Source organism: Oncorhynchus mykiss, chromosome 9, assembly GCF_013265735.2.
Source record: "Oncorhynchus mykiss isolate Arlee chromosome 9, USDA_OmykA_1.1, whole genome shotgun sequence".
NCBI lineage: Eukaryota > Metazoa > Chordata > Actinopteri > Salmoniformes > Salmonidae > Oncorhynchus > Oncorhynchus mykiss.
In genome coordinates, this window is record NC_048573.1 from 6,852,077 (window position 1) to 6,996,255 (window position 144,179).

Here is a 144,179-nt window from a genome sequence, read left to right on the forward strand (position 1 = left end):
CAAAGTAGCAACAGGCAAATTTGATATCCGTCTATGAATTTGAGTGTTCACCTAAAAACTGGTGGTTGTCTGAACTGCAGATTGTCCATTTCCTACACAAAGAGTAGCAACATTACCTGTTAGGTTCAGACAACAGCCACATTATATCATTACTGTGACATTGGACTGAGCAGGATCAGGAGAACCAGTTAGAGTTGGTCCACAGGGGATCTTGGGTGTATCTCAATAATCTCTTAGTCCCCTCTCTGTGTCCTCATTTACTTTCTTTGTTCCTTTGTCTTGTTTTCATTCTTTGTGGTTGTTTTTGACATGCCTCAGCAGATTAGTCTTCTGAATGAATCTTTTACCACAGACGGAGCAGCCATGTTGTTTCTCTCCTGTGTGAGTCAGTTTGTGCTTAGTTAGGTTCCTATTGACACTGAAGCTTTTCCCACAGTCACCACAGCTATATGGCTTCTCTCCTGTGTGAGTACGTATATGTTCAATTAGTGTCTTCTTGACACTAAAGCTTTTTCCACAATCACCACAGCTAAAAGGTTTCTCTCCTGTGTGAGTCCGTATGTGTTCAGTTAGTGTCTTCTTGAGATTGAAGCTTTTCCCGCAGTCGCCACAGCTAAAAGGTTTCTCTCCTGTGTGAATCAGTTTGTGCCTGGTTAGATGCTGCTTGAGACTGAATCTTTTCCCACAATCACCACAGCTAAATGGATTTTCCCCTGTGTGAATCAGTTTGTGCCTGGTTAGATGCCCCTTCAGACGGAAGCACTTCCCACAGTCACCACAACTAAACGGTTTCTCTCCTGTGTGAATCCTCATGTGCCTGGACAGATGTCCTTTTTGTTTGAAGATCTTTCCACAAACAGGGCAGACACAGGGTTTCCCACTGTGACAGAGTCGGACATGGGCCTTCAGTTTACAGGTGGAGTTGTAGCGTTTCTTACAGAATCTACATTCACTGGGTCTCTTCTTGGTGAGAGTCACATGTCTCTGCAGATCAGCTTTCAGAGCAAAAGTTTCTCCACAGTCACGGCAGTGGTGAGTTTTTCTAGGCGTGGTGCTGGGTTTGGAAGAGTTTTCCCCCAATGTTGGGCTACTGTCAAGTTCTACTGGGTCACTGCTTATGGCTGTACTGTGGCTGTAGGCATTGTTCTGATTATCTGGAGGGTCACAGGGAATGTTGAAACCCTTTAGGTGGGTCACAGTGCCAGAAGGTTTGAGATCCACTAGTTTAGAGACTCTCTCTATGTTCTCCACAGTCTGGGTTTGGTACTCCTGATCACATTCACTTTTCACACAGGAAGGAGAGAAAATGAACCCTATTATATCAGGCTCAACCCCTTGAAGCTGCTCTTCCTCCTGACTGGTCCTGACTTCCTCTTGTTCCTCTTTAATCTGTATGGTCTCTGGGTCCTTCTGCCCCAGACTGGGGCTCCACTCCTGCTCACAGTGCTGCTGCTCAGGGGGAACCTCCTCTTCAGAGACAGAGAGCTGCAGGGAGTCTGGAGGGAAGGAGAGGAGGAGCAGAGGTTACCTATACAGCCTGGATACAGAGGTTACCCAGCTATACAGCCTGGATACAGAGGTTACCCAGCTATACAGCCTTGATAAAGAGGTTACCTATACAGCCTGGATACAGAGGTTACCTATACAGCCTGGATACAGAGGTTACCTATACAGCCTGGATACAGAGGTTACCTATACAGCCTGGATACAGAGGTTACCTATACAGCCTTGATACAGAGGTTAACCAGCTATACAGCCTGGATACAGAGGTTACCTATACAGCCTGGATACAGAGGTTACCTATACAGCCTGGATACAGAGGTTACCTATACAGCCTGGATACAGAGGTTACCTATACAGCCTGGATACAGAGGTTACCCAGCTATACAGCCTGGATACAGAGGTTACCTATACAGCCTGGATACAGAGGTTACCTATACAGCCTGGATACAGAGGTTACCTATACAGCCTGGATACAGAGGTTACCTATACAGCCTGGATACAGAGGTTACCTAGCTATACAGCCTGGATACAGAGGTTACCTATACAGCCTGGATACAGAGGTTACCTATACAGCCTGGATACAGAGGTTACCTATACAGCCTGGATACAGAGGTTACCCAGCTATACAGCCTGGATACAGAGGTTACCCAGCTATACAGCCTGGATACAGAGAGTACCTAGCTATACAGCCTGGATACAGAGGTTACCTATACAGCCTGGATACAGAGGTTACCTATACAGCCTGGATACAGAGGTTACCCAGCTATACAGCCTGGATACAGAGGTTACCCAGCTATACAGCCTGGATACAGAGGTTACCTATACAGCCTGGATACAGAGGTTACCTATACAGCCTGGATACAGAGGTTACCTATACAGCCTGGATACAGAGGTTACCTATACAGCCTGGATACAGAGGTTACCTAGCTATACAGCCTGGATACAGAGGTTACCTATACAGCCTGGATACAGAGGTTACCTATACAGCCTGGATACAGAGGTTACCTATACAGCCTGGATACAGAGGTTACCTATACAGCCTGGATACAGAGGTTACCTATACAGCCTGGATACAGAGGTTACCTATACAGCCTGGATACAGAGGTTACCTATACAGCCTGGATACAGAGGTTACCCAGCTATACAGCCTGGATACAGAGGTTACCTATACAGCCTGGATACAGAGGTTACCCAGCTATACAGCCTGGATACAGAGGTTACCTATACAGCCTGGATACAGAGGTTACCTAGCTATACAGCCTGGATACAGAGGTTACCTAGCTATACAGCCTGGATACAGAGGTTACCTATACAGCCTGGATACAGAGGTTACCTATACAGCCTGGATACAGAGGTTACCTATACAGCCTGGATACAGAGGTTACCTATACAGCCTTTAGACAGATGTAGAATGGTGCCGGAGAGGATGGCTGATGTTTTACATGCTCCTAACCATCAGTTATTTTGGTGGGTTTTTACGTTGTTTGTAACTTTAAACAACCCTGGAATGGGTGTGTCCAAACCTTTGACTGGTACTGTAGGTATATAAATCAGTAAAAAAATAAAATAATAATAATCATATTATGGATTTAACACGACTGGATCTGCATCTGTTGGTCAGATAAATAAATACACATAAATAAAGACGTGGATGTATCGTACAGTATGAGGTGTGACCACCATGTACCTCATACAGTACGACACACCTCATACAGTACGACACACATCTGATGTGACCACCATGTACCTCATACAGTACGACACACATCATACAGTACGACACACCTCATACAGTACGACACACATCTGGTGTGACCACCATGTACCTCATACAGTACGATACACCTCATACAGTACGACACATCTCATACAGTACGACACATCTCATACAGTACGACACATCTCCTTCGCATAGAGTTGATCAGGCTGTTGACTGTAGCCTTTGAAAATGTTGTCCCACTCCTCTTCAATTGGCTGAGTGAAGTTGAATTGGAACACGCTGTCATACACATCAATCCAGAGCATCCCAAACATGCTCAATGGGTGACATGTCTGGTGTGTATGCAGACATCTGTGGCATTGTGTTGTGTGACAAAACTGCACATTTTAGAGTGGCCTTTTATTGTCCCCAGCACAAGGTGCACCTGTGTAATGATTATGCTGTTTAAACAGCTTTTTGATATGTCACACCTGTCAGGTGGATGGATTATATTGGCAAAGGAGAAATGCTCACTAACAGGGATGTAAACAAATTTGTGGTCAAAATTTGAGAGAAATAAGCTTTTTGTGTGTATGGACATTTTCTGGGATCTTTTATTTCAGCTCATGAAACATGGGACCAACACTTTACATGTTGCAAGGTCCAAATGATTCATATAAAAGGTCCAAATGATTCATATAAGGTCCAAATGATTCATATAAAAGGTCCAAATGATTCATATAAAAGGTCCAAATGATTCATATATAAGGTTCAAATGATTCATATATAAGGTCCAAATGATTCATATATAAGGTCCAAATGATTCATATATAAGGTCCAAATGATTCATATAAGGTCCAAATGATTCATATAAGGTGCAAATGATTCCTATAAAGTCCAAATGAAGCACTGTTTAGTATTTGATCCTTTGCATCCAATAACTAACTGAAGTCTGCAACCCATTGACCAAGACAATATCTTCTCTGGCGACGCCCTGCCAGCTCTGTACTGCAGCCACTAGTTTGTTGTTGTTGTTTTTAAATATTTTTTGCCTTTATGTCTCATCTTCAGCAAATGAAATGCATGTTCAATTGGATGTAAATCTGGAGATCGACTTCGCCCAGTAAAGAACTTTACATATTTTTTTTTTTGGGGGGGGGGGGCTGAAAAAACTCCCTTGTTGCTATGGCTATATGTTCGGGGTCATTGTCTTGCTGTAATGACGAAGCGCCGTCCAATGAGTTTGGAGGCATTTTGCTTGTTCTTTAGCAGACAATATACGTTAGTGGACAATAGGTTTCTGTACACTTCAGAATTAATGTGGTGACATCATCAATGGAGCAGTGACAGCAGTGACATCATCAATGGAGCAGTGACAGCAGTGACATCATCAATGGAGCAGTGACAGCAGTGACATAATCAATGGAGCAGTGACAGCAGTGACATCATCAATGGAGCAGTGACAGCAGTGACATCATCAATGGAGCAGTGACAGCAGTGACATCATCAATGGAGCAGTGACATCATCAATGGAGAGTAAAGAAGGTGAGCCAGTTCCAGGGGCAGACATTCATGCCCAAGCCATAACAGCGCCCCCTCCCCCGGGCAGTTTCTTCCCCCACCCCACACTTTCCTCTTGCCATCATTCTGGTGTTAATCATTAATGTTAATCTTTGTTTTAATCTGTCCACAATCTTTTTTTTCCCCGCAGAACTCTGCAAACTGTAACCTGCCCATCCTGTTTCTGAAGCAGTGGCACCTCACAGTGTGACCTCTGTAGTTCCAACCTGGTCTCAGAGCATTTCGTATTATTATGTAGGTAAATCTCTGACACATCTTTAGTATGGTGTGTATTCAATTTGTGGATGTCCATCACCAATTTCTTACTATATGTTACGAATTTTAATTTTTTTTTTAATGCAAATTCTAGCTAGGTGGCTAACATTAGCTAGCTGGCTAACTTTAGTTAGGCTAGGATATATGGTTAAGGTTAGGAGTTATAGTTAAGGTAACGGTTAACTAAAATGGTTAAGGGAAAGGTTAGTGAAAAGGGTTAAGGTTAGGGGAAGGGTTAGCCAACATGCTAAGTAGCTAAGTAGTTGCAAAGTATATATATATATTTTTAAAGTAGTAAGTAGATGAATAGTTTCTAATTTCGTACTAATTAGAGTGTCCCGGATTTACATTTACTATGTTACGTCTAGTATATGAGACCAGGCTAGTCTATGAGACAAAGTCTTCTGTAGATGATAGTGGCTGACATGTCCAACCCTACCTCCTGGAGTGTTCCTAATGTGTCTGACATTCTTCGGTCATCTTTGGTAATGGTCTTCCTTGGCCTACCAGGCCATTTGCGATTGCTGAGCTCACAAGTGCTTTCTTAATTTTGAATTATGTTTTTTTTCTTTTTTGGTAAGCCTATGTTTCTGATCAATTTTGTCCGATGTTTCAGCCTCATAAATGGCTTCATTGACTGTCATTGACACTTCTTTGGGCCTCTTTCTGCTATTGGTGTTAACACCACAAAAGCAGGCTCCAAAAGGCATATGCAAAGTCTAGACACGAGACATTGACAGCTCTCGTATGCCTGCACAGATTATGTGACGGAACACACCTGACTAACCAGAAACACCTGTCGAGCCAATTGTCCAAATACTTGAAATAGGAACCCGAGGTATAAAAAGCATTGTCATTTCTAAAATGGTACAAATACTCTCAAATAAAAGCTGAGAAACTATACTTTAACCTCCTAGTCATTGGTATAAATAAAATACGAAATACAAAATATGAAGGAAATCCTTCACTGTGCCATGTAATTACAGAGGACAATGTATACAGTACATTCAGAAAGCATTCAGACCCCTTCCCTTTTCCACCTTTTTGTTACGTTAAAGGGTCAGGGAAGTGACCAAGAACCTGATGGTCACTCTGACAGAGCTCCAGAGTTCCTCTGTGAAGATGGGAGAACCTTCCAGAAGGACAACCATCTCTGCAGCACTCCACCAAACAGGCCTTTATGGTAGAGTGGCCAGACGGAAGCCACTACTCAGTAAAAAGGCACATAGTCGGGATTGTTTATGGCGGTTTTGGAGCAGTGGCTTCTTCCTTGCTGAGAGGTCTTTCAGGTTATGTCGATATGGAACTCGTTTTACTGTGGATATAGATACTTTTGTACCTGTTTCCTCCAGCATCTTCACAAGGTCCTTTGCTGTTGTTCTGGGATTGAGTTGCACTTTTCACACCAAAGTTTGTTCATCTCTAGGAGACAGAACGCGTCTCCTTCCTGAGCGGTATGACAGCTGCCATGGTGTTTATACTTGCGTACTATTGTTTGTACAGATGAACGTGGTACCTTCAGGCGCTTGGAAATGGCTCCCAAGGATGAACCAGACTTATGGAGGTCTACAATTTTTTTTCTGAGGTCTTGGCTGATTTCTTTTGATTTTCCCATGACGTCAAGCAAAGAGGCATTGAGTTTGAAGGTAGGCCTTGAAATACATCCACAGGTACACCTCCAATTGACTCAAATTATGTAAATTAGCCTATCAGAAGCTTCTAAAGCCATGACATCATTTTCTGGAATTTTCCAAGCTGATTAAAGGTACAGTCAACTTAGTGTATATAAACTTCTGACCCACTGGAATTGTGATACAGTGAATTATAAGTGAAATAATCTGTCTGTAAACAATTGTTGGAAAAATTACCTGTGTCATGCACAAAGTAGATGCCCTAACCGACTTGCCAAAACTAAAGTTTTTTAACAAGAAATTTGTGGAGTGGTTGAAAAACATGTTTTAATGACTCCAACCTAAGTGTATGTAAACTTCTGACTTCAACTGTAAATACTATGTTACTCATCTCATATATTGTATATATACTGTATTCTGTGGGGCGGCAGGGTAGCCTAGTGGTTAGAGCATTGAACTAGTAACTGGAAGGTTGCAAGTTCAAATCCCCGAGCTGACAAGGTCTGTCGTTCTGCCCCTGAACAGGCAGTTAATCCACTGTTCCTAGGCCGTCATTGAAAATAAGAATTTGTTCTTAACTGACTTGCCTAGTTAAATAAAGGTAAAAAAATATATATATATTCTTTAGTATTTTTACTGCTCGTCATAATATTTATATATTTCTTAATTCCACTTTTTAGATTTGTGTACAGTTGTGAATTTGTAGATACTACTGCACTGTTGGAGCTAGAAACACAAGCATTTCACTACACTACACACCTGCTAAATGTGTATGTGACCAATACAATGTGATTTGAAGTACAGTGAGATCCTTGATGAAAACCTGCTCCAGAGCACTCAGCACCTCAGAAAGGGGGCAAAGGTTTTAACAGGACTACGACCCTAAGCACACAGCCAAGACAACGCAGGAGTGGCTTCGGGACAAGTCTCTGAATGTCCTTGAGGGGCCCAACCAGAGTCCGGACTTGAACCTGATCAAACATCTCTAGAGAGACCTGAAAATAGCTGTGCAGCTACGCTAACCCATCCAACCAGACAGGGCTTGAGAGGATCTGCAGAGAAGAATGGGAGAAACTCCCCAAATACAGGTGTGACAAGCTTGTAGCATCATACCCAAGAAGACTCGAGGCTGTAATCGCTGCCAAAGGTGCTTCAATGAAGTACTGAGTAAAGGGTCTGAATACTAATGTAAATGGAATATGCAAAAAAAAATCTAAAAACCTGTTTCTGCTTTGTCATTATGGGGTATTGTGATGTCATTATGGGGTATTGTGATGTCATTATGGGGTATTGTGAAGTCATAGGGTATTGTGTGTCAATTGATGAGGAATAGAATAAGGCTGTAACGTAACAAAATGTGGAAAAAGTCAAGCGTTCTGAATACTTCCTGAAAGCACTGAGGTGTTATGTGTTTACCTTGTCTGTCTTTTTGTTGCAGATTGTCGTCTGTATTGTTCTGTCTGAGATTATGGGTTCCTGATACAAACACCTCATTTTGTATTTGTAGAATTACATCTCTATGTTCTGTTCTATGTGATATGACATCGAGTGGCCCTTTGGGTTACTTTAGATTACCACAGGTGTCTGTAATTATCTCTGGCTGCCCAAGTCTAATCTCTTTCCCATTAATTGACCAATCAGATCAGCACTGAAATTTATCTGGCGTGAAAAGATATATGATTGGTCAAAATACCAATGGGGGGGTTGGTGGGGGGGGGCAGAATTGATCTGCCTGCATAAACGCAGCCTGAGTGGCCTCATCTGTCCCACTGTTTGGGGAGATTTGCTCTGATGAAGGTTGAACGACCGAAAGATCTGTTTATTTTTTTTCTGTTTCTAAAGTCAGTAAATTCTAGAACCTATTTTCATACTTTCAAATAACTTCCTGGTTTTCGTGACACAGACATGTTTTTATCCATGTACAATAGAAGTTAATAAAAACATTTTCATTGAGTAGAACTATAACTAACTATCAGTAGATGTCCATACGAACCTATTCTACATAGCTGTATCTCTGGTGTGATCCGCAGCAGTCTCCGTAGCCGATCATTCTCCTCTTGGTACTCCACTATCATTTTAGCAAATTCCCCGGAAATCTCCACAGCAGCAAACGCCGTTAAACGCTCATTTAAAAACTCTTGAAACAACTGTAATTTAGACATTTTCAGGAGAGTTGGGTGTTCAGCTAGTATGGGATCTTGACGTGGGTCCTCCTGATCACATTCACTTTTCACACAAGGAGGAGTAAATATGAACTCTATGATATCAGGCTCCACCCCTTGAAGCTGCTCTTCCTCCTGACTGGTCCTGACTTCCTCCTGTTCCTCTTTAATCTGTTTGGTCTCTGGGTCCTTCTGCCCCAGACTGGGACTCCACTCCTGCTCACTGTGCTGTTGCTCAGAGGGAACCTCCTCTTCAGAGACAGAGAGCTGCACGGGTTCTGGAGGGACAGAGAAGAGGAGCAGAGGTTACCACAGTCCCCAAATCCAGAACAAATTCAAGAAAGCGATCAGTATTATAAAGAGCCATTGTTGCATCGAACTCCATTCCATCAAAATGTCTCAAGCGAACAGCAAACCTGTTTTAGAAAACAGATAAAGCAACACCTCACAATGCGTCTCCCCTATTTGACCTAGATAATTTGTGTCTATGTATTGATATTTAGGCTACGTGTACCTGTTGTCTAGGGTAGCCTAGTGGTTAGAGCGTAGCCTAGTGGTTAGAAGTTCAAACCCCTGAGTTGACAAGGTACAAATCTGTCGTTCTGCCCCTGAACGAGGCAGTTAACCCACTGTTCCTAGGCCGTCATTGAAAATAAGAATTTGTTCTTAACTGACTTGCCTAGTTAAATAAAGGTTAAAAAATATTGATATTATATCTATTAATGTTCTATATTATGTAATTCTGTATTATGTGTCATGTTTTGCGTGAACCCCAGAAAGAGTAGCTGCTGCTTTTGCAACAGCTAATGGGAATCCTAATAAAATACTAAATTACCACAGTATATAAGTTATAACCATAAAACGGGCAAACAAGGAAATGGGTCTAATCTTTTTTCAACCATTCATTTTTCCCCGTAGGGGATTTTACAATGACTTAAAATAAGGGCTGTGTTTCGTGTAGGCTAACCCTGGCGTGACGTTTTGATAACCGTGTAAATCTCTCTAAGACAAGGTGACTTTTATGAATATATTCGCCTATTTTTTATAATTTGTGGAACATTTCAACAGGAATCCCAAAAACTTCGTAAATAACAAGGTTGCAAACACAACGCATACAAAGTTGTATAGCGGCAGAGTAAGATACCAGGTAGAGAGTGGTCTATTTCATTGCGTTTTTCACTCGCCACGTTAACTCTGAAAAATGTCTGTCCTCACTCTGGTAGCCTATGGACAAACATTAAGAACAAACTACGTGGTGAGTTGATGCCTATTCGGCAGCTAGTTAGCTAGGTTTGTATGCGTTGTTTGCTGGCATCCTTGTACTTCAGTTTTTGAAAGATTCATGTTGGACAAATTCCACAAATTATACCCCCTCAAAATGAAATTCTCCTAATGTGGCTAACAAAGAACTACAAACATAAAGAACTACAAACACCATAATGATCGGGACGGGACTGGTGTATCGAGGCAAAGGTTAAACAAATCTCTGGATTAACTATCTAATGTTATCTAAAATGTAGTAATGAATAAATTGGCTTAATTTCTTTAAATTGAACATTCTGTTAGCCAAGGTGTCAGCTAGAGATGACGTGCAGGCGCTTGCGGGGATTTGTTGTTTTGCATGATGTCTTCTTTGAGGCAAATTAGCATTTTCGAAACTGAGAGTAAATAGAGCTGAATATTGGTAGAGGCTCCTCAGAGGAAGGGGAGGACCATCCTCTATTGGGAATTTCATACAAATACGAACCTATTTGACGTAGAGGTATCACCGGTGTCCTCCGCAGCAGTCTCCGTAGCCGATCATTCTCCTCCTGGTACTCCACTACCGTTTTCTCAACTGCACCAAAAATATCCACAGCAGCCGCCGATAAACGATCATTTAAAAACACACGCAACATCTGTAGTTTAGACATTTTCTGTCAAATTAGAGATGGGTAGCCTATTGAGTTGAGTCAGTATGTCTTTCTTTACTGCACACAAGGAACAATAAAAACTCGTTACCAATCCTACTTCCGTGTTCTAGTCAAGGAATCTTGGGACGTTCTAGTTGGTGACGAACCCAGAAACACAACAGGGCCGCCAGCTGGATGGGAGTTTACTGTGCAAGGCAGCCTACAGACCAGCAGTAAAGGAGAACGGCAACATCAAATCGAATCAAATTTTATTGGTCACATGCGCATGGTTAGCAGATGTTAATGCGAATGTAGCTAAATGCTTGCGTTTCTAGTTCTGGCAGTGCAGTAATATCTAACAAGTAATATCTAACAAATTCACAAGGACTACCTTATACACACATTGTAAGGGGACGGAATAAGAATATGTACATATAAATTATATGGATGAGCGATGGCCGTGGCATTATTTAAAGTGACCTGTGATACCTTTATTAAATCCATGTATTAAAGTGGCCAGAGATTCGAGTCTGTATTTTGGCAGCAGCCTCTCTATGTTAGTGATGACTGTTTAACAGACTGATGGCCTGTTTTTCAGTCTCTCGGTCCCTGCTTTGATGCACCTGTACTGACCTCGCCTTCTGGATGATAGCGGGGTGAACTTTGGCCTTCTTGTGACATCGGGTGCTGTAGGTGTCCTGGAGGGCAGGTAGTTTGCTCCCGGTGATGCGTTGTGCAGACCTCACTTCCCTCTGGAGAGCCTTGTGGTTGAGGGAGGTGCAGTTGCCGTAACAGGTGGTGGTACAGGAGAGGGCTGAGAACGCAGCCTTTTGGGGCCCCAGTGTTGAGGATCAGCAGAGTGGAGGTGATGTTTCCTACCTTCACCACCTGGGGGCGGCCCGTCAGGAAGTCCAGGACCCAGTTGCACAGGGCGGGGTTCAGACCCAGGGCCTCAAGCTTAATGACGAGCTTGGAGGGTATTGTGGTGTTGAATGCTGAGCTATAGTCAATCAACAGCATTCTTACATAGGTATTCCTCTTGTCCAGATGGGATAGGGCAGTGTGCAGAGTGATGGCGATTGCATCGTCTGTGGATCTATTGGGGCAGTTAGCAAATTGAAGTGTGTGTATCTAGGGTGTCAGGTAAGGTGGAGGTGATATGATCCTTGACTAATCTCTCAAAGCACTTCATTATGACAGAAGTGAGTGCTACTGGGTAGCGGTAGTCATTAAGTTCAGTTACCTTTGCCTTCTTGAGTAGCCACTTTAATGTTAGACAGCAATAAAAAGCTAGTATACATCTACGAAGAACTTCGGTTGTTACACCAGGGCTGGCAACTTTTGAAAAAAGCTTGGCCTGACATTTGTTATGTGGATTTCATTTCCCCCTGGCCAGTGCCAACACACCATTCAGGGCAAGTGGGGTTTGAGCCCCCCCCCCTGTTTAGCAAAAAAAAATAATGTTTGCCTGTTTTGTTCTGTTATTTTGGCCTTAATACGTGTCATATATCAGTTTGCAAACAATGTTAAAAATAATAATAATAATTGAGTAACTAAAGCCGCATACAACCGTGGTCTCTTTTTTACTTTCTTGAGTGAGGCAGCTCCAAAATGCAGGTGTTTCAGCCTAGCTCAGCTGATTTCTGTGGTGGTGGGGCTGCCAGAGGAAGATACGGAGCTTAGGGGTTGATTAATGTTCTCTAGTTGCGCTGTGATTGGCCCAGTGTTCTGTCAGTCATGGGGACACTACGTCACCGCAAAATCTACAGGGAGAGTTCAAAAATTCAAGCCCATCGGGTGCTGCAATACAGTTACATTAAGAAGTGCCCATCCAAGAAGGCTCAAGATCATTGGTCACAGATAAAAATGACATCAGATCACGTGATATCTACCGTATCTTTGATTGGACTGATCATGTCAACAACATACTTTCTAAATCTTAGCTAGCAAGCGAGACAATCATCATGAATCACGTCGACAATCTACTGGCAAATATTTTTTAACCCTTGTCATATGAAGAGAAATTATAGATAAAAATGTATCTTTGCCCACAAGGATTGTCGCGCCACCTTCCTGTTCAAGTGAGCACATCACAAGGTGAGTCCAGAAATGTCTTGTATGTAGCTGCATTAATGATGTAATATGCCAGGGAGATATGTATACTGTAGCTAATAAAGTAATACTCAGTGTATGTTGTGTAGTAAGCTGTTTAGTAGCCCCTGTGCCTCACCCTAATAAATTGGTCCCTTTTCCCTCTCATAACTTAGCCTACTGTTCTGACTTGGTAGTGCACACGTAGCCTATACCCATTTTTAAAGAAATATAATCATTGAATATTGTAAGAACTTTAACTGTCTCCTTATTTGCCCCCTTTATTTTTCTTACGGTTCTGACTTGGTGTACAGGGAGAATACTGTCAGAACGGCCCATGTTCTGAATTCTGTCACTGTACATTTCAAAAGTGCTGAACAAATAGATATATTGACAACATCCGTCCTAGCTCGCTCATTAATGTCTTAATCATAATTACAGATTGCCTCTCATCAGCTCGTCATCCCCTTATGCCATAGTTTGTACATCTCAATTGTCAATAGAAACCACATTTGTTTAAGCAAGGCAGCCATATCAGCATTGTTTTTATTAAAAGACAGTAAATGAGGCTTAATGAACTGTTTCGCCGACAGACCAGGCTGATAGCCAGGTGTAGCGGTGGTAAGGATTCACTCCATGGTGCTGAAAAGAAAGCTCTGCTGTTGGGACAGCTTTATGTCGGCCCTAACAGTTTGTGGGCACCCTTTGTCACCGCTACAGTGCAATTCATATTTTGTTTAGTGAGGAGTTTGCCCCACCAATCGCACTGCCCCTGGCACAATTCCTAGACGATAGACTGGGGGGTCCTTCCCCAGGAAGGTTTCTTCTGTCCATAGAATGTACAAACATTTTATAATTTTGGTGAGCTATTTCTTTAAAATAGGTCTGGAAGAAAATCCTGCTAGCTCTCCAGGAGGGTTGGCCACCCCAGATCTATGTTTCCCAAGTGATTGAAAATACTTGTTAAAACAATTCATTTCTCAAACCTTCTCGAAATATCTAATGAACATCCAATATTCAGGTGGTTTTATGCCTACAAGTCGAAGATGCCGTTCATACTCTCTACACAAGACGAAATATGTGTATTATGAGTTGTGAGTCCCTCTACCATCTCTCTCTAGCATGTGCACAATACTAAAATGATATTTAATTCCCGAACCATTTGATATCCAATGCTTACTTGTATGACTTATTCAAAACTGTCCGTGACGAGCTGTATAATTACATAGCCTCATATAATTCCTTTACAAAGACACAAGTAGGCAAAAGAGATTTCCAATATGTGATTACACTGGCAGAACAGGGAGGAAGTGGAATAATAGAATAAGTTTGGGGAATAACAGTAGCGCTCTTGCTGACAAGCACAGCGATTACCCTACATTTTAGCCCATTGTTAATGAGAATTGTTCCTCTGATCAGACTAAATAAAGTATACTAAACAAAAATATAAATGCAACAATTTTACTGAGTTTTACAGTTCATAAGAGAATCAGTCAATTGAAATAAATCCATTAGACCCTAATCTATGGATTTCACATGACTGAGCAGGGGCGTAGCCATGGGTGGGTCTGGGAGGGCCCACCCACGGAACTAGATCCAACCAATCAGAATGAGTTTTTTTCCCCACAAAAAGGGCTTTATTACATACAGAAATACTCACCAAGGTGCACCTGTGTAATGATCATGCTGTTTAATCAGCTTCTTGATATGCCATAACTGTCAGGTGGATGGATTATATTGACAAAGGAGAAATGCTCACTAACAGGGATGTAAACAAATGTGTGCACAACATTTGAGAGAAATAAGCTTTTTGTGCGTATGGAACATTTTCTGGGATATTTTATTTCGGTGCATGAAACACTGCATTTATATTTTTGTTCAGTATACAGTGGCAAGAAAAAGTATGTGAACCCTTTGGAATTACATGGATTTCTGCATAAATGACTGCCTAATCTAATAACACACAAATTATTGTATTTTTCTTGTCTATATTGAATACATCATTTAAACATTCACAGTGTAGATTGGAAAAAGTATTTGAACCCCTAGGCTCTCCAAAAGCTAATTGGAGTCAGGAGTCAGCTAACCTGGAGTCCAATCAATGAGATGAGATTGGAGATGTTGGTTAGAGCTGCTTTGCCCTATAAAAAACATTCACAAAATTGCCTGATGTGAACCATGCCTCAAACAAAAGAGGTCGCAGAAGACCTAAGATTGAGAATTGTTGACTTACATAAAGCTGGAAAGGGTTACAAAAGTATCTCTAAAGGCCTTGATGTTCATCAGTCCACAGTAAGACACATGGTCTATAAATGGAGAAAGTTCAGCACTGTTACTACTCTCCCTAGGAGCGGCTGTCCTGCAAAGATGACTGCAAGAGCACAGTGCAGAATGCTCAATGAGGTTAAGAAGAATCCTAGAGTGTCAGCTAAAGACTTACAGAGATCTCTGGAATATGCTAACATCTCTGTTGACGAGTCTACAATACGTGAAACACTAAACAAGAATGGTGTTCATGGGAGGACACCACGGAAGAAGCCACTGCTGTCCAAAAAAAACATTGTTGCAAGTCTGAAGTTTGCAAAAGTGCACCTGGATGTTCCACAGTGCTACTTGCAAAATATTCTGAGTTGTTTGGAAGGAACACACAACACTGTGGGAAAAAAATGCACAGCACATCAACATCAAAACCTCATCCAAACTGTAAAGTATGGTGGAGGGAGCATCATGGTCTGGGGCTGCTTTGCTGTCTCAGGGTCTGGACAGCTTGCTATCATCAACGGAAAAATAAATTCCCAAGTTTATCAATACATTTTGCAGGAGAATGTTAGATTTTCTGCCAATTGAAGCTCAAAAGAAGATGGGTGATGCAACAGGACAACGACCCAAAACACAGAAGTAAATCAACAACAGAATGGCTTCAACATAACGCCTTCTGGAGTATCCCAGTCAGAGTGCTGACCTCAACCAGATTGAGATGCTGTGGCATGACCTCAAGAGAGCACTTCACACCAGACATCCCAAGAATATTGCTGAACTGAAACAGTTTTGTAAAGAGGAAATGGTCCAAAATTCCTCCTGACCGTTGTGCAGGTCTGATCCGCAACTACAGAAAACTTTTGGTTGAGGTCATTGCTGCCAAAGGAAGGTCAACCAGTTATTAAATCCAAGGGTTCACATTCTTTTCCCACCATGCACTGTGAGCGTTTACACGGTGTGTTTAAAAAAGACAAAACATATAATTGTTTGTGTTTATTAGTTTAAGCAGACTTTGTTTGTCTATTGTTGTGACTAGATGAAGATCAGATCACATTTGACGAGCAATTTATGTAGAAATCCAGGTATTTCCAAAGGGTTCACATACTTGTTCTTGCCAACTGTATATGGTTGTAACACAGCCACCTGGTGCAGGCAGTCAATGGCTCAGTATATATGGCTGTAGTCCAGTGCCCACTTGTAACACCTGGTGCAGCAGGCAGGCAGGCAGGCAGTCAATGGCTCAGTATATATGGCTGTAGTCCAGTGCCCACTTGTAACACCTGGTGCAGCAGGCAGGCAGGCAGGCAGTCAATGGCTCAGTATATATGGCTGTAGTCCAGTGCCCACTTGTAACACCTGGTGCAGGCAGTCAGGCAGTCAGGCAGGCAGGCAGGCAGTCAGGCAGTCAGGCAGGCAGGCAGTCAATGGCTCAGTGTTCCATAACTGTTCACCTGTTTCTGCATCAGGCCTGGACAATGTTCCATCTGATATTTTTGTGAGTTTTATGGTGTGTGTGGGTGGGTGGATGTGTGGGTGGGTGGATGTGTGTGTGTGTGTGTGGGTGGATGTGTGTGTGTGTGTGGGTGGGTGGATGTGTGTGGGTGGGTGGGTGGATGTGTGGGTGGATGTGTGTGTGTGTGTGGGTGGGTGGATGTGTGTGTGTGTGGGTGGGTGGATGTGTGTGTGTGTGTGGGTGGATGGATGTGTGTGTGTGTGTGGGTGGATGGATGTGTGTGTGTGTGTGTGTGTGTGTGTGGGTGGATGTGTGTGTGTGTGTGTGTGTGTGTGTGTGTGTGTGCGGCACAGCAGCATATCATGGATTTCATCTTCAATTTCCTATTTGTGTGTGCATGTATTTATTGAATTCTAATTCCAGGTTTGGTCCTCCATATGCAGTTACCCATGACCACTTACTGGGAGGGGAAGTTGGGTAGAGAGGAGGGGAGCAGGACGGCCTTTTCTACAGGGTTTTACTAAGGTACAGCCCAGTGATTATGGATAACTACAATCAGGGGAAGTAGTTGTAATGAGTAACAGGGTGGTGATATAGGATGAATATTTTAATAAAAGGACAGAACTAATTGTAACACGGGTGACTCCTGACAGCTGCTACTGATGTGACAGCGTGCACTAAAACCAGAGAATGCAGTTATAGAGAATGTTATGGTATTGGGGCTGGAAGAACACTGTAGTTCACTTAAAACAGAGTTTACACTAATACAAAATAAACTCATCAGGAGTCAACTGTATATAGTTTATTAGCAGTATTAGGACAATCTATGATAAATACTCTTGGACAGATGGAAGGAGATATTTTTTATGTATCAATAACATCAGACTGACCATTCTCTCATCAAAACAAACAATCAGGAATTTCAGTTTTTAAAACATCAAGAGACTTTGAACAGGGGACCTGTGAGTTTCCTCCAATACTTTCCTCCAACAGGTTTTAGGTAGTCTAGTGGTTAAGAGAGACAAGACCGTAGTCTAGTGGTTAAGAGAGGCAAGACCGTAGTCTAGTAGTTAAGAGAGGCAAGACCGTAGTCTAGTGGTTAAGAGAGGCAAGACCGTAGTCTAGTGGTTAAGAGAGACAAGACCGCAGTCTAGTGGTTAAGAGAGACAAGACCGTAGTCTAGTGGTTAAGAGAGGCAAGACCGTAGTCTAGTGGTTAAGAGAGACAAGACCGCAAGCGGAGGGGTCCAATCCCATTGGACAAGTGAGTGGTTGCTGGTATCAAATCCTAGATGCCATACCTGCTGTTCTGCCCTTGAGCAAGGCACTTAACCCCCCACAACTGCTTCACAGGAACTTTAGTATGGCAGCTCCAAGCTCTATATACACGGTACATTCGGAAAATATTCAGACACCTCAACTTTTCCACTTTTTTACTTTACCTCCATATTCTAACATTACATTTGGTTTTTCTCATCAATCTACACTCAATACCCCAAAATGAAAAAGCAAAAACTTTTTTTTTTTTTTTAAATTCTACATAAGTATTCAGACCCTTTACTCAGTACTTTGTTGAAGCACCTTTGGCAGCGATTATAGCCTTCAGACTTCTTGAGTATGACCCTACAAGCTTGGCACACCTGTATTTGGGGAGTTTCTCCCATTCTTCTCTGCAGATCCTCTCAAGCTCTGTCAGGTTGGGTGGGTAGCATCGCTGCACAGATATTTTCAGGTCTCTCCAGAGATGTTGGATCGGGTTCAAGTCTGGGCGCTGGCTGGGCCACTCAAGGACATTCAGAGACTTGTCCTGAAGCCACTCCTGCATTGTCTTGGCTGTGTGCTTAGGGTCTTTGTCCTGTTAGAAGGTGAACCTTCGCCCCAGTCTGAGGTCCTGAGCACTCTGGAGCAGGTTTTCATCAAGGATCTCTGTATTTTTCTCTGTTCATCTTTTCCTTGATCCTGACTAGTCTCCCAGTCCCTGCCACTGAAAAACCAAAAGCCAAATAGCCAAATAGTTCAATCTTGGTTTCATCAGACCAGAGAATCTTGTTTCTCCTGGTCAGAGTCCTTTAGGTACCTTTTGGCAAACTCCAAGTGGGCTGTCATGTACATTTTACTGAGCAGTGGCTTCTGTCTGGCTACTCTACCATAAAGGCCTGATTGGTGGAGTGCTGCAGAGATGGTTGTCCTTCTTGAAGGTTCTCGCATCTCCACATAGGAACTCTGGAGCTCTGTCAGACTGACCATTGGGTTCTTCGTCACCTCCCTGAACAAGGCCCTTCTCCCCCGATTGCTCAGTTTGGCCGGGAAGCCAGCTCTAGGAAGAGTCTTGGTGGTTCCAACCTTCTTCTATTTAAGAATGATGGAGGCCAATGTGTTCTTTTGGACCTTCAATGCTGCAGAATTTTTTTGGTACCCTTCCCCTGATCTGTGCCTCGGCACAATCCTGTTTCGGAGCTGTACGGACAATTCCTTCGAACTCATGTTTCTTGGTTTTTGCTCTGACATGCACTGTCATCTGTGGGACCTTATATAGACAGCTGTGTGCCTTTCCAGATCATTTGAGTTTACAGGTGGACTCCAATCAAGTTGTAGAAACATCAAGGATTATCAATGGAAACAGGATGTACCTGAATAGTTAAGTAAAGAAGGTTACATTTTTTAATACATTTGCAAACATTTCTGAAGATTTGTTTTTGCTTTGTCTGACATCGCTAATTGAGTGACTGTCAGTGACAAAGTGCTGATGCACAACCAAATGTCTAAATTGGACCTGGTGTATTCTACTATTCTGAGTCTTAATAGTAAGTTGAGACCCAAACTGAGCTCCTAAGATATTGTCAAACCACGTCAAGAGGCAGTCAATGAACTGGGAGTAGCTGGAGATGGACTTGACCTCCAGGCAAGCAACCAGAGCCATGTCGTCTGCATATGAGGGCCATATCGCTGTTACTTCCTAAGAGATTTATCCACATCCTGCCTTTTTATTCACTTACCTGACCTTTTTTTTAAAACTAGGCAAGTCAGTTAAAAACAAATTCTTACTTACAATGACGGCCTACACCGGCCAATCCCGGACAACGCTGGGCCAATTGTGCGCCGCCCTATGGGACTCCCAATCACGGTCGGTTGTGATACAGCCTGACAGACAATCTCTTTGTTCTATTGTCCTTTCTTCTTTCAATTTCTGTCCTGTTTCTTTCCTTTGTGGACTTTATCCACATGCCTCAGCAGATTCGTCTTCTGAGTGAATCTTTTACCACAGACGGAGCAGCCATGGTGTTTCTCTCCTGTGTGAATCAGTTTGTGCCTCCTTAGGTCCCCTTTCTGATTGAAGCTTTTCCCACAGTCACCACAGCTAAATGCTTTCTCTCCTGTGTGAGTCACTTTGTGCATGGTTAGGTGCCCCTTCCGATTGAAGCTTTTCCCACAGTCACCACAGCTAAATGGTTTCTCTCCTGTGTGAGTCAGATTGTGCATGGTTAGGTGCCCCTTCCGATTGAAGCTTTTCCCGCAGTCATCACAGCTAAATGGTTTCTCTCCTGTGTGAATCAGTTTGTGCATGGTTAGGTGCCCCTTTCGATTGAAGCTTTTCCCGCAGTCAACACAGCTAAATGGTTTCTCTCCTGTGTGAGTCACTTTGTGCATGTTTAGGTGCCCCATCCGATTGAAGCTTTTCCCACAGTCACCACAGCTAAATGGTTTCTCTCCTGTGTGAATCAGTTTATGTTCAGTTAGGCTCATCTTCCGATTGAAGCTTTTCCCACAGTCACCGCAGCTAAAAGGTTTCTCTCCTGTGTGAATCCTCATGTGATTGGACAGAGCTCCTTTTTGTTTGAAGGTCATTCCACAAACAGGGCAGACACAGGGTTTCCCACTGTGACAGAGTCGGACATGGGCCTTCAGTTTACAGGTGGAGCTGAAGCTTTTCTTGCAGAACCGACATTCACTGGGTCTGTTCTTGGTGAGAGTCACATGTCTCTTCAGGTCAGCTTTTTTAGCAAACGTTTCACCACAGTCACGGCAGCTGGGAGTTTTTCTAGATGTGGTGCTGGGTTTGGAACAGTGTTTTTCAAATGGTGGACGAGGATCCAATGGTGGACTGCTTTCAAGTCCTACTGTGTAGCTGCTTACAGCTGAACTGTGTCTGGAGGCATTGTTTTGATTATCTGGAGGGTCACAGGGAATGTTGAGACCCTTAATGTGGGTCACAGTGACAAAAGGGTTCAGATCCACTGGTTTAGAGTCTCTCTCTCTGTTCTCCACAGTCTGGGTTTGGGGAAGAGTCAAGGACTGAAGTGGGTCCTCCAGATCACATTCACTTTTCACACAGGAAGGAGTGAATATGAACTTCATGATATCAGGCTCTAGACCTTGAAGCTGCTCTTCCTCCTGACTGGTCCTGACTTCCTCCTGTTCCTCTTTAATCTGTTTGGTCTCTGGGTCCTTCTGTCCCAGACTGGGGCTCCACTCCTGCTCACAGTGCTGCTGCTCAGGGGGAACCTCTTCTTCAGAGACAGAGAGCTGCAGGGAGTCTGGAGGGAAGGAGAGGAGGAGCAGAGGTTACCTATACAACCTGGATACAGAGGTTACCCAGCTATACAGCCTGGATACAGAGGTTACCTATACAGCCTGGATACAGAGGTTACCTATACAGCCTGGATACAGAGGTTACCCAGCTATACAACCTGGATACAGAGGTTACCTATACAGCCTGGATACAGAGGTTACCTATACAGCCTGGATACAAAGGTTACCCAGCTATACAGCCTGGATACAGAGGTTACCTATACAGCCTGGATACAGATGTTACCCTGCTATACAGCCTGGATACAGAGGTTACCCAGCTATACAGCCTGGATACAGAGGTTACCTATACAGCCTGGATACAGAGGTTACCCTGCTATACAGCCTGGATACAGAGGTTACCCAGCTATACAGCCTGGATGCAGAGGTTACCTATACAGCCTGGATACAGAGGTTACCCTGCTATACAGCCTGGATACAGAGGTTACCCAGCTATACAGCCTGGATACAGAGGTTACCCAGCTATACAGCCTGGATACAGAGGTTACCCAGCTATACAACCTGGATACAGAGGTTACCTATACAGCCTGGATACAAAGGTTACCCAGCTATACAGCCTGGATACAGAGGTTACCTATACAGCCTGGATACAGATGTTACCCTGCTATACAGCCTGGATACAGAGGTTACCCAGCTATACAGCCTGGATGCAGAGGTTACCTATACAGCCTGGATACAGAGGTTACCCTGCTATACAGCCTGGATACAGAGGTTACCCAGCTATACAGCCTGGATACAGAGGTTACCCAGCTATACAGCCTGGATACAGAGGTTACCCAGCTATACAGCCTGGATACAGAGGTTACCCAGCTATACAGCCTGGATACAGAGGTTACCCAGCTATACAGCCTGGATACAGAGGTTACCCTGCTATACAGCCTGGATACAGAGGTTACCCAGCTATACAGCCTGGATACAGAGGTTACCCAGCTATACAGCCTGGATACAGAGGTTACCCTGCTATACAGCCTGGATACAAAGGTTACCCTGCTATACAGCCTGGATACAGATGTTACCCAGCTATACAGCCTGGATACAGATGTTACCCAGCTATACAGCCTGGATACAGAGGTTACCCAGCTATACAGCCTGGATACAGATGTTACCCTGCTATACAGCCTGGATACAAAGGTTACCCTGCTATACATATATTCGGTGTCCTGTGTGAATTTAAGTGTGCTCTCTCTAATTCTCTCTTTCTCTCTCTCGGAGGACCTGAGCCCTAGGACCATGCCTCAGGAATACCTGGCATGATGACTCCTGGATGTCCCAGTCCACCTGGTCGTGCTGCTGCTCCAGTTTCAACTGTTCTGCCTTATTATTATTCGACCATGCTGGTCATTTATGAACATTTGAACATCTTGGCCATGTTCTGTTATAATCTCCACCCGGCACAGCCAGAAGAGGACTGGCCTCCCCTCAGAGCCTGGTTCCTCTCTAGGTTCTGGTCTTTCTAGGGAGTTTTTCCTAGCCACCGTGCTTCTACACCTGCATTGCTTGCTGTTTGGGGTTTAAGGCTGCGTTTCTGTACAGCACTTTGAGATATCAGCTGATGTACGAAGGGCTATATAAATACATTTGATTTGATATCGTCTGAGATCCCCAAGGATTGGAAAGCTGCCGCAGTCATCCCCCTCTTCAAAGGGGGAGACACCCTGGACCCAAACTGTTAGACCTATATCCATCCTGTCCTGCCTATCTAAGGTCTTCGAAAGCCAAGTCAACAAACAGGTCACTGACCATCTCGAATCCCACCTTACCTTCTCCGCTGTGCAATCTGGTTTCCGAGCCAGTCACGGGTGCACCTCAGCCAAGCTCAAGGTACAACCGCCATCGATATAACCGCCATCGATAAGACAGTACTGTGCAACCGTCTTCATCGACCTGGCCAAGGCTTTCGACTCTGTCAATCACCGTATTCTTATCGGCAGACTCAACACCCTTGGCTTCTCAAATGACTGCCTTGCCTGGTTCACCATCTACTTTGCAGACAGAGTTCAGTGTGTCAAATCGGAGGGCATGTTGTCCGGTCCTCTGGCAGTCTCTATGGGGGTGCCACAGGGTTCAATTCCCGGGCCGACTCTTTTCTCTGTATATATCAATGATGTTGCTCTTGCTGCGGGTGATTCCCTGATCCACCTCTACGCAGACAACACCATTCTGTATACTTCCGGTCCTTCCTTGGACACTGTGCTATCTAACCTCCAAACGAGCTTCAACGCCATACAACACTCCTTCCGTGGCCTCCAACTGCTCTTAAACGCTAGTAAAACCAAATGCATGCTTTTCAACCGTTCGCTGCCTGCACCCGCACGCCCGACTAGCATCACCACCCTGGATGGTTCCGACCTAGAATATGTGGACATCTATAAGTACCTAGGTGTCTGGCTAGACTGTAAACTCTCCTTCCAGACGCATATCAAACATCTCCAATCTAAAATCAAATCTAGAGTCGGCTTTCTATTCCGCAACAAAGCCTCCTTCACTCACGCCGCCAAACTTACCCTAGTAAAACTGACTATCCTACCGATCCTCGACTTCGGCGATGTCATCTACAAAATAGCTTCCAACACTCTACTCAGCAAACTGGATGCAGTTTATCACAGTGCCATCCGTTTTGTTACTAAAGCACCTTATACCACCCACCACTGCGACCTGTATGCTCTAGTCGGCTGGCCCTCGCTACATATTCGTCGCCAGACCCACTGGCTCCAGGTCATCTACAAGTCCATGCTAGGTAAAGCTCCGCCTCATCTCAGTTCACTGGTCACGATAACAACACCCACCCGTAGCACGCGCTCCAGCAGGTGTATCTCACTGATCATCCCTAAAGCCAACACCTCATTTGGCCGCCTTTCGTTCCAGTTCTCTGCTGCCTGTGACTGGAACGAATTGCAAAAATTGCTGAAGTTGGAGACTTATCTCCCTCACCAACTTCAAACATCTGCTATCTGAGCAACTAACCGATCGCTGCAGCTGTACATAGTCTATCGGTAAATGGCCCACCCAATTTTACCTACCTCATCCCCATACTGTTTATATTTATTTACTTTTCTGCTCTTTTGCACACCAATATCTCTACCTGTACATGACCATCTGATCATTTATCACTCCAGTGTTAATCTGCAAAATTGTAATTATTCGCCTCCTCATGCCTTTTGCACACAATGTATATAGACTCTTTTCTTTCCTACTGTGTTATTGACTTTTTAATTGTTTACTCCATGTGTAACTCTGTGTTGTCTGTTCACACTGCTATGCTTTATCTTGGCCAGGTCACAGTTGTAAATGAGAACTAGCCTACCTGGTTAAATAAAGGTGTATATAAAAAAATAAAAAATACCCAAGAAGACTCGAGGCTGTATTCGCTGCCAAAGGTGCTTCAATGAAGTACTGAGTAAAGGGTCTGAATACTAATGTAAATGGGATATGCAAAAAAAATCTAAAAATCTCTTTATGCTTTGTCATTATGGGGTATTGTGATGTCATTATGGGGTATTGTGATGTCATTATTGGGTATTGTGATGTCATTATGGGGTATTGTGATGTCATTATGGGGTATTGTGATGTCATTATGGGGTATTGTGATGTCATTATGGGGTATTGTGATGTCATTATGGGGTTTTGTGTGTAGATTGATGAGGAAAAAACTATTTAATCAGTTTTAGAATAAGGCTGTAACGTAACAAAATGTGGAAAAAGTCAAGCGTTCTGAATACTTCCTGAAAGCACTGAGGTGTTATGTGTTTACCTTGTCTGTCTTTTTGTTGCAGATTGTCGTCTGTATTGTTCTGTCTGAGATTATGGGTTCCTGATACAAACACCTCATTTTGTATTTGTAGAATTACATCTCTATGTTCTGTTCTATGTGATTTGACATCGAGTGGCCCTTTGGGTTACTTTAGATTACCACAGGTGTCTGTAATTATCTCTGTCTCGCTAAGGCCGCCCAAGTCTAATCTCTTTCCCATTAATTGACCAATCAGCTCAGCACTGAATTATCTGGAGTGAAAAGATATATGATTGGTCAAAATACCAATGGGGGGGTTGGTGGGGGGGGGCAGAATTGGTCTGCCTGCATAAACGCAGCCTTAGTGGCCTCATCTGTCCCACTGTTTGGGGAGATTTGCTCTGATGAAGGTTGAACGACCGAAAGATCTGTTTATTTTTTTTCTGTTTCTAAAGTCAGTAAATTCTAGAACCTATTTTCATACTTTCAAATAACTTCCTGGTTTTTGTGACACAGACATGTTTTTATCCATGTACAACTAGCTGTCAGTACGTCCACATACGAACCTAGTAGATCTACATACGAACCTAGTAGATCTACATACGAACCTAGTAGACCTACATACGAACCTAGTAGACCTACATACGAACCTAGTAGACCTACATACGAACCTAGTAGACCTACATACGAACCTAGTAGATCTACATACAAACCTAGTAGATCCACATACGAACCTAGTAGATCCACATACGAACCTAGTAGATCCACATACAAACCTATTCTACATAGTTGTATCTCCGGTGTGATCCGCAGCAGTCTCCGTAGCCGATCATTCTCCTCTTGGTACTCCACTATCATTTTAGCAAATTCCCCGGAAATCTCCACAGCAGCAAACGCCGTTAAACGCTCATTTAAAAACTCTTGAAACGACTGTAATTTAGACATTTTAGGTGGACTGAGAGTTGGGTGTTCAGCTAGTATGGGATCTTGACGTGGGTCCTCCTGATCACATTCACTTTTCACACAAGGAGGAGTAAATATGAACTCTATGATATCAGGCTCCACCCCTTGAAGCTGCTCTTCCTCCTGACTGGTCCTGACTTCCTCCTGTTCCTCTTTAATCTGTTTGGTCTCTGGGTCCTTCTGTCCCAGACTGGGACTCCACTCCTGCTCACAGTGCTGTTGCTCAGGGGGAACCTCCTCTTCAGAGACAGAGGGCTGCACGGGTTCTGGAGGGAAGGAGAGGAGGAGCAGAGGTTACCTATACAGCCTGGATATAGAGGTTACCTAGCTATACAGCCTGGATACAGAGGTTACCTAGCTATACAGCCTGGATACAGAGGTTACCTATACAGCTTGGAAACAGAGGTTACCCTGCTATACAGCCTGGATACAGAGGTTACCTATACAGCTTGGATACAGAGGTTACCTAGCTATACAGCTTGGATACAGAGGTTACCTAGCTATACAGCCTGGATACAGAGGTTACCCAGCTATACAGCCTGGATACAGAGGTTACCCAGCTATACAGCCTGGATACAGAGGTTACCCAGCTATACAGCCTGGATACAGAGGTTACCCAGCTATACAGCCTGGATACAGAGGTTACCCAGCTATACAGCCTGGATACAGAGGTTACCCAGCTATACAGCCTGGGTACAGAGGTTACCCAGCTATACAGCCTGGGTACAGAGGTTACCCAGCTATACAGCCTGGGTACAGAGGTTACCCAGCTATACAGCCTGGGTACAGAGATTACCCTGCTATACAGCCTGGATACAGAGGTTACCTATACAGCCTGGATACAGAGGTTACCTATACAGCCTGGATACAGAGGTTACATATACAGCCTGGATACAGAGGTTACCTATACAGCCTGGATACAGAGGTTACCTATACAGCCTGGATACAGAGGTTACCTATACAGCCTGGATACAGAGGTTACCTAGCTATACAGCCTGGATACAGAGGTTACCTATACAGCCTGGATACAGAGGTTACCTATACAGCCTGGATACAGAGGTTACCTATACAGCCTGGATACAGAGGTTACCTATACAGCCTGGATACAGAGGTTACCTATACAGCCTGGATACAGAGGTTACCTAGCTATACAGCCTGGATACAGAGGTTACCTATACAGCCTGGATACAGAGGTTACCTATACAGCCTGGATACAGAGGTTACCTATACAGCCTGGATACAGAGGTTACCTATACAGCCTGGATACAGAGGTTACCTATACAGCCTGGATACAGAGGTTACCTATACAGCCTGGATACAGAGGTTACCACAGTCCCCAAATCCAGAACAAATTCAAGAAAGCGATCAGTATTATAAAGAGCCATTGTTGCATCGAACTCCATTCCATCAAAATTTCTCAAGCGAACAGCAAACCTGTTTTAGAAAACAGATAAAGCAACACCTCACAATGCGTCTCCCCTATTTGACCTAGATAATTTGTGCGTATGTATTGATATATTGGTGTAGGCTACGTGTGCCTTTAAAAAATGTTTTCTGTAGTTTTGTCCTTGAGCTGTTCTTGTCTATTAATGTTCTGGACGATGTCATGTTTCACGTGAACCCCAGAAAGAGTAGCTGCTGCTTTTGCAACAGCTAATGGGAATCCTAATAAAATACTAAATTACCACAGTATAAGTTATAACCATAAAACGGTCAAACAGGGAAATGGGTCTAATCTTTTTTCAACCATTCATTTTTCCCCGTAGGAGATTTTACAATGACTTAAAATAAGGAGTCTTACCCTTTACAATGACTTAAAATAAGGAGTCTTACCCTTTACAATTACTTAAAATAAGGAGTCTTACCCTTTACAATGACTTAAAATAAGGAGTCTTACCCTTTACAATGACTTAAAATAAGGAGACTAACCCTTTACAATGACTTAAAATAAGGAGTCTTACCCTTTACAATGACTTAAAATAAGGAGTCTTACCCTTTACAATGACTTAAAATAAGGAGTCTTACCCTTTACAATGACTTAAAATAAGGAGTCTAACCCTTTACAATTACTTAAAATAAGGAGACTTACCCTTTACAATGACTTAAAATAAGGAGTCTTACCCTGGCATGACATTTTGATAACCGTGTAAATCTCTCCAGGACAAGGTGACTTTTATCAATATATTCACCTATATTTACTACCCCAAAATGAAATTCTAATCAGCTCCTGATGTGGCTATCATAAAGAATTACAAATGCCATGATGATCTACATGAGACTGCCGAATCGAGGCAACGGTAAGAATCTCTGGATTAACTATCTAATGTTATCTAAAATGTAGTAATGAATAAATTGGCTACATTTTCTTAAGTTGAACATTCTGTGAACTGTCTTGTTTAATTGACAAAATACCTGTTAGCAAAGATGTCTGCTAGAGATGATGAGCAGGCGCTGCAGGGATTTGTAGTTTCCCATGACGTCTACTTTGATGCTAATTAGCATTTTCGAATCAGAGAGTAAATAAAGCCAAAAATCAGTGGATTTCATTTTCATTTTTTTCATAACAAAAAAAAAAAGTTATCCTTCTTAGATAAAACTATACTAAATATATTTACGTCACCAAATAATTGATTAAAACACTGTTTTGCAATGAAGGTCTACAGTAGCCTCAGCAGCACTCTGTAGGGTAGCACCATGGTGTAGCTAGCTGTACGACAGCTAGCTTCCATCCTCCTCCGAGTACATTGACTTCAATACAAAACCTAGTAGGCTCATGGTTCTCACCCCCCCCCCCCCCCCCCCCCCCCCCCCCTCCTCCTTCTATAGACTTACACAGTAATTAGGACAACTTCGGGACGACATCCTCCAACCTATCAGAGCTCTAGCAGCATGAACTGACATGTTGTCCACACACTCATAGGATCAGATAATTAAACTAGTACTGAAAGCATAAGCTACAGCTAGCTAGCACTGCATAACATGTGGTGAGTAGTTGACTCAAAGAGAGAAAGACAATAGTTGATCACTTTTGAACAAATTCATTTCTTAAATGAAGAGCGAGAGAAAGCTATAATTAATAACACTTCCACTTTCACTTACTTAGCTAGCGAATGCAGCTAGCTAGTTTAGCCTACTTAAACAAAAATGGATGCTATGTTAGCTTGCTGGACATGGCGATCCAACTGTTGGATTAGTAATTACACCCTAGATCAGTTAGATGCAGGCAAGAGTCTGCATGGCGGTATTAAATGTGTCGCTGTCTGTCACCTAAAATGTTTCTCAACCTGTGAATGCATCTATGTTGTAAACTTTCATTCATAGGGTAGGTTGTAGCAACCTCATGATGGCTATAGGGAAAATGTGAGTATCATGTAGTAACCTAAACCTATCAATGTTACATTGAGCTGGGCGAATGGAATATGAATGACAGTCATCCAATATGCTAATAGAAATAAGGCCGTGCTCATAAAAAAACAGCACCGACCGCCACTGAAGAAAATATTGCTAAAAGTCACCTTGTCAGAGAGAGATATACATGGTTATCAAACCGTCACACCGGGGTAAGCCAACAGGAAACGCAGTCCAAATGTTACGTCTTCTAAAATCCCCTATGGGAAAAATGAATGGTGGGAAAACGATTGGAACCCTGTTTGAGCACTAGGTTTTATGGGTATTATTACACCCCCACTGTGGGACTCTATACAGGCTTTAGACATCAGGGTTGTGGTCTATTTGAATTTTTAAGCCAGTAAATTCAAGACCAGGCTAACTATAATGCCAATTCAATAATTAAAAACTAGAATCCATTTTCAATTACTTCTCAGTATAAATTAAAATAACTTCCTGTTTTTATGACAATGTTTTTATCCATGCACGGTAGGTTTAAAAACAACTTCTTAAACGTGTATGAAGTGGTGATCAGTTAACAGTTTATCAATAAAGTATAACTATAGCTAGCTATCAGTATCTACATACGAACCTATTCGACATAGTTGTATCTCTGGTGTCCTCCGCAGCAGTCTCCGTAGCCGATCATTCTCCTCCTGGTACTCCACTACCGTTTTCTCAACTGCACCAAAAATATCCACAGCAGCCGCCGATAAACGCTCATTTAAAAACACACACAACATCTGTAGTTTAGACATTTTAATAAAATTAGAGATGGGTAGCCTATTTAGTTTAGTAAGTATGTCTTTCTTTACTGCACACAAAGAACAATAAAAACTCGTTTCCAATCCTACTTCCGTGTTCTAGTCAAGGAATCTTGGGACGTTCTAGTTGGTGACGAACCCAGAAACACAACAGGGCCGCCAGCTGGATGGGAGTTTACTGTGCAAGGCAGCCTACAGACCAGTAGTAAAGGAAAACGACGACTACATGTAGACAAATAGTGGTTATCATAAGTATAGGATGATCTGGGAGAATCTGTTCTTCCCCAGGAGGCAACAGTTTATCATTACTCCATACAAGATTAAATCAACATGATGAATGAGCAGCATTAGGTCAGAATTTATGAGAAATACTCTTGGATAAATGCAAGGATACCTTTTCTGGAATTGTTTTTCATTTCATTTCATGTATCAATTACATCAGCCTGACCTAAATCAAATGACCAGATATTGCTGTTTCTAATGAAGGGGAAAATTAAACAGACTTTGAACAGCAGAACTGTGAATTTCCTACAATACTCTGTACGGTTTGATCATTACGTCATCATTCAAATCAAATCAAACTTTATTTACATACACTGTTTTACAACATTAAGTCCGTGGTACAGTATATGTATTTATCTGAGACCCACAGTATGAATGGTCTGGAGTTACTTTCCTTTCAGACAGTGTTGTTCACATTGTCTTTTTATTCTTCTGACTAAAGGCGTTATTTCTGTGGTCTGTTTTTCTCTCTTTGTGGATATTATCTATACCGTATGCTCAGGGTTGGGTGGGTTCCTTTCTAAATGTAATCCGTTACAGTTACTAGTTACCTGTATAAAATTGTAATCGGTAGTGTAACTTTTGGATTACCCCAAACTGATTACATTTAGATGTATTTTACTTAAGAGGCATTAAAATAATACAAAAACATGTATGTTACTAATTGAATGACATTTATTGCAAGATCAATCAATGTTAACGTTTACATAGCTGGCCATTATATATACAGTGCCTTGCGAAAGTATTCGGCCCCCTTGAACTTTGCGACCTTTTGCCACATTTCAGGCTTCAAACATAAAGATATAAAACTGTATTTTTTTTGTGAAGAATCAACAACAAGTGCGACACAATCATGAAGTGGAACGACATTTATTGGATATTTCAAACTTTTTGAACAAATCAAAAACTGAAAAATTGGGCGTGCAAAATTATTCAGCCCCCTTAAGTTAATACTTTGTAGCGCCACCTTTTGCTACGATTAAAGCTGTAAGTCGCTTGGGGTATGTCTCTATCAGTTTTGCACATCGAGAGACTAACATTTTTCCCCATTCCTCCTTGCAAAACAGCTCGAGCTCAGTGAGGTTGGATGGAGAGCATTTGTGAACAGCAGTTTTCAGTTCTTTCCACAGATTCTCGATTGGATTCAGGTCTGGACTTTGACTTGGCCATTCTAACACCTGGATATGTTTATTTTTGAACCATTCCATTGTAGATTTTGCTTTATGTTTTGGATCATTGTCTTGTTGGAAGACAAATCTCCGTCCCAGTCTCAGGTCTTTTGCAGACTCCATCAGGTTTTCTTCCAGAATGGTCCTGTATTTGGCTCCATCCATCTTCCCATCAATTTTAACCATCTTCCCTGTCCCTGCTGAAGAAAAGCAGGCCCAAACCATGATGCTGCCACCACCATGTTTGACAGTGGGTATGGTGTGTTTAGGGTGATGAGCTGTGTTGCTTTAATGCCAAACATAACGTTTTGCATTGTTGCCAAAAAGTTCAATTTTGGTTTCATCTGACCAGAGCACCTTCTTCCACATGTTTGGTGTGTCTCCCAGGTGGCTTGTGGCAAACTTTAAACAACACTTTTTATGGATATCTTTAAGAAATGGCTTTCTTCTTGCCACTCTTCCATAAAGGCCAGATTTGTGCAATATACGACTGATTGTTGTCCTATGGATAGTCTCCCACCTCAGCTGTAGATCTCTGCAGTTCATCCAGAGTGATCATGGGCCTCTTGGCTGAATCTCTGATCAGTCTTCTCCTTGTATGAGCTGAAAGTTTAGAGGGATGGCCAATTGAACGACACCTATTGCAGGATAAATCAATGTTAACGTTTACATAGCTGGCCATTTTATATATATATATATGGATGTTAAATTTTACTTTATGGGTAAGTTATATAGGCTTCTTCTAACCCATCGCTTTCTACTACATATAATAATATGATTAAATTATATATTTATATTAAAAACCAAAGTCTATCAGAATTCCAGTCATTCCTATAAATGTTATACCCCTTGATCTTCAAGAACAGGACTTGGAAATATGGAAGAATAGATTATCCAAATGGTTTTACCTGAGCATAACCCCCAAAACTAAGGATTTATTAGCCAGCCCTACTCTGTTGTTTATGATTTTGTTGTCATGGAGGACTGATTGGGCTCATTGATTCGAGTTGAAAAAGAAAATGCTGCCCTCGTGGAATGACATGTTTTGAGCACTACTGAAAAGTGTCATTTACATGTGAAAAATGAATGCCAATGTGCTGCATTTGTTATAGGCCTATTGTTTACCTTTTTGTAGTGGACACTTTAATATCTTGATAATATGCAGCTGTTTAAAGGGCAAATCCACAGATGAAACAATAACAAAGCGGTTGCCCCGCCTCTGTTTTGGTAAAAAAAAGTGGAAAGATGGGCCTGGAGAAATGTAACCAGTCTCAGATTAATAGACAGAGCTATGAATGCAAGGACTGACCATCCATGATATTAAAATTGTTTTATGAGGCTATACATTGTTTACATTTACAATGTTTAAAAACATTGGAGTAAAACAAGCTTATATTTTGGATTCTTATGGAGCGTGACAGTAGAACTAAGCCCGGCAGTCTGGCTGGGCCACTCAAGGACATTCAGAGACTTGTCCCGAAGCAACTCCTGCGTTATCTTGGCTGAGTGCTTAGGGTCGTTGTCCTGTTAGAAGGTGAACCTTCGCCCCAGTCTGAGGTCCTGAGCACTCTGGAGCAGGTTTTCATCACGGATCTCTGTATTTTTCTCTGTTCATCTTTTCCTTGATCCTGACTAGTCTCCCAGTCCCTGCCTCTGAAAAACATCCCCACAGCATGATGCTGCCACCACCATGCTTCACCGTAGCGATGGTTCCAGGTTTCCTCCAGACGTGACGCTTGACATTCATGCCAAAGAGTTCAATATCTGTTTCATCAGACCAGAGAATCTTGTTTCTCATGGTTTGAGAGTCCTTTAGGTGCCCTTTGGCAAACTCCAAGTGGGCTGTCATGTGCCTTTTACTGAGGAGTGGCTTCCGTCTGGCCACTTTACCATAAAGGCCTGATTGGTGGAGTGCTGCAGAGATGGTTGTCCTTCTGGAAGGTTCTCCCTCTCACTCTGTCAGAGTGACCATTGGGTTCTTGGTCACCTCCCTGACCAAGGTCCTTCTCCCCCGATTTCTCAGTCTGGCCAGGGGGCCAGCTCTAGGAAGAGTCTTGGTGGTTCGAAACTTATTCCATTTAAGATTGATGGAGGCCACTGTGTTCTTGGGGACCTTCAATGCTGTTACTTGTTTTTGTACCCTTCCCCAGATCTGTGCCTTGACACAATCCTGTCTCGGAGCTCTACGGACAATTCCTTCGACCTCATGGCTTGGTTTTTGCTCTGACATGCACTGTCATCTGTGGGACCTTAAATAGACAGGTGTGTGCCTTTCCAAATCGTGTCCAATCAATTGAATTTACCACAGGTGGACTCCAATCAAGTTGTAGTAACATCTCAAGGATGATCAATTGAAACAGGATGCACCTGAGCTCAATTTCGAGTCTCCTCATAGCAAAGGGTCTGAATACTTAGGTAAATACGGTATCTGTTTTTTATTTTTAATGACTTTGCAAAAATAATTATAATATTTAAGTAAAAAAAATATAGAAATATTTTTTTTGTTGCTTTGTCATTATGGGGTATCGTGTGTAGGGGAGATTGATAAGTAAAAAGTTAAGGGGTCTGAATACTTTCTGAATGCGTCTCTTTAGGAGGGGTTGACATGGAAGCGGGAGTTGAATTTGGAACTGTACAATTGGACAATAAAGGAATCTTTAATCTGTTCGATATAATAATAATAATAATGTTTGATCATCATTCAAACCAAATAAATGTGTTTTCCAAAACTAAATCCAAGGCCGGCTCCCGTCTTTTGGGGCCCTGAGAGATTTGGTTGGGGTGCCCCCCACCTCGAGGTGAAACATTTGAGTACCCCTCTGATGGTGAAGAGAAATGTATGTTTTAAAATTAATTTCCTACAATTATACACATTTTGTAATTTTGTCCTTTTTAATTTAACATTTATTTAAGGTTAGTCGGTTAAGAACAAATTCTTATTTGCAATTACGGCCTAGGGACAGTGGGTTAAAACTGCCTTGTCAGCTCAGGGATTGGATCTAGCAACCTTTTGGTTACTGGCCCAAGGCTACCTGCCACCCCCCTGCCGTAATGACTTATTCCATGTTAATATGGGCCCCTGGGCACATTCCCTGCCCGGTCGGTATTCAGCAGTGATTACTACTAAGGTTAGATAGCTGGCTAGACTAACTTCCAATCTAAAATCGCTAATTGAGTGACTGTCAGTGACAAAGTGCTGATGCACAACCAAATGTCTAAATTGGACCTGGTGTATTCTACTATTCTGAGTCTTAATAGTAAGTTGAGACCCAGACTGAGCTCCTAAGATATTGTCAAACCACGTCAAGAGGCAGTCAATGAACTGGGAGTAGCTGGAGATGGACTTGACCTCCAGGCAAGCAACCAGAGCCATGTCGTCTGCATATTTGATGAGGGCCATATCGCTGTTGCTTCCTAAGATATTTGTCCACATCCTGCCCTTTTATTCACTTACCTGACAGACAATCTCTATGTCCTAATGTTCTTTCAGTTTCTGTCCTGTTTTCTTCCTTTGTGGATTTTATCCACATGCCTCAGCAGATGAGACTTCTGAGTGAATCCTTTACCACAGACGAAGCAGCCATGGGGTTTCTCTCCTGTGTGAGTCAGTATATGCCTCCTTAGGTCCGCCTTCTGAATGAAGCTTTTCCCACAGTCACCACACCTGTATGGTTTCTCTCCTGTGTGAGTCCGTATATGTTCAGTTAGGTGTCCCTTCTCATTGAAGCTTTGCCCACAGTCACCACATCGAAATGAATTATCTCTGGTGTGAGTTTGTATATGTGTGGTTAAGTTCCCCCTCTGATTGAAGGTTTTCCCACATTCTCCACAGCAAAATGAATTATCTCTGGTGTGAGTCCGTATATGCATGTTTAGGTTACCCCTTTGATTGAAGCTTTTCCCACAGTCACCACAGCTGAACGGTTTCTCTCCTGTGTGAGACAATATATGTATCTTAAGGGACCCTTTATGCCTGAAGCTCCTCCCACAGTCACCACAGATAAATGGTTTCTCTCCTGTGTGAGTCCGTATATGCATGGTTAAGACCTCCTTGCGATTAAAGCTTTTCCCACAGTCTCCACAGCTAAATGGTTTCTCTCCTGTGTGAGTCAGTTTATGCATGGTTAGGTGTCGCTTGAGCCCAAAGCTTTTCCCGCATTCTCCACAGGTAAAAGGTTTCTCTCCTATGTGAGTCAGTTTATGAATGCTTAGATTCCCCTTCTGACTGAAGCTTTTCCCACAGTCACCACAGCTAAAAGGTTTCTCACCTGTGTGAGTCAGTTGATGCACGGAAAGGTGTCCCTTCTTATTGAAGCTTTTCCCACAGTCACCACAGCTGAATGGTTTCTCTCCTGTGTGAGTTCGTATATGATCCGTTAGTGTCTTCTTGAGACTGAAGCTTTTCCCACAGTCACCACAGCTAAATGGTTTCTCTCCCGTGTGAGTCAGTACATGTTCGGTTAGGTTCCCCTTCTGAGTGAAGCTTTTCCCACAGTCACCACAGTTGAATGGTTTCTCTCCTGTGTGAATCCTTAAGTGCTTGGAAAGATAGCCTTTGTATTTGAAGGTCTTTCCACAAACAGGGCATGTGCAGTGTTTCCCACTGTGACAGCGTCGGACATGGGCCTTCAGTTTACAGGTGGAGTTGTAGCGTTTTCTGCATAATCTACATTCACTGAGTCTCTTCTTGGTGAGAGTCACATGTCTCTGCAGGTCAGCTTTCAGAGCAAATGTTGCACCACAGTCATGGCAGTGGTGAGTTTTTATAGATGTGGTGCTGGGTTTGGAACAGTGTTTCTTCAATGGTGGACTGCTGTCAAGTCCCACTGTGTCGCTGCTTACGGCTGTACTGTGGCTTGAGGTATTGCTGTCATTATCTGGAAGGTCAAGACCATTTAAGTGGGTCACATGGACAAAAGATTTGAGATCCACTGGTTTAGAGTCTCTCTCTCTGTTCTCCACAGGCTGGGTTTGGGGAAGAGTCAAGGACCAAAGTGGTTCCTCCTGATCACATTTACTTTTCACACAGGAAGGGGTGAAATTGAACTCTATGATATCAGGCTCCAGATCTTGAAGCTGCTCTTCCTCCTGACTGGTCCTGACTTCCTCCTGTTCCTCTTTAATATGTTTGGTCTCTGGGTCCTCCTGCCCCAGACTGGGGCTCCACTCCTGCTCACAGTGCTGCTGCTCAGGGGGAACCTCCTCTTCAGAGACAGAGAGCTGCAGGGAGTCTGGAGGGAAGGAGAGGAGGAGCAGATGTTATTTATAACAGAATTTGGAATCAATCATGAATTATAGATCTCTATGACTTTTAATTTCATGTCTGATCAGAACAGGGATGAGGTGGATGTCCTGGTTAAGGGGATTTAATGGGTTAAGGAGGGTTTAATGGTTAAGGAGGGTTTAATGGGAAGAGATGTCCGGGTTAAGGAGGGTTTAATGGGAAGAGATGTCCAGGTTACGGGGGGTTTAATTAAAGGAAACGGCTAACATCGCTAACCAGCTTGCTAACTGCCCATTCATTCTTAATACACATGTTAACGCTAACGGGAGTGTGTGAGCTAGCTAACGCTTTAGATCAACTATAAGCGTTGCGTTACAATGCCAGCAACATCGCGTTCTACCAGCGACACAGAGCGTATTGTTTTGAGAACGAGGGGGAAAACTTTGCTATTCTAATTCCCTCTCCTGTACCATAATCATCCGTTATGTGTCAGTACAATAGCTTTGGTCCAGTTTTTAGCAAGTACTCTTATATTGTTGCTAGTGGTTGTACTAAATCAGGGTTCACGAAATGGCAGCGCACTGTGTCGAATTTGGTGGTTTTTATTTGACCCCCCCCCCCCCCCCCCACCCCCAAGTTTTTTTGTGTAAATTATTTGTTGGACATTGAAGACTGTAAAAACACCAGGAAATCAGCTCCAAGTGATTCAAATCTGTTCCCAAGTATGTCCAACTCATAACAGAAAGACAGGTGATCAAATACAAATGTAAACAAAGTCTGAAATGATTATGTTTTAAGTCAAATATTATATCTGTTTGGGGTTATTATTTGCAATTATGTTCCGGCTCCCATCTGCTCAAGAAAAATGATCAGCCCGCGGATTAATCTAGTTGATGATCCCTGTACTAAATAATCCTCTAATTACACGTTTCTTTTTGTTTACATTGTGAACACTGTCAACGTCACCTAGAGTTTCTACTAGTTAGTATCTTCTTGACTTCCATCAAGTCTAGTAAAATAGCCAGTGGTGTCTAGTGGAGACCATAATGCAACCTAAATTAACTTTATTTCTCATTATTTCAATTTACAAGATAGCATGAAGGTGCCTGTCAGCCTTCCAAAATGGAACCTCGTCGATTCTTCCGTTTGGACGCTGCCGTTGGGCGTGGCGTGACGCCACATTAGCTTTCATCATCTTTCATTGAGGGGTTTGATTAATCCTGCCCCGGGCAGGCGTGTTTTTCTTCGGCAGAAAGTTGAACGCATTCCATTTGGAACCGGGCTTCCTCCCTGGGTTGAGCCCAGGTTCCCTGTTCAAATTCCATGGCTAAATTGTCTCAAAACAAAAGTGATGTAATTAAGCACGTGTAGTAATTAGCAGGAGTCTTGTGTTTTCCCATGCCGAAGGGATTTGGTTTTTGATTAAAAACGCTTTATCTTTCTTCAAAAAATGGAAAATACTAAGAAAATTCTAAACATTTATTTGATGGTAAACAAAAAAATATGTTGTATGTTTCTGGACGATGCACCATGCTACCTTGTTGACAACATGACCAAGCAGCACAAATGACTGTTCCATTTGAGAAGGGATCTCCTCCCTCCCCGCTTTCGAACCAAGACATGTGGGCCTTTGACCAATACCCCACGGCTCAGCATAATCCCATTGATTTCAAAGGAAGCATTCCCTCAATGTCTGTAGTGTAGCAGGGCCACAACGAGCTCAACACAATATAATGATTTACAACAGATGCTCCTTGGCTCCAAACCCACAAGACAAAAGATCTCTTGGAACTGAAGTTAAGCTGCTTAAAAAAACAACAGCAGAGGTATGTGACATCAGAAGGACACGTAGTAGCAGGAGAGGGAACATGTAGTGGCTGTCAGGAGAGAAATAGAAAGGGGAAAACACATTTCAGCTGAATACATTTCAGTTGTACAACTGACTAGGTATCCCTCCCTTTCCAGAAAGCACATTTCTCATATCAGCACTGCTCAAAGATAATTCTAACTAACTAACTAACCCTAAAATAGTTCACCTGTGTCGTTTACAGTGGGAGCTAGTGATGTTACGTTTGATGCCGGAGACAAACGCCCTCGATCACACCGACAGCTTCATTGCCGTTTTGGTACACCAGATGTACATTCATTTCCACTGAAACGCTGCGTTTGCCTTGCAGCATTGCGTTGAAGAGGCAGTTGCGGTGCGTTCTGTGTGGTGAACACGTTGGATTTATCGAACATATCCATCTAATAGTATGCCGTAGATGGCTTGACAGAAATGGCAGCAGAAGGTGGATGTTGAACTTTTTGCTAAATACATATCCAGATGATGCTGCGTAACATTTTGCGCGATGACGCTGTAGGTGTGATTGAGGCAATAGCGGAGTACTTCGAAGCGGTGTGCTCATGCTTGTATCACTTTATCAGAAGCACGTGATCAATGACGTCTGAAGCTTCGTTTCCTCGAACGACCACCTGATTGGTTTGGTAGAATAAAAAAAAGGCTACGCAGCGAACACCTTACGGGTACGCCATAGATAATAATTTGTCTGCTCAGGCCTCCCGAGTGGCACAGTGGTCTAAGACACTGCATCGCAGTGCTAGCTGTGTCACTAGAGATCCAGGCTCTGTCGCAGCAGACCGCGACCGGGAGATCCATGGGGCGGTGCACAATTCGCCCAGCATTGGATGTCCTTGTCCCATCGCGCATTAGCGACTCCTGTGGCGGGCCGGGCGCAGTGCACACTGACACGGTAGCCAGGTGTATGGTGTATTCTCTGACACGGCTGGCTTTCGGGTTAAGCTGGCATTGTGTCAAAAAGCAGTGCGACTTGATTGGGTTGTGTTTCGGAGGACACACGGCTCTCGACCTTCACCTCTACCAAGTCCGTATGTGAGTTGCAGCGATGGGACAAGACTAACTACCAATTGGATACCACGAAATTGGGGAGAAAAAGGGGTAACAATATTTTTTTTAAATAATTTGGCTGCTCTAAAAAAAAATCACCAGCAGGTGCCACTACTGTACACGGTTGATCAAAACTTCAAATAATTTACCTATTTTCGGCACATTTGGCTGGAAAACCTTAAGGATGCTTTGTTTCCTCATCACTAGTGGGAGCAAATTAAGCATAGGGTCAGAACAAGCAAGCAGGGGGGCAGAGCCACGCACGAGCTAGCGAGATCCTATTGGCGCGTTGTAGAATGTATTCGCAAATTTCCGTTAGGGAACGCCTCCTCTGTGAAGTCAATCAATCAATCAAATGTATTTTTAAAGCCCTTTTTACATCAGCAGATGTCACAAAGTGCTATACAGAAACCCAGCCTAAAACCACAAACAGCATGCAGCTGTAGTAGCACAGTGGCTATGAAAAATTCCCTAGAAAGGTAGGAACCTAGGAAGAAATCTAGAGAGGAACCAGGGTCTGAGGGGAGGCCAGTCCTCTTCTGGCTGTGCCGGGTGGAGATTATAAGAATACATGGCCATTTAAGGCCAGATTGTTCTTCAAGATGTTCAAACGTTCACTGGTGACCACCAGGGTCAAATAATAATCCCAGTGATTGTTAAGGGTGCAACAGGTCAACCTCAGGAGTAAATGACAGTTGGCTTTTCATAGCCAAGCATTCTGAGCTTGAGACAGCAGGTGCGGTGCGAGAGTCGAAAACAGCACGTCTGGGACAAGGTAGCACATCCGGTGAACAGGTCAGGGTTCCCTAGCCACAGGAAGAAAAATTTAAACTGGAGCAGCAGCACGACCAGGTGGACTGGGACATCCAGGAGTCATCATGCCGGATAGTCCTGAGGCATGACCCTAGGGCTCAGGTCCTCCGGGAGGGAGATGGAGAGAGAATTAGAGGAGCATACTTAAATTCACACAGGATACCAGATAAAACAGGACAATTACACCAGATATAACAGACTGACCCTAGCCCCCTAGGCACATAGACTATTTTAGCATAGATACTGGAGAATGAGACAGGGGTGGGTCGGGGGACACTGTGGCCCCGTCCGACGATACCCCCGGACAGGCCCAACGACTAGTCTGGGTTTCTCTTTCTGTCTGTGATATGCTCACAGAGTTTCTAAACCCAGAGACGCAACATCACACGACTTCTGGGATCGCTTGCGAAACAAACCAAGCAGGGGTTTGAGAAGTCAATATGAGAGAAGTGAAAAATTCTTCCTTAGTTGTTCATTTTCTTGAAATCTAAAAGGCACAGCCTAGATTGGAGCCAATGTCTTAAAGTACTTGAACGTGTTACTACTCCAACCTCGTGAAAGTGACTAACTGACACGTGTTAATTTTCGTCAAAAACAACTTTATACAGTGCCTTGCGAAAGTATTCGGCCCCCTTGAACTTTGCCACATTTCAGGCTTCAAACATAAAGATATAAAACTGTATTTTTTTGTGAAGAATCAACAACAAGTGGGATACAATCATGAAGTGGAACGACATTTATTGGATATTTCAAACTTTTTTAACAAATCAAAGACTGAAAAATTGGGCGTGCAAAATTAACTTTCTCCAGAAGTTCAGTGAGGATCTCTGAATGATCCAATGTTGACCTAAATGACTAATGATGATAAATACAATCCACCTGTGTGTAATCAAGTCTCCGTATAAATGCAACTGCACTGTGATAGTCTCAGAGGTCCGTTAAAAGCGCAGAGAGCATCATGAAGAACAAGGAACACACCAGGCAGGTCCGAGATACTGTTGTGAAGAAGTTTAAAGCCGGATTTGGATACAAAAAGATTTCCCAAGCTTTAAACATCCCAAGGAGCACTGTGCAAGCGATAATATTGAAATGGAAGGAGTATCAGACCACTGCAAATCTACCAAGACCTGGCCGTCCCTCTAAACTTTCAGCTCATACAAGAAGAAGACTAATCAGAGATGCAGCCAAGAGGCCCATGATCACTCTGGATGAACTGCAGAGATCTACAGCTGAGGTGGGAGACTCTGTCCATTGGACAACAATCAGTCGTATATTGCACAAATCTGGCCTTTATGGAAGAGTGGCAAGAAGAAAGCCATTTCTTAAAGATATCCATAAAAAGTGTCGTTTAAAGTTTGCCACAAGCCACCTGGGAGACACACCAAACATGTGGAAGAAGGTGCTCTGGTCAGATGAAACCAAAATGGAACTTTTTGGCAACAATGCAAAACGTTATGTTTGGCGTAAAAGCAACACAACTGAACACACCATCCCCACTGTCAAACATGGTGGTGGCAGCATCATGGTTTGGGCCTGCTTTTCTTCAGCAGGGACTGTTACGGTGCGTGAATGAGGACCCAAAAGCGAATTAACGTAAACAGAACTTCTTTAATAACAAAACATAGGTAGGCTCAGATGGACCGGCAGATTCCGACAGGACAGGACAAGGTTGCAGCAAACATGACGATAGTCTGGTTCAGGCATGAAAAACACAAACAAGAATCCGACAAAGACAGGAACAAAAACAGAGAGAGATATAGAGGACTAATCAGAGGGAAAAAGGGAACAGGTGGGAAACGGGGTGACGAGGTAGTTGGGAGGAGACAAGGAACAGCTGGGGGAAAGAGGGGGAGAAAAGGTAACCTAATAACGACCAGCAGAGGGAGACAGGGTGAAGGGAAAGGACAGAAACAAGACACAACATGACAATACATGACAGTACCCCCCCACTCACCGAGCGCCTCCTGGCGCACTCGAGGAGGAAACCTGGCGGCAACGGAGGAAATCATCGATCAGCGCACGGTCCAGCACGTCCCGAGAGGGAACCCAACTCCTCTCCTCAGGACCGTACCCCTCCCAATCTACTAGGTACTGATGACCACGGCCCCGAGGACGCATGTCCAAAATCCTACGGACCCTGTAGATGGGTGTGCCCTCGACAAGGATGGGGGGGGGGGAAGACGAGCGGGGGCGCGAAGAACGGGCTTGACACAGGAGACATGGAAGACCGGGTGGACGCGACGAAGATATCGCGGAAGAAGAAGTCGCACTGCGACAGGATTAATGATCCGAGAAATACGGAACGGACCAATGAACCGCGGGGTCAACTTGCGAGAAGCGGTCTTAAGGGGAAGGTTCTGAGTGGAGAGCCAAACTCTCTGACCGCGACAATATCTAGGACTCTTAGTTCTACGCTTATTAGCAGCTCTCACAGTCTGCGCCCTATAACGGCAAAGTGCAGACCTGACCCTCTTCCAGGTGCGCTCGCAACGTTGGACAAAAGCCTGAGCGGAGGGGACGCTGGACTCGGCGAACTGAGATGAGAACAGCGGAGGCTGGTACCCGAGGCTACTCTGAAAAGGAGATAGCCCGGTCGCAGACGAAGGAAGCGAGTTGTGGGCGTATTCTGCCCAGGGGAGCTGTTCTGACCAAGACGCAGGGTTGCGAAAAGAAAGACTGCGTAAGATGCGACCAATAGTCTGATTGGCCCGTTCTGCTTGACCGTTAGACTGGGGGTGAAAGCCGGAAGAGAGACTGACGGAAGCCCCAATCAAACGGCAAAACTCCCTCCAAAATTGAGACGTGAATTGCGGACCTCTGTCCGAAACGACGTCTGACGGAAGGCCATGAATTCTGAAAACATTCTCGATGATGATTTGTGCCGTCTCTTTAGCAGAAGGAAGCTTAGCAAGGGGAATAAAATGAGCCGCCTTAGAGAACCTGTCGACAACCGTAAGAATAACAGTCTTCCCCGCTGACGAAGGCAGTCCGGTGACAAAATCTAAGGCGATGTGAGACCACGGTCGAGAGGGAATGGGAAGCGGCCTGAGACGGCCGGCAGGAGGGGAGTTACCGGACTTAGTCTGCGCGCAGACCGAACAAGCAGCCACGAAGCGATGCGTGTCATGCTCCCGGGTGGGCCACCAAAAACGCTGGCGAATGGAAGCAAGCGTACCCCGAACGCCAGGATGGCCGGCTAACTTGGCAGAGTGAGCCCACTGAAGAACGGCCAGACGAGTAGGAACGGGAACGAAAAGAAGGTTCCTAGGACAAGCGCGCGGCGACGGAGTTTGAGTGAGTGCTTGCTTTACCTGCCTCTCAATTCCCCAGACAGTCAACCCGACAACCCGCCCCTCAGGGAGAATCCCCTCGGGGTCAGTGGAGGCTACTGAAGAACTGAAGAGACGAGATAAAGCATCAGGCTTGGTGTTCTTAGAGCCCGGACGATAAGAAATCACGAACTCGAAACGAGCGAAAAACAGCGCCCAGCGCGCCTGACGCGCATTAAGTCGTTTGGCAGAACGGATGTACTCAAGGTTCCTATGGTCAGTCCAAACGACAAAAGGAACGGTCGCCCCCTCCAACCACTGTCGCCATTCGCCTAGGGCTAAGCGGATGGCGAGCAGTTCGCGGTTTCCCACATCATAGTTACGTTCCGACGGCGACAGGCGATGAGAAAAATACGCGCAAGGGTGGACCTTGTCGTCAGAGAGGGAGCGCTGAGAAAGAATGGCTCCCACGCCCACCTCTGACGCGTCAACCTCGACAACGAACTGTCTAGTGACGTCAGGTGTAACAAGGATAGGTGCGGATGTAAAACGATTCTTGAGGAGATCAAAAGCTCCCTGGGCGGAAACGGACCACTTAAAGCACGTCTTGACAGAAGTAAGGGCTGTGAGAGGAGCTGCCACCTGACCGAAATTACGGATGAAACGACGATAGAAGTTCGCGAAGCCGAGAAAGCGCTGCAGCTCGACGCGTGACTTAGGGACGGGCCAATCAATGACAGCTTGGACCTTAGCGGGATCCATCTTAATGCCTTCAGCGGAAATAACAGAACCGAGAAATGTGACGGAGGAGGCATGAAAAGAGCACTTCTCAGCCTTCACAAAAAGACAATTCTCTAAAAGGCGCTGGAGGACACGTCGAACGTGCTGAACATGAATCTGGAGTGACGGTGAAAAAATCAGGATATCGTCAAGGTAAACGAAAACAAAGATGTTCAGCATGTCTCTCAGGACATCATTGACTAATGCCTGAAAGACAGCTGGAGCGTTAGCGAGGCCGAAAGGAAGAACCCGGTATTCAAAGTGCCCTAACGGAGTGTTAAACGCCGTCTTCCACTCGTCCCCCTCCCTGATGCGCACGAGATGGTAAGCGTTACGAAGGTCCAACTTAGTGAAAAACCTGGCTCCCTGCAGGATCTCGAAGGCTGAAGACATAAGAGGAAGCGGATAACGATTCTTCACTGTTATGTCATTCAGCCCTCGATAATCTATGCAGGGGCGCAGGGACCCGTCCTTCTTCTTAACAAAAAAAAACCCCGCTCCGGCGGGAGAGGAGGAGGGGACTATGGTACCGGCGGCAAGAGCTACAGACAAATAATCTTCGAGAGCCTTACGTTCGGGAGCCGACAGAGAGTATAGTCTACCCCGGGGGGGAGTGGTTCCCGGAAGGAGATCAATACTACAATCATACGACCGGTGTGGGGGAAGAGAGGTGGCCCTGGACCGACTGAACACCGTGCGCAGATCGTGATATTCCTCCGGCACCCCTGTCAAATCACCAGGCTCCTCCTGTGAAGAAGAGACAGAGGAAACAGGAGGGATAGCAGACATTAAACATTTCACATGACAAGAGACGTTCCAGGAGAGGATAGAATTACTAGACCAATTAATGGAAGGATTATGACAAACTAGCCAGGGATGGCCCAAAACAACAGGTGTAAAAGGTGAACGAAAAATTAAAAAAGAAATGGTTTCGCTATGATTACCAGAAACAGTGAGGGTTAAAGGTAGCGTCTCACGCTGAATCCTGGGGAGAGGACTACCATCCAGGGCGAACAAGGCCGTGGACTCCCTTAACTGTCTAAGAGGAATGTCATGTTCCCGAGCCCAGGTCTCGTCCATAAAACAGCCCTCCGCCCCAGAGTCTATTAAGGCACTGCAGGAAGCTGACGAACCGGTCCAGCGTAGATGGACCGACAAGGTAGTGCAGGATCTTGAAGGAGAGACAGGAGTAGTAGCGCTCACCAGTAGCCCTCCGCTTACTGATGAGCTCTGGCTTTTACTGGACATGAAGTGACAAAATGACCAGCAGAACCGCAATAGAGACAGAGGCGGTTGGTGATTCTCCGTTCCCTCTCCTTAGTCGAGATGCGGATACCTCCCAGCTGCATAGGCTCAGCACCCGAGCCGGCAGAGGAAGATGGTAGTGATGCGGAGAGGGGGGCAACGGAGAACGCGAGCTCCTTTCCACGAGCTCGGTGACGAAGATCAACCCGTCGCTCAATGCGAATAGCGAGTTCAATCAAGGAATCCACGCTGGAAGGAACCTCCCGGGAGAGAATCTCATCCTTTACCTCTGCGCGGAGACCCTCCAGAAAACGAGCGAGCAAAGCCGGCTCGTTCCAGCCACTGGAGGCAGCAAGAGTGCGAAACTCAATAGAGTAGTCTGTTATGGATCGATTACCTTGACATAGGGAAGACAGGGCCCTGGAAGCCTCCTCCCCAAAAACAGATCGATAAAAAACCCGTATCATCTCCTCCTTAAAGTCCTGATACTGGTTAGTACACTCAGCCCTTGCCTCCCAGATTGTCGTGCCCCACTCACGAGCCCGTCCAGTAAGGAGAGATATGACGTAGGCGACACGAGCAGTGCTCCTGGAGTAAGTGTTGGGCTGGAGAGAAAACACAATATCACACTGGGTGAGGAACGAGCGGCATTCAGTGGGCTCCCCAGAGTAACACGGCGGGTTATTGATTCTGGGCTCCGGAGATTCGAAAGCCCTGGAAGTGGCCGGTGGATCGAGGCGGAGATGGTGAACCTGTTCTGTGAGGTTGGAGACTTGGGTGGCCAGGGTCTCAACGGCATGTCGAGCAGCAGACAATTCCTGCTCGTGTCTGCCTAGCATCGCTCCCTGGATCTCGACGGCTGAGTGGAGAGGATCCGAAGTCGCTGGGTCCATTCTTGGTCGGATTCTTCTGTTACGGTGCGTGAATGAGGACCCAAAAGCGAATTAACGTAAACAGAACTTCTTTAATAACAAAACATAGGTAGGCTCAGATGGACCGGCAGATTCCGACAGGACAGGACAAGGTTGCAGCAAACATGACGATAGTCTGGTTCAGGCATGAAAAACACAAACAAGAATCCGACAAAGACAGGAACAAAAACAGAGAGAGATATAGAGGACTAATCAGAGGGAAAAAGGGAACAGGTGGGAAAAGGGGTGACGAGGTAGTTAGGAGGAGACAAGGAACAGCTGGGGGAAAGAGGGGGAGAAAAGGTAACCTAATAACGACCAGCAGAGGGAGACAGGGTGAAGGGAAAGGACAGAAACAAGACACAACATGACAATACATGACAGGGACAGGGAAGATGGTTAAAATTGATGGAAAGATGGATGGAGCCAAATACAGGACCATTCTGGAAGAAAACCTGATGGAGTCTGCAAAAGACCTGAGACTGGGACAGAGATTTGTCTTCCAACAAGACAATGATCCAAAACATAAAGCAAAATCTACAATGGAATGGTTCAAAAATAAACATATCCAGGTGTTAGAATGGCCAAGTCAAAGTCCAGACCTGAATCCAATCGAGAATCTGTGGAAAGAACTGAAAACTGCTGTTCACAAATGCTCTCCATCCAACCTCACTGAGCTCGAGCTGTTTTGCAAGGAGGAATGGGTTAAAATGTCAGTCTCTCGATGTGCAAAACTGATAGAGACATACCCCAAGCGACTTACAGCTGTAATCGCAGCAAAAGGTGGCGCTACAAAGTATTAACTTAAGGGGGCTGAATAATTTTGCACGCCCAATTTTTCAGTTTTTGATTTGTTAAAAAAGTTTGAAATATCCAATAAATGTCGTTCCACTTCATGATTGTGTCCCACTTGTTGTTGATTCTTAAAAAAAAAATACAGTTTTATATCTTTATGTTTGAAGCCTGAAATGTGGCAAAAGGTCGCAAAGTTCAAGGGGGCCGAATACTTTCGCAAGGCACTGTATATCGAAGGAGTGCCTTTTGATTGGACGGCCTACACAGTTTGTCAAGAGATGACCGTTAGAAACACGTCATTGGGTCTACGCTTGAGCATAGCTAGCCAACGTCACCTACAAGTGTGATCGGGGATTTCTATTGGAGAAGCAGTTTCTGCCTATCTTCATACTGTACTGTTTTTGGTATGCTCTTGCTGGGGTCCTACAATGAACATCCTGGGAATATTGACTGCTGATAGGTTTACATAATACTGACTGGTGTGACCTTGACCAATAAGAACTTAATGAAATTGGTGGTCTTCTTATGGGAGACTGACATGATGACCACACTGCCCACGTTGTGTGCACGAGCGTTGCAAAATCAATGTACACATACATGTTATTCAATCATTTCATCCAAACTGCTCTCGCGCATCTGCGTAGCCAGGCGCTACAATATAACTTGGTTCTATTTTTACGCTTCACGCACTCCAAGTCCCGCCTCTCCCATCTCCTCGTTGGTTTTTAAGAGCATATACCCACGTCGGAGATTGAAAGATGAACTGAGGCCCACATTCCAGTCCAGTTGGTGATGCTAACACACTTTAAAGTTGGTTGCCAACCGCCAAAAGTACACAGACGAAGAAGACCGAAGGAGGAGAGATTACTATAAGACCGAAGGAGGAGAGATTACTAGAAGACCGAAGGAGGAGAGATTACTAGAAGACCGAAGGAGGAGAGATTACTAGAAGACCGAAGGAGGAGAGATTACTAGAAGACCGAAGGAGGAGAGATTACTAGAAGACCGAAGGAGGAGAGATTACTAGAAGACCAAGGAGGAGAGATTACTAGAAGACCGAAGGAGGGGAGATTACTAGAAGACCGAAGGAGGAGAGATTACTAGAAACAAATTAGCTTTCCCCTTTTATCTGTGGATTAATTGTCGGAGTTGAGAAAAACACGATTTTGTGTGACTCAAAATTCTACAAAGATCCAGAAAAAAAGGCCCTTGTGCATTTCAGGTAAAATAACAACCCAATGTTTATATTTATTTATTTATTTTATTTTACTAGGCCAGCAAGAACAGTCAGTTAAGAACAAATTCTTATTTTCAATGACGGCCTAGTGGGTTAACTGCCTGTTCAGGGGCAGAACGACAGATTGTCAGCTCAGGGGGTTTGAACTTGCAACCTTCCGGTTACTAGTCCAACGCTCTAACCACTAGGCTACCCTGCCGCCCCAGGACAAATTAGCTAGAAACCGTAGCTAGCTAGCTAAATGTCCATGAATGTTTCATGTTTTTCGAACCTGTTCCCAAATTAATACAGTTGGTTCAGAGTTCATTTTTATATTTCAACCTGCATGTCCTGATCGCGTCTGATGTGGATAGACAGAAATCAACATGCGCACGATGGTGCACTAGGACACACGTGCGCGCCCGGGCTCGTCAGCTGCTTGACTAGAACAAACCAGAAGGAATGACTAGAATCAGCTGACTGAAACCGGCTGTTTTTTAACAACAACTATTTTGAAAACCTTAGAAACTGTACTTTCATATCACCGTACCACAGGAGGCGGTTGAGGGGAGGACGGCTCATAATAATGTCCGGAACGGAGCACATGGAATGGCATCAAACACCATGGAGACCATGATTTATTTGATATTTCACTAATTCCACTTCAGCCATTACCATCCTCCCCAATTAAGGTGCCACCATCCTCCTGTGCACCGCAAAATAATTGGACAAATATAAAACATTACCACAGAGGTGTTTTGAGTTGCACGGTACCCTGAATTACGACACTTCCTGCGCTAATGGAAACTCGGGAGAGAATACAAAGAAGAAACTCCGTGAAAATCTGTTTTTTTAAAACAGCTAAACAGTAAACGTATCTTTTGTATTTGTAAAGTTATTTTTGGATGATCATTAAGTTGAGGGTTCAAGGTTTACAACACTATCACAATCAAGGATCAACTTGTTTGTCGATTAAAAAACGTTTAACACTTGACCAAATCACCGTCCTCGGCTATCAAAAGGGATGTTGAATATCTCCCATGTAGCACTGGAGTTAGAAATGAAATAATAAAAATATTAAATTAAAATAAGCAAAATAAAGACCGGGAAAGTTAAAATATAATTTTACTCAACATTCGTGACAGTCAGGGAACATATAGGTTTTTGTAATTGGACATATCTTTCCATTAAACCCCCCCTAAACCTGGACATATCTTTCCATTAAACCTGCCCTAAACCTGGACATATCTTTCCATTAAACCCGCCCTAAACCTGGACATATCTTTCCATTAAACCCCCCCTAAACCTGAACATATCTTTCCATTAAACCCCCCTAAACCTGGACATATCTTTCCATTAAACCCGCCCTAAACCTGGACATATCTTTCCATTAAACCCCCCCTAAACCTGGACATATCTTTCCATTAAACCCGCCCTAAACCTGGACATATCTTTCCATTAAACCCCCCCTAAACCTGGACATATCTTTCCATTAAACCCCCCCTAAACCTGGACATATCTTTCCATTAAACCCGCCCTAAACCTGGACATATCTTTCCATTAAACCCCCCCTAAACCTGGACATATCTTTCCATTAAACCCGCCCTAAACCTGGACATATCTTTCCATTAAACCCCCCCTTAACATGGAAATCTCTTTCCATTAAACTCCCCCTAAACCTGGACATATCTTTCCATTAAACCCCCCCTCAACATAGAAATCTATTTCCATTAAACCCCCCCTAAACCTGGACATATCTTTCCATTAAACCCCCCCTTAACCTTTGAACCCTAGGTTGTCCAAGCATTGACATGTTGTGGCTATTATCATCCATTCAACGTAAAAAATAAAAAATAAATTAAAATGCTTACATCACTAAACAGTTTATTAATTTACTAGAACTATATCTAACTATCAGTAGATCTACATACGAACCTATTCTACATAGTTGTATCTCCGGTGTGATCCGCAGCAGTCTCCGTAGCAGATCATTCTCCTCCTGGTACTCCACTACCGTTTTCTCAACTGCCCCGAAAATCTCCACAGCAGCAGATGCCGTTAAACATTGATTTAACAACACACAGAACAACTGTAGTTTAGATGTTTTCAGTGGACTGAGAGTTGGGTGTTCAGCTAGTACGGCTTCTTGACATGGGTCCTCCTGATCACATTCACTTTTCACACAGGAAGTAGTGAATATGGAGTCTTTGGTATCAACGAGCCCTTGAAGCTGCTCTTCCTCCTGACAGGTCCTGACTTCCTCCTGTTCCTCTTTAATCTGTTTGGTCTCTGGGCCCTTCTGTCCCAGACTGGGGCTCCCCTCCTGCTCACAGTGCTGCTGCTCAGGGGGATCCTCCTCTTCAGAGACAGAGAGCTGCAGGGAGTCTGGAGGGAAGGAGAGGAGGGTCAGAGGTCACCTTTACAGCCTTTAGACATGCTTGAGTGCACAACGCCATTTCAAAATGCTTTTGACATTTTTTTATATACAGTGGGGCAAAAAAGTATTTAGTCAGCCACCAATTGTGCAAGTTCTCCCGCTTAAAAAGATGAGAGAGGCCTGTAATTTTCATCATATGACAAAATGAGGAAAAAAAAATATATCCACATTGTAGGATTTTTAATGATTTTTAATGAATTTATTTGCAAATTATGGTGGGAGGTTAAAGAGGTTAAACATTTTCTGTAAGATTTCACAAGGTTTTCACACACTGTTTCTGGTATTTTGGCCCATTCCTCCATGCAGATCTCCTCTAGAGCAGTGATGTTTTGGGGCTGTTGCTGGGCAACACGGACTTTCAGCTCCCTCCAAAGATTTTCTTTGGGTTTGAGATCTGGAGACTGGCTCGGCCACTCCAGGACCTTGAAGTGCTTCTTACAAAGCCACTCTTTCGTTGCCCGGGCGTGTGTTTGGGATCATTGTCATGCTGAAAGACCCAGCCACGTTTTATCTTCAATGCCCTTGCTGATGGAAGGAGGTTTTCACTCAAAATCTCACGATACATGGCCCCATTCATTCTTTCCTTTACACGGATCAGTTGTCCTGGTCACTTGGCAGAAAAACAGCCCCAAAGCATGATGTTTCCACCCCCATGCTTCACAGTAGGTATGGTGTTCTTTGGATGCAACTCAGTATTCTTTGTCCTCCAAACACGACGAGTTGAGTTTTTACCAAAAAGTGATATTTTGGTTTCATCTGACTATATGACATTCTCCTAATCTTCTTCTGGATCATCCAAATGCTCTCTAGCAAACTTCAGACAGGCCTGGACATGTACTGGCTTAAGCAGGGGGACACGTCTGGCACTGCAGGATTTGAGTCCCTGGCGGCGTAGTGTATTACTGATGGTAGGCTTTGTTACTTTGGTCCCAGCTCTCTGCAGGTCATTCACTAGCCCCCCCCCCACCCCCCCGTGTGGTTCTGGGATTTTTGCTCATCGTTCTTGTGATCATTTTGACCCCACGGGGTGAGATCTTGCGTGGAGCCCCAGATCGAGGGAGATTATCAGTGGTCTTGTATGTCTTCCATTTCCTAATAATTGCTCCCACAGTTGATTTCTTCAAACCAAGCTGCTTACCTATTGCAGATTCAGTCTTCCCAGCCTGGTGCAGATCTACAATTTTGTTTCTGGTGTCCTTTGACAGCTCTTTGGTCTTGGCCATAGTGGAGTTTGGAGTGTGACTGTTTGAGGTTGTGGACAGGTGTCTTTTATACTGATAACAGTATATGCTGAATGTCCCCCCCCCCCCCCCCCAGGACCCACATAATGTTATCAGGTATATGTTGAATGTCCCCCCCCCCCCCCCCCCCAGGACACACATAATGTTATCAGGTATATGCCACCACTAACATTGAGTGGCTGCTGCCAACACACTGACTCAACTCCAGCCACTTTAATAATGGGAATTGATGGGAAATTATGTAAATATATCACTAGCCACTTTAAACAATGCTACCTTATATAATGTTACTTACCCTACATTATTCATCTCATATGCATACGTATATACTGTACCCTATATCATCGACTGCATCCTTATGTAATACATGTATCACTAGCCACTTTAACTATGCCACTTTGTTTACATACTCATCTCATATGTATATACTGTACTCGATACCATCTACTGTATCCTGCCTATGCTGCCCTGTACCATCACTCATTCATATATCCTTATGTACATATTCTTTATCCCCTTACACTGTGTATAAGACAGTAGTTTTGGAATTGTTAGTTAGATTACTTGTTGGTTATTACTGCATTGTCGGAACTAGAAGCACAAGCATTTCGCTACACTCGCATTAACATCTGCTAACCATGTGTATGTGACAAATAAAATGTGATTTGATTTTTATATGTTGAATGTCCCCCCCCAGGACCCACATAATGTTATCAGGTATATGTTGAATGTCCCTCCCCAGGACCCACATAATGTTATCAGGTATATGCTGAATGTCCCCCCCCCCCACATAATGTTATCAGGTATATGCTGAATGTCCCCCCCCCCCCCCCACATAATGTTATCAGGTATATGCTGAATGTCCCCCCCCTCCCCCCACATAATGTTATCAGGTATATGCTGAATGTCCCCCCCCCCCCCCCCCCCCCCACATAATGTTATCAGGTATATGCTGAATGTCCCCCCTAGAACCCACATAATGTTATCAGGTATATGCTGAATGTCCCCCCTAGAACCCACATAGGGGTACAGGAGATCCGGGAGGTGGGCTTGTTGCCTTTGGAGTCCAGAGTGGACCAACTTAAACTTAATCATATGTTTGACATCTTAAATGATCGTGCCCCAGGTTACATGAAAAACCACATTGATATGGTTTATAACCAACACAGTCACAATACCAGAGCTATTGTGTCATGTCTTGTAAAATCCCAAGAATAAACAGTCCTGCGAGGAGGATGTTTTCCTATACAGGCATTTGTCTATGGAATAGCCTCCCCTTGGAGATCAAGCAAAGACAAAGTAGAAATATCTTTAAAATGTAGGAAAAGGTTTTCATTTGGACAAGGTTGTCGAAGAGAAAACATTACACTGCCCCTTGTGACCCCTACTGCTGGTCAGGTGTATTTATTTCAATCAAATCACATTTTATTGGTCACATAAATGTTATTGCGGGTGTAGCGCAACAGAGAGAGATCCACAATGCCTGTATAACACATGTTTAAAAAACGAATTACTGCAAAGGTGCCTATGGGCTAGATGCAAGGCTGCCCTATCTATCAGAGCCATTTGCTATATAGGTACGATAGGTATGTGCAATTAATAGATTGTTTTAATGTGAAATGAATATGGTTGATTTTTAAGGTTTAGTGAGAAGGTGCAGTGAATAAGTGCCCCTTTTTTAGGATGCCAATATAAACGAATGTATTTATGGTTGTTTGTCATTTTGTCTTGCCTTTTAATCATTGTGTGTGTGTTATTGTTTTTACCATTGAGGACCACTTCTGGGAAACAAGCGTTTTAATTTAATACTTTTAAAGTGATATCCTACGGGTCCACATTGTACACGTCAGTTACCCCCCAAAAATAAATCAAAAGCAATGTAGTTAAGCATATAGAATGGAGTACAGCACAGAGTAGCAGCAGATCGTCAACCCAGTTATGAAGCGCGACTCGACCATTTATCCAGTATCGGCTGACATATCTTTGTAAAACATTGGACATTCTATTGGAGGTATTGTATCGTATCTTTTCCATATGTATTACATTCCCTAAATCCCATTTCAAAAGGAAGGTAGTCTCCTATTTCCAAAATTGCAATATGAGCCGTTTGGCTAATACGAGTACAGAGAGAGACAGCCTTCCCTTCCTGGTTATTCCCATCAATTGAATCAATCAGACCGATCTGTGGGTCTGTGCCTGGCTTTATCTCTATCTTTAGATAAGTAATCAAATATGCAGACAACTATTGAATCATACATAACAATTGTTAATTGTTTCAATGGTTTATTACATCTTGTAGGCTACACATTCGCAGCTAAAAGCGTAATTGATGTATAGACCAATAGAAAAACATGGAGAGAACAATTATCAGCTACAGTAGCTAGCCAGCCATCCAGATAGGTAGGTAAATAATCAAAAGTAAAACATTTAAATACAATGTTTTAAAAATGGTTAAAATTGTGATTTTGTCTAACCAGTTCATTAATTCAGTATAACTATAGCTAGCTACCAGTATATCTAAATACGAACCTATTCTACATAGTTGTATCTCTGGTGTGATCCGCAGCAGTCTCCGTAGCCGATCATTCTCCTCCTGGTACTCCACTACCGTTTTCTCAACTGCCCCGAAAATCTCCACAGCAGCCGCCGTTAAACGATCATTCAAAAACACACGCAACGACTGTAATTTAGACATATTTTAGACGACAGAGTTGGGTAGTCTATTTAGGTCAGTCAGTACGTCTTTGTTTACTCCACAAAAAAAGGGTGTTTGAAATCAAAACATTCACCTCCAATCCTGAAGCTAGCCACAATAAGGATGAACCACAATAGTGGAATTTCCGGTTCGCATTCAAAATAAAAGTCCCCAATTGAAACTGATCCAAACGGATTCAAATAGTGAAATAATGCCATATTTGCACTAGATAATTGTCAACAAGGTTAGAATGTTGTTATATAACTTAAAAATGAATACAATAATTATAATTTGACAAACAGTAAATAAAAATGCAACATGTAAAGTGTTGGTCCCATGTTTCTTGAGCTGAAACAAAAGATCCCATGAAGTGTACCTTTAAAAAAGGTAGGGGCGTGGATCAGAAAACCAGTCAGTATCTGGTGTGACACATCTCCTTTGCATAGAATTGATCAGGCTGTTGATCGTGGCCTGTGGAATGTTGTCCCACTCCTCTTCAATGGCTGTGTGAAGTTGCTGGATATTGGCGGGAACTGGAACACGCTGTCGTACACGTCGATCCAGAGCATCCTAAACATGCTTAATGGGTGACATGTCTGGTGAGTATACAGGCCATGGAAGAACTGGGACATTTTCAGTTTCCAGTAATTAGGTACAGATCCTTACGACATGGGGCTGAATAATAATAATGCTGAAACATGAGGTGATGGCGGCAGATGAATGGCACGACAATGGGCATCAGGATCTCGTCACGGTACCCCAGTGCATTCAAATTGCCATCGATAAAACGCAATTGTGTTTGTTGTCCGTAGCTTATGCCTGCCCATACCATAACCCCACCGCCACCATGGCGCACTCGGTTCACAACGTTGACATCAGAAAACCACTTGCCCACACAACACCATACACATGGTTTGCTGTTGAGGCCGGTTGGACGTACTGCCAAATTCTCTAAAACGACGTTGGAGACTGCTTATGGTAGAGAAATTAACATTAAATTCTCTGGAAACAGCTCTGGTGGATGTTCCTGCAGTCAACAATTGCCAGCTCCCTCAAAACTTGAGACATCTGTGGCATTGTGTAACAAAACTGCACATTTTAGAGTGGCCTTTTATTGTCCCCAGCACAAGGTGCACCTGTGTAATAATCATGCTGTTTAGTCAGCTTCTCGATATGCCACAACTGTTATTTTGGCAAAGCAGAAATGCTCACTAACAGGGATGTAAACAAATGTGTGCAAAAAATTTGAGAGAAATAAGCTTTTTGGGCATATGGAACATTTCTGGGATCTTTTATTTAAGCTCATGAATCACAGGACCAACACTTTATATGTTGCGTTTATATTTTTGTTCAGTGTACAATGAGGGAAACAGTTCTAATAAACCACATGGTGATCTACAAGGATAATTTTGTGTATAAACTAAATTAAAAGACAAAACATTGTAACAATGGTGATTTCTGACAACTGTAACCGCTTGGGACTGATGTGACAGCTTGCACTAAAACCAAACAATGCAGTTATCAAGAGAAATTATAAAGAATGTTGTTCTGACAATATCATGAATGAGTGTAACAGTATAGACTTTACGTCCTTCCCCTCGCCCCGACCCGGGCGCGAACCAGGGACGCTCTGCACACGTCAACAGTCACCCTCGAAGCATCGTTACCTATCGCTCCACAAAAGCCACGGCCCTTGCAGAGCAAGGGGAACCACTACTTCAAGGTCTCAGAGCAAGTGACGTCACCGATTGAAATGCTAGTAGCGCGCACCACCGCTAACTAGCTAGCCATTTCACATCCGTTACATGAGCAGCGTTAAGACAAAATGGATGAGAAATACTCTGAAAGATGGAAGGACATTTTCAGGAAAGTATATATATTTTTTTATGTATCAATAACCATTACCTCGTGGCAAAACATTCCAGTGCTTTTATCACAATATATGATAATAAATGTAATTGCACTTCTTAAACAGATGGAGTTACTACAGAGGAAAGGTTAAGAAAGATCTTTAGGTCATTAAAGGCATTAATGACGGCCGGGACAATAAATAAATTGTGTGAAGAGGCCACCTAAGGCCGGGACTATAAATAAATGGTGTTAAAGGAGTCAAAGTTTTGATGAGACAAACTCTTGGCTGGTGTAAATTAGAACATTTGGAACATGCTAAAGTCTAATTATAAACGGAATAGCTAAGTTGGGGGACAGGAGCAAACTAGCTATAGACTTTACTGCATCCTCATAATCCTAGTGTGTCAATGACTCAGAGTAAGCCCCTCCTGCTTCCTGGCAGCGAATGGTGTAGCGTCTACCTGGCTTCTCTGTCAAATTGGAATCTAGGTACAGTTTCAGATATACCTTTCTAATTTTGTCAGAAAGTTGTTTTCATTGCAAGTCAAGGCTCGCAGTTAGCTAGCCAGCTGGAGTTCGATCGCTGGCTTGCTAGCTAACGTTAACATTGAACCTAACTTATTCGGTTAATTTAGCTATGACAATCTGTTTGTTTTGCTAGTAACGTTACTCTATGGATTGGGATTATAGTTTATTTTTTTAGCTAGCTTACATTAGCGTTACCTGTCTAAACAAAACACCCCAAGTTAAAGCTTGCTGTTAGCTAGCTAACGTTGGATGGCTGGCTTGCTAGCTAACATGAATTTACGTGTATGAAGTGTGTGTGTAACGTTAGGGATGTTTTCTCAGAATGCCATTTCGCGTGGCTAGTTATAGCCTAATGTTAGCTAGCTAACATTGAACCTATTTGGTTAACTTTAGGTAGCTATCAAAAATCGGGTTGTATTGCTAGTTAAAGCTTGCTGTTAGCTAGCCAGCTGACATGGCTGGCTAGCTAGCTAACATTACGTGTATGAACTGTGTGTAGTGATGTTCTCAGAAGGCCATTTCGCATCTATTTCGCATTGTATAATAATGCTAAAATATTTGTACCTGGAATTTGTTTTTCACCATCAGTAGAAACACGCCTGACTCTCATCCACCAGTCATACAAGGAGAATGGTCTAATGCCTCCCATTAAAAAAGAGAACTGGCCCAAGCAAGCAAAGGCAGCAGTGCAGTCATCAACTACATGCCCCATTTCTTCACCAACTTAGGGAAACACGTGTGGACCTGAATTGTGAAAACTGCAGTGGCCAAAACAAGAACAAGTTTGTTCTCTGGTATTGTGCCTGGTGGACCATGCACAAGCTCCACCACAGTCTGGAACTTTCACTTCCTGATCACAGGCCACACCAAGTTTGCACCCGGCTGGTGCGTCAAATCAAATCAAATCAAATTTATTAATATAGCCCTTCGTACATCCGCTGATATCTCAAAGTGCTGTACAGAAACCCAGCCTAAAACCCCAAACAGCAAGCAATGCAGGTGCAGAAGCACGGTGGCTAGGAAAAACTCCCTAGAAAGGCCAAAACCTAGGAAGAAACCTAGAGAGGAACCAGGCGTCGGGGCCTTATCAAGCAGCGCTTCAGAAAGACCAGAGTGAACACTTTGTCTGAGATTGCTGGTGTTGTGAAGAATAACACTGTGACAGGGGTCAACATCCCACAGCTGGTTGAACTGGAGGATTTTACGGTGCTGTTGGAAAGCTATGGCTGGCAACACCACCTGACTCCGTACTTCAGGCCACTGCCACAGATCAAGCAGTACCAGCACTTCAGGTGAAAATAATTTCCAACGCATTGTATGAGGTTATTCTTCTCATCTAAGGTAAATTGATGTTGTGCAATGTTGTAATGTCTTCTGATTTTGTTGTTGTTATTTCCTGTTTTACAGCTTCATTGCTCTGGAGCCTGGTGTTGTTGTCACCAAGGAGCGCTTGGACTGTCAGGATCAGATTTTAGCTGCTGTGCATCACTGACATCCTTCCTCCCATAGATGGTCTGCCTGTACAAGCACCGCCTGGACACAGCTAGACAAATATATGATTTTGAGAAGATCTAGGAGTTTTGCGACGAAGAGGCTATGGATATCACATGCCCTGCACCAAAGTCGAGGGCAGGACAGAAACAGGCTCACCGAATATAAACTCAGCAAAAAATAAACTTCCTCTCACTGTCAACTGCGTTTATTTTCAGCACACTTAACATGTGTAAATATTTGTATGAACATAACAATTTTCAACAACTGAGACATAAACTGAACAAGTTCCACAGACATGTGACTAACAGAATATTGTGAATAATGAATAATGTGTGCCTGAACACAGGGAGGGGGGTCACAAGCAAAAGTAACTGTCAGCATCTGATGTGGCCACCAGTTGCATTAAGTACTGCAGTGCATCTCCTCCTCATAGACTGCACCAGATTCGCCAGTTCTTGCTGCTCTCCCACCAAGGCACCTGCAAGTTCCCGGACATTTCTGGGGGGAATGGCCCTAGCCCTCACCCTCCGATCCAACAGGTCCCAGACGTGCTCAATTGGATTGAGATCCGGGCTCTTTGCTGGCTATGGCAGAACACTGACATTTCTGTCTTGCAGGAAATCACGCACATAACGAGCAGTATGGCTGGTGGTATTGTCATGCTGGAGGGTCATGTCAGGTTGAGCCTGCAGGAAGGGTACCACATGAGGGAGGAGGATGTCTTCCCCGTAACACACAGCATTGAGATTGCCTGCAATGATAACAATCTCAGTCCGATGATACTGTAACTCACCGCCCCAAACCATGACGGACCCTCCAACACCAAATCGATCCCGCTCCAGAGTACAGGCCTCGGTGTAACGCTCATTCCTTCCACAATAAACCAACCATCACCCCTGGTGAGACAAAACCGCAACTCGTCAGTGAAGAACACTTTTTGCCAGTCCTGTTTGGTCCAGGGATGGTGGGTTTGTGCCCATAGGCGACAATGTTGTTGCCGGTCATGTCTGGTGAGGATCTGCATTACAACAGACCTACAAGCCCTCAGTCCAGCCTCTCTCAGCCTATTGCGGACAGTCTGAGCACTGATGGAGGGATTGTGCATCCCTGGTAACTCGGGCAGTTGTTGTTGCCATCCTGTACCTGTCCTGCAGGTGTGATGTTCGGATGTACCTGTCTTTGGTGTCTCACAGTACGGACATTGCAATTTTTTGCCCTGGCCACATCTGCAGTCCTAATGCATCCTTGCAGCATGCAAGGCACGTTCACGCAGATGAGCAGGGACCTTGGGCATCATTCTTTTGGTGTTTTTCAGAGTCAGCAGAAAGGCCACTTTAGTGTCATAAGTTTTCATAACTGTGACCTTAATTGCCTACCGTCTATAAGCTGTTAGTGTCTTAACGACCGTTCCACAGGTGCTTGTTCATTAATTGCTTATGGTTCATTGAACAAGCATGGGAAACCGTGTTTAAACCCTTTACAATGAAGATCTGTGAAGTTATTTTGATTTTTACGAATTATCTTTGAAAGACAGGTTCGTGAAAAAGGGACGTTTATATGGCTACTAAACAGCAAGCTACAACGTTACAACCAGCCATCTAATGCTAGGTTTACCAGCAAGCATTAGCACAGGGCCTCCCGAGTGGCGCTGCAGTCTAAGGCACCACTACAGACCTGAGTTCAATCCCGGGCTGTGTCACAGCCGGATATGCTGTACCCACATAACCAATAGGTCCCATTAGAGGCTGATTTCCTTGTTTCCAAGGTTACATTATGCACTGGGAGGATAGCACTTACATGTAAGCCTCTGCCCATCTGCAAATCATGAACTGTCAGTGAGCAATTTGATTCTCCATGAGTGTCCATTGTACAATTGCACACATTTTCATCTACTTAGACAGACCCATTACCCTGTATACACCAGGCTATATTATACTTAACTAGCATCGAAAAAGTTAATCATTTATTCTCTAATGAAAAATCCTTCCCTAACTTCTTAATCACGTTTGTAATGTCAGTACGACAGGCGCAGTAACCTATGCTCCGGAGGGGGAGGGGCAGGTAACCTACACATACACATGCCCCACTGAGACACACACTGGCAAAGATTTTCAGCTGGCAGGCAGACACTGGAATATGATTTTGAGTGACAGAGTAAGAGCTTTGCATAGGCACTTTGTTGCATTTTTTGTGGGGCTGGAAAAAATCCCTGGAATGTAAAATAATGTTATTAACCGGTTCCCTAGCTTTTAAAATAATGGTTCTGTTCCGGAATATTATAGATCACTTTTATTTGCGGTTCTGATTCTGTTCCTCAAGAAATTGATGATTGCTATTAATATTCTCTCGTTTAGTGCAAGATGTCACATCAGTCCCAAGTGGTTGCAGTTGTCAGGAGTCGCCTGTGTTGCAATGTGTTGTCTTTTAATTCGGTTCATATGATTAATGATCATCCTAGATCCCCCTATTAGTTAATATAACGTTTTCCTCACATTGTAGTTATTTCTTTCCACTCTCACTGGTCTGTACCTTGTAGTAAAACCCCATCCACGTGGCGCACTGTGCTGTACTTATGGGATCTCCTCCCGTTGATATTACAGAAGAAGAAGACAATGCGGAAGTGAAACGGATCAGCGACAAAAAAAAATTTTTTTTTTAACGATCATCCTAGATCCCCCTATTAGTCAATATAACATTACTCAATATAACGGTTTCTCCACATTGTAGTTATTTCTTTCCACTCTCACTGGTCTGGATCTTGTAGTAAAACCCCATCAACACATTTACTCTACACACAGAAAAGCTACTTCTGGACCACATTTACTCCACTCACAGAGAAGCTACTTCTGGACCACATTTACTCCACTCACAGAGAAGCTACTTCTGGACCACATTTACTCCACTCACAGAGAAGCTACTTCTGGACCACATTTACTCCACTCACAGAAAAGCTACTTCTGGACCACATTTACTCCACTCACAGAGAAGCTACTTCTGGACCACATTTACTCCACTCACAGAGAAGCTACTTCTGGACCACATTTACTCCACTCACAGAGAAGCTACTTCTGGACCACATTTACTCCACTCACAGAGAAGCTACTTCTGGACCACATTTACTCCACTCACAGAGAAGCTACTTCTGGACCACATTTACTCCACTCACAGAGAAGCTACTTCTGGACCACATTTACTCCACTCACAGAGAAGCTACTTCTGGACCACATTTACTCCACTCACAGAGAAGCTACTTCTGGACCACATTTACTCCACTCACAGAGAAGCTACTTCTGGGCCACATTTACTCCACTCACAGAGAAGCTACTTCTGGACCACATTTACTCCACTCACAGAGAAGCTACTTCTGGACCACATTTACTCCACTCACAGAGAAGCTACTTCTGGACCACATTTACTCCACTCACAGAGAAGCTACTTCTGGACCACATTTACTCCACTCACAGAGAAGCTACTTCTGGACCACATTTACTCCACTCACAGAGAAGCTACTTCTGGACCGCATTTACTCCACTCACAGAGAAGCTACTTCTGGACCACATTTACTCCACTCACAGAGAAGCTACTTCTGGACCACATTTACTCCACTCACAGAGAAGCTACTTCTGGACCACATTTACTCCACTCACAGAGAAGCATACAAAGCTCTTCCTCACCCTCCATTTGGCAAATCTGATCATAATTCTATCCTCCTGATTACTGCTTTCAAGCAAAAACTAAAGCAGGAAGCACCAGTGACTCGGTCAATAAAAAGTGGTCAGATGAAGCAGATGCTAAACTACAGGACTGTTTTGCAGCACAGACTGGAATATTTTCCCAGGATTCTTCCGATGGCATTGAGGAGTACACCATGTCAGTCACTGGCTTCATCAATAAGTGCATCGATGACGTCGTCCCCACAGTGACTGTACGTACATACCCCAACCAGAAGCCATAGATTACAGGCAACATCCGCACTGAACTTTCAAGGAGCGGGACTGTAACCCAGTAAGAAATCCCGCTATGCCCTCCAACGAACCATCAAACAGGCAAACTCTTACAATGCCCAGTGTCACGAGCCTACCAGATGAGCTAAATTACTTCTATGCTCGCTTTGAGGCAAACAACACTGAAACATGCATGAGCTCATCAGCTGTTCTGGACGACTGTGTGATCACGCTCTATGCAGCCGATGTCAGTAAGACCTTTAAACAGGTCACCATTCACAAGGTCGCAGGGCCATACGGATTACCAGGATGTGTACTCCAAGCTTACGCTGACCAACTGGCAAGTGTCTTCACTTACATTTTCAACCTCTCACTGTCTGAGTCTGTAATACCAACATGTATCAAGCAGACCACCATAGTCCCTGTGCCCAATAACACGAAGGTAACCTGCCTAAACGACTACCAACCCTCATGTCTGTAGCCATGAAGTGCTTTGAAAGGCTGGTCATGGCTCACAACACCATTATCCCAGAAATCCTAGACCCACTCGAATTTGCATACCGCCCCAACAGATCCACAGATGATGCAATCTCTATTGCACTCCACACTGCCCTTTCCCACCTGGACAAAAGGAACACCTATGTGAGAATACTATTCATTGACTACAGCTCAGTGTTCAACACCATAGTGCCCTCAGAGCTCATCACTAAGCTAAAGACCCTGGGACTAAACACCTCCCTCTGCAACTGGATCCTGGACTTCCTGACGGGCCACCCCCAGGTGATAATAAACTAGACTGATTTAATATAGCACTTGTCTTATCCTTCGTGATATGGTCCATGACATGTACTATTCTCCTTATGTTGTCCTGTGTCTATTCTATTTCGTATGAAACCAGTTTGATCGCCGTCAATCAATTCTGGGATTATGTCCTTCATTCTTTTGGTTATTATTGATGCATATAGTATATAATCCATGTTAAGAATTGCGATAGGAACTACATTCCTTCTTATCTTTGCCCTCCTTAGGAATTACAGATATGTCTTCTATCCACCATGGTGGAAGATCCTCCCAGAGTGAGTCCAGTTAAAACAGGCTTGAAGTAGAGGTGTTAGTAGTTCTCTGAAGGGAAGCCATCAGGGTAGAGGTCGACCGATTTATGATTTGTCAACGCCGATACCGATTATTGGAGGACCTAAAAAAGCCTATACCAAATAATTGGCAGATTTCTTTTTTTATTTAAAACAAAAAAACACAAAAAGATTATTTCATTATTTTTGATTTATTTTATATATATATATTTGTAATAATGACAATTACAACTATACTCAATGAACACATTTATTTTAACTTAATATAATTCATAAATTAAATCTATTTAGTCTCAAATAAATAATGAAACATGTTCAATTTGGTTTAAATAATGCAAAACCACAGTTGGAGAAGAAGAAAGTAAAAGTGCAATATGTGCCATGTAAAAAAGTTAAACAGCTCCTTGCTCAGAACATGAGAACATATGAAAGCTGGTGGTTCAATATTCCCAGTTCTTCAATATTCCCAGTTAAATTTTAGGTTGTAGTTATTATAGGAATTATGACACGTCGACTATTTCTCTATACCATTTGTATTTCATATACTTTTTACAATTGGATGTTCTTATAGGCACGTTAGTATTGCCAGCCTAATCTCGGGAGTTGATAGGCTTGAAGTCATAAACAGAGCTGTGCTTCAAGCATTGCTAAGAGCTGCTGGCAAACGCAGTCAAGTGCTTACGAGCCTACTGCTGCCTACCACCGCTCAGTCAGACTGCTCTATCAAATATTATATCATGGACTTAATTATAATATAATAAACACAGAAATACGAGCCTCAGGTCATTAATATGGTCAAATCCCGAAACTATAATTTTGTAAACAAAACTTTTATTCTTTCAGTGAAATACAGAACAGTTCCGTATTTTATCGAACGGGTGGCATCCATAACTCTAAATATTGCTGTTACATTGCACAACCTTCAATGTTATGTCATAATTATGTAAAATTCTGGTGAATTAATTACGGTCTTTGTTAGGAAGAAATAGTCTTCACACAGTTCGCAACGAGCCAGGCAGCCCAAACTGCTGCATATACCCTGACTCTGCTTGCACTGAACGCAAGAGAAGTGACACCATTTCCCTAGTTTAATATTGCCTGCATTTATTTTAACTAAATATGCAGGTTTAAGGACAAGCTAGTTAACCTGGTGATATCATCAACCATGTGTAGTTAACTAGTGATTATGTTAAGATTGATTGTTTTTAGTAAGATAAGTTTAATGCTAGCTAGCAATTTACCTTATATATATATATAAAATCTACAATGCGGGGACCTCATGCATGGTAATAACTAAAGGAAAAGCTGTATCATATCATACAGTTGAAGTCGGAAGTTTACATACACCTCAGCCAAATACATTTAAACTCAGTTTTTCACAATTCCTGACATTTAATCCTAGCAAAAAATTCCCTGTCTTCGGTCAGTTAGGATCACCACTTTATTTTAAGAATGTGAAATGTCAGATTAATAGTAGAGAGAATTATTTATTTAAGCTTTTATTTCTTTCATCACATTCCCAGTGGATCAGAAGTTTACATACACTCAATTACCATTTCGTAGCATTGCCTTTAGATTGTTTAACTTGGGTCAAATGTTTTGGGTAGCCTTCCACAAGCTTCCCACAATAAGTTGGGTGACAGAGCTGGTGTAACTGAGTCAGGTGTGTAGGCCTCCTTGCTCGCACACGCTTTTTCAGTTCTGCCCACACATTTTCTATAGGATTGAGTTCTGTGCTTTGTGATGGCCACTCCAGTACCTTGACTTTGTCGTCCTTAAGCCATTTTGCCACAACTTTGGAAATATGCTTGGGGTCATTGTCCATTTGGAAGACCCATTTGCGACCAAGCTTTAAGTTCCTGACTGATGTCTTGAGATGTTGCTTCAATATATCCAGATCATTTTCCTCCCTCATGATGCCATCTATTTTGGGAAGTGCACCAATCCCTCCTGCAGCAAAGCACCTCCACAACATGATGCTGCCACCCCCAGGCTTCACGGTTGGGATGGTGTTCTTCGGCTTGCAAGCATCCCCCTTTTTCCTCCAAACATAACAATGGTCATTATGGCCAAACAGTTCTATTTTTGTTTCATCAGACTAGAGGACATTTCTCCAAAAAGTACAATCTTTGTCCCCATGTGCAGTTGCAAACTGTTAGTCTGGCTTTTTTTTTATGGGGGTTTTGGAGCTCTGGCATCTTCCTGAGCAGGTTATCTCGATATAAGCATCTCCCCTATTTCACCTAGAAATTATGTGTGTGTGTGTATTTCGTAACAGATAATGGAGATCCTAATAAAATGCCAAACATTTGTTATTATGTCTCAAGAGATATAGGTGGCTGTTTTGGATTTGGAGGGGTGGTATCATTTAATGTTTCAAATGTGTCATGACTTTGTCAATCAGCTTGTAATTAAATGTATCTTAATTATTGTTTAGTGTTTATGTATCAATATGGACTTTGTAGAAATCTACAAACTTGGAATCTGGTCCTAGCTGATTGCACTCAGGCACATCTAAAGGCTGCATAGATCATAGAGATCTTGAATTCATCTGAATAATTCAGGTGTTCTATTTACTTCGGTGGTATATACTGCAGATGACCTCTACCCTCATCTCCGTTGCAGCTCTCTGTCTCTGAAGAGGAGGTTCCCTCTGAGCAGCAGCACTGTGAGCAGGAGTGGAGCCCCAGTCTGGGACAGAAGGACCCAGAGACCAAACAGATTAAAGAGGAACTGGAGGAAGTCAGGACCAGTCAGGAGGAAGAGCAGATTCAAGAGCTGGGGCCTGATATCACTGATTTCAATTTCACTCCTTCCTGTGTGAAGAGAGAATGTGATCAGGAAGGCCCACTTCAATGATTGACTCTTCCCCAAACCCAGACTGTGGAGAACAGAGAGAGTGACTCTAAACCAGTTGATCTCAAACCTTTTGCCACTGTGACCCACCTAAAGATTTTCAAAATTCCAGATAATCAGAACTATGCTCATGTAACGGATGTGAAACGGCTAGCTAGTCAGCGGTGGTGCGCGCTAAATAGCGTTTCAATCGGTGACGTCACTTGCTCTGAGACCTTGAAGTAGTAGTTCCCCTTGCTCTGCAAGGACCGCGGCTTTTGTGGAGCGATGGGTAACGATGCTTCGTGGGTGACTGTTGTTGATGTGTGCAGAGAGTCCCTGGTTCGTGCCCGGGTATGGGCGAGGGGACGGTCTAAAGTTATACTGTTACACCTAAAGCCACATTTCAGCCATAAGCAGCGACCATGCAGGACTTGACAGCAGCCCACGATTAGATCCCAGCCCACCATTGGATCCCAGCCCACCATTGGATCCCAGCCCACCATTAGATCCCAGCCCACCATTGGATCCCAGCCCACCATTGGATCAGAACCCCCCAATGGGGGAACCCTACACCCGCCCCTTTTATGGCAAGACCTTCTATCCATGTACATGATAATTCACAGAAGAGAGAAACCATTTAGCTGTGGTGACAGGGGGAAAAGCTTCAATCCCAAGCAACACCTAACCAGACATTATACGCATTCACTGAAGATAGAAACCATTTAGCTGTGCTGACAGTGGGAATAGCTTCAATCCCAAGAAGCACCTAAATGAACATGACAGACTCATACAGGAGTGAAATAACATGGCTGCTCAATCTGTGATAAAATAATGACTCAGAAGACTTATTTGCTGAGGAATATGAATAATATCCACAAAGAGAGAAAAACTGACAATAGAAGTAAGGTCTTCAGTCACTATTAGGAAAGGAGAGTAACTCCTGAACATTCATACTGTGGGTCTCAGATAAATACATATACTGTACCATGGACTTAATGTTGTAAAACAGTGTTTGTAAATACAGTTTGATTTGATATGAATATATGAATGACAAGGAAATGATAAAACAGTACAGATTATTTTAGGAAATTGACAGTTCTGCTGTTCAAAGTCTGTTTAATGTTTCCCTTCGTTAGAAACAGCAATATCTGGTCATTTGATTTAGGTCAGGCTGATGTAATTGATACATGAAATGAAATGAAAAACAATTCCAGAAAAGGTATCCTTGCATTAATCCAAGAGTATTTCTCATAAATTCTGACCTAATGCTGCTCATTCATCATGTTGATTTAATCTTGTATGAAGTAATGATAAACTGTTGACTCCTGGGGAAGAATAGATTCTCCCAGATCATCCAATACTTATGATAACCACTATTTGTCTACATGTAGTGGTCGTTTTCCTTTACTGCTGGTCTGTAGGCTGCCTTGCACAGTAAACTCCCATCCAGCTGGCGGCCCTGTTGTGTTTCTGGGTTCGTCACCAACTAGAACGTCCCAAGATTCCTTGACTAGAACACGGAAGTAGGATTGGTAACGAGGTTTTATTGTTCTTTGTGTGCAGTAAAGAAAGACATACTTACTAAACTAAATAGGCTACCCATCTATAATTTGACAGAAAATGTCTAAACTACAGATGTTGTGTGTGTTTTTAAATGATCGTTTATCGGCGGCTGCTGTGGATATTTTTGGTGCAGTTGAGAAAACGGTAGTGGAGTACCAGGAGGAGAATGATCGGCTACGGAGACTGCTGCGGAGGACACCAGAGATACAACTATGTCGAATAGGTTCGTATGTAGATACTGATAGCTAGCTATAGTTATACTTTATTGATAAACTGTTAACTGATCACCACTTCATACACGTTTAAGAAGTTGTTTTTAAACCTACCGTGCATGGATAAAAACATTGTCATAAAAACAGGAAGTGATATTAATTTATAATTCAAAATTGATACACTTTAGAAATAGTAATTGAAAAGTAATTGAAAATGGAGTCTAGTTTTTAATTATTGAATTGGCATTATAGTTAGCCTGGTCTTGAATTTACTGGCTTAAAAATTCAAATAGACCACAACCCTGATGTCTAAAGCCTGTATAGAGTCCCACAGTGGGGGTGTTATAATACCCATACAACCTAGCGCTCAAACAGGGTTCCAATCGTTTTCCCACCATTAATTTTTCCCATAGGGGATTTTAGAAGACGTAAAATTTGGACTGCGGCCGGTCGGTGCTGTGAGCACGGCCTTATTTCTATTAGCATATTGGATGACTGTCATTCATATTCCTTTTGCCCAGCTCAATGTAACATTGATAGGTTTAGGTTACTACATGATACTCACATTTTCCCTATAGCCATCATGAGGTCGCTACAACATAGCCTAGCCTATGAATGATAGTATACAACACAGGTGCACAGGTTGAGAAGAATATCTGTAATCAATGTGACAGACAGCGAGACATTTTAATTCCGCCTTGCACACTCTTGCCTGCATCTAGCTGATCTAGGGTGTAATCATTAGTCCAACTGTTGCAAACAAGAGTTTCTGTTGGACAAATTATTTTTTTGTATTTTTATTTAACCTTTATTTAACCAGGGAGGCTAGTTGAGAACACCTTGATTTAACCAGGTAGGCTAGTTGAGTTCACTTTCGTAACAGAAACATGCAAACAGTATGATCACTTTGAACGTTGTAGCTATAATTCCTTCTTGCGTCTCACCTTTTCCCTTCAGTGCACAACACATCAGCTGTCTGTGACCCGGCAAAAAAATCTTTCCAAGCCAAACCTTCATATCATAACCACTACACACAGCCTTCATCGTTGTCACCATTATTAGCTAAAATGGGGCGGCAGGTAGCCTAGTGGTTAGAGCGTTGGGCCAGTAACCATCAGGTTGCTGGATCGAATCCCCGAGCTGACAAGGTAAAAATCAGTCGTTCTGCCCCTGAACAAGGCAGTTAACCCACTCTTCCCCAGTAGACTGTATTTTGTTAATAAGAATTTGTTCTTAACTGACTTGTCTAGTTAAATTATAACGTCATAGTCAACATAGCTACTAGAACTATCACGTTAGTAAACCCTCTACAATCATGCAGTACAGTGTAGTCAGCAAGCAGTTTAGCAGTTGCACCAATGGAAATAAATTAATAAAAACAAAAGCTTACCTTGAAACGCTATTAGCGCCCACCGCTAACTAGCTAACCATTGGTTACACTAGCATAGCATCCATCTCTTTTTGAGCTGGGTGTTTGAGTAGGCTTAATTAGCTAGCTGCATTCGCTAGCTAAGTGGAAGTGGAAAATAGATCAGATTTAGCCAGCTCTCCCTACCTTCATTTTTGAAGGTATTAAATCATTCTAAAGTGTTCAACTATTGTCTTTCTCTCGTTGAGTCAACTACTCACCACATGTTATGCAGTGCTAGCTAGCTGTAGCTTATGCTTTTAGTACTAGTTTAATTCTCTGATCCTATGAGTGTGTGGACAACATGTCAGTTCATGCTGCAAGAGCTCTGATAGGTTGGAGGACGTCGTCCCGAAGTTGTCCTAATTACTGTGTAAGTCTATAGAAGGGGGTGAGAACATTGAACCTCCTAGGTTTTGTATTGAAGTCATTGTACCCAGAGGAAGACGGAAACTAGCTGTCCTCTGGCTACACCATGGTGCTACCCTACAGAGTACTGTACAGTCGTGGCCAAAAGTTTTGATAATGACACAAATATTCATTTTCAAAGTTTGCTGCTTCAGTGTCTTTAGATATTTTTGTCAGATGTTACTATGGGATACTGACGTATAATTACAAGCATTTCATAAGTGTCAAAGGCTTTTATTGACAATTACATGAAGTTGATGCAAAGAGTCAGTGTTGACCATTCTTTTTCAAGACCTCTGCAATCCGCCCTGGCATGCTGTCAATTAACTTCTGGGCCACATCCTGACTGATGGCAGCCCATCCTTGCGTAATCAATGCTTGGAGTTTGTCACAAAAGGCATTGTTCGTCACTAAACTGTTCCTGGATGGTTGGGAGAAGTTGCTCTCTGAGGATTTGTTGGTACCATTCTTTATTCATGGCTGTTTTCTTAGGCAAAATTGTGAGTGAGCCTACACCCTTGGCTGAGAAGCAACCACACACATGAATGGTCTCAGGATGCTTTACTTTTGGCATGACACAGGACTGATGGTAACGCTCACCTTGTCTTCTCCGGACAAGCTTTTTTCCGAGTTTGCCCCAAACAATCGGAAAGGGGATTCATCAGAGAAAATGACTTTACCCCAGTCCTCACCAGTCCAATCCCTGTACCTTTTGCAGAATATCAGTCTGTCCCTGATGTTTTTCCTGGAGAGAAGTGGCTTCTTTGCTGCCCTTCTTGACACCAGGCCATCCTCCAAAAGTCTTCACCTCACTGTGCATGCAGATGCACTCACGCCTGCCTGCTGCCATTCCTGAGCAAGCTCTGTACTGGTGGTGCCCCGATCATGCAGCTAAATCAACTTTAGGAGATGGTCCTGGCGCTTGCTGGACTTTCTTGGGCGCCCTGAAGCCGCCTTCACAACAACTGAACCGCTCTCCTTGAAGTTCTTGATGATCCGATAAATGGTTGATTTAGGTGCAATCTTACTGGCAGCAATATCCTTGCCTGTGAAGCCCTTCTTGTGCAAAGCAATGATGACGGCACGTGTTTCCTTACAGGTAACCATGGTTACAGAGGAAGAACAATGATTCCAAGCACAGGAGGGTGCAGCTTCCAGTCTGTTATTCGAACTCAATCAGCATGACAGAGTGATCTCCAGCCTTGTCCTCGTTAACACAAGTGTGAGTGTTGACGAGAGAATCACTGACAAGATGCCAACTGGTCCTTTTGTGGCAGGACTGAAATGCAGTGGAAATGTTTTTTGGGGATTCAGTTCATTTGCATGGCAAATAGGGACTTTGCAATTAATTGCAATTCTTCTGATCACTCTACATAACATTCTGGAGTATATGCAAATTGCCATAATACAAACTGAGGCAGCAGACTTTGTGACAATTCATATTTGTGTCATTCTCAAAACCTTTGGCCACGACTGTAGACCTTCATTGAAAAAAAAGTGTGTTTTAATCAATTATTTGGTAGAATAAACAAACATGAGTTGGCGCACACCCAGAAAAATTATTTTGTGTGGAGGTGCTGACTAACGGCGAATAAACTATCAAAAATAAAGCGAGTCGCACACTCCATATATAAACTCCATATATAAACTCCATATATAAACTCCATATATAAACTCCATATATAAACTCCATATATAAACTCCATATATAAACTCCATATATAAACTCCATATATAAACTCCATATGTAAACTCCATGTATAAACTCCATATATAAACTCCATATATAAACTCCATATATAAACTCCATGTATAAACTCCATATATAAACTCCATATATAAACTCCATATATAAACTCCATATGTAAACTCCATATGTAAACTCCATATGTAAACTCCATATATAAACTCCATATATAAACTCCATATATAAACTCCATATATAAACTCCATATATAAACTCCATATATAAACTCCATATGTAAACTCCATATGTAAACTCCATATATAAACTCCATATATAAACTCCATATATAAACTCCATATATAAACTCCATATGTAAACTCCATATATAAACTCCATATGTAAACTCCATATATAAACTCCATATATAAACTCCATATGTAAACTCCATATGTAAACTCCATATATAAACTCCATATATAAACTCCATATATAAACTCCATATGTAAACTCCATATGTAAACTCCATATGTAAACTCCATATGTAAACTCCATATATAAACTCCATATATAAACTCCATATGTAAACTCCATATGTAAACTCCATATGTAAACTCCATATATAAACTCCATATATAAACTCCATATATAAACTCCATATGTAAACTCCATATATAAACTCCATATGTAAACTCCATATGTAAACTCCATATGTAAACTCCATATGTAAACTCCATATATAAACTCCATATGTAAACTCCATATGTAAACTCCATATGTAAACTCCATATGTAAACTCCATATGTAAACTCCATATATAAACTCCATATGTAAACTCCATATGTAAACTCCATATGTAAACTCCATGTGTAAACTCCATGTGTAAACTCCATGTGTAAACTCCATATATAAACTCCATATGTAAACTCCATATATAAACTCCATATGTAAACTCCATATGTAAAATCCATGTGTAAACTCCATATATAAACTCCATATGTAAACTCCATATATAAACTCCATATGTAAACTCCATATATAAACTCCATATGTAAACTCCATATATAAACTCCATATATAAACTCCCAGTAATTTATTGGGTAAATCACCAACGTTTCAGCATCACTGTGCCTTCTTCATATATTCAAAAGGAGAGGCTAAAAGGACAAAACTCTTGATGCTGCAATGATGAAAATATCAACAGCATAATATAAAATAAAAGATTGTGGTGTTTGTAGTTCTTTGTGTTTGTAGTTCTTTGTTTGTAGTCATTTATGTTTGTAGTTCCTTATGTTTGTAGTTCTTTGCGTTTGTAGTTCTTTGCGTTTGTAGTTCTTTGCGTTTGTAGTTATTTGCGTTTGTAGTTATTTGCGTTTGTAGTTATTTGCGTTTGTAGTTCTTTGTGTTTGTAGTTCTTTGTGTTTGTAATTCTTTATGATAGCCACATCAGGAGCTGATTAGCATTTCATTTTTGGGTAGTAAATACAGGTGAATATATTAATAAAAGTCACCTTGTCCGAGAGAGATTTACATGGTTATCAAATGTCACGCCAGGGTAAGACTCCTTATTTTAAGTCATTGTAAAGGGTAAGACTCCTTATTTTAAGTCATTGTAAAGGGTAAGACTCCTTATTTTAAGTCATTGTAAAGGGTAAGACTCCTTATTTTAAGTCATTGTAAAGGGTAAGACTCCTTATTTTAAGTCATTGTAAAGGGTAAGACTCCTTATTTTAAGTCATTGTAAAGGGTAAGACTCCTTATTTTAAGTCATTGTAGAGGGTTAGCCTCCTTATTTTAAGTCATTGTAAAGGGTAAGACTCCTTATTTTAAGTCATTGTAAAGGGTAAGACTCCTTATTTTAAGTCACTGTAAAGGGTTAGCCTCCTTATTTTAAGTCACTGTAAAGGGTAAGCCTCCTTATTTTAAGTCACTGTAAAGGGTAAGACTCCTTATTTTAAGTCATTGTAAAGGGTAAGACTCCTTATTTTAAGTCACTGTAAAGGGTAAGCCTCCTTATTTTAAGTCATTGTAAAGGGTAAGCCTCCTTATTTTAAGTCATTGTAAAGGGTAAGACTCCTTATTTTAAGTCATTGTAAAGGGTAAGACTCCTTATTTTAAGTCATTGTAAAGGGTAAGACTCCTTATTTTAAGTCATTGTAAAGGGTAAGACTCCTTATTTACTTATACAACATAAAACACAGCCCTTATTTTATTGTAAAATCCCCTACGGGGAAAAATGAATGGTGGAAAAACTATTAAAACCATTTCCCTGTTTTGACAGTTAAGTTTTATGGTTATGACTTATACTGTGGTAATTTGGTATTTTATTAGGATTCCCATTAGCTGTTGCAAAAGCAGCAGCTACTCTTCCTGGGGTTCACGTGAAACATGACATCGTCCAGAACATTAATAGACAAGAACAGCTCAAGGACAAAACTACAGAAAATATTTTTTAAAGGCACACGTAGCCTACACCAATATGTCAATACATACGCACAAAATATATAGGTCAAATAGGGGAGACGCATTGTGAGGTGTTGCTTTCTGTTTTCTAAAACAGGTTTGCTGTTCGCTTGAGAAATGTTGATGGAATGGAGTTCGATGCAACAATGGCTCTTCATAATACTGATCGCTTTCTTGAATTTGTTCTGGATTTGGGGACTGTGGTAACCTCTGTATCCAGGCTGTATAGGTAACCTCTGCTCCTCTTCTCTGTCCCTCCAGAACCCGTGCAGCTCTCTGTCTCTGAAGAGGAGGTTCCCCCTGAGCAGCAGCACTGTGAGCAGGAGTGGAGCCCCAGTCTGGGGCAGAAGGACCCAGAGACCAAACAGATTAAAGAGGAACAGGAGGAAGTCAGGACCAGTCAGGAGGAAGAGCAGCTTCAAGGGGTGGAGCCTGATATCATAGAGTTCATATTTACTCCTCCTTGTGTGAAAAGTGAATGTGATCAGGAGGACCCACGTCAAGATCCCATACTAGCTGAACACCCAACTCTCAGTCCACCTAAAATGTCTAAATTACAGTCGTTTCAAGAGTTTTTAAATGAGCGTTTAACGGCGTTTGCTGCTGTGGAGATTTCCGGGGAATTTGCTAAAGCAGTAGCAGAGTACCAGGAAGAGAATGATCGGCTACGGAGACTGCTGCGGATCACACCGGAGATTAAACTATGTAGAATAGGTTAGTATGTGGATCTACTAGGTTCGTATGTGGATCTACTAGGTTCGTATGTAGATCTACTAGGTTCGTATGTGGATCTACTAGGTTCGTATGTGGATCTACTAGGTTCGTATGTGGATCTACTAGGTTTGTATGTAGATCTACTAGGTTCGTATGTAGATCTACTAGGTTCGTATGTAGATCTACTAGGTTCGTATGTGGATGTACTGACAGCTGGATAAAAACATGTCTGTGTCACAAAAACCAGGAAGTTATTTGAAAGTATGAAAATAGGTTCTAGAATTTACTGACTTTAGAAACAGAAAAAAAAGAAACAGCACATTTCTTACATTTTATCTTTCTGTCGTTCAACCTTCCTCAGAGCAAATCTCCCCAAACAGTGGGACAGATGAGGCCACTAAGGCTGCGTTTATACAGGCAGACCAATTCTGCCCCCCCCCCCCCCACCCACCAATCATTTATCTTTTCACTCCAGATCATTTTCAGTGCTGATCTGATTGGTCAATTAATGGGAAAGAGATTAGACTTGGGCAGCCAGAGATAATTACAGACACCTGTGGTAATCTAAAGTAACCCAAAGGGCCACTCGATGTCATATCACATAGAACAGAACATAGAGATGTAATTCTACAAATACAAAATGAGGTGTTTGTATCAGGAACCCATAATCTCAGACAGAACAATACAGACGACAATCTGCAACAAAAAGACAGACAAGGTAAACACATAACACCTCAGTGCTTTCAGGAAGTATTCAGAACGCTTGACTTTTTCCACATTTTGTTACGTTACAGCCTTATTCTAAAATGGATTAAATAGTTTTCCTCATCAATCTACACACAAAACCCCATAATGACATCACAATACCCTGTAATGACATCACAATACCCCGTAATGACATCACAATACCCCATAATGACATCACAATACCCCATAATGACATCACAATACCCCATAATGACATCACAATACCCCATAATGACATCACAATACCCCATAATGACATCACAATACCCCATAATGACAATGCAAAAACAGCTTTTTAGATTTTTTTTTGCATATTCCATTTACATAAGTATTCAGACCCTTTACTCAGTACTTCATTGAAGCACCTTTGGCAGCGATTACAGCCTTGAGTCTTCTTGGGTATGATGCTACAAACTTGGCACACTTGTATTTGGGGAGTTTCTCCCATTCTTCTCTGCAGATCCTCTCAAGCCCTGTCTGGTTGGATGGGGAGCGTTGCTGCACAGCTATTTTCAGGTCTCTCCAGAGATGTTAGATCGGGTTCAAGTCCGGGCTCTGGTTGGGCCCGTCAAGGACATTCAGAGACTTGTCCCGAAGCCACTCCTGCGTTGTCTTGTCTGTGTGCTTAGGGTCGTAGTCCTGTTAAAACCGTCCCGCAGGTGTGATGTTCGGATGTACTGATCCTGTGCAGGTGTTGTTACACGTGGTCTGCCACTGCTAGGACGATCTGCTGTCCGTCCTGTCACCCTGTAGCGCTGTCTTAGGCATCTCACAGTACAGACATTGCAATTTATTGCCCTGGCCACATCTGCAGTCCTCATGCCTCCTTGTAGCATGCCTAAGGCACGTTCACGCAGATGAGCAGGGACCCAGAGCATCTTTATTTTGGTGTTTTTCAGAGTCAGTAGATAGGCCTCTTTAGTGTCCTAAGTTTTCATAACTGTGACCTTAATTGCCTACCGTCTGTAAGCTGTTAGTGTCTTAACGACCGTTCCGCAGGTGCATGTTCATTAATTGTTCATGGTTCATTGGGAAACCGTATTTAAACCCTTAACAATCAAGATCTGTTATTTGGATTTTTACGAATGACCTATGGAAGACAGGGTCCTTATAAAAGGGACATTATTTATATATAGTTTTTAAATAATTGGGTTGTAGCTGGGTAGTGATGGCTATTTAACAGTCTGATGGCCTTGAGATTGAAGCTGTTTTTCAGTCTCTCGGTCCCAGCTTTGATGCACCTGTACTGACCTCGCCTTCTGGATGATAGTAGGGAGAACAGGCAGTGGCTCGGGTGGTTGTTGTCCTTGATCATCTTCCTGGGACATCGGGTGCTGTAGGTGTCCTGGAGGGCAGGCATTGTGCCCCCGGGGATGTGTTTGGCATACCGCTTCACCCTCTGGAGAGCCCTGCAGTTGCGGGTGGTGCAGTTGCCGTACCAGGCGGTGATACAGCCTGACAGGATGCTCTCGATTGTACATCTGTCAAAGTGTCTGAGGGTCTTAGGGGCCAAGCCCCCCGTTGCGCCTTCTTCACCACGCTGTCTGTGTGGGTGGACCATTTCAGTTTGTCAGTGGTGTGTACGCCGAGGAACTTGAAGCTTTTCACCTTCTCCACTGCGGTCCTGTCGATGTGGATTGGGGCTCCCTCTGCTGTCTTGTCGATGTGGATTGGGGCTCCCTCTGCTGTCCTGTCGATGTGGATTGGGGCTCCCTCTGCTGTCTCCTAAAGTCCACGATCAGCTTCGTTTTGTTGATGTTGAGGGAAGGTTATTTTCCTGACACCACTCCACCAGGCCCTCACCTCCTCCCTGTAGTCTGTCTCATCATTGTTGGTAATCAGGCCCTCACCTCCTCCCTGTAGTCTGTCTCATCACTGTTGGTAATCAGGCCTACTACTGTTGTGTCGTCTGCAAACTTGATGATTGAGTTGGAGGCATAAAGTATATATTCAGAAGGGTTGTCGTCTCCTCTTGGTGACACTTCCACCTGGAATTGAAGAGAAGACACGCTGTTAGAGCACCGGACAAAGAGACGAGCAACAAGGTTATTTTCATCCTTGCTTCAGCTCGGTTTCAAGCATCTGGATGTCTGGCCCACGTACATGTTGCCACAGACAGGATGGAATGGAAATCACATGTCATGTGACCACGTCCTTAACACAACCTCTTTTCCAGACCTAGAGTGTCTGGCCACAGAGGTTTTTACCAGGGACCTCAACATACAATACATCCTCATTCAGTCCTAACAGCCTGGATACAGAGATTTTTACCAGGGACCTCACCATACAATACATCCTCATTCAGTCCTAACAGCCTGGATACAGAGGTTTTTACCAGGGACCTCACCATACAATACATCCTCATTCAGTCCTAACAGCCTGGATACAGAGGTTTTTACCAGGGACCTCAACATACAATAATACATCCTCATTCAGTCCTAACAGCCTGGATACAGAGGTTTTTACCAGGGACCTCAACATACAATACATCCTCATTCAGTCCTAACAGCCTGGATACAGAGGTTTTTACCAGGGACCTCACCATACAATACATCCTCATTCAGTCCTAACAGCCTGGATACAGAGGTTTTTACCAGGGACCTCACCATACAATACATCCTCATTCAGTCCTAACAGCCTGGATACAGAGGTTTTTACCAGGGACCTCACCATACCATACATCCTCATTCAGTCCTAACAGCCTGGATACAGAGGTTTTTACCAGGGACCTCACCATACAATACATCCTCATTCAGTCCTAACAGCCTGGATACAGAGGTTTTTACCAGGGACCTCAACATACCATACATCCTCATTCAGTCCTAACAGCCTGGATACAGAGGTTTTTACCAGGGACCTCACCATACCATACATCCTCATTCAGTCCTAACAGCCTGGATACAGAGGTTTTTACCAGGGACCTCAACATACCATACATCCTCATTCAGTCCTAACAGCCTGGATACAGAGGTTTTTACCAGGGACCTCAACATACAATACATCCTCATTCAGTCCTAACAGCCTGGATACAGAGGTTTTTACCAGGGACCTCACCATACAATACATCCTCATTCAGTCCTAACAGCCTGGATACAGAGGTTTTTACCAGGGACCTCACCATACAATACATCCTCATTCAGTCCTAACAGCCTGGATACAGAGGTTTTTACCAGGGACCTCACCATACAATACATCCTCATTCAGTCCTAACAGCCTGGATACAGAGGTTTTTACCAGGGACCTCACCATACAATACATCCTCATTCAGTCCTAACAGCCTGGATACAGAGGTTTTTACCAGGGACCTCACCATACCATACATCCTCATTCAGTCCTAACAGCCTGGATACAGAGGTTTTTACCAGGGACCTCACCATACAATACATCCTCATTCAGTCCTAACAGCCTGGACACAGAGGTTTTTACCAGGGACCTCACCATACATCCTCATTCAGTCCTAACAGCCTGGATACAGAGGTTTTTACCAGGGACCTCACCATACATCCTCATTCAGTCCTAACAGCCTGGATACAGAGGTTTTTACCAGGGACCTCACCATACATCCTCATTCAGTCCTAACAGCCTGGATACAGAGGTTTTTACCAGGGACCTCACCATACATCCTCATTCAGTCCTAATAGCCTGGATACAGAGGTTTTTACCAGGGACCTCACCATACAATAATACATCCTCATTCAGTCCTAACAGCCTGGATACAGAGGTTTTTACCAGGGACCTCACCATACAATACATCCTCATTCAGTCCTAACAGCCTGGATACAGAGGTTTTTACCAGGGACCTCAACATACAATAATACATCCTCATTCAGTCCTAACAGCCTGGATACAGAGGTTTTTACCAGGGACCTCAACATACAATACATCCTCATTCAGTCCTAACAGCCTGGATACAGAGGTTTTTACCAGGGACCTCACCATACAATACATCCTCATTCAGTCCTAACAGCCTGGATACAGAGGTTTTTACCAGGGACCTCACCATACAATACATCCTCATTCAGTCCTAACAGCCTGGATACAGAGGTTTTTACCAGGGACCTCACCATACCATACATCCTCATTCAGTCCTAACAGCCTGGATACAGAGGTTTTTACCAGGGACCTCACCATACAATACATCCTCATTCAGTCCTAACAGCCTGGATACAGAGGTTTTTACCAGGGACCTCAACATACCATACATCCTCATTCAGTCCTAACAGCCTGGATACAGAGGTTTTTACCAGGGACCTCACCATACCATACATCCTCATTCAGTCCTAACAGCCTGGATACAGAGGTTTTTACCAGGGACCTCAACATACCATACATCCTCATTCAGTCCTAACAGCCTGGATACAGAGGTTTTTACCAGGGACCTCAACATACAATACATCCTCATTCAGTCCTAACAGCCTGGATACAGAGGTTTTTACCAGGGACCTCACCATACAATACATCCTCATTCAGTCCTAACAGCCTGGATACAGAGGTTTTTACCAGGGACCTCACCATACAATACATCCTCATTCAGTCCTAACAGCCTGGATACAGAGGTTTTTACCAGGGACCTCACCATACAATACATCCTCATTCAGTCCTAACAGCCTGGATACAGAGGTTTTTACCAGGGACCTCAACATACAATAATACATCCTCATTCAGTCCTAACAGCCTGGATACAGAGGTTTTTACCAGGGACCTCAACATACAATACATCCTCATTCAGTCCTAACAGCCTGGATACAGAGGTTTTTACCAGGGACCTCACCATACAATACATCCTCATTCAGTCCTAACAGCCTGGATACAGAGGTTTTTACCAGGGACCTCACCATACAATACATCCTCATTCAGTCCTAACAGCCTGGATACAGAGGTTTTTACCAGGGACCTCACCATACCATACATCCTCATTCAGTCCTAACAGCCTGGATACAGAGGTTTTTACCAGGGACCTCACCATACAATACATCCTCATTCAGTCCTAACAGCCTGGATACAGAGGTTTTTACCAGGGACCTCAACATACCATACATCCTCATTCAGTCCTAACAGCCTGGATACAGAGGTTTTTACCAGGGACCTCACCATACCATACATCCTCATTCAGTCCTAACAGCCTGGATACAGAGGTTTTTACCAGGGACCTCAACATACCATACATCCTCATTCAGTCCTAACAGCCTGGATACAGAGGTTTTTACCAGGGACCTCAACATACAATACATCCTCATTCAGTCCTAACAGCCTGGATACAGAGGTTTTTACCAGGGACCTCACCATACAATACATCCTCATTCAGTCCTAACAGCCTGGATACAGAGGTTTTTACCAGGGACCTCACCATACAATACATCCTCATTCAGTCCTAACAGCCTGGATACAGAGGTTTTTACCAGGCACCTCAACATACAATACATCCTCATTCAGTCCTAACAGCCTGGATACAGAGGTTTTTACCAGGGACCTCACCATACAATACATCCTCATTCAGTCCTAACAGCCTGGATACAGAGGTTTTTACCAGGGACCTCACCATACAATACATCCTCATTCAGTCCTAACAGCCTGGATACAGAGGTTTTTACCAGGGACCTCACCATACAATACATCCTCATTCAGTCCTAACAGCCTGGATACAGAGGTTTTTACCAGGGACCTCACCATACCATACATCCTCATTCAGTCCTAACAGCCTGGATACAGAGGTTTTTACCAGGGACCTCACCATACAATACATCCTCATTCAGTCCTAACAGCCTGGACACAGAGGTTTTTACCAGGGACCTCACCATACATCCTCATTCAGTCCTAACAGCCTGGATACAGAGGTTTTTACCAGGGACCTCACCATACATCCTCATTCAGTCCTAACAGCCTGGATACAGAGGTTTTTACCAGGGACCTCACCATACATCCTCATTCAGTCCTAACAGCCTGGATACAGAGGTTTTTACCAGGGACCTCACCATACATCCTCATTCATTCCTAATAGCCTGGATACAGAGGTTTTTACCAGGGACCTCACCATACAATAATACATCCTCATTCAGTCCTAACAGCCTGGATCCAGAGGTTTTTACCAGGGACCTCACCATACAATACATCCTCATTCAGTCCTAACAGCCTGGATACAGAGGTTTTTACCAGGGACCTCACCATACAATACATCCTCATTCAGTCCTAACAGCCTGGATACAGAGGTTTTTACCAGGGACCTCAACATACAATACATCCTCATTCAGTCCTAACAGCCTGGATACAGAGGTTTTTACCAGGGACCTCACCATACATCCTCATTCAGTCCTAACAGCCTGGATACAGAGGTTTTTACCAGGGACCTCACCATACATCCTCATTCAGTCCTAACAGCCTGGATACAGAGGTTTTTACCAGGGACCTCAACATACCATACATCCTCATTCAGTCCTAACAGCCTGGATACAGAGGTTTTTACCAGGGACCTCACCATACAATAATACATCCTCATTCAGTCCTAACAGCCTGGATACAGAGGTTTTTACCAGGGACCTCACCATACAATACATCCTCATTCAGTCCTAACAGCCTGGATACAGAGGTTTTTACCAGGGACCTCACCATACAATACATCCTCATTCAGTCCTAACAGCCTGGATACAGAGGTTTTTACCAGGGACCTCAACATACCATACATCCTCATTCAGTCCTAACAGCCTGGATACAGAGGTTTTTACCAGGGACCTCACCATACAATACATCCTCATTCAGTCCTAACAGCCTGGATACAGAGGTTTTTACCAGGGACCTCAACATACCATACATCCTCATTCAGTCCTAACAGCCTGGATACAGAGGTTTTTACCAGGGACCTCACCATACAATACATCCTCATTCAGTCCTAACAGCCTGGATACAGAGGTTTTTACCAGGGACCTCACCATACATCCTCATTCAGTCCTAACAGCCTGGATACAGAGGTTTTTACCAGGGACCTCACCATACATCCTCATTCAGTCCTAACAGCCTGGATACAGAGGTTTTTACCAGGGACCTCAACATACCATACATCCTCATTCAGTCCTAACAGCCTGGATACAGAGGTTTTTACCAGGCACCTCAACATACCATACATCCTCATTCAGTCCTAACAGCCTGGATACAGAGGTTTTTACCAGGCACCTCAACATACCATACATCCTCATTCAGTCCTAACAGCCTGGATACAGAGGTTTTTACCAGGGACCTCACCATACAATACATCCTCATTCAGTCCTAACAGCCTGGATACAGAGGTTTTTACCAGGGACCTCACCATACAATACATCCTCATTCAGTCCTAACAGCCTGGATACAGAGGTTTTTACCAGGGACCTCACCATACAATACATCCTCATTCAGTCCTAACAGCCTGGATACAGAGGTTTTTACCAGGGACCTCACCATACAATACATCCTCATTCAGTCCTAACAGCCTGGATACAGAGGTTTTTACCAGGGACCTCACCATACCATACATCCTCATTCAGTCCTAACAGCCTGGATACAGAGGTTTTTACCAGGGACCTCACCATACAATACATCCTCATTCAGTCCTAACAGCCTGAATACAGAGGTTTTTACCAGGGACCTCACCATACAATACATCCTCATTCAGTCCTAACAGCCTGGATACAGAGGTTTTTACCAGGGACCTCACCATACAATACATCCTCATTCAGTCCTAACAGCCTGGATACAGAGGTTTTTACCAGGGACCTCACCATACAATACATCCTCATTCAGTCCTAACAGCCTGGATACAGAGGTTTTTACCAGGGACCTCACCATACAATACATCCTCATTCAGTCCTAACAGCTGCAGGGCATCAAGTAGAGCTGGGCAATATGGCCTAAAAAATAATATCTACATTTTTTTCAGAGGTTTGGATGATTCACAATAAATCTCGATTTCTTGTTTTTCTCCAAACAAATAAAAAAGGTCAAGACATTCTTCATTGAATGTTCTTTATTAAAATAAAAAGTAGAGCTCAAGGCTTATTTGTGCAAAACAAATGAACAAACCCACACTTTTATTCTATTGTTTAGGAATGTTTAACCACTAGCTGTTTGAATATGTAGTTTATATATAATCATTTTGATTGAAAATGTATTAATTTAGTTAAATTTGTTGTTATAATTAAAACAGCCTGTGGTTCTTTGCTATTGGATTGGCAGAACGACACCACTACTAACACATTAGCCTACACCTGGCCTGAACATCACTACTTTGAATGCACTTTAATTATCCAATGTCACACATACCGATGTCGAGGTGAAACCTGGGCCCAAAGCACTGCAGGCCGGTCCAGTTGTTCAAGCGCAGTGCTTTTATCATGTTGCTCCCGCTGTCAGGCTCATCTTCCCCGATGCCAGAGAGTCTTTGAGACCCGGGGCTATTACTTCACCCCTATGATCATCGGGGAAGTAAGACGTCTGGAGGCAGACATGTTGCAATTTCCAGTAGTCATTTATGTAGTGGACTGTCAAACTTAGGTACAGAGTTTCTGATGTTCTGCTCGACCATAGATCGGCTGAGGTGGAAAAATAAGAAACACGAGCCAGCTTCTCTGTCACTCTTTCGCGGATAGCAGAGTATAATCACCGCAGGGCTTCTTCAGTGAAATACTTGCGACTTGGCAGCTGATATGTGGTCAACTGTGTTACCTAGCAGCTTTTTAAAGCCTGTCTTTTCTGCTGTAAATATATCTTTCGCGTAGTAATAGGTCACTGCATCCGTTATCTCCTTCCAACTCAAACCTTTCTTGTCATAAGAGATAACATTTGAAAAGGATGCGGCTGGTAGTTTGTCTTTTATCAGACGTTTTTCCCGCATTCCTCCCATTCCACCGCGTGTTTCAGTTGAAGGGTTGGTTGTGCTGCTGCTCGTCGTCTTTCGACACATTTTTAAACAGGACATTCGTTTGCTGAACATCAGACCTCTTAAACCCGAACCACTTCCATATTACTGAAAAAACATTGCTGCCCTTTTGGGGGATGATGTTGTCGCTACACTTCTCAGGCGTGGTTACAATATGTGAAAGGCTGTCTCGGGTTGTGATTGGTGGATAACCTCTGTGCACGTCTTGTCATGCAATTGGGACATGATTGGGCTGACAGAGAAGAGACCGTGAGATGCTGCATTTGCAAAACGTTACAACATTACAACAGAACCTCGATTCTTGCGATACAGGCATTTTACATATCACGCTAAAATATATTTGAAAAACTAGATATAGCCCAGCCCTAGTATCAAGACTGTATAGCTATCCAGGCTGTATAGCTGGGTAACCTCTGTATCAAGACTGTATAGCTATCCAGGCTGTATAGCTGGGTAACCTCTGTATCAAGACTGTATAGCTATCCAGGCTGTATAGCTGGGTAACCTCTGTATCAAGACTGTATAGCTATCCTAGCTGTATAGCTGGGTAACCTCTGTATCCAGGCTGTATAGCTGGGTAACCTCTGTATCAAGACTGTATAGCTATCCAGGCTGTATAGCTGGGTAACCTCTGTATCCAGGCTGTATAGCTGGGTAACCTCTTTATCCAGGCTGTATAGCTGGGTAACCTCTTTATCCAGGCTGTATAGCAGGGTAACCTCTGTATCCAGGCTGTATAAGTAACCTTTGTATCCAGGCTGTATAGCTGGGTAACCTCTTTATCCAGGCTGTATAGCTGGGTAACCTCTGTATCCAGGCTGTATAGCTGGGTAACCTCTGTATCCAGGTTGTATAGCAGGGTAACCTCTGTATCCAGGCTGTATAGGTAACCTCTGTATCCAGGCTGTATAGCAGGGTAACCTCTGTATCCAGGTTGTATAGCAGGGTAACCTCTGTATCCAGGCTGTATAGGTAACCTCTGTATCCAGGCTTTATAGCAGGGTAACCTCTGTATCCAGGCTGTATAGGTAACCTCTGTATCCAGGCTGTATAGCAGGGTAACCTCTGTATCCAGGCTGTATAGGTAACCTCTGTATCCAGGCTGTATAGCAGGGTAACCTCTGTATCCAGGCTGTATAGGTAACCTCTGTATCCAGGCTGTATAGGTAACCTCTGTATCCAGGCTGTATAGGTAACCTCTTTATCCAGGCTGTATAGCTGGGTAACCTCTGTATCCAGGCTGTATAGCTGGGTAACCTCTTTATCCAGGCTGTATAGCTGGGTAACCTCTGTATCCAGGCTGTATAGCTGGGTAACCTCTGTATCCAGGCTGTATAGCTGGGTAACCTCTGTATCCAGGCTGTATAGCAGGGTAACCTCTGTATCCAAGCTGTATAGGTAACCTCTGTATCCAGGCTGTATAGGTAACCCCTGTATCCAGGCTGTATAGCTGGGTAACCTCTGTATCCAAGCTGTATAGGTAACCCCTGTATCCAGGCTGTATAGCTGGGTAACCTCTGTATCCAGGCTGTATAGCTGGGTAACCTCTGTATCCAGGCTGTATAGCTGGGTAACCTCTGTATCCAGGCTGTATAGCTGGGTAACCTCTGTATCCAGGCTGTATAGCTGGGTAACCTCTGTATCCAGGCTGTATAGCTGGGTAACCTCTGTATCCAGGCTGTATAGCTGGGTAACCTCTGTATCCAGGCTGTATAGCTGGGTAACCTCTGTATCCAGGCTGTATAGGTAACCTCTGCTCCTTCTCTCCTTCCCTCCAGAATCCCTGCAGCCCTCTGTCTCTGAAGAGGAGGTTCCCTCTGAGCAGCAGCACTGTGAGCAGGAGTGGAGCCCCAGTCTGGGGCAGAAGGACCCAGAGACCAAACAGATTAAAGAGGAACAGGAGGAAGTCAGGACCAGTCAGGAGGAAGAGCAGCTTCAAGGGGTGGAGCCTGATATAATAGAGTTCATATTCTCTCCTTCCTGTGTGAAAAGTGAATGTGATCAGGAGGACCAAACCCAGACTGTGGAGAACAGAGAGAGAGACTCTAAACTAGTGGATCTCAAACCTTCTGGCACTGTGACCCACATTAAGGGTCTCAACATTCCATGTGACCGTCCAGGTAATCAAAACAATGCCTCCAGCCACAGTTCAGCTGTAGGCAGAGACCCAGTAGGACTTGACAACAGTCCACTGTTGGATACCAGCCCAACATTGGATCGAAACCCACCAATGGGGGAACATTGTTCCAAACCCAACACCATGTCTAGAAGAACTCACCACTGTCATGACTGTGGTGAAACATTTGCTCTGAAAGCTGACCTGAAGAGACATGTGACTCTCACCAAGAAGAGACCCAGTGAATGTAGCTTTTGCAAAAAAAGCTTCAACTCCACCTGTAAACTGAAGGCCCATGTCCGACTCTGTCACATTGGGAAACCCTGTGGCATGACCTTCAAACACAACCTGCCCAATCACATGAGGATTCACACAGGAGAGAAATCATTTAGCTGCGGTGACTGTGGAAAAAGCTTCAATCGGAAGATGAGCCTAACTGAACATAAACTGACTCACACAGGAGAGAAACCATTTAGTTGTGGTGACTGTGGGAAAAGCTTCAATCGGAAAGGCCACCTAACCATACACAAACTGACTCACACAGGAGAGAAACCATTTAGCTGTGTTGACTGCGGGAAAAGCTTCAATCGGAAAGGTCACCTAACCATCCACAAACTGACTCACACAGGAGAGAAACCATTTAGCTGTGGTGACTGTGGGAAAAGCTTCAATCGGAAGGGGCACCTAACCATGCACAATCTGACTCACACAGGAGAGAAACCATTTAGCTGTGTTGACTGTGGGAAAAGCTTCAATCGGAAGGAGCACCTAACCATGCACAAACTGACTCACACAGGCGAGAAACCTTTTAGCTGTGGTGACTGCGGGAAAAGCTTCAATCAGAAAGGGGACCTAAGGAGGCACAAACTGATTCACACAGGAGAGAAACACCATAGCTGCTCCGTCTGTGGTAAAGGATTCACTCAGAAGACGAATCTGCTGAGGCATGTGGATAAAGTCCACAAAGGAAGAAAACAGGACAGAAACTGAAAGGGAAGGGGGGGATACCTAGGTAGTGTTCCAACTGAATGCATTCCACTGAAATGTGTCTCCCGCATTTAACCCAACCCCTGTGAATCAGAGAGGTGCTGGGAGGGGCTGCCATAATCGCCGTCCACGTTGTCGGCACCCGGGGATCAGTAGTTTTTTATTTTATTTTACCTTTATTTAACCAGGCAAGTCAGTTAAGAACATTCTTATTTTCAATGACGGCCTAGGAACGGTGGGGTTAACTGCCTTGTTCAGGGGCAGAACGACAGATTTGTACCTTGTCAGCTCGGAGATTCGATTCAAGCAACCTTTCGGTTACTGGAAAGAACATTAGGACAAAGAGATTGTCTGGGGGGAAAATAATGAATGGCAATATCAATATCAAATACTTAGGATCCTTAATGAGTGACAACGAACAACAAATATATACAGATAACTTTATTCCATTACTCAACTATATGAAAGCAGATCTAATTCAATGGAATCATCTTCCTGTAAATCTTAACAGATAAAAGAAACCTCTTCAGAATAGCATATGGCTCCTAAAGGTTTTTGTATTTATTTTCGGTAATACCAATTACCCATCTGAATTATTATTATTTTTTAAGTATACTGGGTCATAAGTCTATATGATCACGATACAGCCACATGATTGGTCAGTGGGGGAGTGGGGTTAGAGCCACATGATTGGTCAGTGGGGGAGAGGGGTTAAAGCCACATGATTGGTCAGTTGGGGAGTGGGGTTAGAGCCACATGATTGGTCAGTGGGAGAGAGGGGTTAAAGCCACATGATTGGTCAGTGGGGGAGTGGGGTTAGAGCCACATGATTGGTCAGTGGGGGAGAGGGGTTAAAGCCACATGATTGGTCAGTGGGGGAGTGGGGTTAGAGCCACATGTGATTGGTCATAAGTCTGTATATGAGCAAATAGAATAAAAAAGGTTTCCATCTTCCTGAGTCTGAGGGGTGGTTTTACCTCCCTGAGTCTGGGGGTGGTTTTACCTTCCTGAGTCTGAGGGGGGGTTTTACCTTCCTGAGTCTGAGGGGGGGTTTTACCTTCCTGAGTCTGAGGGGGGGTTTTACCTTCCTGAGTCTGAGGAGGGGTTTTACCTTCCTGAGTCTGAGGGGGGGTTTTACCTTCCTGAGTCTGAGGGGTGGTTTTACCTTCCTGAGTCTGAGGGGGGGTTTTACCTTCCTGAGTCTGAGGGGTGGTTTTACCTTCCTGAGTCTGAGGGGTGGTTTTACCTTCCTGAGTCTGAGGGGTGGTTTTACCTTCCTGAGTCTGGGGGTGGTTTTACCTCCCTGAGTCTGAGTTAGAAAGTTGGATATCAGAGGTATTACAATGTAAATGTAGGGGGGGGGGGGGGGGGGGGCATAGTGAGAGACCTAATGGGCTGGAAGATTCTCTTCTCATCTTGGAAAAAAAACTATACTAAAAACATAGAGAATTGATCTGCTATCATTGACACAGTGTTGAAATATCATGGGCAACCGAGGAAAAATGAATTGGTACAATTTTACGGCTGTGGCAACCAATAATGCAGGCACTAGGGATGGAGGTGTGGTCAGGTATTATGGATGGAGGTGTGGTCAGGCATTAGGGATGGAGGTGTGGTCAGGTATTATGGATGGAGGTGTGGTCAGGCACTAGGGATGGAGGTGTGGTCAGGCACTAGGGATGGAGGTGTGGTCAGGCACTAGGGATGGAGGTGTGGTCAGGCACTAGGGATGGAGGTGTGGTCAGGCACTAGGGATGGAGGTATGGTCAGGCACTAGGGATGGAGGTGTGGTCAGGCACTAGGGGTGGAGGTGTGGTCAGGCACTAGGGATGGAGGTGTGGTCAGGCACTAGGGATGGAGGTGTGGTCAGGCACTAGGGATGGAGGTGTGGTCAGACATTAGGGATGGAGGTGTGGTCAGGCACTAGGGATGGAGGTGTGGTCAGGCACTAGGGATGGAGGTGTGGTCAGGCATTAGGGATGGAGGTGTGGTCAGGCACTAGGGATGGAGGTGTGGTCAGGCACTAGGGATGGGTTCAGGTCAGAGGAGATGTAGTCATTGTTTGTGTGTGTCTGTAAGTGATTGTTTGTGTCTGGAGTAAAACTTTATTTTTTATTTTTTTAAGTTGGTCAGGTAAGTGAATAAAAAGGCAGGATGTGGACAAATCTCTTAGGAAGCAACAGCGATATGGCCCTCATCAAATATGCAGACGACATGGCTCTGGTTGCTTGCCTGGAGGTCAAGTCCATCTCCAGCTACTCCCAGTCCATTGACTGCCTCTTGATGTGGTTTGACAGTAGTTTTCTTGACCTCAACATCACCAAGAATAAAAAACTGTGCCTTGGAGGAAAGAAAGCTGGGAAATGGAAGCCCTTCTCTCGAGCTTGTCACCGTGTAAGGATGTGGAGCAAGTCACACATTTGAAATACTTAGGGACAATTTTCGACCACAAACTTAGCTTCCAGTAAAACACTGACCTCATCTACAAAAAGTCCAGGCAGCTTATTTCCCTACTTAAGAAACAATTCCGTTTTAATGCAAGCAAACACACTGATCATGGTGTACAAATCCCCGATCGAGTGTTCTCAATTACTACATCCCCTTCGGGTATGGGAACCTCTCAGTGAGAAACAGGAGTTAACTGGCACAAGTTGTGCCAGGCCAGCAAAACTGTCCGCAGCAAACGGCCACAACTCCAAGAACTGTAAACACAAAGCATCACAAGGAAAACTGCAAGCATCCTTCCAAACGCTGCCGTCAGGTCGGAGACGACAGGTGGAACTCACAAAGAAGAACGGTCCCCCCCAAAAAATGTATCCCCTCTGCAGTGACAATCCTTATTAAGGCTGATGAACGGACATGTGAATGTTTAATGTGTTTCATTCTGACATTTCATTCTGACATTTCAATATTTAACGTGTTTCATTCTGACATTTCAATATTTAACGTGTTTCATTCTGACATTTCAATATTTAACGTGTTTCATTCTGACATTTCAATATTTAATGTGTTTCATTCTGACATTTCATTCTGACATTTCAATATTTAACGTGTTTCATTCTGACATTTCAATATTTAACGTGTTTCATTCTGACATTTCAATATTTAATGTGTTTCATTCTGACATTTCAGTCTGACATGTAAATGTTTATTTTGTTTTATTCTGACATTTAATTCTGACATTTCAATATTTAACGTGTTTCATTCTGACATTTAATTCTGGCATTTCAATATTTAATGTGTTTCATTCTGACATGTAAATGTTTAATTTGTTTTATTCTGACATTTAATTCTGACATTTCAATATTTAATGTGTTTCATTCTGACATTTCAGTCTGACATGTAAATGATGTGTATGTTTTATCTCTGTTTTTATTATTTTATTGTAACTCAGAGCGCCATGACACATTTTCATTCTGTTTAAACGTAATAGACAATAAAGTTGGTATTTTCTGCTTATCTTAAAGCCCGGCTCTTTCATCCTTTAAGTTACAGAAAATCAAATTTGATACGGTAAGTAATTGTACAAAGAAGTCCGACTTCGACGTTTATCCCTAACCCTCCGAAAAGAGACACATACATAGAGGTTGGAGCAGGGGGCTACCATACTACAGCACCTGTGGAGCAGTTGTTGTGGGGGGGGGGTTATGTGCCTTGCTCAAGGGCAGGAGAGCAGGTATGGAGCATCTAGGATTTAACACCAGAATCCACTTCCTGTCTCCCAGGGGGATGAGATAATGGTCTTACTGATGTTACCACTTACTTCCTGTCTCCCAGGGGGATGAGAGAATGGTCTTACTGATGTTACCACTCACTTCCTGTCTCCCAGGGTGATGAGAGAATGGTCTTTCTGATGTTACCACTTACTTCCTGTCTCCCAGGGGGATGAGAGAATGGTTTACTGATGTTACCACTTCCTGTCTCCCAGGGGGATGAGAGAATGGTCTTACTGATGTTACCACTTACTTCCTGTCTCCCAGGGTGATGAGAGAATGGTTTACTGATGTTACCACTTCCTGTCTCCCAGGGTGATAAGAGAATGGTTTACTGACGTTACCACTTATTTCCTGTCTCCTAGGGTGATGAGAGAATGGTTTACTGATGTTACCACTTACTTCCTGTCTCCCAGGGTGATGAGAGAATGGTTTACTGATGTTACCACTTACTTCCTGTCTCCCAGGGTGATGAGAGAATTGTTTACTGATGTTACCACTTACTTCCTGTCTCCCAGGGTGATGAGAGAATGGTTTACTGATGTTACCACTTACTTCCTGTCTCCCGGGGTGATGAAAGAATGGTTTACTGATGTTACCACTTACTTCCTGTCTCCCGGGGTGATGAAAGAATGGTTTACTGATGTTACCACTTACTTCCTGTTTCCCAGGGTGATGAGAGAATGGTTTACGGATGTTACCACTTACTTCCTGTCTCCCGGGGTGATGAGAGAATGGTTTACTGATGTTACCCCTTACTTCCTGTCTCCCGGGGTGATGAGAGAATGGTTTGCTGATGTTACCACTTACTTCCTGTCTCCCAGGGGGATGAGAGAATGGTTTACTGATGTTACCACTTACTTCCTGTCTCCCGGGGTGATGAGAGAATGGTTTACTGATGTTACCACTTACTTCCTGTCTCCCGGGGTGATGAGAGAATGGTTTGCTGATGTTACCACTTACTTCCTGTCTCCCGGGGTGATGAAAGAATGGTTTACTGATGTTACCACTTCCTGTCACCCAGGTTGATGAGAGAATGGTTTACTGATGTTACCACTTACTTCCTGTCTCCCAGGGTGATGAGAGAATGGTTTACTGATGTTACCACTTACTTCCTGTCTCCCAGGGTGATGAGAGAATGGTTTACTGATGTTACCACTTACTTCCTGTCTCCCAGGGTGATGAGAGAATGGTTTACTGATGTTACCACTTACTTCCTGTCTAAGGGTGATGAGAGAATGGTTTACTGATGTTACCACTTACTTCCTGTCTCCCAGGTTGATGAGAGAATGGTTTACTGATGTTACCACTTACTTCCTGTCTCCCGGGGTGATGAAAGAATGGTTTACTGATGTTACCACTTACTTCCTGTCTCCCGGGGTGATGAAAGAATGGTTTACTGATGTTACCACTTACTTCCTGTTTCCCAGGGTGATGAGAGAATGGTTTACTGATGTTACCACTTACTTCCTGTCTCCCAGGGTGATGAGAGAATGGTTTACTGATGTTACCACTTACTTCCTGTCTCCCAGGGTGATAAGAGAATGGTTTACTGATGTTACCACTTATTTCCTGTCTCCCAGGGTGATGAGAGAATGGTCTTACTGATGTTACCACTTACTTCCTGTCTCCCGGGGTGATGAAAGAATGGTTTACTGATGTTACCACTTCCTGTAACCCAGGTTGATGAGAGAATGGTTTACTGATGTTACCACTTACTTCCTGTCTCCCAGGGTGATGAGAGAATGGTTTACTGATGTTACCACTTACTTCCTGTCTCCCAGGGTGATGAGAGAATGGTTTACTGATGTTACCACTTACTTCCTGTCTCCCAGGGTGATGAGAGAATGGTTTACTGATGTTACCACTTACTTCCTGTCTCCCAGGGTAATGAGAGAATGGTTTACTGATGTTACCACTTACTTCCTGTCTCCCAGGGTGATGAAAGAATGGTTTACTGATGTTACCACTTACTTCCTGTCTCCCGGGGTGATGAAAGAATGGTTTACTGATGTTACCACTTACTTCCTGTTTCCCAGGGTGATGAGAGAATGGTTTACTGATGTTACCACTTACTTCCTGTCTCCCGGGGTGATGAGAGAATGGTTTACTGATGTTACCACTTACTTCCTGTCTCCCGGGGTGATGAGAGAATGGTTTGCTGATGTTACCACTTACTTCCTGTCTCCCAGGGGGATGAGAGAATGGTTTACTGATGTTACCACTTACTTCCTGTCTCCCGGGGTGATGAGAGAATGGTCTTACTGATGTTACCACTTACTTCCTGTCTCCCAGGGTGATGAAAGAATGGTTTACTGATGTTACCACTTACTTCCTGTCTCCCAGGGTGATGAGAGAATGGTCTTTCTGATGTTAATGATTTATTCAAATCTCTTTCCATCTGTCAAGAGTATTCCTCATTCATTTTGACCTAATGCTGCTCACTCGGGATATTGTTTTAAAATTTTGAGAGTAATGATATACAGTTGACTCCTGATGAGTTTATTTTGTATTAGTGTAAACTCTGTTTTAAGCGAACTACAGTGTTCTTCCAGCCCCAATACCATAACATTCTCTATAACTGCATTCTCTGGTTTTAGTGCACGCTGTCCCATCAGTAGCAGCTGTCAGGAGTCACCCGTGTTACAATTAGTTCTGTCCTTTTATTCAGTTAGAATCTATATCCATTATCACTGGTCTGTACCCTGTAGTAAAACTCCAGGTTATTGATACTGATTTATACGAATATTGATTTCAAGTGTACTTTTCAGAAAACATCTTCATTTGTCCACTAGTTTTTTTTTCCATTCATTTGAACCTAATGGTGCTTATTCATGATGTTGATTTAATATTGTATAGATAAGAGTAATGATACACAGTCGACTCCACTGTTTGTCTACATGTAGTCATCGTTTTCCTTTACTGCTGGTCTTTAGGCTGTCTTGCACAGTAAACTCCCATCCAGTTGATGACCCTGTTGTGAGTTTCTGGGCTCACAACCAGCTATAAGGAAGGAGTTTCCCAAAATTCCTTGACTAAAACACGGAAGTAAAATTGGGAGACAAAAAAAAATGGGACGATCGAAGGTTACGAATGTAACCATGGTTATGTGAGCTATTGAATCACCACAGGGTATCCTTCCGCACGGCAGGATACATTCCTAGTAAGGATTTTCAGATTAGTCCCGTGTACTGGGTAGTGCTCCAGCTGATCCCCTTAAATAGCTTCTGCACGCACTACTTCCAACTCGTGTGCCTTTTTCGAGGCGCTGTAGATCACTGACAAACGGTGGCGTTTTCCACCACTGTCGACAAAAAGGTCTGGAGTGATCCAATAGCTCACGTAACCGTGGTTACATTTGTAACCTTCGTTATGTAGCACTGTATAGGTAGGTTGCTGGATGGAATCCTCGAGCTGACAAGGTACAAATCTGTCCTTCTGCCCAGTGTTGCCAACTCCTCTTCAGTAAAAGAAAGTAGCTATTGGCTGTACTAAAAGTCGCTAAATGATGTCATCGCATAATTGGCCACGTGCATGTAATTGTGATGGATGCTGTAGGAGAGAGGAACGACGTCGTGGGAGAGATAAAAAGTGAGTAAAAAAACACCCTAAATATGTTTTAATACTACAAATGAGCCAGCTGCAGAGAGTGGCATCACACAGCGAATAAGAACCAGACATTTGAGGCCATACTCCTCCTTCAGCACTTTATGGACCCCATTGTTAATCCCCGTCATAACAGAGGCATTGTCAGTCCCTATCCCCAGGAGTTTCTCTTTTTTAGGACAACACTTCTCGAGGAAAGCCACAACAGCACGGGCTATAGATTTGACATCTTCTCCAACTCAACAAGCTCCAGAAATGTTGATACAATTGTCTGCTTGGTGTCACTAAAGTACCTTATCACAACCCCCAGGCTACTTAGAAACACTTACATCTGTGGACTCATCGAGGAGGAGGCTGAAACACTGGTCACCCACATCGGAGACCAACTTTTTCAGAAAGTAGGGTGCTAGAACACCGTTAATCATTTCTGTGCACTTTGTCCTGTGCATTTTGAAGTGGGTAGCAGCAGTGGAGTCTGAGAAAAGCAGCTCTATATGCTTCTCCAATGTGATCAAATGCCAGCATGGAACAGTGTTCAGCGATAACTAATGCCATGGTGGCCTCAGCCTTATTCGCAGAGTCAATTTAATAAGCCATAAATGGCAGCTTGTTTTTGGTGGAACTGTTATAAGGCTTTGCATTTTGAGTATGTTTTAGAGTCGTTTTTTTACATCACTAAGTTTGGCGTAGAAATCAGCCTTACAATACAGCCAGCCCGTGTATCATCTCCAATACAGGCAGTATGCCCGTGTATCATCTCCAATACAGGCAGTATGCCCGTGTATCATCTCCAATACAGGCAGTATGCCCGTGTATCAACTCCAATACACGGCTTCAACCAGCCTCTGAATTCAGGGTTTGATTCCCACTCCTTTCTGTATTTTTGAGTGTACAGTTTAGACTGAGACATGATGAACTAGCCAGCTAGATGTTTAGCTTATGTCACAGAGAGGCACACACACACACAGTGGGCAAGGTGAGTAATTGACTGAGGCTGTGTGAGTCAAATGCAGTGATTTATTTTAGACATTTACATTTACATCCCGCCCTGAATGTCAGCCAGGGCGGGATCAGCCAGCGGCGGCTTCCCACATGCGCGATTCATTTGCAGTCTGGACAGGGAGGGGTGAACATCTCCTGCTCTGACTGCAGCTGGGAGGGACTGCTAAGCGAGGACTGGGCCGCCTGTGAGTGCTTTGGGACGGGGTTGGGACTCACGGCAGCACCCGCTGCTCGTTGAGAAGAGTGAGAACGATACGTACTTTCACGTCAGAGTCTCCAAAAGTCTCCAATAACACCAGAAAAAGTTGCTAGATTTGTCACTAGTCGATTTTTTTGAAAATGTGTCTCTAGAGGGGTCTGAATACTCGACAAAGTCGCTAAGTTGGCAACACAGCTTCTTTCCCTTAGCAAAGCAGTTAACCCACTGTTCCCTGGACGCCGAAGACGTGGATGTTAAGGTAGCTCACCGCACTTCTCTGATTCACAGAGGTTTGGTTAAATGCGGAAGGCATTCAGTTGTACATCTGACTAGGTATCCCCCTTTCCCTATTATGGTATCACAATACCAGATTAAAAGTGCAATATGCCAAAACCACTCTGCCATTTCCTGGTTGCTAAAATTCTAATAGTTCGCCTATTTTCAGTTGTGACAAAACAAGCAGTCATTGTGTAGGTAATCATTGTACCGTTTAAATCGCTGTGAAATATATTTTCCATAAACCCAAAATATTGTATAATGTATCACCACCTCTAGTAGAATGTACCACTACAGCAGAGGACCAAGATGTAGCTACTCCTCTAGTAGAATGTATCACCACAGCAGAGGACCAAGATGTAGCTACTCCTCTAGTAGAATGTACCACTACAGGAGAGGACCAAGATGTAGCTACTCCTCTAGTAGAATGTACCACTACAGGAGAGGACCAAGATGTAGCTACGCCTCTAGTAGAATGTACCACTACAGGAGAGGACCAAGATGTAGCTACGCCTCTAGTAGAATGTACCACTACAGGAGAGGACCAAGATGTAGCTACTCCTCTAGTAGAATGTACCACTACAGCAGAGGACCAAGATGTAGCTACTCCTCTAGTAGAATGTACCACTACAGCAGAGGACCAAGATGTAGCTACTCCTCTAGTAGAATGTACCACTACAGCAGAGGACCAAGATGTAGCTACTCCTCTAGTAGAATGTACCACTACAGCAGAGGACCAAGATGTAGCTACTCCTCTAGTAGAATGTACCACTACAGGAGAGGACCAAGATGTAGCTACTCCTCTAGTAGAATGTACCACTACAGGAGAGGACCAAGATGTAGCTACTCCTCTAGTAGAATGTACCACTACAGGAGAGGACCAAGATGTAGCTACTCCTCTAGTAGAATGTACCACTACAGAGGACCAAGATGTAGCTACTCCTCTAGTAGAATGTACCACTACAGAGGACCAAGATGTAGCTACTCCTCTAGTAGAATGTATCACCACAGCAGAGGACCAAGATGTAGCTACTCCTCTAGTAGAATGTACCACTACAGGAGAGGACCAAGATGTAGCTACTCCTCTAGTAGAATGTACCACTACAGGAGAGGACCAAGATTATAGCTACTCCTCTAGTAGAATGTACCACTACAGAGGACCAAGATTATAGCTACTCCTCTAGTAGAATGTACCACTACAGAGGACCAAGATGTAGCTACGCCTCTAGTAGAATGTACCACTACAGGAGAGGACCAAGATTATAGCTACTCCTCTAGTAGAATGTACCACCACAGCAGAGGACCAAGATGTAGCTACTCCTCCTCTGGTATGATGGTGCCGGAGAGGATGGCTGTCGTTTAATTGTCTCTTAACCAACCATTTTTTTATTTTGCTATTTTGTTTGTTTTTTCGCATTGTTTGTAACATATTTTGTACATAATGTTGCTGCTACCGTCTCTTATGACCGGAAAGAGCTTCTGGACATAATGTTATGATTTCTATGAATAATGACTAAATGATGTGTACATTTAACGTAGAACTATAACTAACAGAATTCTACCCTGTCACTGTATAATTGTATTACATTTATTTGAATCATAAATCTAATGTGTGTAGTTTTAGTCAGAATTAGAACAAGGACTTTTTGTTCCTTTTTAGTATGTAAGCAGGCTGCACGTGTGAAACAAATGATAAGAGGAGCTATCGACAGACAAGCTGCACTACTGTGTTCCTTACAGGACATTCTGTCCCCACCCAGGGAGGGGAGAGACCTTGGGCTTGTAGTAGATTGTATAACAGGTGGCAGACAACGTATGAGTAGGAGAAGACTTGTGAACTATATTGTCATTGTCTCTGAGAGGAGGAGGGACATTTATGACGAAATGTGAAGTACATAGATCAATGTACAGGAAATGATAAGCAGAGCTCTCGTAAATAAACATGCTGACTATGGTAGACTGGACTCTGTCTGTTTCATTTTAATAAGAACCTTACACATTCTTGGTAACAGACAGAGTATTTCAATTGAAGTTCAGTTTATGAACATTGAGAACATCATTCTCTTAACACATAAGAACAGCGATTACTCATCCTCGAATTGGGCAAATAATTTTTCTTAAATGAGTCAGACGGGAAGGAATATACCCCAAACACCCGAACGGACCCTCATCCCCGTCATTCGCAGGAGAAAGAAACAGATTTCGTGGAAGGAGATCGGGGTTCCTTGGGAGGATCAGGTGACGAGTGGCTAATCTGCCTTTGCCATCCATACTATTGGCCACTGTTCAATCGCTGGAAAATAAATGGGATGAACTAAGAGCACGTATATCCTACCAACGGGACATTCAAAACTGTAATATCTGTTTCACGGGTCGTGGCTGAACAACGACGTTAATAACATACAGCTGGCGGGTTATACACTCCATCGGCAGGATAGAACAGCAGCCTCTGGTAAGACACGGTTTGTAAACAACAGCTGGTGCACGAAATCTAAGGAAGTCTCAAGATTTTGCTCGCCTGAGGTAGAGTATCTAATGATAAGCTGTAGACCACACTATTTAGTCAGAGAGTTTTCGTCTGTATTTTTTGTAGCTGTCTACATACCACCACAGACAGATGCTGGCTCTACAACCACACTCAATGAGCTGTATTCCGCCATAAGCAAACAGGAAAACGCTCACCCAGAGGCGGCGCTCCTAGTGGCCTGGGACTTTAATGCAGGGAAACTTAAATCCATTTTACCTAATTTCTATCAGCATGATAAATGTGCAACCAGAGGGAAAATAACTCGAGACCACCTTTACTCCACACACAGAGATGCGTACAAAGCTCTCCCTCGCCCTCCATTTGTCAAATCGGACCATAATTTTATCCTCCTGATTCCTGCTTACAAGCTAAAATTACAGCAGGAAGCACCAGTGACTGTCTATAAAAAAGTGATCAGATGAAGAAGATGCTAAACTACAGGACTGCTTTGCAGCACAGACTGGAATATGTTCAAGGACTCTTCTGATGGCATTGAGGAGTACACCACATCAGTCACTGGCTTCATAAATAAGTGCTTCGATGACGTCGTCCCCACAGTGACTGTACGTACATACCCCGACCAGAAGCCATGGATAACAGGCAACATTCAGACTGAGCTATAGGGTAGAGCTGCTGCTTTCAAGGAGCGGGACTCTAACCCGGAAGCTTATAAAAAATCTCACTATGCCCTCTGACGAACCATCAAACAGGCAAAGTGTCAATACAGGACTAAGATCGAATCGTACTACACCGGCTCTGACGCTCGTTGGATGTGGCAGGGCTTGTAAACTATTACAGACTACAAAGGGAAGCACAACCGAGAGCTGCCCAGTGACACAAGCCTACCAGACGAGCTAAATAACGTCTATGCTCACTTCGAGGCAAGTAACATTGAAACATGCATGAGATCCTTAGCTGTTCCGGATGACTGTTTGATCACGCTCTCCGTAGCTGATGTGAGTAAGACATTTAAACAGGTCAACATTCAGAAGGCCGCAGAGCCAGACGCATTACCAGGACGTGTACTCCGAGCATGCGCTGACCAACTGGCAAGTGTCTTCACTGACATTTTCAACCTCTCACTGTCTGAGTCTGTAATACCACCATGTTTCAAGCTTCTGACCCGTAGCACTCGCATCTTTAGCCATGAAGTGCTTTGAAAGGCTGTTCATGGCTCACAACACCATTATCCCAGAAACCCTAGACCCACTCCAATTTGCATACTGCCCAAACAGATCCACAGATGATGGAATCTCTATTGCACTCCACATTGCCCTTTCACACCTAGACAAAAGGAACACCTATGTGAGAATGCTATTCATTGACTACAGCTCATCGTTCAACACCATAGTGCCCTCAAAGCTCATCACTAAGCTAAGGACCCTGGGACTAAACACCTCCCTCTGCAACTGGATCCTGGACTTCCTTACGGGCTGCCCCCAGGTGGTAAGGGTAGGTAACAACACGCTGATCCTCAACACGGGGGCCCCTCACGGGTGTGTGCTCAGTCTCCTCCTGTACTCCCTGTTCACTCATGACTGCACGGCCAGGCACGACTCCAACACCATCATTAAGTTTACCGATGACACAACAGTCTGATCACAGACAACAATGAGACAGTCTATAGGGAGGGTATCAGAGACCTGGCCGTGTGGTTCAAGGACAACAACCTCTCCCTCCACGTGATCAAGACAAAGGAGATGATTGTGGACTACAGGAAAAGGAGGACCGAGCATGTCCCCATTCTCATCGATGGGGCTGTAGTGGAGCAGGTTGAGAGCTTCAAGTTCCTTGGCGTCCACATCACCAACAAACTAATGTGGTCCAGGCACAGCAAGACACTCGTGAAGAGGGCACGACAAAACCTATTCCCCCTCAGGAGACTGAAAAGATTTGGCATGGGTCCTTAGATCCTCAAAACAATTTACAGCTGCACCATCGAGAGCATCCTAACTGGTTGCATCACTGCCTGGTATGGCAACTGCTCGGCCTTCAACCGCAAGGCACTACAGAGGGTAGTGCGTACGGCCCAGTACATCACCGGGGCCAAGCTTCCTGCCATCCAGGACCTCTATACCAGGCGGTGCCAGAGGAAGGCCCTAAAAATTGTCAAAGACTCCAGTCACCCTAGTCAAAGGCTGTTCTCTCTGCTACCGCACGACAAGCGGTACCGGAGCGCCAAGTCTAGGTCCAAGAGGCTTCTAAACAGCTTCTATCCCCAAACCATAAGACTCCTGAACACCTAATCAAATGGCTACCCAGACTCTTCACATTGCCGCCCCCCCCTCCCCCTCCCTTCCACGCTGCTGCTACTCTCTGTTATTATCTATGCATAGTCACTTTAATAACTCCACCTACATGTACATATTACCTCAATTACCTTGAGACCGGTTCCCCCACACATTTACTTGGCACCGGTACCCCCTGTATATAGCCTCCACATTGACTCTGTACTGGCACCCCCTGTATAGAGCCTCCACATTGACTCTGTACTGGTACCCCCTGTACATAGCCTCCACATTGACTCTGTACCGGTACCCCCTGTATATAGCCTGCACATTGACTCTGTACCGGTACCCCCTGTATATAGCCTCCACATTGACTCTGTACCGGTACCCCCTGTATATAGCCTCCACATTGACTCTGTACCGGTACCCCCTGTATATAGCCTCCACATTGACTCTGTACCGGTACCCCCTGTATATAGCCTCCAAATTGACTCTGTACCGGTACCCCTGTATATAGCCTCCACATTGACTCTGTACCGGTACCCCTGTATATAGCCTCCACATTGACTCTGTACCGGTACCCCTGTATATAGCCTCCACATTGACTCTGTACCGGTACCCCCTGTATATAGCCTCCACATTGACTCTGTACCGGTACCCCCTGTCTATAGCCTCCACATTGACTCTGTACCGGTACCCCTGTATATAGCCTCCACATTGACTCTGTACCGGTACCCCCTGTATATAGCCTCCACATTGACTCTGTACCGGTACACCCTGTATATAGCCTCCACATTGACTCTGTACCGGTACCCCCTGTATATAGCCTCCACATTGACTCTGTACCGGTACACCCTGTATATAGCCTCCACATTGACTCTGTACCGGTACCCCCTGTCTATAGCCTCCACATTGACTCTGTACCGGTACCCACTGTATATAGCCTCGCTGTTGTTATTTTACTGCTGCTCTTTAATTATTTGTTACTTTTATCTCATCTTTTTTTTCCTGAACTGCACTGTTGGTTAAGGACTTGTAAGTAAGCATTTGACTGTAAGGTCTACCGGTCTACACCGGTTGTATTCAGCGCATTCATTGACTAACATTTGATTTGATTTGAGAATGTACCACTACAACAGACGGCAGAGGCTGGATGGCCTGAATTATATGCTGTAGTGATAAGTTTCCACAATCCAATGTGAGGTTCTCTGCTTCGATAGGCTCTGGCCCAGAACTCTCTCACCACCATAGCAAAAATGAAGAGGATCAGACTGTCATATTGCCTGTGTGCCTGACCGGGCACAGCACACTGGCAGAAACACCCAGCTCACACGCAGCTGCAGGACAAATGTAAAGTTCACATGTCTGTCAGACAGGACCTTTTAGCAAAAATGAGGGGTTAAGACTGAGGATGATACTCCTCGTCGGGTCCCTTTCAGTGCTCACTGAAAAAGCATCAAAGGTCACACCCTCTTAGTGGAGGTAACAGCCAACAGATATGGATAGGTGCTTTAAAGACATCGACTCTAGGGGCTCGAGGGCCCGAGACGGAGAGTGGCCTGAGATGGAGAGTGGCCTGAGACGGAGAGTGGCCTGAGACGGAGAGTGGCCTGAGACGGAGAGTGGCCAGAGACGGAGAGTGGCCCGAGACGGAGAGTGGCCCGAGACGGAGAGTGGCCCGAGACGGAGAGTGGCCCGAGACGGAGAGTGGCCCGAGACGGAGAGTGGCCCGAGACGGAGAGTGGCCCGAGACGGAGAGTGGCCCGAGACGGAGAGTGGCCTGAGACGGAGAGTGGCCTGAGACGGAGAGTGGCCTGAGACGGAGAGTGGCCAGAGACGGAGAGTGGCCCGAGTGGCCAGAGACGGAGAGTGGCCAGAGACGGAGAGTGGCCCGAGTGGCCAGAGACGGAGAGTGGCCTGAGACGGAGAGTGGCCCGAGACAGAGAGTGGCCCGAGACGGAGAGTGGCCCGAGACGGAGAGTGGCCCGAGACGGAGAGTGGCCCGAGACGGAGAGTGGCCTGAGACGGAGAGCGGCCTGAGACGGAGAGTGGCCCGAGACGGAGAGTGGCCCGAGACGGAGAGTGGCCCGAGACGGAGAGTGGCCCGAGAGGGAGAGTGGCCCGAGACGGAGAGTGGCCCGAGACGGAGAGTGGCCCGAGACGGAGAGTGGCCCGAGACGGAGAGTGGCCCGAGACGGAGAGTGGCCTGAGACGGAGAGTGGCCTGAGACGGAGAGTGGCCTGAGACGGAGAGTGGCCCGAGACGGAGAGTGGCCTGAGACAGAGAGTGGCCCGAGACGGAGAGTGGCCTGAGACGGAGAGTGGCCTGAGACGGAGAGTGGCCTGAGACGGAGAGTGGCCTGAGACGGAGAGTGGCCTCAGAGGCCTGAGAGGGAAAGTGGCCTGAGAGGCCTGAGACGGAGAGTGGCCTGAGACGGAGAGTGGCCTGAGACGGAGAGTGGCCTGAGACGGAGAGTGGCCTCAGAGGCCTGAGAGGGAAAGTGGCCTGAGAGGCCTGAGACGGAGAGTGGCCTGAGACGGAGAGTGGCCTGAGACGGAGAGTGGCCTGAGACGGAGAGTGGCCCGAGACGGAGAGTGGCCTGAGACTGAGAGTGGCCTGAGACGGAGAGTGGCCCGAGACGGAGAGTGGCCCGAGACGGAGAGTGGCCTGAGACGGAGAGTGGCCCGAGACGGAGAGTGGCCTCAGAGGCCTGAGAGGGAAAGTGGCCTGAGAGGCCTGAGACGGAGAGTGGCCTGAGACGGAGAGTGGCCTGAGACGGAGAGTGGCCTGAGACGGAGAGTGGCCCGAGACGGAGAGTGGCCCGAGACGGAGAGTGGCCTGAGACGGAGAGTGGCCTGAGACGGAGAGTGGCCCGAGACGGAGAGTGGCCTGAGACGGAGAGTGGCCTGAGACGGAGAGTGGCCTGAGAGGCCCGAGAGGGAGAGTGGCCTGAGACGGAGAGTGGCCTGAGACGGAGAGTGGCCCGAGTGGCCAGAGACGGAGAGTGGCCCGAGACGGAGAGTGGCCCGAGACGGAGAGTGGCCCGAGACGGAGAGTGGCCCGAGACGGAGAGTGGCCTGAGACGGAGAGTGGCCTGAGACGGAGAGTGGCCTCAGAGGCCTGAGAGGGAAAGTGGCCTGAGACGGAGAGTGGCCTGAGACGGAGAGTGGCCTGAGACGGAGAGTGGCCCGAGTGGCCAGAGACGGAGAGTGGCCCGAGACGGAGAGTGGCCTGAGACGGAGAGTGGCCTGAGACGGAGAGTGGCCTCAGAGGCCTGAGAGGGAAAGTGGCCTGAGACGGAGAGTGGCCTGAGACGGAGAGTGGCCTGAGACGGAGAGTGGCCCGAGTGGCCAGAGACGGAGAGTGGCCCGAGACGGAGAGTGGCCTGAGACGGAGAGTGGCCTGAGACGGAGAGTGGCCTGAGACGGAGAGTGGCCCGAGACGGAGAGTGGCCCGAGACGGAGAGTGGCCCGAGAAGGAGAGTGGCCCGAGAAGGAGAGTGGCCCGAGACGGAGAGTGGCCCGAGACGGAGAGTGGCCCGAGACGGAGAGTGGCCCGAGACGGAGAGTGGCCTGAGAAGGAGAGTGGCCTGAGATGGAGAGTGGCCCGAGTGGCCCGAGACGGAGAGTGGCCCGAGACGGAGAGTGGCCAGTGGAACCAACAGTGAAGCCACCGTCAGTAGGCTGAGTAACTGTTGGCACTCTTAACAGCTGGTCCGAGCCAGAAACGGTTGAGGTAGGATAGGATTTTGTTACTCTCACCTGAGGGAGAAGAGCCCTCATGAGCGGCGTAGCGGTCTAAGGCACTGCATCTCAGTGCTAGAGGTGTCACTACAGACCCTGGTTCGATTCCACGCTGTGATTGGGAGTCCCATAGTGCGGCGCACAATTGGCCCAGCGTCGTCCGGGTTTGGCCGGGGTAGTCCGTCATTGTAAATAAGAATTTGTTCTTAACGGACTTGTTAAATAAAACATTTGAGTCTACGGACATCCGGAGGTAAATCACCTTCTGTGAGGTTGTCAGGTGAGTCTTCTCCTCCAGGGTGAGGCCCAGAACTCTGTGGTTCAAGAGGATCCTCGTGTCCGTTGTGGCCTGTTCCCTGGGCGGGGCACAGACCAGCCAATCATCCAGTAGAATGCATCACCAGAGCAAAAGGCAAAGGCCGGCCCCGCCCACCCGCCAGGCAAAATGCTGCAGAAACAGTGCTCGCCATGCAATGTGAGTCTGTTCGGCCCATCTAGTGGTACTTTTGGGTACTTCATATTATTACAAGTGTTTGTTTTTTATTTCACCTTTATTTAACCAGGTAGGCCAGTTGAGAACAAGTTCTCAATTACAACTGCGACATGGCCAAGATAAGGCAAAGCAGTGCGACACAAACAACAACATAGAGTTACACATGGAATGAACAAGGGCTCAGTCAATAACACAATAGAAAAAGTATATATATAGTGTGTGCAAATGGCGTGAGGAGGTAAGGCAATAAATAGGCCATAGTAGTTACAATTCAGCAAATTAACACTGGAGTGATAGATGTGCTGATGATGATGTGCAAGTAGAAATACTGTTGTGCAAAAGAGCAAAAAAGTAAATAAAAACAATATGGGGATGAGGTAGGTAGATTGGGTTATTTACAGATGGGCTGTGTACAGCTGCAGTGATCAGTTAGCTGCTCAGATAGCTGATGTTTAAAGTTAGTGAGGGAGATATGTCTCCAACTTCAGCGATTTTTGCAATTCGTTCCAGACATTGGCAGCAGAGAACTGGAAGGAAAGGCGGCCAAAGGGGGAGTTGGCTTTGGGGATGACCAGTGAGATACACCTGCTGGAGCGTGTGCTACGGGTGGGTGTTGTTATCGTGACCAGTGATAAGGCGGAGCTTTACCTAGCAAAGACTTATAGATGATCTGGCGACGAATATGTAGCGAGGGCCAGCCGACGAGAGAATACAGGTCGCAGTGGTGGGTAGTTTTTGGGGCTTTGGTGACAAAACGGATTGCACTGTGATAGACTACATCCAGTTTGTTTAGTAGTGTTGGAGGCTATTTTGTAAATGACATCGCCGAAGTCGAGGATCAGTTTTACGAGGGTATGTTTGGTGGTGTGAGTGGAGGTGGCTTTGTTGTGAAATAGGAAGACGATTCTAGATTTAATTTTGGATTGGAGATTGGAGAGATTGGAGATATGAGTCTGGAAGGAGAGTTTACAGTCTAACCAGACAGCTAGGTATTTGTAGTTGTCCACATATCCTAAGGCAGAACCTTCCAGAGTAGTGATGCTAGTCGGGCGGGCTGGTGCGGGCAGTGATCGGTTGAAAAGCATGAATTTGAGCAGTTGGAGGCCACGGAAGGAGTGTTGTATGGCATTGAAGCTCGTTTGGAGGTTTGTAAACACAGTTTCCAAAGAAGGGCCAGATGTATAGAGAATGGTGTCGTCTGCGTAGAGGTGGATCAGGGAATCATCCTCAGCAAGAGCGACATCGTTGATATATACAGAGAAAAGGGTCAGCCCGAGAATTGAACCCTGTGGTACCCCCATAGAGACTGCCAGAGGTCCGGACAACAGGCCCTCCAGTTTAGTACCTTGAGCGTCGCGGAGGTGCACCCGTGACCAGCTCGGAAACCAGATTGCACAGCGGAGAAGGTATGGCGGGATTCGAAATGGTCAGCGATCTGTTTATGAACTTGGCTTTCGAAGACTTTAGAAAGGCAGGATATAGGTCTATAACAGTTTGGGTCTAGAGTGTCTCCCCCTTTGAAGAGGGGGATGACCGTGACAGCTTTCCCATCTTTAGGGATCTCGAACGATATGAAAGAGAGATTGAACAGACTGGTAATAGGGGTTGCAACAATGGCGGCAGATCATTTTAGAAAGAAAGGGTCCAGATTGTCTAGCCCAACTGATTTGTACTGGTCCAGGTTTTGCAGCTCTTTCAGAACATCTGCTATCTGGATTTGGGTGAAGGAGAAGCTGGGGAGGCTTGGGCAGGTAGCTGCGGGGGGTAGCTGCGGGGGGAAAGCATGGCTAGTCGTAGAGAAATGCTTATTGAAATCGATTATCATGGATTTATCAGTGGCAACAGTGTTTTTCCTAGCCTCAGTGCAGTGGGCAGCTGGGAGCAGGTGCTCTTATTCTCCATGGACTTTACAGTGTCCCAAAACTTTTTGGAGTTAGAGCTACAGGATGCAAATTTCTGTTTGAAAAGGCTAGCCTCTGCTTTCCTGACTGATTGAGAGTATTGATTCCTGACTACCCTGAAAAGTTGCATATCACGGGGACTATTCGATGCTACTGCAGTCCGCCACAGGATGTTTTTGTGGTGGTCGAGGGCAGTCAGGTCTGGAGTGAACCAGGGGCTGTATCTGTTCTTAGTTCTACATTTTTTGAAAGGGGCATGCTTATTTAAGAAGGTGAGGAAATTACTTTTAAAGAACGACCAGGCATCCTCTACCGACGGGATGAGGTCAATATCCTTCCAGGATACCCGGGCCAGGTCGATTAGAAAGGCCTGCTCACAGAAGTGTTTTAGGGAGCGTTTGACAGTGATGAGGGGTGGTTGTTTGACCGTGGACCCATAGCGGATGCAGCCAATGAGGCAGTGATCGCTGAGATCCTGATTGAAAACAGCAGAGGTGTATTTGGAGGGCAAGTTGGTCAGGATAATATCTATGAGGGTGCCCATGTTTACGGATTTAGGGTTGTACATGATAGGTTCCTTGATAATTTGTGTGAGATTGAGGGCATGCAGCTTAGATTGTAGGAATGCTGGGGTGTTAAGCATATCCCAGTTTAGGTCACCCAACAGAACGAACTCTGAAGATAGACTGGGGGAAATCAATTCACATATGGTGTCCAGGGCACAGCTGGGAGCTGAGGGGGGGGGGGGGGTCTATAACAGGCGGCAACAGTGAGAGACTTATTTCTGGAGAGATTAATTTTTAAAATTAATGTTTGGGCATAGACCTGGAAAGTATGACAGAACTTTGCAGGCTATCTCTGCAGTAGATTGCAACTCCTCCCCCTTTGGCAGTTCTATCTTGACGGAAAATGTTGTAGTTGGGGATTGAAATCTCAGAATTTTTGTTGGCCTTCCTAAGTCAGGATTCAGACACGGCAAGGACATCAGGGTTGGTGGAGTGTGCTAAAGCAGTGAGTAAAACAAATTTAGGGAGGAGGCTTCTGATGTTAACATGCATGAAACCAAGGCCTTTACGGTTACAGAAGTCAACAAATGAGAGCGCCTGGGGACACGCAGGACCTGGGTTAACCTCCACATCACCCGAGGAACAGAGGAGGAGTAGGATGAGGGTACGGCTAAAGGCTAACAAAACTGGTCGTCTAGTGAGGACAGAGAATAAAATAAGCAGATTTCTGTAATTTTATCATCATCTCTGGCCCTCTGTGTTGCCTTATCATTAAATGATATTTAAATAAATTAAATAATAAAAAAATAAAAACATGTAAATATAAAATATAATGACAATGCTTGTTAAACATTATCCTGAATAAAAATCAACAACATGGTGTTTTAATATGAGCGTTTCAGCACACTTATCCTTTATATTTCAATATTTTATTTATTTTAATATGTATTTGTTGTCAATGTTTTGGCGTCAAACTGATGACAGTTGTGAACAGTCAATAGTTGGAAGAGTTGTTAATTGGAGAAAAAAAAATGCCATTGTTGATAAGATGTTTTTTATTTATTTTATTAATTGGACTATTACCTCTTGACCCATAAGGTCGATCTACTAGAAACTCATAATAATATGGACACAGATATGAATGAACAGTATATATATATATATTAATACAAAATGCAAAGTTTAAAATACCAAAGTTACAATAGATTACCATAGATTTTCTGTTAACTACCAAAATTACTGAAGATTCCAGTAACTTCAGTAAATTACCGGTAGCTTTGCAACCCTAATGGAGACTCTTCTTGCCACTCAGCAAGCATGTCAGCCGGGGGACGGAACATAGTTATACATTTGTACACTTCAAATTGACCGCAAGAATACCGAACAGATATAGTATAAGAATAATTTCAAACCATGATAACACTGGGGATAAGATCCAGCCAGGTTACCTGTGACACAAATCAGCATTCGACTGCCATGCATGTCAGGATGATGTGGAAACTGGCCACTAGAGGCAACAGTGAGCGATGTTACCTTCAAGTAGGTTTGGGTTGTGGACGGGGATGGCGGATGGGAGAAGGCATCTGCCGCTGATTCCAAAGGTTTACAAGTTGGAATTCTGTGATGTTTTAAGCCTATCCCAAACCTTAACCCTTACCTTAACCATTCAGCATTAATACCTAACCTTAACCATGCAGCATTAATACCTAAACTTAACCTCAAACACTTCCATATTTTACGTACACAGCAACTTCCCAATTTTACATTTAAGAAACATTCTAACATGAGAGAGCTAGTTGATATGATCACACATACAGTACCAGTCAAAAGTTTTAGAACACCTACTCATTCAAGGGTTTTTCTAGATTTGACTATTTTCTACATTGTAGAATAATAGTGAAGACATCAAAACAATGAAATAACACATCTGGAATCATGTAGTAACCAAAAAGTGTTAAACAAATCAAAATATATTTTAGATTCTTCAGAGTAGACACCCTTTGCCTTGAAGACAGCTTTGCACTCTTGGCATTCTCTCAACCAGCTTCACATGGAATGTTTTTCCAACCGTCTTGAAGGAGTTCCCACATATGCTGAGCACTTGTTGGCTGCTTTCCCTTCACTCTGCGGTCCAACACATCCCAAACCATCTCAATTGGATTGAGGTCGGGTGATTGTGGAGGCCAGGTCATCTGATGCAGCACTCCCTCACTCTCATTCTTGGTCAAATAGCCCTTACACAGCCTGGAGGTGTGTTGTGTCATTGTCCTGTCGAAAAACAAATGATAGTCCCACTAAGCGAAACTAGATGGGATGGCGTATAACTGCAGAATGCTGTGGTAGCCATGCTGGTTAAGTGTGCCTTAAATTCTAAATAAATCACTGACAGTGTAACCAGCAAAACACCCCAACACCTCCATGCTTCACGGTGGGAACCACACAAGCAGAGATAATCCACAAATGAACAAGTCCCACCTGTTAATTGAAATGCATTCCAGGTGACTAACTCATGAAGCTGGTTGAGAGAATGCCAAGTGTGCAAAGCTGTCATCAAGGCAAAGGGGGGCTACATTGAAGAATCTCAAATATAAAATATATTTAGCTTTGTTTAACACTTTTTTGGTTACTACATGATTCCATATGTATTATTTCCTAGTGTTGATGTCTTCACTATTATTCTAAAATGTATGGTAGGTGTTCTAAAACTTTTGACTGGTACTGTAAATCTATTTACACGTGGGAACAGATCCCCCTAAATTAATTGTATTTTTTATTTATCTGTTATTTTACCAGGTAAGTTGACTGAGAACACATTCTCATTTGCAGCAACGACCTGGGGAATAGTTACAGGGGACAGGAGGGGGATGAATGAGCCAATTGTAAACTGGGGATTATTAGGTGACCGTGATAGTTTGAGGGCCAGATTGGGAATTTAGCCAGGACACCGGGGTTAACCCCTACTCTTACAATAAGTCCCATGGGATCTTTAATGACCTCAGAGAGTCAGGACACCTGTTTAACGTCCCATCCGAAAGACGGCACCCTACACAGGGCAGTGTCCCCAATCACTGCCCTGGGGCATTGGGATATGTTTTTAGACCAGAGGAAAGAGTGCCTTCTACTGGCACTTAATAAAATAAATATCCAACGAACCAAAAAAATAAAATTCTATATATTATCTTGTTTTGCTCAGAAAACTTGGGGGCCAAATAAATCCCCCACGGGCCGCCTATTGGGCAACCTGCATCTGATCTGGACATCTTATATCCATGTCGGACTACGACATTGAGTGTTCACAACTCTCCAACATCATCCCTCAGTTGTTCACCTAAAAACTGGTGGTTGTCTGAACTGCAAATTGTCCATTTCATACACAAAGAGCAGCAACATTGCCTGTTAGGTTCAGACAACAGTCCCATTATATAATTACTGTGACATTGGACTGAGCAGGATCAGGAGGACCAGTTAGAGTTGGTCCACAGGGGATCTTGGGTGTATCTCAATACTCTTAGTCTCCTCTCTGTGTCCTCATTTACAGTCTTTGTGGATGTTTTTCACGTGTTAGCAGATTAGTCTTCTGAATTAATATATTATCAGACTAAGCAGCCATGTTGTTTCTGATTGAAGTTTTTTCCTCAGTCAACACAGCTAAATAGCTTCTCTCCTGTGTGAATCAGTATATGCCTCCTTAGGTCCCTCCTCTGAATAAAGCTCTTCCCACAGTCACCACAGGTGAATGGTTTCTCTCCTGTGTGAGTCAGTTTATGCATGGTTAGGTGCCCCTTTCGATTGAAGCTTTTCCCACAGTCACCACAGGTGAATGGTTTCTCTCCTGTGTGAGTCAGTTTATGCATGGTTAGATGCCCCTTTCGATTGAAGCTTTTCCCGCAGTCACCACAGGTGAATGGTTTCTCTCCTGTGTGAATCAGTATATGTCTCCTCAGGTCCCTCTTCTGAATAAATCTTTTCCCACAGTCATCACAGGTGAATGGTTTCTCCCCTGTGTGAGTCAGTTGATGTTCAGTTAGATGCACCTTCCGAATGAAGCTTTTCCCACAGTCACCACAGCTAAATGGTTTCTCTCCTGTGTGAGTCAATTTATGTTCAGTTAGGCTCACCTTACGATTGAAGCTTTTCCCACAGTCACCACAGCTAAATGGTTTCTCTCCTGTGTGAGTCAGTTTATGAGTGGTTAGGTTCCCTTTGAGACGGAAGCTCTTCCCACAGTCACCACAGCTAAATGATTTCTCTCTGGTGTGAGTCAGTTTATGAGTGGTTAGGTTCCCTTTGAGACGGAAGCTCTTCCCACAGTCACCACAGGAGAATGGTTTCTCTCCTGTGTGAGTCAGTTTATGCCTGGTTAGGTGCGCCTTGCGAATAAAGCTCTTCCCACAGTCACCACAGATAAATGGTTTCTCTCCTGTGTGAATCCTCATGTGCTTGGACAAAGGCTTGGGATCCACTGGTTTAGAATGACTCTCTCTGTTCTCCACAGTCTGGGTTTGGGGAAGAGTCAAGGACTGAAGTGGGTCCTCCTGATCACATTCACTTTTCACACAGGAAGGAGTGAATATGGAGTCTTTGGTATCAAAGAGCCCTTGAAGCTGCTCTTCCTCCTGATTGGTCCCGAGTTCCTCTTTAATCTGTGTGGGCTCTGGGTCCTCCTGCCCCAGACTGGGGCTCCACTCCTGCTCACAGTGCTGCTGTTCAGGGGGAACCTCCTCTTCAGAGACAGAGAGCTGCAGGGAGTCTGGAGGGAAGGAGCAGAGGTTATTTATATACCACACAATTAAATAGAACACTTGAATCACAAATGTGAATTATAGATCTCAATTATTTTTTAATTGAACATTTCTTTATTGGCATTGATCCTAAATAATGTCAGGAGCTAAAATAATGTACGATACAGATAAATAGTTTTACTGCTCCCAAACTTGATATTTTAATAAAGCTTGTACACGTCCTAATAATCTGAAAGATTTCTCAGACCGATAAAGTTTCTATTTGAAAACAATTTCAAACTAAGATATTTTCAGTTGTTCCCGAACTCACTTCACTTGCACAAAAGAGAGAGAGAGTATTGAACTGCTGCTGTTCGCACATGTACAGATCAAATACACAGCGCTGGAACTCAGACGCTCTTATCTCCAACAATTACAGGAGACATGAGGGTTAAGTGCCTTGCACAGATTTTTCACCTAGTCGGCTCGGGGATTCGATAGGCCACCTGTGGCCCCACATTATTCACCTTTCAGTTTCTGTACATACAAACCTATTCTACATAGTTTAATCTCCGGTGTGATCCGCAGCAGTCTCCGTAGCCGATCATTCTCTTCCTGGTACTCTGCTACTGCTTTCGCAAATTCCCCGGAAATCTCCACAGCAGCAAACGCCGTTAAACGCTCATTTAAAAACTCTTGAAACAACTGTAATTTAGACATTTTAGGTGGACTGAGAGTTGGGTGTTCAGCAAGTATGGGATCTTGACGTGGGTCCTCCTGATCACATTCACTTTTCACACAAGGAGGAGTAAATATGAACTCTATGATATCAGGCTCCACCCCTTGAAGCTGCTCTTCCTCCTGACTGGTCCTGACTTCCTCCTGTTCCTCTTTAATCTGTTTGGTCTCTGGGTCCTTCTGCCCCAGACTGGGGCTCCACTCCTGCTCACAGTGCTGTTGCTCAGAGGTGACCTCCTCTTCAGAGACAGAGAGCTGCACGGGTTCTGGAGGGACAGAGAAGAGGAGCAGAGGTTACCTATACAGCCTGGATACAGAGGTTACCTATACAGCCTGGATACAGAGGTTACCCAGCTATACAGCCTGGATACAGAGGTTACCACAGTCCCCAAATCCAGAACAAATTCAAGAAAGCGATCAGTATTATAAAGAGCCATTGTTGCATCGAACTCCGTTCCATCTCAAATGTCTCAAGTGAACAGCAAACCTGTTTTAGAAAACAGAAAGCAACACCTCATAACGTGTCTCCCCTATTTGATAGTTTGTGTCTATGTATTGATATATTGATGTAGGCTACGTGTGCCTTTTAAAAATGCTGATGAATTTGCAACAGCTAATGGGAATCCTAATAAAATACCAAATAACCACAGTATAAGTTAAAACCATAAAACGGTCAAACAAGGAAATGGTTTTAATCGTTTTTCCACCATTCATTTTTCCCCATAGGGGATTTTACAATAAAATAAGGGCTGTGTTTCGTGTTGGCTTACCCTTTACAATGACATAAAATAAGGAGTCTTACCCTTTACAATGACTTAAAATAAGGAGGCTTACCCTTTACAATGACTTAAAATAAGGAGTCTTACCCTTTACAATGACTTAAAATAAGGAGTCTTACCCTTTACAATGACTTAAAATAAGGAGTCTTACCCTTTACAATGACTTAAAATAAGGAGTCTTACCCTTTACAATGACTTACATTTTTTTTTCTCCTTTATTTAACTAGGCAAGAAGAACAAATTCTTATTTTCAATGATGGCCTAGGAACAGTGGGTTAACTGCCTGTTCAGGGGCAGAACGACAGATTTGTACCTTGTCAACTCGGGGATTTGAACTTGCAACCTTCCGGTTACTAGTCCAACGCTCTAACCACTAGGCTACCCTGCCATGACATTTTGATAACCGTGTAAATCTCTCCAGGACAAGGTGACTTTAATTAATATATTCGCCTATATTTACTACCCAAAAATGAAATGCTAATCAGCTCCTGATGTGGCTATCATAAAGAACTACAAACATAAAGAATTACAAACACAAAGAACTACAAACACAAAGAACTACAAACACAAAGAACTACAAACACAAAGAACTACAAACACCATAATGATCTGGACGGGACTGCCGAATCGAGGCAAAGTAATAAAAAAAGTCTATGGACTAACTAACTATCTAACGTCATCTAAATGTAGTAATGAATAAACTGGCAAAAATGTATTTAAATTAACAATTTCGTGAACTGTCTTGTACTAGTTTTAAAATGTTAAAATGACAAAATACCTGTGAGAAAAGAAGTCAGCTATAGATGACGTGCAGGCGCTTGCTGGGATTTGTAGTTCCGCATGATGTCTAATTACATGCTAATTAGCATTTTTCGAATCTGAGCGTAAATAGAGCTGAATATCAGTGGAGGCTCATCCTCCTCAGTGAATTTCATTAAAATGGTTTAACATTTTTTTTTCTTTTTGGATAGTCTTTTTATTTTTTTATTTTACCCCTTTTTCTCCCCTTGTCTCATCACTACAACTCTCGTACGGGCTCAGGAGAGACGAAGGTTGAAAGTCACGCATCCTCCGATACACAACCAAACCAAGCCGCACTGCTTCTTAACACAGCGCGCATCCAACCCGGAAGCCAGCCGCACCAATGTGTCGGAGGAAACACCGTGCAACCTTGGTTAGCGCGCACTGCGTCCGGCCCGCCACAGGAGTCGCTGGTGCGCGATGAGACAAGGACATCCCTACCGACCAATCCCTCCCTAACCCGGACGACGCTAGGCCAATTGTGTGTCGCCCCATGGACCTCCCGGCTGTGGCCGGTTACGACAGAAAGAGGTAAGCCAGTGACTATATATATATATAATATGATCAAATCTTTTGGTTCTAGTCAGGATTCTAGCAGCCGTATTTAGCACTAACTGAAGTTAATTTAGTGCTTTATCCGGGTAGCCGGAAAGTAGAGCATTGCAGTAGTCTAACCTAGAAGTGGCAAAAGCATGGATTAATTCTTCTGCATCATTTTTGGACAGAAAGTGTCTGATTTTTGCAACGTTACGTAGATGGAAAAAAGCTGTCCTTGAAACAGTCTTGATATGTTCTTCAAATAAGAGATCAGGGTCCAGAGTAACGTGGGAGGCAGAGTAACGCCGAGGTCCTTCACTGGGTTGCCCCCCCAGTTGATGTGTTCAGAGGGTCCATGATTCAAGCCCAGGTTGGGGCGAGGAGAGGGACAGAAGCAACACTGTTACATTAGCTAGCTGGCTATATTTCATTATTTATTTATTTAACTTCAGTTACATAGCTTGCTAATGTTGCTAGCTAGTTTAGCCTACTCAAACACCTGGCTCAAACAGAGGGATGCTATGTTAGCTAGCTGGCTATGGCTATCCAACAGAGAGGGATGCTATGTTAGCTAGCTGGCTATGGCTATCCAACAGAGAGGGATGCTATGTTAGCTAGCTGGCTATCCAACACTGGAACTCTTCCAAGTCAAGGTAAGCTTTTGTTTTTATAAATGTACTACCACTGGGGTCCTCCGGTGTAACTGCTAAACTGCTTGCTGACTACACTGTACTGCATGATTGTAGAGGGTTTACTAACGTGTTAGCTCTAGTAGCTATGTTGACTATGACGTTAGCTAATAATGTTGGCAATGTAGGCTGTGTGTAGCTGTTATGATATGAAGGTTTGGCTTAGAAATATTTATGGTCACAAGACAGCTGATGTGTTGTGCACTGAAAGGAAACCGTGAGAGCACGTAAAAGCGAGTAGGAATTATAGCTACAGTGTTCAAAGTGATCTTACTGTTTGTATGTTGCTGCTACGGAAGTGAACTGCATTTGCGTGTAATCAGGGGTTTATTCATTCTGCAGATTCTGTTGAAAAACATTTATTAAACAGAAGCAAACAGAACAGGGATAAACATACCTGAATTTGTCCAATAGAAACTCTTGTTTGCAACTGTTGGACAAATGATTACACCCTAGATCAGCTAGATGCAGTCAAGAGTCCGCAAGGCGGTATTAAATGTGTCGCTGTCTGTCCTCCATCTTTAACAGCACTGACCGCCAGTGACGAAAACATTGATAAAAGTCCCCTTGTCTGAGAGAGATTTACATAGTTATCAAAACGTCACACCGGGGTAAGCCTACATTAAACAAAATCCTTTTTGTAAGTGTTTCTAAAATGAAAAATGAATGGTGGAAAAACGATTGAAACCATTTCCCTGTTTGACCGCTAGGTTTTATGGGTATTATTACACACTCACTGTGGGGCTCTATCAGGGTTCAGACATCAATTTGAATTTTTAAGCCAGTAAATTCAAGACTAGGTTAACTATAATGCCAATTCAATAATTAAAACCTAGAATCCATTTTCAATTACTTCTCAGTATTTGAAGATAAGCTACGTATTTCTAAAGTGTATACATTTTGAATTATAAATTAAAATCACTTCCTGTTTTTATGACAATGTTTTTATCCATGCCCGGTATGTTTAAAAACTAATTTTTAAACGTGTATGAAATGGTGATCAGTTAACAGTTTATCAATAAAGTATAACTATAGCTAGCTATCAGTATCTACATACGAACCTATTCGACATAGTTGTATCTCTGGTGTCCTCCGCAGCAGTCTCCGTAGCCGATCATTCTCCTCCTGGTACTCCACTACCGTTTTCTCAACTGCACCAAAAATATCCACAGCAGCCGCCGATAAACGATCATTTAAAAACACACACAACATCTGTAGTTTAGACATTTTCTGTCAAATTAGAGATGGGTAGCCTGTTGAGTTGAGTCAGTATGTCTTTCTTTACTCAACACAAGGAACAGAAAAAATAACTCGTTTCCAATCCTACTTCCGTGTTCTAGTCAAGGAATCTTGGGACGTTCTAGTTGGTGACGAACCCAGAAACACAACAGGGCCGCCAGCTGGATGGGAGTTTACTGTGCAAGGCAGCCTACAGACCAGTAGTAAAGGAGAACGCCGACTACATGTAGACAAATAGTGGTTATCATAAGTATAGGATGATCTGGGAGAATCTATTCTTCCCCAGGAGGCAACAGTTTATCATTACTCCATACAAGATTAAATCAACATGATGAATGAGCAGCATTAGGTCAGAATTTATGAGAAATACTCTTGGATACACGCAAGGATACATTTTCTGGAAATGTTTTTCATTTCATGTATTAATTACATCAGCCTGACCTAAATCAAATGACCAGATATTGCTGTTTCTAACGAAGGGAAAAATTAATCAGACTTTGAACAGCAGAACTGTGAATTTCCTAAAATACTCTGTACTGTTTGATAATTTCGTCATCATTCAAATCAAATCAAACTTTATTTACATACACTGTTTTACAACATTAAGTCCGTGGTACAGTATATGTATTTATCTGAGACCCACAGTATGAATGGTCTGGAGTTACTTTCCTAAGAGTGTTGTTCACATCCTGCCTTTTTATTCCCATCTTCTGAACGAAGATATTATTTATATTTTCAGTTTTTCTCTCTTTGTGGACAGATGTTTGAAGGTCTTGTCATAAAAGGGCCAGGTGTAGGGTTTCCCCATTGGGGGGTTCTGATCCAATGGTGGACTGGGATCCAATGGTGGGCTGGGATCTAATGGTGGGTTGGGATCTAATGGTGGGCTGGGATCCAATGGTGGGTTGGGATCCAATGGTGGGTTGGGATCTAATGGTGGGCTGGGATCCAATGGTGGGTTGGGATCCAATGGTGGGCTGGTGAGTTGGGATCCAATGGTGGACTGGTGGGCTGGGATCTAATGGTGGGCTGGGATCTAATGGTGGGTTGCTGCTGAGTCTCTCTCACTCTCTCTGTTCTTCACAGTCTGGGTTTGGGGAAGAGTCCATCAGTGAAGTGGGTCCTCCTGATCACATTCACTTTTCACACAGGAAGGAGTGAAATTAAACTCAGTGATATCAGGCCCCAGCTCTTAAATCTGCTCTTCCTCCTGACTGGTCCTGAGTTCCTCCTGTTCCTCTTTAATCTGTGTGGTGGCTGGGTCCTCCTGCCCGAGACTGGGGCTCCACTCCTGCTCACAATGCTGCTGCTCAGAGGGAACCTCCTCTTCAGAGACAGAGAGCTGCAGGGAGTCTGGAGGGACAGAGACGAGGGTAGAGGTAATCTGCAGTATATACCACAGAAGTAAATAGAACACCTGAATCATTCAGATTAATTCAAGATCTCTATGATCTATGCAGCATTTAGATGTGCCTGAGTGCAATCAGCTAGGACCAGATTCCAAGTTTGTAGATTTTTGTAAAGTCCATATTGATACATAAACACTAAACAATAATTAAGATACATTTAACAACAAGCTGATTGACAAAGTCATGACACATTTGAATAATTTAATGCTACCACCCCTCCAAATCCAAAACAGCCACCTATATCTCTGGAGACATAATAACACATTTTGGGCATTTTATTAGGAGCTCCATTATCTGTTATGAAATACACACACACATAATATCTAGGTGAAATAGGGGAGAGGCTTTGTGTCTTGAGGTGTTGCTTTAGGTTTTTTGAAACCATGTCTGCTTTTCATTTGAGCTTTCTGAGATGGGAGTTTCATACAATTATGACTATATAATATTGTACGCTTTCTTGAAATTAGTTCTGGATTTGGGGACTGTGAAAAGACCCCTGGTGGCATGTCTGGTGGGGTACGTGTGTGCATCAGTGCTGTGTGTAAGTTGACCATTCAAACGATTTGGAATTTTCAACACATTCGTGTTTCTTATAAAAACAAGAAATTATGCAAATCAGTCTCTCCTGTACTTTTAGCCAAGAGAGACTGGCATGCATCTTATTGATATTAGCCGCCTGATTACAGTGAAGAGCTAGATGCGCCGCTCTGTTCTGGGCCAGCTGCTATTTTTTTAGGTCCTTCTTTGCAGCACCTGACCAAAATGACTGAGCAATAATCAAGATGAAAGCAGATTAGAGCCTGCAGGACTTTATTTGTTGAGTGTGGTGTCAAAAAAGCAGAGCATCTCTTTATCACGGACAGACCTCTCCCCATCTTCGCAAACATTGAATCAAAATGTATTGACCATGACAGTTTACAATCCAAGATAACACTAAGTAATTTAGTCTCCTCAACTTGCTCAATCGCCACATTATTCATGACCAGATTCAGCTGAGGTGATTTGTACCAAATTACAATGCTCTTAGTTTTAGAGATGTTCAGGACTAGTTTATTACAGGCCACCCATTCTAAAAACGGACTGCAACTCTCAGTTTAGTGTTGCAGTGATTTCACTAGCTGTATAGGGTTGAATCATCAGCATACATGGACACACAGGCTTTGTATAATGCCAGTGGCAGGTCATTGGTGAAACATTTAAAATTAGTAGAGGGCCTAGAGAGTTGTCTTGCGGTACACCACACTTTACATGTTTAAAAATTCCATTAAAAGAAAACCCTCTATTAGATAGAATTAGATGGCTCTGAATCGACGATGTGACAGAAGTTCAAAAGCCCAAACACTATTTGTTTTGTGTTATGGTGAATAATATCAAAGGCTGCACTGAAATCTAACAGTACAGCTCCCACAATCCTCTTATTATCAATTTCTTTCAACCAATCATCAGTCATTTGTGTCATTGCAGTACATGTTGAGTGCCCTTCTCTATAACCATGCTAAAAGTCAGTTGTTAATTTGTTTACAGAGAAATAGCATTGTATTTGGTCAAAACCATTTTTTTATTTTTTTATTTTTTACATATGTTTGCTAAGGGTCGGCATCAAGCTGATTGGTCCATCCTCAGTATCTTATTCCATTTAAGAATGATGGAGGCCACTGTGTCCTTAGGGGACCTTAAAATGCTCGAGATGTTTTTTTGGTACCCCTCCCCAGATCTGTGCCTCGACACAATCCTGTCTCGGAGATCTACGGACAATTCCTTCGACCGCACGACTTGGTTTTTGCTCTGACGTGCACTGTCAACTGTGGGACCTTATATAGACAGGTGTGTGCCTTTCCAAATCATATCCAATCAACTGAATTTATGTATATTATGCCTTTATAGAGGTCTTCTTCCTTTACAAGTTTTGAGCCGTGGTAGTTTGTGGTAGTTTGTGGTAGTTTGTGGTAGTTTGTGGTAGTTTGTGGTAGTTTGTGGTAGATGGTGGTATATTGCATCCTTCTGGCAACAATGGCTGACACATAAATAACGTGCCATACAATTCTGCAGCACGCCACAACTTTTAAAAGGAAGAACCACTGTGTGCCTTTCCAAATCACGTCCAAGTAATGGACTTTACCACAGGTGGACTCCCAATCAAGTTGTAGAAACATCAAGGATGACCAATTGGAAACAAGACGCACCTGAGCTCAATTTTGAGTCTCATAGCAAAGGGTCTGAATAGTTATGTAAACAAGGTATGTTTTAAAAAATGTTTTAATACATTTGCAAATATATCTAAAAGACCTGTTTTAGCTTTGTCATTATGGAGTATGTATAGGAATGTAAATGTATAGATATATTTTTAGAATAAAGCTGTGACACAAAATGTGGAAAAAGTTAAGGGGTCTGAATACTTTCTGAATGCACTGTGTGTGTCTCTTTCGGTGGTGATAAAAGGGGAAGTCTGTAGTGTTCGATCATTAGTATCAGTGAAAGTAAATCCAGGGTCGGCTCTAGTCTTTTGGGGCCCTAAGAGATTTGGTTGGGGTGCCCCCCCACCATTTTGCCACGGGGAGGAGATTTTATTTTACAGTTTTAAAGATAATTTCCTACAATAAAAAAAAACACATTTTGTAATAACATCTGAGTGAGAATGACTATCAAAAGGAACGTGCCTTGCCCGGTCGCTATTTGGCCATGATTACTACTAAGGATAGATAGCTGGCTAGACTAACTTCCAATCTAAAATCGCTAATTCAGTGACCATCAGTGACAAACAAAGTGCTGATGCACAACCAAATGTCTAAATTGGACCTGGTGTATTCTACTATTCTGAGTCTTAATAGTAAGTTGAGACCCAGACTGAGCTCCTAAGATATTGTCAAACCACGTGAAAAGGCAGTCAATGAATTGGGAGTTGCTGGAGATGGACTTGACCTCCAGGCAAGCAACCAGAGCCATGTCATATGCATATTTGATGAGGGCCATATCGCTGTTGCTTCCTAAGAGATTTGTACACATCCTGCCTTTTTATTCACTTACCTGACAGACAAACTCTTAGTCCTAATGTTCTTTCCTCTTTCAGTTTCTGTCCTGTTTTCTTCCTTTGTGGATTTTATCCACATGCCTCAGCAGATGAGACTTCTGAGTGAATCCTTTACCACAGACGGAGCAGCCATGTGGTTTCTCTCCTGTGTGAGTCAGTTCGTGCCTCGTCAGGTCCCCCTTTTGATTAAAGCTCTTCCCACAGTCACCACAGCTAAAAGGTTTCTCACCTGTGTGAGTCAGTTTATGCCTGGTTAGATTATTCTTGAAATTGAAGCTTTTCTCACAGTCACCACAGCTAAATGGTTTCTCTCCTGCGTGAGTCAGTTTGTGCCTCCTTAGGTCTGCCATCCGATTGAAGCCTTTCCCACAATCACCACAGCTAAATGGTTTCTCTCCTGTGTGAATCAGTTTGTGCATGTTTAGGTGCCCCTTCCGATTTAATTTTTTCCCGCAGTCTCCACAGCTAAATGGTTTCTCTCCTGTGTGAGTGAGTTTATGTTCAGTTAGTCTCACCTTCTGACTGAAGCTTCTCCCACAGTCACCACAGCTAAATGGTTTCTCTCCTGTGTGAATCCTCATGTGCCTGGACAGAATTCCTTTGTGTTTGAAGGTCTTTCCACAAACTGGACAGATACAGGGTTTACCACCGTGACAGAGTCGGACATGGGCCTTCAGTTTACAGGTGGAGTTGTTGAGTTTATTGCCAAAGCTGCAGTCACTGGGTGTCTTCCTGGTGAGAGTCACATGTCTCTGCAGGTCAGCTTTCAGAGGAAACGTTGCACCACAGTCACGGCAGTGGTGAGTTTTTCTAGATGTGGTGCTGGGTTTGGAACAGTGTTTCTTCAATGGTGGACTGGGATCCAATGGTGGACTGGGATCCACTGGTGGACTGGGATCTAATGGTGGGCTGGGATCTAATGGTGGACTGGGAACCAATGGTGGGCTGGGAACCAATGGTGGACTGGGATCTAATGGTGGACTGGGATCCAATGGTGGGCTGGGATCCAATGGTGGGCTGGGAACCAATGGTGGACTGTAGTCAAGTCCTACTGTGTAGCTGCTTACGGCTGAGCTGTGTCTGGAGGCATTGTTTTGATTATCTGGAGGGTCACAGGGAATGTTGAGACCCTTAATGTGGGTCACAGTTCCAAAGGGTGTGAGATCCACTGGTTTAGAGTCACTCTCTCTGTTCTCCACAGTCTGGGTTTGGGGAAGAGTCAAGGACTGAAGTGGGTCCTCCTGATCACATTCACTTTTCACACAGGAAGGAGTGAATATGGAGTCTTTGGTATCAAAGAGCCCTTGAAGCTGCTCTTCCTCCTGACTGGTCCTGACTTCCTCCTGTTCCTCTTTAATCTGTTTGGTCTCTGGGTCCTCCTGTCCCAGACTGGGGCTCCACTCCTGCTCACAGTGCTGCTGCTCAGGGGGAACCTCCTCTTCAGAGACAGAGAGCTGCAGGGAGTCTGGAGGGAAGGAACAGATGTTATTTATATACCACATAATTAAATAGAACACTTAAATCATACAGGTGAATTAAAAATCTGATCTTTTAATTGCTTTATTGGCTGTCCAACGCCAGGGGTGCCCACCTCCTTTAGTCTACACCAGGGGTGTCCACCTCATTTAGTCTACACCAGGGGTGTCCACCTCCTTTAGTCTACACCAGGGGTGTCCACCTCCTTTAGTCTACACCAGGGGTGTCCACCTCCTTTAGTCTACACCAGGGGTGTCCACCTCATTTAGTCCCGGGGCCTCATTCGGTCTTCAACGAGGTCCGCAGGGAAAATGTGTTATATTTCCTCGCTGTCAAAATGATACTAAAAAATAGTCTTTGATGCATGTTTTTTTTCTTTTTTTTTTCCGATGTTCCCCGACTGTCTAGCTTTCATTTCGGTGATTATTAACGAGAGTCAAGAAACTCTACGAATACAGGATATAGGACTGCTTGGTGCATGGCGCGACTCCCACATGTCAGATATGCTTTTTACTCAGCCACCCCCCCCCCCACCCCCCCCCCCCCCCCCCTCTCACTGAATACTCCAGGTTAGATGACTTTTTTCCACGTACAGTGACGAAAGACACAGAGGCTTAAAGGATTGTAGGATCCGGCAGAGAGACGTAATCATATTCCACCATAAGCAAACAAGAAAACGCAGAGGCGGCGCTCCTAGTGGCCGGGGACTTTAATGCAGGGAAACTTAAAACAGTTTTATTTCTATCAGCATGTTAAATGTGCAACCAGAGAGAAAACACTTCTGGACCACCTTTACTCTACACACAGAGATGCTACTTCTGGACCACCTTTACTCTACACACAGAGATGCTACTTCTGGACCACCTTTACTCTACACACAGCGATGCTACTTCTGGACCACCTTTACTCTACACACAGAGATGCTACTTCTGGATCCCCTTTACTCTACACACAGAGATGCTACTTCTGGATCCCCTTTACTCTACACACAGAGATGCTACTTCTGGATCCCCTTTACTCTACACACAGAGATGCTACTTCTGGATCCCCTTTACTCTACACACAGAGATGCTACTTCTGGATCCCCTTTACTCTACACACAGAGATGCTACTTCTGGATCCCCTTTACTCTACACACAGAGATGCTACTTCTGGATCCCCTTTACTCTACACACAGAGATGCTACTTCTGGATCCCCTTTACTCTACACACAGAGATGCTACTTCTGGACCACCTTTACTCTACACACAGAGATGCTACTTCTGGACCACCTTTACTCTACACACAGAGATGCTACTTCTGGACCACCTTTACTCTACACACAGAGATGCTACTTCTGGACCACCTTTACTCTACACACAGAGATGCTACTTCTGGACCACCTTTACTCTACACACAGAGATGCTACTTCTGGATCCCCTTTACTCTACACACAGAGATGCTACTTCTGGATCCCCTTTACTCTACACACAGAGATGCTACTTCTGGATCCCCTTTACTCTACACACAGAGATGCTACTTCTGGATCCCCTTTACTCTACACACAGAGATGCTACTTCTGGATCCCCTTTACTCTACACACAGAGATGCTACTTCTGGATCCCCTTTACTCTACACACAGAGATGCTACTTCTGGATCCCCTTTACTCTACACACAGAGATGCTACTTCTGGATCCCCTTTACTCTACACACAGAGATGCTACTTCTGGATCCCCTTTACTCTACACACAGAGATGCTACTTCTGGATCCCCTTTACTCTACACACAGAGATGCTACTTCTGGATCCCCTTTACTCTACACACAGAGATGCTACTTCTGGATCCCCTTTACTCTACACACAGAGATGCTACTTCTGGATCCCCTTTACTCTACACACAGAGATGCTACTTCTGGATCCCCTTTACTCTACACACAGAGAAGCTACTTCTGGATCCCCTTTACTCTACACACAGAGATGCTACTTCTGGACCACCTTTACTCTACACACAGAGATGCTACTTCTGGACCACCTTTACTCTACACACAGAGATGCTACTTCTGGACCACCTTTACTCTACACACAGAGATGCTACTTCTGGATCCCCTTTACTCTACACACAGAGATGCTACTTCTGGACCACCTTTACTCTACACACAGAGATGCTACTTCTGGATCCCCTTTACTCTACACACAGAGATGTTACTTCTGGATCCCCTTTACTCTACACACAGAGATGCTACTTCTGGATCCCCTTTACTCTACACACAGAGATGCTACTTCTGGATCCCCTTTACTCTACACACAGAGATGCTACTTCTGGACCACCTTTACTCTACACACAGAGATGCTACTTCTGGATCCCCTTTACTCTACACACAGAGATGCTACTTCTGGACCACCTTTACTCTACACACAGAGAAGCTACTTCTGGACCACCTTTACTCTACACACAGAGAAGCTACTTCTGGACCACCTTTACTCTACACACAGAGATGCTACTTCTGGACCACCTTTACTCTACACACAGAGAAGCTACTTCTGGATCCCCTTTACTCTACACACAGAGATGCTACTTCTGGATCCCCTTTACTCTACACACAGAGATGCTACTTCTGGATCCCCTTTACTCTACACACAGAGATGCTACTTCTGGATCCCCTTTACTCTACACACAGAGATGCTACTTCTGGATCCCCTTTACTCTACACACAGAGATGCTACTTCTGGATCCCCTTTACTCTACACACAGAGATGCTACTTCTGGATCCCCTTTACTCTACACACAGAGATGCTACTTCTGGATCCCCTTTACTCTACACACAGAGATGCTACTTCTGGATCCCCTTTACTCTACACACAGAGATGCTACTTCTGGACCACCTTTACTCTACACACAGAGATGCTACTTCTGGATCCCCTTTACTCTACACACAGAGATGCTACTTCTGGATCCCCTTTACTCTACACACAGAGATGCTACTTCTGGATCCCCTTTACTCTACACACAGAGATGCTACTTCTGGATCCCCTTTACTCTACACACAGAGATGCTACTTCTGGATCCCCTTTACTCTACACACAGAGAAGCTACTTCTGGACCACCTTTACTCTACACACAGAGAAGCTACTTCTGGATCCCCTTTACTCTACACACAGAGATGCTACTTCTGGACCACCTTTACTCTACACACAGAGAAGCTACTTCTGGATCCCCTTTACTCTACACACAGAGATGCTACTTCTGGACAACCTTTACTCTACACACAGAGAAGCTACTTCTGGACCACCTTTACGCTACACACAGAGAAGCTACTTCTGGATCCCCTTTACTCTACACACAGAGATGCTACTTCTGGACCACCTTTACTCTACACACAGAGATGCTACTTCTGGACCACCTTTACTCTACACACAGAGAAGCTACTTCTGGATCCCCTTTACTCTACACACAGAGAAGCTACTTCTGGACCACCTTTACTCTACACACAGAGAAGCTACTTCTGGACCACCTTTACTCTACACACAGAGATGCTACTTCTGGACCACCTTTACTCTACACTCAGAGATGCTACTTCTGGACCACCTTTACTCTACACACAGAGATGCTACTTCTGGACCACCTTTACTCTACACACAGAGAAGCTACTTCTGGACCACCTTTACTCTACACACAGAGATGCTACTTCTGGACCACCTTTACTCTACACACAGAGATGCTACTTCTGGATCCCCTTTACTCTACACACAGAGATGCTACTTCTGGACCACCTTTACTCTACACACAGAGATGCTACTTCTGGATCCCCTTTACTCTACACACAGAGAAGCTACTTCTGGACCACCTTTACTCTACACACAGAGAAGCTACTTCTGGACCACCTTTACTCTACACACAGAGATGCTACTTCTGGACCACCTTTACTCTACACATAGAGAAGCTACTTCTGGACCACCTTTACTCTACACACAGAGATGCTACTTCTGGACCACCTTTACTCTACACACAGAGATGCTACTTCTGGATCCCCTTTACTCCACACACAGAGATGCTACTTCTGGACCACCTTTACTCTACACACAGAGATGCTACTTCTGGACCACCTTTACTCTACACACAGAGATGCTACTTCTGGACCACATTTACTCTACACACAGAGATGCTACTTCTGGACCACCTTTACTCTACACACAGAGATGCTACTTCTGGACCACCTTTACTCTACACACAGAGATGCTACTTCTGGACCACCTTTACTCTACACACAGAGATGCTACTTCTGGACCACCTTTACTCTACACACAGAGATGCTACTTCTGGACCACCTTTACTCTACACACAGAGATGCTACTTCTGGATCCCCTTTACTCTACACACAGAGATGCATACAAAGCTCTCTCTTGCCCTCCATTTGGAAAATCTGACCATAATTCTACCCTTCTGATTCTTGCTTACAAGCAAAAAAAAAATAAACTAGGAAGCACCAGTGACTCAGTCAACAAGAAAAGTGGTCAGATCAGAGCAGATGCTAAGCTACAGGACTGTTTTGCTAGCACAGACCGGAATATGTTCTGGGATTCTTCCGATGGCATTGAGGAGGACACCACATCAGTCACTGGCTTCATAAATAAGTGCATCGAGGACGTCGTCCCCACAGTGACTGTACGTACATACCCCAACCAGAAGCCATGGGTTACAGGCAACATCCGCACTGAGCTAAAGGGTAGACGTGCCGCTTTCAAGGAGCGGGACTGTAACCCAGAAGTGACACAAGCATACCAAATGAGCTAAATTACTTCTATGCTCACTTCAAGGTAAATAACACTGAAACATACATGAGAGCATCAGCTGTTCCGGAAGATGGTTTGATCACGCTCTCTGTAGCTGATGTGAGTAAGACATTTAAACAGGTCAACATTCAGAAGGCCGCAGGGCCAGATGGATTACCAGGACGTGTACTCTGGGCATGTGCTGGCCAACTGGCAAGTGTCTTCACTGACATTTTCAACCTCTCCCTGTTGGAGTCTGTAATAGCAACATGTTTCAAACAGACCACCATAGTCCCTGTGCCCAAACACTAAGGTAACCTCCCTAAATGACTACCCCACCCGTAGCACTCATGTCTGTAGCCATGAAGTGCTTTGAGAGGCTGGTAATAGGTCACATCCAACACCATTATCCCAGAAACCCTAGACCAACTCCAATTTGCATACCGCCCAAACTGATCCACAGATGATGTAATCTCTATTGTACTCCACACTGCCCTTTCCCACCTGGACAAAATGAACACCTATGTGAGAATGGTATTCATTGACTACAGCTCAGCGTTTAACACCATAGTGCCCTCAAAGCTCATCACTAAGCTAAGGACCCTGGGACTAAACACCTCCGTCTGCAACTGGATCCTGGACTTCCTGAAGGGCCGTCCCCCCCAGGTAGTGAAGGTAGGAAACAACATCTCCACTTCGTTGATCCTCAACACTGAGGCCCCACAAGGGTGCGTGCTCAGCCCCCTCCTGTACTCCCTGTTCACCCATGACTGCGTGGCCAAGAACGCTTCCAACTCAATCATCACGTTTGCAGACAACACAACAGTAGTAGGCTTGATCACCAACAACGACGAGACAGCCTATATGGAGGCACTCGGAGTGGAGGCACTCGGAGTGTGGTGTCAGGAAAACAACCTCTCACTCAACATCAACAAAACAAAGGAGATGATCGTGGACTTCAGGAAACAGCAGAGGGAGCACCCCCTTATCCACATCGATGGAACAGTAGTGGAGAAGGTTGAAAGCTTTAAGTTACTTGGCGTACACATCACAAACAAACTGAAATGGTCCACCCACACAGACAGTGTGGTGAAGAAGGCACAACAGCGCCTCTTCAACCTCAGGAGGCTGAAGAAATTTGTCTAGTCACCTAAAACCCTCACAAGATTTTACAGATGCACAATTGAGAGCATCCTGTCGGGCTGTATCACCACCTGGTAAGGCAACTGCACCTGACCTCAATCCTATAGAAAATTTGTGGGCAGAACTGAAAAAATGTGTGCGAGCAAGGAGGCCTACAAACCTGACTCAGTTACACCAGCTCTGTCAGGAGGAATGAGCCAAAATTCACCCAACTTATTGTGGGAAGCTTGTGGAAGGCTACCCGAAACGTTTGTCCCAAGTTAAACAATTTAAAGTCAATGCTACCAAATACTAATTGAGTGTATGTAATCTTCTGACCCACTGGGAATGTGATGAAAGAAATTAAAGCTGAAATAAATCTTTCTCTCTACTATCATTCTGACATTTCACATTCTTAAAATAAAGTGGTGATCCTAACTGACCTAAAATAGGGAATTGTTACTAGGATTAAATGTCAAGAATTGTGAAAAACAGTTTAAATGTATTTGGCTAAGGTGTATGTAAACTTCCGACTTCAACTGTACATACTGTATTCTATACCATCCATTGCCGCTGGGCCATCACTCATCCATATATTTTTATGTACATATTCTCATTCACCCCTTTAGATTTGTGTGTATTAGATAGTTGTGTTGGGGAATTGTTAGATTTTGTGGTAGATATTACTGCGCTGCCGGAACTAGAAGCACAAGCATTTCGCATCTGCTAACCATATGTATGTGACCAATATAAATGTATTTGATTTGAGAATTAAGTCCCAAGCCGTTGCAGCTTTCAGGAGTCGCCTGTGTTACAATGAGTTGTCTTTCAATTCAGTTCATACAATAAGTGTTAAAATATATTAGAACGTTTTCCCCACATGTAGCTATCTATTTCCATTATCACTACCAGTCTGTACCATGTAGTTAACGCTCCACACTGAGGCGCTGTGCTGTGTTTGTGGGCTTGCCACCCGCTGAAACAAACAGAAGGAAAATGCGGAAGTGAAATTACGAGTGGATTAGTTTTTTTGTAACCACTATTCTTTCCTCGTGGAGGAAACAACCAGCTGAATTGCCAAGTCGTTATCAGTCACCTTAAAATGTCTAAACAACAGTCGCTTCACTATTACAGACTACAAAGGGAAGCACAGCCGAGAGCTGCCCAGTGACACGAGCCTCCTTGACGAGCTAAATTACTTCTATGCTTTCTTCGAGGCAAGTAACACTGAAACATGCATGAGAGCATCAGCTGTTCCAGATGACTGTGTGATCACTCTCTCCGCAGCCAATGTGAGTAAGAAGTTTAAACAGGTCAACATTCACAAGGCCGCAGGGCCAGACGGATTACCAGGACGTGTAATCCAATGCATCTGCTGGCCAACTGGCAAGTGTCTTCACTGACATTTTCAACCTCTCCCTGTTTATTGAGACCAGGGACATCAACAGGGACATCGGCTGGGACATCAGCTGGACATCAGCTGGGACATCAACAGGGACATCAGCTGGGACATCAACAGGACATCAGCTGGGACATCAACAGGGACATCAACTGGGACATCAACAGGACATCAGCTGGGACATCAACAGGACATCAGCTGGGACATCAACAGGACATCAACTGGGACATCAACAGGACATCAACTGGGACATCAACAGGACATCAGCTGGGACATCAACAGGGACATCAGCTGGGACATCCACAGGGACATCAGCTGGGACATAGCTGCAGGCACCAACAGGGACATCAGCTGGGACATAGCTGTAGGCACCAACAGGGACATCAGCTGGGACATAGCTGCAGGCACCAACGGGGACATCCGCTGGGACATAGCTGCAGGCACCAACGGGGACATCAGCTGGGACATAGCTGTAGGCACCAACAGGGACATCAGCTGCAGGCACCAACAGGTACATCAGCTGGGACATGAACAGGGACACCAGCTGCAGGCACCATCTTTCCCGAGAAAGTAGCAAGGTCACAATAACCAGCCTGCTCCTTCAAATATAATGGGTTTGACTGGGTGGCTTTACTTGGCTCATCGCGCTCTAGCGACTCCTTGTGGCGAGCCGGGCGCCTGCAGGCTGACTTCGGTTGTCAGTTGAACGGTGTTTCCTCCGACACATCGGTGCAGCTGGCTACCGGCTTAATCAGGTGGGTGTTAAGAAGCGTGGTTTAGCAGGTCATGTTTCAGAGAACGCATGACTCAACCTTCGCATCTCCCCAGCCCGTTGGGGAGTGGCAGCGATGAGACAAGATCGTCATTGGATATCAGGAATTGAGGAGAAAAGGGGGGTAACATATATATATTTAAACACATAGTTGACAAAGTTACAAAAGAGCAAAATGAGAATCTGTAAATAACTAGGTAAGATAATCAAGTGAGAGTGGTGTGGAGCATTCCTCAAATAATTTGGCAGAAACATCTTTGTTTTGGTGACGGTCTTAGTTTGCCACAAAACCACCACTGACACGACCACTGCTTACAGCTGCTGCTGAGAAACCAGGGGAGGCTGAAGTAATTCTGAACAAGCCAATTAACCCACTCTTCCCCAGGTTGCCGTCAGTGTAAATAATAATTTGTTCTATACTTAGTAAAAAAATAAAGTCGGTACCTTGTAGTTAACTCTCCCTCCACATAGAGGCGCTGTGGCTTTTGGCTTGCCACCCGCTGATACAGGCGGAAGTGAGCTTACGAGTGGACTTTTCTTTCTTGTGAACAACGTTCTTTCTTTGTGGAAGAAGCTACCAGCTGAATAGCTAACTAGCTACCAGTCAACTTAAAATGTCTAAACAACAGTTGTTTCGTGTGTTTTTAAATGAGTGCTTAACTGCGGCTGCTGTAGAGATTTTCGGTGCAGTTGAGAAAACGGTAGTGAAGTACCAGGAGGAGAATGATCGGCTACGGAGACTGCTGCGGATCACACCGGAGGTTAAACTATGTAGAACAGGTACGTCTGTACAGTGCATTCGGAAAGTATTCAGACCCCTTCAATATTTCCACATTAGGTGAAAAATCTGTCCATGTGTGTTTGAGCACTTAAACCTCATGTCTCCTGTAATTGCTGGAGATAAGAGCGTCTGCTAAATGACAAACATTTCAAGTGTAATGCATTGTACTTTTGGAGTCCATTTCTTATTGTAAATAAGAATATAATATGTTTCTGAACCCTTCTACATTAATGTGTATACTACTATGATTGTGGATAATCATGAATAATGAGCTTAATGTGTGTAATGAATATGGGATCAAATACGACACTTCTGACTACTCTAATACGCTAGGTTAACTTATCCAAATGCTTCTGACTAATTCACATTGGGGGACTAGATACATAAAAGTGCTTTGATTTCTAAATGGTAAAACGGATATTATGAACATTTGATCTCAAATCCCAAATTCTGGAGTACAGAGACACATTTGTTAGTTTCACTGTCTAAATAAATACATAAGGGAGTGTAAACCTCTGCTCCTTCCCTCCAGACTCCCTGCAGCTCTCTGTCTCTGAAGAGGAGGTTCCCCCTGAGCAGCAGCACTGTGAGCAGGAATGGAGCCCCAGTCTGGGACAGAAGGACCCAGAGACCAAACAGATTAAAGAGGAACAGGAGGAAGTCAGGACCAGTCAGGAGGAAGAGCAGCTTCAAGGGCTCGTTGATACCAAAGACTCCATATTCACTACTTCCTGTGTGAAAAGTGAATGTGATCTGGAGAACCCATGTCAAGAAGCCGTACTAGCTGAACACCCAACTCTCAGTCCACTGAAAACATCTAAACTACAGTTGTTCTGTGTGTTTTTAAATCAATGTTTAACGGTATCTGCTGCTGTGGAGATTTTCGGTGCAGTTGAGAAAACGGTAGTGGAGTACCAGGAGGAGAATGATCTGCTACGGAGACTGCTGCAGAGGACACCAGAGATACAACTATGTAGAATAGGTTAGTATGTAGATATAATACCTAGCTAGCTACGGTTCTACTTAGTTAATAAACTGTTTCTGGTAACAGGGATCTCCATCGCATCCATTTTTAAAGAACAGTTTATAATATAGCTAAGATTCACCAGGCATAACTAAAAAGTTATCTGTCAGGAAATGATCATTGAAATAGCTTATATAGCACAGCCTTTCTGACTCCAATGCATTTCATTAGAGACGGTGAGTATGTTTACGTTCACACTAGTAATTCCATATTATATTGACGGCAGTAGGCTGAGTACGACATCGGTCCTGTTGACCCCTGACTCTGCTCATCTTCAACGCTGTGAGGTCATAATAGAAGTAAGCATTAGAGGTCGACCTCTACTAAGTGTGACAGTATAGACTTTACGTCCGTCCCCTCGCCCCCACCTGGGCGCTAACTAGCTAGCCAGCCATTTCACATCGGCTATATTAGCATACGGTGATCAAAACATCTAGTTTTCTGAGAAATCTTTCAGATTATTAGGACGTGTACAAGCTTTATTAAAATATCAAGTTTGGGAGCAGTAAAACTATTTATCTGTATCGTACATTATTTTAGCTCCTGATATTATTTAGGATCAATGCCAATAAAGACATTTTCAATTAAAAAATCGTTGAGATCTATAATTCACATTTGTGATTCAAGTGTTCTATTTAATTGTGTGGTATATAAATAACATCTGCTCCTCCTCTCCTTCCCTCCAGACTCACTGCAGTTCTCTGTCTCTGAAGAGGAGGTTCCCCCTGAGCAGCAGCACTGTGAGCAGGAGTGGAGCCCCAGTCTGGGACAGAAGGATCCAGAGACCAAACAGATTAAAGAGGAACAGGAGGAAGTCAGAACCAGTCAGGAGGGAGAGCAGCTTCAAGGGCTCAAAGACTCCATATTCACTACTTCCTGTGTGAAAAGTGAATGTGATCAGGAGGACCCACTTCAGTCCTTGACTCTTCCCCAAACCCAGACTGTGGAGAACAGAGAGAGTGACTCTAAACCAGTGGATCTGAACCCTTTTGTCACTGTGACCCACATTAAGGGTCTCAACATTCCCTGTGACCCTCCAGATAATCAAAACAATGCCTCCAGCCACAGTTCAGCTGAAAGCAGTGACACAGTACGACTTGACAGTAGCCCACCATTGGATCCCAGTCCACCATTAGATCCCAATCCACCATTAGATCCCAGTCCACCATTGGATCCCAGTCCACCATTGGATCCCAGTCCACCATTGAAGAAACACTGTTCCAAACCCAACACCACAGCTAGAAAAACTCACCACTGCCGTGACTGTGGTGCAACATTTGCTCTGAAAGCTGACCTGCAGAGACATGTGACTCTCTTCAGTAAGATACCCAGTGAATGTAGTTCCTGCCAAAAACGCTACAACTCCACCTGTAAACTGAAGGCCCATGTCCGACTCTGTCACAGTGGTAAACCCCTCACCTGCCCTGTTTGTGGAAAGACCTTCAAACACAAAGGAGATCTGTCCAATCACATGAGGATTCACACAGGAGAGAAACGATTTATCTGTGGTGACTGTGGGAAAAGCTTCAATCGGAAGGAGACCTTAACTACGCACAAACTGACTCACGCCAAAGAGAAACCATTTAGCTGTGGTGACTGTGGGAAAAGCTTTATTCGGAAGGTGCATCTAACTGAACATCAACTGACTCACACAGGAGAGAAACCATTCACCTGTGATGACTGTGGGAAGAGATTTATTCAGAAGAGGGACTTAAGGAGACATATACTGATTCACACAGGAGAGAAACCATTCACCTGTGGTGACTGCGGGAAAAGCTTCAATCGGAAGCAGACCTTAACTACGCACAAACTGACTCACACCAAAGAGAAACCATTTAGCTGTGGTGACTGTGGGAAGAGCTTTATTCGGAAGGTGAGCCTAACTGAACATAAACTGACTCACACAGGAGCGAAACCATTTAGCTGTGGTGACTGTGGGAAGAACTTTATTCGGAAGGTGAGCCTAACTGAACATAAACTGACTCACACAGGAGAGAAACCATTTGTCTGTGGTGACTGTGGGAAAAGCTTCAATCGGATAGGGCACCTATCTGAACATAAACTGACTCACACAGGAGAGAAACCATTTAGCTGTGGTGAATGTGGGAAGAGCTTTATTCAGAACAGGGCACTAAGTAGACATATACTGACTCACACAGGAGAGAAATCATTTAGCTGTGGTGACTGTGGGAAGAGCTTTATTCAGAAGTGGGACCTAAGTAGACATATGCTGATTCACACAGGAGAGAAACCATTTAGCTGTGTTGACTGCGGGAAGAGCTTTATTCTGAAAGGGGACCTAAGAAGACATATGCTGATTCACACAAGAGAGAAACCATTCTCCTGTGGTGACTGTGGGAAAAGCTTCAATCGCAAGCAGACCTTAACTACACACAAACTAACTCACACCAGAGAGAAATCGTGTAGCTGTGGGGACTGTGGAAAAAGCTTCAATCGGAAACATCATGGCTGCTCAGTCTGTGATAAAATATTAATTCAGAAGACTAATCTGCTAACACGTGAAAAACAACCACAAAGAAAGTGAATGAGGACACAGAGAGAAGACTAAGAGAGTATTGAGATACACCTGTGGACCAACTGAGGACATAGACACAGAGGGGACTAAGAGAGTATTGAGATACACCCAAGATCCCCTGTGGACCAACTCTAACTGGTCCTCCTGATCCTGCTCAGTCCAATGTCACAGTAATTATATAATGGGACTGTTGTCTGAACCTAACAGGCAATGTTGCTACTCTGTGTATGAAATGGACAATTTGCAGTTCCGACAACCACCAGTTTTTAGGTGAACAACTGGGAGATGATGTAGGAGAGTTGTGATCACTCAATGTCGTAGACAGATCTGTAGATACAAGATGTCCAGATCTGATGCAGGGTTTCCAATAGGCTGCCTGTTGGTGGTTTAATATGGCCCAAGTTTTCATGTGTAAATAGATTTACAGTACCAAGGGTTTTTCTTTATTTGTACTATTTTCTACATTGTACAATAAGTAGCCACCCAGGTGTATCCGATCTCAAGAAATTGTAGAAAACATCCCCCTTATGTAATCAATGTGAGCATTACTTAACCAGGGGATTAGTGATTGGATAAGGGGGATGTTTTGTAACCAGGGGAGTAGTGATTGGATAAGGGGGGTTGTAACCAGGGGAGTAGTGATTGGATAAGGGGGATGTTTTGTAACCAGGGGAGTAGTGATTGGATAAGGGGGGTTGTAACCAGGGGAGTAGTGATTGGATAAGGGGGATGTTTTGTAACCAGGGGAGTGGTGATTGGATAAGGAGGGGTTGTAACCAGGGGAGTAGTGATTGGATAAGGGGGATGTTTTGTAACCAGGGGAGTTGTGTTTGGATAAGGGGGATGTTTTGTAACCAGGGGAGTTGTGTTTGGATAAGGGGGGTTGTAACCAGGGGAGTAGTGATTGGATAAGGGGGGTTGTAACCAGGGGAGTAGTGATTGGATAAGGGGGGTTGTAACCAGGGGAGTAGTGATTGGATAAGGGGGATGTTTTGTAACTAGGGGAGTAGTGAGTGGATAAGGGGGTATTCCTGTATTGTGTGAATCAGATTTAACTGGTTGAGGGAGGAGTTTATCAGCGAGGCTGGACTGTATATAAGTCATTGTTGGCAAGTCATTTTTCTTTGTCTGCAGACGGCCTGTTTTTAGAACCTCTTTCTCTCTGGGGCCTTTTTCCTAAATATTCTACTGCTGTATTTTGTTGTTGTTAACTTGTTAACTTGTTATCCACACATGCAGGGTCATATAATTAGTATTTTTCTTTAGGAGGAACGGGATTGTGTTTCCTGGAGGTGGAGAGTTGGGGAGACCATAGGATGTGTAGACTGATTATAAAGGGCTTTGCTTGAATAAATACTGGCTGTGCATTTCCTCTTGAGGGGCCACCGACCCAAATAGACCAGAGGGTATCCTCTTTGTTCCTGTGTTGGGTTCATGCTTTGGGGTGTGTATGAAAATGTCTCAGCATGACGAGGTGAGTATACCTCTTTCGTCTCGTGGGACACTAGGTCCCATTACGGTGAGGAACTCCAGGTCCACAGGTGAAAGGTTTGTGGAGCACTAAGCTATTAAAAACTAAAGTATTTATTTAATAAGTTGCAGAGCTGAGAAATTATACTCTCCATGAACTTCTGGTGTTATTGCCCTAGGAGATCGTGATGAACTTCGACCCCTGAGCTGACGTCCCGCTGAGTGGTTGTCATCCATCAATCTGTCCTGTGTCAATCTGGGGAAAATAATATTCTGAGGTCATGACAACGATGAGGAAACAACTTTGAGAGCAACGTACTCCCTACAACACCGCTTGCTACGACACATTCTGACAGAGGCCAGTTTTGATGACTTACTACTTGCACAACGATGTCATATGGCTCAGCAAAGGCAGGGTTTTGGTACGCTTTTGGACCAAAGCTTTCTTATCAGAGCAAAAGAGTGACGAGGCAACTCTCGTCCCCTGCCTCAGATGGAAAAGGTGTTCACCCGCCGCTCTACCCTCGGGCGGGTGAAATCCTCGAAATGATCCAGCGCCGCTTCTCCTTCTCCCCACACGGCGTTGTCCCACTCCAGGGCTTTCCCCGAGTGGCACGAGAAGAGGGCGGACACCGTCTCACGGCCCGAAGGAGCCGGTGGACGGTTACCAGGTAGACATCAAGCTGCAACAGGAAACCCTGGCAGCGTGCAGCCGTCCCATCGTACTCCCGCGGAAGGGCGAGACGAATCCCACTAGGACCGGGTGAAGGGGGGGGGGGGGGGCGAGTAGTGGAGATCCTGGTGGTGCTGGTGGAGGCGCTGGAGGAACTCCCTCTCTCCATGCTGTCCATGGTGAGGTCGTGATGGTGGAGCATCGCTGCGTGTTCCTGGACGCGCTCCTCAACCCCTATACCAGCGGTACCTGTTCCTGCTGACTTCATATAGATGGGGTGTGGAATTCTGTAAGGGGTGCATAACTGGTAGCAGGGAAGTCGGATGCAGGAGAGCAGAACTGGGTAATAACCGGAGCAGTTTAATTATCAAAACCACCGGCATCCAGAATAACAAGGTGTGGGTACAAAACCCGTCGCGCTCCAGTCAAAATGTGCACAAGCACTTACAACAGGATACTCTATCCGTTCTTTCCTAGTTCGCGTTTGCAGCCTTTGCAGCTGTTGTTGCTAACTCAACGGCTAGGAGGTATCACTTCTGTATCACTCCTGTATCACTTCTGTATCACTTCTGTATCACTTCTGTATCACTCCTGTATCACTTCTGTATCACTTCTGTATCACTTCTGTAGTGAATAATAGTTCAAAGTTCATACCATTCGCAACCAAAGCTCACGCTGAGGTTGGCTTAGTTCTGTAGTTGACACGTTAGTGCTTTTAACGCAGAGACTGCAGACCTCACGTACTTGGAACAGGAGGTTACATTTTCAGTCAAGGCTTTATATAGTGGAGAAGAAGGGGGTGTTTGAAAAGTTTTATAACCCATGTCTCTTCACAGGGGCGGGCCACTGATTGAGCAGAGCCCTAACCTAAACGCAAATCTCTCATTTTGGAAGCTAAGATTACATTTAATCTCTTCACCAATCATTGTATATTCAAACATTTAAATTGAACAACAATTCCATGTGAATCCGATAACTACAATGTACAGACTTTCCACTGTAGAGTTTGTCATCCTATCATTGATGAGAATGTCCCAGATGACAACCGAACTGACATCATATTCATTAAGTACCACCGCATATGTTCAATTGGTCAGATTAACAGAATATAGTTCATTTCCCCCCCACCTTCTGATGTTCCCAGAATCTCTATGTTAACCAAGGGGGTTTTCAAATTTCACATCAGTAGGGTAGGGAGAGGAAAAAGGGGGGGAAGAGGTATTTATGACTGTCATAAACCTACCCCCAGGCCAACATCATGACAACGGTAATGTCAAATTAGCATTTTTTTGGTTTTAATCCAGAAGCAAAAGTATCTAGATCCTCTGGAGAGATTCTAATTGTGGTTTCCAAAGAAAACATGAATCATCAGCGTACAATGACAATTAAGTTTTTGCCACGGATTTCTAATCCCTTAATATTATTGTTTGATCTCATTTTAACAGCTAACATTTTGATGGCAATAATAAATAGATATGCCGATAGTGGACAACCTTGTTTTACTCCTCTAGATCTGATAGAGCCGGAGACACCCAGCCCTGAGAGGATTGAGAGGATCTGGGCTGGGCGTCTCCGGCTCTATCAGATCCTCTCCATCCTCTCAGGGCTGGGCGTCTCCGGCTTTATCAGATCCTCTCCATCCTCTCAGGGCTGGGCGTCTCCGGCTCTATCAGATCCTCCTCTCCATCCTCTCAGGGCTGGGCGTCTCCGGCTCTATCAGATCCTCTCCATCCTCTCAGGGCTGGGCGTCTCCGGCTCTATCAGATCCTCTCCATCCTCTCAGGGCTGGGCGTCTCCGGCTTTATCAGATCCTCTCCATCCTCTCAGGGCTGGGCGTCTCCGGCTTTATCAGATCCTCTCCATCCTCTCAGGGCTGGGCGTCTCCGGCTCTATCAGATCCTCTCCATGTCTAGACACCCTCGGGATTGTGTGTTAGTCAAGGAGTGCTTCGTTTGGGGAAGTCACTCAGTAAAGGGACGGGAGGAGGGATGGGGTCTGTGTTCACGTTTAATAATACAGGTTGCATGACAAGCTCCCGCACGGCGGGACGTTTTTCTTCTGAGTTTTGTATGACAGCAACAATTTGCTCTAAAATAAGAAATGCCACATAGTGACAGAGCACAGAGTAGACCACAGAGTAGACCACAGAGTAGACCACAGAGTAGACCACCAGAGTAGACCAGGTGGAATAAAGATGGTCAGCTGGAACTGTAACGGCTTAGGGCATGTGGTGAAACGAGGAGGTTTTCTCTCATCTTAAATCACTGGGCGCTGACATAGTGCTTCTTCAAGAAACTCATATTAAACACTCCGCTCGGGCCAAGCTACGAGTCGGCTGGATCGGTCAGATATACCAGTCTAACTTTGATGCAAAAGCGAGAGGGGTAGCGATCCTGATATGGAAAAACATTCCTTTGGTTTACTCATCCTCCATTTCAGATCCTAATGTTCGGTATATTTTTGTGGCTGGTACACTGAATTCGATACCAATAACCGTGGTCAATTTATATGGACCCAACTTCGATGATCCATTATTTTTTCAAAGGGTATTTAAGGCCATACCAAATATCTCGGATTCAAGTGTTATTGTTGGAGGGGACTTTAACTGAATCTGTGGAAAGAACTGAAAACTGCTGTTCACAAATGCTCTCCATCCAACCTCACTGAGCTCGAGCTGTTTTACAAGGAGGAATGGGAAAAAATTTCAGTCTCTCGATGTGCAAAACTGATCGAGACATACCCCAAGCGACTTACAGCTGTAATCGCAGCAAAAGGTGGCGCTACAAAGTATTAACTTAAGGGGTCTGAATAATTTTGCACGCCCAATTTTTCAGTTTTTGATTTGTTAAAAAAGTTTGAAATATCCAATAAATGTCGTTCCACTTCATGATTGTGTCCCACTTGTTGATTCTTCACAAAAAAATACAGTTTTATATCTTTATGTTTGAAGCCTGAAATGTGGCAAAAGGTCGCAAAGTTCAAGGGGGCCAAATACTTTCGCAAGGCACTGTACATTCGGCTCAGTCTCTGGCTACAAGATAAACTGCCAAAAAGCGAATTGACGCCGATATCACGGCCTGTGGATATGCATTTTCTGCAAAGTTCACAAGCCTTGGCATTGTAGTGACAAGAGACCTTTATCAGCTATTGAAAGCGAATTGGGACATGAACATTTATCAGCTTAAACAAAATATAGATTTTTGGAAAACTCTGCCTATGTCCTTTGTTGGTCATAGAAACGCTATTAAAATGGTTGTCCTACCCAGGTTTCTTTACCTCTTCAAATGTCTACCCAATTTCATACCACAAAGCTATTTTAAGAATCTGGATTCAATAGTAACTCCATTTTTATGGGATAACAAGGCAGCCAGAATTTCAAAGAAGCATTTATGCAAGTACAAGATAGAGGGGGGCTTTGGCCTTCCTCACTTTAAACTGTATTATTGGGCTGCTAATCTGGACATTGTGTCTTTCTGGAGGGAAAGTTTACCTGCGATGAGACAGAAGGATATGCCTTCATGGCTTTTGATTGAGCAGGCCTCTTGTCAATGTTCCTCACTCCCTGCACTTGTTAATAAATCAAATCAAATCAAATTTTATTTGTCACACATACACATGGTTAGCAGATGTTAATGCGAGTGTAGCGAAATGCTTGTGCTTCTAGTTCCGACAATGCAGTAATAACCAACAAGTAATCTAACTAACAATACCAAAACTACTGTCTTATACACAGTGTAAGGGGATAAAGAATATGTACATAAGGATATATGAATGAGTGATGGTACAGAGCAGCATAGGCAGGATGGTAGGCAGTAGATGGTATCGAGTACAGTATGTACATGAGGTGAGTATGTAAACAAAGTGGCATAGTTAAAGTGGCTAGTGATACATGTATTACATAAGGATACAGTCGATGATATAGAGTACAGTATATACGTATGCATATGAGATGAATAATGTAGGGTAAGTAACATTATATAAGGTAGCATTGTTTAAAGTGGCTAGTGATATATTTACATAATTTCCCATCAATTCCCATTATTAAAGTGGCTGGAGTTGAGTCAGTGTCAGTGTCAGTGTGTTGGCAGCAGCCACTCAATGTTAGTGATGGCTGTTTAACAGTTTGATGGCCTTGAGATAGAAGCTGTTTTTCAGTCTCTCGGTCCCAGCTTTGATGCACCTGTACTGACCTCGCCTTCTGGATGATAGCGGGGTGAACAGGCAGTGGCTCGGGTGGTTGATGTCCTTGATGATCTTTATGGCCTTCCTGTAACATCGGGTGGTGTAGGTGTCCTGGAGGGCAGGTAGTTTGCCCCCGGTGATGCGTTGTGCAGACCTCACTACCCTCTGGAGAGCCTTACGGTTGTGGGCGGAGCAGTTGCCGTACCAGGCGGTGATACAGCCCGCCAGGATGCTCTCGATTGTGCATCTGTAGAAGTTTGTGAGTGCTTTTGGTGACAAACCAAATTTCTTCAGCCTCCTGAGGTTGAAGAGGCGCTGCTGCACCTTCTTCACGATGCTGTCTGTGTGAGTGGACCAATTCAGTTTGTCTGTGATGTGTATGCCGAGGAACTTCAAACTTGCTACCCTCTCCACTACTGTTCCATCGATGTGGATAAGGGGATGTTCTCTCTGCTGTTTCCTGAAGTCCACAATCATCTCCTTAGTTTTGTTGACGTTGAGTGTGAGGTTATTTTCCTGACACCACACTCCGAGGGCCCTCACCTCCTCCCTGTAGGCCGTCTCGTCGTTGTTGGTAATCAAGCCTACCACTGTTGTGTCGTCCGCAAACTTGATGATTGAGTTGGAGGCGTGCGTGGCCACGCAGTCGTGGGTGAACAGGGAGTACAGGAGAGGGCTCAGAACGCACCCTTGTGGGACCCCAGTGTTGAGGATCAGCGGGGTGAAGATGTTGTTACCTACTCTCACCACCTGTGGGCGGCCCGTCAGGAAGTCCAGTACCCAGTTGCACAGGGCGGGGTCGAGACCCAGGGTCTCGAGCTTGATGACGAGCTTGGAGGGTACAATGGTGTTGAATGCCGAGCTGTAGTCGATGAACAGCATTCTCACATAGGTATTCCTCTTGTCCAGATGGGTTAGGGCAGTGTGCAGTGTGGTTGAGATTGCATCGTCTGTGGACCTATTTGGGGGGTAAGCAAATTGGAGTGGGTCTAGGGTGTCAGGTAGGGTGGAGGTGATATGGTCCTTGACTAGTCTCTCAAAGCACTTCATGATGACGGAAGTGAGTGCTACGGGGCGGTAGTCGTTTAGCTCAGTTACCTTAGCTTTCTTGGGAACAGGAACAATGATGGCCCTCTTGAAGCATGTGGGAACAGCAGACTGGTATAGGGATTGATTGAATATGTCCGTAAACACACCGGCCAGCTGGTCTGCGCATGCTCTGAGGGCGCGGCTGGGGATGCCGTCTGGGCCTGCAGCCTTGCGAGGGTTAACACGTTTAAATGTCTTACTCACCTCGGCTGCAGTGAAGGAGAGTCTGCATGTTTTCGTTGCAGGCCGTGTCAGTGGCACTGTATTGTCCTCAAAGCGGGCAAAAAAGTTATTTAGTCTGCCTGGGAGCAGGACATCCTGGTCCGTGACTGGGCTGGATTTCTTCTTGTAGTCTGTGATTGACTGTAGACCCTGCCACATGCCTCTTGTGTCTGAGCCGTTGAATTGAGATTCTACTTTGTCTCTGTACTGACGCTTAGCTTGTTTGATAGCCTTGCGGAGGGAATAGCTGCACTGTTTGTATTCGGTCATGTTACCAGTCACCTTGCCCTGATTAAAAGCAGTGGTTCGCGCTTTCAGTTTCACGCGAATGCTGCCATCAATCCACGGTTTCTGGTTAGGGAATGTTTTAATCGTTGCTATGGGAACGACATCTTCAACGCACGTTCTAATGAACTCGCACACCGAATCAGCGTATTGGTCAATATTGTTATCTGACGCAATACGAAACATGTCCCAGTCCACGTGATGGAAGCAGTCTTGGAGTGTGGAGTCAGCTTGGTCGGACCAGCGTTGGACAGACCTCAGCGTGGGAGCCTCTTGTTTTAGTTTCTGTCTGTAGGCAGGGATCAACAAAATGGAGTCGTGGTCAGCTTTTCCGAAAGGAGGGCGGGGAAGGGCCTTATATGCGTCGCGGAAG

At 44.1% G+C, this 144,179-nt stretch overlaps 7 protein-coding genes across 12 annotated transcripts in view; 2 read left to right on the forward strand and 5 right to left on the reverse strand.

Moving 5' to 3' along the window:
• LOC110531366 (zinc finger protein 2-like) overlaps window positions 1-30,836 on the reverse strand; it is a 31,716-nt gene extending 880 nt beyond the window's left edge. Inside the window, exons 1-3 of one of the 3 annotated variants that reach the window (XM_036987203.1) lie at window positions 29,785-30,836; window positions 8,663-9,109; window positions 1-1,496 (exon numbers count right to left, since the gene is read on the reverse strand). The exon at window positions 1-1,496 is cut by the window's left edge and continues 880 nt beyond it. In XM_036987203.1, coding sequence (XP_036843098.1) covers window positions 286-1,496; window positions 8,663-9,109; window positions 29,785-29,950 — 1,824 coding nt within the window. In that variant the 5' untranslated portion in view covers window positions 29,951-30,836 and the 3' untranslated portion in view covers window positions 1-285. Of the gene's footprint in view, window positions 1,497-8,662; window positions 9,110-10,578; window positions 10,941-19,195; window positions 21,061-25,618; window positions 26,072-29,784 lie in introns of those variants that run through there. The other 2 variants (XM_036987201.1, XM_036987200.1) reach the window with 2 other exon arrangements.
• A 3,082-nt stretch (window positions 30,837-33,918) lies between these two features.
• On the reverse strand, window positions 33,919-55,058 carry LOC110531364 (gastrula zinc finger protein XlCGF57.1-like). Of its 2 annotated transcripts, XM_021614553.2 has the most exons (3): window positions 54,776-55,058; window positions 50,504-50,953; window positions 33,919-36,638 (listed from the first exon to the last, which is right to left on the reverse strand). In XM_021614553.2, exons 1-3 carry the CDS (start codon window positions 54,939-54,941, stop codon window positions 34,894-34,896), a joined length of 2,361 nt encoding a protein of 786 aa, XP_021470228.2. In that variant the 5' UTR covers window positions 54,942-55,058; the 3' UTR covers window positions 33,919-34,893. The 2 variants fall into 2 exon arrangements, with proteins under 2 accessions (XP_021470228.2, XP_036843094.1); XM_036987199.1 differs by lacking the exon at window positions 50,504-50,953.
• A 13,068-nt stretch (window positions 55,059-68,126) lies between these two features.
• LOC110531372 (zinc finger protein 708) lies at window positions 68,127-88,968 on the forward strand. The gene is made up of 3 exons (XM_021614563.2): window positions 68,127-68,473; window positions 74,687-75,139; window positions 86,567-88,968. Exons 1-3 carry the CDS (start codon window positions 68,308-68,310, stop codon window positions 87,892-87,894), a joined length of 1,947 nt encoding a protein of 648 aa, XP_021470238.2. The 5' UTR covers window positions 68,127-68,307; the 3' UTR covers window positions 87,895-88,968.
• A 13,947-nt stretch (window positions 88,969-102,915) lies between these two features.
• LOC118966154 (uncharacterized protein DKFZp434B061-like) lies at window positions 102,916-105,704 on the reverse strand. The gene is made up of 3 exons (XM_036989239.1): window positions 105,690-105,704; window positions 105,448-105,541; window positions 102,916-105,014 (listed from the first exon to the last, which is right to left on the reverse strand). Exons 1-3 carry the CDS (start codon window positions 105,702-105,704, stop codon window positions 102,916-102,918), a joined length of 2,208 nt encoding a protein of 735 aa, XP_036845134.1.
• A 5,361-nt stretch (window positions 105,705-111,065) lies between these two features.
• LOC110531380 (zinc finger protein 260-like) lies at window positions 111,066-117,781 on the reverse strand. Of its 2 annotated transcripts, none has more exons than XM_036987204.1 (3): window positions 117,412-117,781; window positions 113,334-113,810; window positions 111,066-112,835 (listed from the first exon to the last, which is right to left on the reverse strand). In XM_036987204.1, the coding sequence occupies exons 1-3, from the start codon at window positions 117,575-117,577 to the stop codon at window positions 111,721-111,723; spliced, it is 1,758 nt and encodes a 585-aa protein (XP_036843099.1). In that variant the 5' UTR covers window positions 117,578-117,781; the 3' UTR covers window positions 111,066-111,720. The 2 variants fall into 2 exon arrangements, with proteins under 2 accessions (XP_036843099.1, XP_036843100.1); XM_036987205.1 differs by having other exon boundaries at window positions 111,067-112,835; window positions 113,358-113,810; window positions 117,412-117,780.
• Window positions 117,782-118,781: 1,000 nt separating this feature from the next.
• LOC110531367 overlaps window positions 118,782-144,179 on the reverse strand; it is an 83,398-nt gene continuing 58,000 nt past the window's right edge. Inside the window, exons 5-6 of the mRNA XM_036989240.1 lie at window positions 122,256-123,491; window positions 118,782-118,942 (exon numbers count right to left, since the gene is read on the reverse strand). Coding sequence (XP_036845135.1) covers window positions 118,782-118,942; window positions 122,256-123,491 — 1,397 coding nt within the window. The remainder of the gene's footprint in view (window positions 118,943-122,255; window positions 123,492-144,179) is intronic.
• On the forward strand, window positions 132,025-137,284 carry LOC110531369 (zinc finger protein 678-like). 2 transcript variants are annotated; one of them, XM_036987198.1, is made up of 4 exons: window positions 132,026-132,324; window positions 132,858-133,307; window positions 134,036-134,836; window positions 135,089-137,284. In XM_036987198.1, the coding sequence occupies exons 1-4, from the start codon at window positions 132,159-132,161 to the stop codon at window positions 135,892-135,894; spliced, it is 2,223 nt and encodes a 740-aa protein (XP_036843093.1). In that variant the 5' UTR covers window positions 132,026-132,158; the 3' UTR covers window positions 135,895-137,284. The 2 variants fall into 2 exon arrangements, with proteins under 2 accessions (XP_021470234.2, XP_036843093.1); XM_021614559.2 differs by having other exon boundaries at window positions 132,025-132,324; window positions 134,036-137,284.

Excerpts from the sequence above, each read along its gene's own strand:
- LOC110531372 (XM_021614563.2), top strand. The coding sequence starts at position 68,308 with ATGTCTAAACTACAGATGTTGTGTGTGTTTTTAAATGATCGTTTATCG. Across the intron at positions 68,474-74,686 it reads GATACAACTATGTCGAATAG|AACCCGTGCAGCTCTCTGTC; the intron begins GTTCGTATGTAG and ends CTGTCCCTCCAG. Across the intron at positions 75,140-86,566 it reads GATTAAACTATGTAGAATAG|AATCCCTGCAGCCCTCTGTC; the intron begins GTTAGTATGTGG and ends CCTTCCCTCCAG.
- LOC110531364 (XM_021614553.2), bottom strand. The coding sequence starts at position 54,941 with ATGTCTAAATTACAGTCGTTGCGTGTGTTTTTGAATGATCGTTTAACG. Across the intron at positions 50,954-54,775 it reads GATACAACTATGTAGAATAG|ACTCCCTGCAGCTCTCTGTC; the intron begins GTTCGTATTTAG and ends CCTTCCCTCCAG. Across the intron at positions 36,639-50,503 it reads GATACAACTATGTAGAATAG|ACTCCCTGCAGCTCTCTGTC; the intron begins GTTCGTATGTAG and ends CCTTCCCTCCAG.
- LOC110531380 (XM_036987204.1), bottom strand. The coding sequence starts at position 117,577 with ATGTCTAAACTACAGATGTTGTGTGTGTTTTTAAATGATCGTTTATCG. Across the intron at positions 113,811-117,411 it reads GATACAACTATGTCGAATAG|AACCCGTGCAGCTCTCTGTC; the intron begins GTTCGTATGTAG and ends CTGTCCCTCCAG. Across the intron at positions 112,836-113,333 it reads GTATGTACAGAAACTGAAAG|ACTCCCTGCAGCTCTCTGTC; the intron begins GTGAATAATGTG and ends CCTTCCCTCCAG.
- LOC110531369 (XM_021614559.2), top strand. The coding sequence starts at position 132,159 with ATGTCTAAACAACAGTTGTTTCGTGTGTTTTTAAATGAGTGCTTAACT. Across the intron at positions 132,325-132,857 it reads GGTTAAACTATGTAGAACAG|ACTCCCTGCAGCTCTCTGTC; the intron begins GTACGTCTGTAC and ends CCTTCCCTCCAG. Across the intron at positions 133,308-134,035 it reads GATACAACTATGTAGAATAG|ACTCACTGCAGTTCTCTGTC; the intron begins GTTAGTATGTAG and ends CCTTCCCTCCAG.
- LOC118966154 (XM_036989239.1), bottom strand. Across the intron at positions 105,015-105,447 it reads ACCTGACAACCTCACAGAAG|GCCACTCTCCGTCTCGGGCC; the intron begins GTGATTTACCTC and ends TCTCCTTCTCAG.